General features: G+C 39.9%; 2 protein-coding genes across 7 annotated transcripts; one reads left to right on the forward strand and one right to left on the reverse strand.

Annotated features, from left to right (window-relative positions):
- Positions 1-261: 261 nt before the first annotated feature.
- Positions 262-11336, forward strand: LOC140195668 (general transcription factor IIE subunit 1-like). The gene is made up of 4 exons (XM_072254385.1): positions 262-709; positions 1315-1516; positions 6949-7163; positions 10975-11336. Exons 1-4 carry the CDS (start codon positions 262-264, stop codon positions 11334-11336), a joined length of 1227 nt encoding a protein of 408 aa, XP_072110486.1.
- A 4684-nt stretch (positions 11337-16020) lies between these two features.
- On the reverse strand, positions 16021-115927 carry pcm1 (pericentriolar material 1). Of its 6 annotated transcripts, none has more exons than XM_072252633.1 (41): positions 115760-115927; positions 114812-114925; positions 107309-107554; positions 104207-104476; positions 100243-100413; positions 99050-99166; positions 98640-98813; positions 92885-93062; positions 91493-91602; positions 90793-91003; positions 89050-89242; positions 82387-82569; positions 81893-82077; positions 80154-80374; positions 79605-79750; positions 77954-78083; positions 77452-77586; positions 64416-64606; positions 63238-63468; positions 60411-60627; positions 59588-59733; positions 58319-58503; positions 54843-55020; positions 47346-47701; positions 46285-46446; positions 42764-42820; positions 41516-41688; positions 41304-41438; positions 38566-38707; positions 37483-37605; positions 31497-31633; positions 29045-29179; positions 28057-28257; positions 27319-27378; positions 26828-26975; positions 25618-25775; positions 23484-23547; positions 23105-23208; positions 21026-21118; positions 18770-18887; positions 16021-17939 (listed from the first exon to the last, which is right to left on the reverse strand). In XM_072252633.1, the coding sequence occupies exons 2-41, from the start codon at positions 114914-114916 to the stop codon at positions 17914-17916; spliced, it is 6315 nt and encodes a 2104-aa protein (XP_072108734.1). In that variant the 5' UTR covers positions 114917-114925; positions 115760-115927; the 3' UTR covers positions 16021-17913. The 6 variants fall into 6 exon arrangements, with proteins under 6 accessions (XP_072108734.1, XP_072108731.1, XP_072108735.1 ...); XM_072252630.1 differs by having other exon boundaries at positions 23105-23337; XM_072252631.1 differs by having other exon boundaries at positions 16022-17939; positions 23105-23337; positions 47346-47698.
- Positions 115928-144179: the final 28252 nt, after the last annotated feature.

Raw genomic sequence — 144179 nt, forward strand, 5'->3', positions numbered from 1 at the left:
ATTTAAATAACAAGTTTTAATTAAAACTGTTGTTGCTGTTTAATTAACAAAAGCTCTTTCAGAGTGGAATCATCACTGTAGTTTGGTAGATTTGTCAACATGCAGAGAAACATTTCCTGCATTTTGTTTGTTTATTGCCAGCATTTCTTTGAAGACAATATAGAGTATCTGTCTTTACTTTCAGATAATCCTTTTTGCTAATGAAGTTGATTTAAAATTTTTAAAAACTGATTATTCCTTTCTAATTTGAAGGAAGGTACAATGGGAGACCAAAAAATGGTAACTGAAATTCCTGCAGCTTTAAAGCGCTTGGCAAAATACATTGTGCGTGGATTCTACGGGCTGGAATATTCCCTCACCCTAGATGTTCTTGTTCGATATCCTTGTGTGAAGGAGGCTGAGTTGCAACAACTACTAAAGTTTGAGAAGAAGCAACTCCGAGCTGTTCTCAACACACTGAAAGCTGACAGGTTTATTAAGAGTCGAATTAGAGTTGAAACCAGTCCTGATGGGAAAAGTTCCCGACACAATTATTATCACATCAACTACAAGCTGCTAGTGGATATGGTAAAATACAAGTTGGACATTATGCGCAGAAAAATTGAAACTGATGAAAGAGATTCCACAACAAGATCTTCTTTTAAATGTCCAATTTGCTTCAGTACGTTTAGTGATTTGGAAGTCAATCACTTGTTTGATCCTTGCACAGGTAAGGTATCCTCTTGAAGCTGATCAGAGTCCAAATTTTACTCAATTCCTGTTTTGGGTACAAATATATGGTTTTTCAGCCAATCTATATACTTCAGTAAGTAGTTAAAATTACACTGTCTGACTGCTCTGCCTCCACAAATTGAATGTAATTTGGCAATTCCCATGAAATTAGTAGCTCAACTTGGTAAGAAAAAACCTTGTGCTGACACCAGGTCAAAGTGGAAATGGACAAGTAAATAATCTAAGGTTGAGGCAATTCGTCCTTTATTGTCACATAATTTCTGGACAGCATTGGGGCAGTGCTGAATTAATTAATAATATCTGCTGAATGGGGAATAGTTACTGGAGGCTATAGTGTTTCTGTTGTTTGCTGAAATGATGGGAGACTAAGAGAAGCAAGGCCACTGGAAAGGTTTCAGAAGATTGTATCACCCTTGATCACTAATGCTGCTGTGCCTGCAAGACCCTGATAAAACATTGATCTGAATGCTGTAATTAATTAGCGACAAGGTTGTAGGGAATAAACAAAAGAATAAAGTGCTGAAAGGCTTTTCCATGACAGTTCTGTAGTCATAGTTTTTCTATTCCCATAAAATTATACAGGAAATTTTAACTGCACTTACTGTCACACTGAAGTAGAAGAAGATGGCACTGCAATACCGAAACGGGATGCTCGAACTCTTTTGGCAACATTTAATGAGCAGCTTGAACCAATTTATGCACTTTTACAAGAAGCTGAAGATATCGCTCTTCCACAGGAGCTCCTGGAACCACAACCAAGTGAGATTCCAGAACTGGCAGTTGGGTAACGTATGTCTGATGAATCTAAAAGTGAAATTCTTAAGCTTTTCTATCCTCTGCCACAATATAATAGATTACATTTCAGCCTTTCTGGTAAGGGATAGGTAAGTTTTATTTGCTATGCATGCTTAAATCTCTTTGGAATGGTGATACTTCAGTGTCCCTGTAAACCTGAAGCAAGTTCCACGTGTTACCAGATTTAGTTTAAAATTAGTGTAGGGACCAGCTAAATAGAAACACAGAAAACCTACAGCACAATACAGGCCCTTCGGCCCACAAAGCTGTGTCGAACATGTCCTTACCTTAGAACTACCTAGGTTTGCCCATAGCCCTCTATTTCTCTAAGCTTCATGTATCCATCCGGGAGTCTCTTAAAAGACCCTACCGTTTCTGCCTCCACCACTGCCGTCAGCAGCCCATTCCACGCACTCGCCACTCTCTGCGTTTCTCTTTTTTAAAAAAAAAAAACAACTTACTTCTGACATTTCCTCTGTACCTACTTCCATGCACCTTAAAAATATGCCCTCTCATGCCAGCCGTTTCAGCCTCTGACTATCCACATGATCAACGTCTCTCATTATCTTTTACACCTCTATCAGGTCACCTCTCATCCTCTGTCGCTCCAAGGAGAAAAGGCCAAGTTCACTCAACCTATTCTCATAAGGCATGCTCCCCAATCCAGGCACCGTCCTTGTAAATCTCCTCTGCACCCTTTCTATGGCCTCCTGTAGTGAGGCAACCCCAAAATCGAGCACAGTACTTGGAGCAAGAAGGCTGCGAGTGAACGGCTGATTTTTGGAGCTAAGGCAGTTTTTACCGCTCTGGGTAAAAGAAAGGCAAGGCTGCGCAGGCGTGTGCTGCCAGCCAGTAGAGTGTGAAAGATTCAAAAAGAAGACCACCATATCCAGCGGGCAGTGGAGTGAGAAGCAGGCAGAATGATAGGGCCTTGGCTCAACAACCTCCCAGCCTCCAGGATGGCCATATCTGCTCCAGGCGTGTCAAGCTGCAGCTTCTAAGGAACCGAGTTAGGGAACTGGAGTTGCAGCTCGATGACCTTCGCCTGGTCAGGGACAGCGAGGAGGTGATAGAAAAGAGATATAGGCAGGTGGTCACACTGGAGCCACGGGAGACAGATGAGGGTCACAGTCAGGAGGGGGAAGGGGAAGAGTGAGGTACCAGAGAGTACCCCTGTGGCTGTACCCCTTGACAATAAGTACTACTGTTTGGGGGGGGGGGGGGGCGGAAGACAGCCTACCGGAGGGAACCGACAGTGGCTGTGCCTCTGACAGAGTCTGGCCCTGTGGCTCAGAAGGGTAGGGAAAAGAAGAGGAAGGCAGTAGTGATAGGGGACTCTATAGTTAGGGGGTCAGACAGGTGATTCTGTGGACGCAGGAAAGAAACTCAGATGGTAGTTTGCCTCCCAGGTGCCAGGGTCTGGGATGTTTCAGATCACGTCCAAGATATTCTGCAGTGGGAAGAACAGCCAGAGGTTGTGGTACATATTAGTACCAATGACATAGGTAGGAAAAGGGAAGAGATCCTGGGGGGAAAAAAAAGAGTACGGGGAGTTAGGAAGGAAGTTAGGAAGCAGGACTGCAAAGGTAGTAATCTCGGGATTACTGCCTGTGTCACGCAACAGTGAGAATAGGAATAGAATGAGGTGGAGGATAAATGCATGGCTGAGGGATTGGAGCAGGGGTCAGGGATTCAGATTTCTGGATCATTGGGACCACTTAGGGCAGGTGTGACCTGTACAAAAAGGGCAGGTTGCACTTGAATCCCGGGGGTCCAATATCCTGGTGGGGAGGTTTGCTACGGCTACTAGGGAGAGTTTAAACTAGAATTGTTCGGGGGTGGGAACTGAACTGAAGAGACTGAGGAAGAAGAGGTTAGCTTACAAATGGAGAAAGCTTGTAGACAGTGCGAGAGGGAGGATAGGCAGGTGATAGAGAAGGGACGTGCTCAGACCGAAGGTTTGAGATGCGTCTATTTTAACGCAAGGAGTATTGTGAACAAAGCAGATGAGCTTAGAGCGTGGATCAGTTCTTGGAGCTATGATGTGGTGGCCATTACAGAGACTTGGATGGCTCAGGGACAGGAATGGTTACTTCAAGTGCCGGGTTTTAGATGTTTCAGAAAGGACAGGGAGGGAGGCAAAAGAGGTGGGGGCGTGGCACTGTTGATCAGAGATAGTGTCACGGCTGCAGAAAAGGTGGATGCCATGGAGGGATAGTCTACAGAGTCTCTGTGGGTGGAGGTTAGGAAGAGGAAGGGGTCAATAACTTTACTGGGTGTTTTTTGTAGGCTGCCCAATAGTAACAGGGATATCGAGGAGCAGATAGGAAAACAGATCCTGGAAAGATGTAATAATAGAGTTGTCGTGATGGGAGATTTTAATTTCCCAAATATCGATTGGCATCTCCCTAGAGCAAGGGGTTTAGATGGGGTGGAGTTTGTTAGGTGTATTCAGGAAGGTTTCTTGACATAATATGTAGATAAGCCTACAAGAGGAGAGGCTGTACTTGATTTGGTATTGGGAAATGAACCTGGTCAGGTGTCAGATCTCTCAGTGGGAGAGCATTTTGGAGATAGTGATCATAATTCTATCTCCTTTACAATAACATTGGAGAGAGATGGGAACATGACAAGTTAGAAAAGTGTTTAATTGGAGTAAGGGGAATTATGAGGCTAACAGGCAGGAAATTGGAAATGGATGTTCTCAGGGAAAAATACAGAAGAAATGTAAATGTTCAGGGGATATTTGTGTGGAGTTCTGCATAGGTACGTTCCAATGAGACAGGGAAGCTATGGTAGGAACAGGGACCATTGTGTACAAAGGCTGTAGTAAATCTAGTCAAGAAGAAAAGAAAGCTTACAAAAGGTTCAGAGAGCTAGGTAATGTTAGAGATCTAGAAGATAATAAGGTTAATAGGAAGGAGCTTAAAGAAATTAGGAATGTCAGATGGGGCCATGAGAAGGCCTTGGCGGGCAGGATTAAGGAAAACCCCAAGGCATTCTACAAGTATGTGAACAGCAAGAGGATAAGACGTGAAAGAACAGGACCTATCAAATGTGACAGTGGGAAAGTATGTATGGAACCGGAGGAAATAGCAGAGGTACTTAATGAATACCTCACTTCAGTATTCACTATGGAAAAGGATCTTGGTGATCGTAGTGATGCCTTGCAGCAGACTGAAAAGCTTGAGCATGTAGATATTAAGAAAGAGGATGTGCTGGAGCTTTTGGAAAGCATCAAGTTGGATAAATTGCCGGGACTAGATGAGATGTACCCCAGGCTACTGTGGGAGGTGAGGGAGGAGATTGCTGAGCCTCTGGCGATGATCTTTGCATCATCAATGGGGATGGGAGAGGTTCTGGAGGATTGATGGGTTGCAGATGTTGTTCCTTTATTCAAGAAAGGGAGTAGAGATAGCCCAGGAAATTATAGACCAGTGAGTCTTACCTCAGTGGTTGGTAAGTTGATGGAGAAGATCCTGAGAGGCAGAATTTATGAACATTTGGAGAGGTATAATATGATGAGGAATACTCAGCATGGCTTTGTCAAGGGCAGGTCATGCCTTACGAGCCTGATTGAATTTTTTTTGAGGATGTGACTAAAGACATTGATGAAGGAAGAGCAGTAGATGTAGTGTATATGGATTTCAGCGAGGCATTTGATAAGGTACCCCATGCAAGGCATATTGAGAAAGTAAGGAGGCATGGGATCCAAAGGGACATTGCTTTGTGGATCCAGAACTGGCTTGCCCACAGAAGACAGAGTGGTTGTAGACGGGTCACATTCTGCATGGAGGTTGGTCACCAGTGGAGTGCCTCAGGGATCTTTTCTGGGACCCTTACTCTTCGTGATTTTTATAAATGACCTGGATGAGGAAGTGGAGGGATGAGTTATTAAGTTTGCCGATGACACAAAGGTTGGAGATGTTGTGGAGGGCTGTCAGAGGTTACTGCGGGACATTGATAGGATGCAAAACTAGGCTGAGAAGTGGCAGATGGAGTTCAACCCAGATAAGTGTGAAGTGGTTCATTTTGGTAGGTCAAATGATGGCAGAACATAGTATTAATGGTAAGACTCTTGACAGTGTAGAGGATCAGAGGGAATCTTGGAGTCCGAGTCCATAGGATGCTCAAAGCAGCTGCGCAGGTTGACTCTGTGGTTAAGAAGGCGTACGATGTATTGACCTTCATCAATTGTGGAATTGAATTTAGGAGCCAAGAGGTAATGTTGCAGCTATATAGGACCCTGGTCAGACCCCACTTGGAGTACTGCGCTCAGTTCTGGTCTCCTCACTACAGTAAGGAAGTGGAAGCAATAGAAAAAAGGGTGCAGAGGAGATTTACAAGGATGTTGCCTGGATAGGGGAGCATGCCTTATGAGAATAGGTTGAGTGAACTTGGCCTTTTCTCCTTGGAGTGACCAAGGATGAGAGGTGACCTGATAGGGGTGTATAAGATGATGAGAGGCATTAATCATGTGGATAGTCAGAGGCTTTTTCCCAGGGCTGAAATGGTTACCACAAGAGGACACTGGTTAAGGTGCTGGGGAGTAGGTACAGAGGAGATGTCAGGGTAAGTTTTTTTTAAACTCGGTGAGTGCGTGGAATGGGCTGCCAGCAACGGTGGTGGAGATGGATATGATAAGGTCTTTTAAGAGACTTTTGGATAGGTACATGGAGCTTAGAAAAACAGAGGGCTATAGGTAAGCCTAGTAATTTCTAAGCTAGGGACATGTTCGCACAACTTTGTGGGCTGAAGGGCCTGTATTGTGCTGTAGGTTTTCTATGTTTCTACTCCAAGTGGGGTCTGACCAGGGTCTTGTATAGCTATAACATTACCTCTCGGCTCTTAAACGTAGTCCCACGATTGATGAAGGCCAATGCACCGTATGCCGCCTTAACCACAGAATATTGCAAGAACATTGAACAGATTTTAATGTTGCCGGTTAAACATAATACTTCCATGGTCTTCAATGTCCTTATTTGAGAGCAGTCAGAAGAAAAGGCCTTTCTACTGATGGAAACATTTTTGGACTATTTCCACCCAGTGTTGTCCACGTCTAGGATTAATATAAATGAATAAGGTGTATTTCTAGCCAGAATGGCTGTGGAAGTAATTCCTTAAGACAGCACCATAAGTAAAACATAAAAGGCTTGAGACTGATCTCCACCACCAGTCCTCCCTGTTCCCCACAAGCCTTAAATCCCTAAACAATGTTTGAATTCAACTATATCTATTTATTGGTTTATGTCGATTATCTTAAGCTAAAAAGAACAACAACTTTGCAAGTCTGTTTTGTATGTACTTTATTGCAACCTAGATATGTAAAGACTTTGGTTATACTGTATTTGTAGTTAATTAGTAAAAGATGCTCAACATGAATACTTACAGCTTTTGTTATGATTGCATTTTTTTCCTCAGTCAGGGACAAAAAATGCAATGTCCTGCAAGTTATGCACATCCAGAAAGATGGTCAAATAAAACAATTTGCAGGGACCTCTATGAACAAAACATTATGGTGAATGCCCAGGAATTTGAAGCAAAAACCAAGAAGCAACCCATTAAACCGCAACCCATCTGGTTGACCACAAGCACTGTTGAAAGAACTGGTTTGGATGTGGCAGAATGTTCAATTGGTGAGTCCACTTTGCATTTTCCATAATGTATACAACACAGGAATGTAACAACACAAAATCACATCTTAGAGCTTTGGAAATTATTTGAAAATGTAGGCTTATTATTTTAGCAACTTTAAAGGAAGTCTTCAAATGTTCCAAAAGAAATCGAGACCCAATAAATTAAAGGGTATAAGAGTTGAACTTTTTAGTTAAATCACTTCCTTATTTAACATGTAACTTTCTGATACAACTTTCTTCTATTACAATTTCTGAGCGGACAGACGCTTGATGACATCAAACTATTTCTGTTATATCACTATGGGAGAGATTCAAAGCATTGGAGATGCTACTCCTGAATCTGCTCCAAAAATGATTAACCAGCATTTGCTGAACACTTACAAACTATCCCCTCCCCATCCAATTTGTAACCATTCAGTGTAAGGGGGGGGGGGGGGAATCCTTTTGCTTCCACACCCAAATGCCAAAATGGCATGATTTAGAAAGTACACACATAGAACAGTATAATACAAGAATGTGCTTATTGGCTAATAATGTCTATATCAAGCATGATGGTAAAATAAACTATTCCCTTAGCCTGCACATAATCCATTTCCTTCTGTTCCTTGCATATTCATGTAGCTATTTAAAAGCATCTTAAACCACTCCATTATAATTTTCCAAGCTCCTATCCCTCTTTTAGCTGGGGAGAAACTGTGGCTTTCTATTCAATCCAGCTTCTCAAACTTTTTAAACTTCTATCAGGTCTCCACTCAAATACAAAAGAGGCCAGGAAACAGGAATCAGGATGACCAAAGGAGGCCATCAGATATTCTTGCCAAATAAGATTAAAGACTTTGTGCATATATTATAACAAGTATGGTACAAGAATGTACTCCTTGGCCCACAATTTCTATGCCATGCAAATGGTAAAATGATAAAATAAATTGCACAAGATGGCAATGAGGGAGGCAGTTGGATCACTCAAAGACAAAGGAGGGAATTTGTGCCTGGAGCCAGAGAATGTGGGCAAGGTACTTAATATATTTATATAAAAAAAAAAAAAAAAAAAAAAAAAAAAATTCTGTAGATGCTGGAAATCCAGAGCAATACACAAAAAGCTGGAGGAACTAGGCAAGCCAGGCAGCATCTATGGGAATGAATAAACAGCTGATGTTTCAGGTAGAGACCCTCATCAGGACTGGAAAGGAAGTGAAAAGATGTGAGAATAAATAGCTGGGGGAGGGGGGAAGGAGTACAAGCTAAAAGGTGATGCCAGGTTGATGGGGGATGAAGCAAGCAGCTGGGAAGTGATGGGTGGAGATGTAAAGGGGTGGATAGGGAATCTGATGGGAAAGGAGAGTGGACCACGGGAGAAAGGGAAGGAGCAGTGGCACTGGGGAAGGTGATAGGCAAGTGGTGCTAAAAACATTCTTTTCATTAGTGTTCATGATGTGGAGTTTAGCAAGATCGGTATGGGTTATGTTTACATTCTAGGGCATCTTGTTACCAAGGAGCAGATGCTGGGTCTCTTGATGAATAAGACCCCAAGGTCTGATGGGATCTATCTCAGATTGAGAGACCAAGAGAGGAGATTGCTGTGGCCTTGCATCCCCTCCTTAACCACAGGTGAGATCTGAGGACTGGACAATAGCTAATATTGCCCCTCTGTTTAAGAAGGGCAGTAGCAACAAACCAGGAATTTGTAGGCTAGCAAGCCTTGCATCAGTGATAGGGAAATTACTGGAGAAGATTCTTGGAGGTGGAATTTATTTTTATCTGAAAAACAATAATCGGCATAGTTTTGCATGGAGAAGGTTATGCCTTACAAACTTGATGTTATATATTTTGAATTTAATCATACAGATTAAAATCTGTATGGCAAAACTGTACATTCACCAAGATTCCCATCCATTTGCCCATACTTTGTCCATATCCTAAAACCTTTCTAATTCATGTACTATCTAAGTGCCTTTAAAAGTTATTAAAGTACCCTCTTCAACCATTTGTTCTGGCAGCTTATTCCATATACACACCACCCTCAGGGTGGGGTGGGGGAAATTACCCCTCAAGTTTTTAAAAATCTATCTCCTCACCCTAAACATAAGCCTTCTAGTTCTTGAATTTCCCTGATGCTGGGGTCAATGTGTAGTCTTTTTCCCCCCATCTATGGCCCTCATGATTTTATACATCCTGTAAGTTACATATTATTCGCCTACATTGACATGGGGTAAAAGTTGTGTAGAAGCCTCAACCTGCTGAATCTCTCCATAAATTCAGTTTCAAGTCCCAGCAACATCTTTGTAAATCTCCTCTATACTCTTTCCATTTTAATATTTTTCCTGTAGCAGGGTGAATAAAACTGAACAAAATATTCCAAACGAGAAATTCTGCAGATGCTGAAAATCAAAGTAATACACAATGCTAGAGGAACTCAGCAGGCCAAGCAGCATCTATGGGAAAGGGTAAACTGCTGCCATTTTGCACTGTGACTCTTCATCAATATTCCAAATGTGGCCTCATCAATGTCTTGTACAATTGTAACAGAAAATCCTAACTTCTATACTCAATGCTTTCACTAATGAAAGCCAATGTACCATAAGCCCTCTTCACTACCCTGTTACATTACAGTTGTAGTATTTGTTTCAGCCAAGCTGGAGGTTGTGGAGCTCTGGAGAGGGAGCAGAAGGAGGTCACCAGGATATTGTCTGAATTAGAGTATTGGTTATAAGGAGAGACTGGACAAACTTAAAGTGTTTCCTCTGGAGTGTCAGGATGAGACACCTTCTATTAGAAATGTATAAAATTGTCATACTGGAGGGCATGAATTTAAGGTGAGATGAAATGCTTGAAGGAGATTTATACCTGTATATGTACACACAGTAGTAGGGATCATGCTACTTGGAAGTGGTGGAAGCAGACATAATGGCAGCATTTATCATGCATTTAGACAAGTACATGAACATGCAAATAATTGAGGCATGTAGACCATGAGGAGGCTGATGGGATTAGTTTAAACTAGCAACCATTGTGAGCTGAAGTTCCTATGCTGCTTTATTTTATCCAGTATTTCTAAAATGTAAACTAGCTGGTATTGCATCATGCCCAGCTCTTCAGGAGGGCACGCTGACAATCAGAAAATAAGGTTTTAATTGGATGGCACTACTTTGTGAAGATCAAGTAATCACAGTAACATAACCTAGTAACAGTATAATACTGTTATGGACTACAAGTACAATAATCTCAGAGCACTGGCATGTAACCTTTTTCCAAGCTTCTATTTTCCCTTATTGGTTAACAAACAAGTCTTGTGATGTGCAATAGCTTTAACTGTACCCCAACATAGTGATTGGGGGTGGGGGAAGAAATAGTCTGGTTATGTTTTCTGAACAGAACTCCCAACAGGTTTAGATGGCTATGGGCCAAATATGGGTAGATGGATCTAGCTTGCTGGGCAACATAGATGTCATGGAAAAACTGGTCTGTAGGCCTTGTTCCCATATTTTGACTTTGATAGTTAGTTTCTTCCTCATGCCAATGCAAAATACAATGAATACTGTGTGATTTTTTTTTTTAAAAAAATGCTAGCTCTGCCTTGAAACTGAGTTAATCTTTGATTTTTTTCCCCCCTTTCTTTTCTCTTCCCCCCCCCCCCACTTTTTCTTCCAAAGGAAAGCCAGGCATTGTGTGACACCAGGTTTACTTTGATAATTTTTGCAGATGGGTAGGGGAAAAAAAATGAATTTAGATTGTTATTAAGTATTGAGAATGTGCATGTGATATCCAACTTTTTTTGAGACTGACGAGTCAAATACACTTTCAAATATTTTAGAACATGCCAAAAATCTTCTTCAAAATACAGAGAGAGAGACTCTCAATTGTGAAGTAATAAAAACACTTATGATTCATGAGAAAAGACAACCAACTGGAGCAACCTTCACTTCCAATCAGACTGAACCAGACAGTGATACTAGTGAATCTGGAGAAGAGTTCAAGAACAGAAAACAAGCTACAAAACGAGAAATTCTGAAAGATGAATCTGAGTTGGAGAAACCCATGGTTATGGTTGCTGGAAAACCATATCTCTATAGTGAAGTTAGTCAACAGCCTGAATTGGTATCTTTGATGACTGAAGAAGAGAGGGAGAAGTACATTTCTACTTGCCAAGAAATGTTCCATTTAATGTATGATTAAATAGTAGCATTTAAATTTCATTTGTAATGTGTATTTATTTTGACTAGTTGGCTCTTAGAGGGGGGAGGGGAATTTCAAAAGTAAAACTATACTGTAAAGCTGGTTTGCCTAAATGCTGGACTTCAGTGCTATGAAGCCACTTGTAATAGTGAAAAACCTGAAGCTGTAGAACTTGAAATGTCAGATTATACTCTGAAGGAATACTTCCTCTGAATTGCTAAAATGATGCTATAATCAAGAAGTCAGTGAATCAAAAAATAAATATCTACTTTAACTTTCTTCCTTGGTACACTCTGAGCTGAAGGGTTATCTACTTCAGATAGGTTAATTTTATGGATTTCCTGAAAAATTGTTAAATTTTGCCATGCCAAGGTTTCCTCCTGGTAGGAGCTCAATGTTAATTCTGTTGCAATCTATACAAAATTTCTAATCAGTACTATTTATTGAGTTTCGTAGGGCCTTTGAAAAGGTTCTGCATGACAAGCTGAGCTGGAAGATTCGGGTCCAAGAATTTCAGGGACAGCTACTTGAATAAATTTAGAACTAGCATGTTAGGAAGCAGAGGATGATGAGAGGTTGATTCTTAAGACTACCTGCCTGGTACAAATGGGGTGGTGCAGGGGTCCATATGACATAGGAGATGAATTAGGCCATCTGGCCCATCAATTCTGCTCCCCCACTCATGGCTGATTTTTTTTTCTCAACCCCAGTTCCCAGCCTTCTCTCTGCCACCCCCACCAACAGCTGGGGCCACGTCCATTCAAGAACCTATCAATCTCTGCCTTAAATACACCCAATGACCTGGCCTCCACAGCTGTATGTGGCAACAAATTCACCACCCTCTGACTAAAGAAATTTCTCTGCATGTTTTGAAAGGGTGCCCCTCTATCCTGAGGCTGTGCCCTCTTATCCTATACTCTGCCACCACAGGAAACATCGTTTCCACAACCACTCTGTCCAGGCCTTTCAACATTCAAAAGGTTTCAATGAGATCCCCCTTCATCCTTCTGAGTTCCAGTGAGTACACACCCAGAGCCATCAAATGTTCCTGCAATCCCTTTCATTTTTGGAATCATCCTTGTGAACCTCCTCTGGACCCTCTCCAATGCCAACACACCTTTTCTAAGATGAGGGGCCTAAAACTGTTCACAATACTCAAGGTGAGGCCTCACCAGTGCCTTATAAAGCTTCAGCATCACATCCTTGCTCTTGCATTCTAGGCCTCTTGAAATGAATGCTAACATAGGATTTGCCTTCCTCACCACTGACTCAACCTGCAAGTTAACCTTCAGGGTGTTCTGCACAAGGACTCCCAAGTCCCTTGGCATCTCAAATTTTTAGATTTTCTTCCTGTTTAGAAAATAGTCCACACATTTATTTCTACTACCACAGCGCATGATCATGCATTTTCCAACATTCTATTTCATTTGCTGTTTTCTTGCCCATTCTCCTAATCTATCTTTCTGCATCCTACCTGCTTCCTCAACACTACCTACCCCTCCACCAATCTTTGTATCATCTGCAAACTTGGCAACAAAGCCATCTATTCCATCATCTAAATCACTTATATACAGCATAAAACAAAGTGGTCCCAACACTGACCCCTGCGGAACACCACTAAGTCACTCGCAGCCAACCAGACAAGGATCATTTTATTTCCACTCGCTGTCTCTTACTAATCGGCCAATGTTCTAACCATGTTAGTAACTTTCCTGTAGTACCATGGGCTCTTAACTTGGTAAGCAGCCTCATGTGTGGCACCTTACCAAAGGCTTCAAAGTCTAAATATACAACACCCACTGCATCCCCTTCATCTCTCCTACCTGTAATGTCCTCAAAGAATTTCAGCAGGTTCATCAGACAGGATTTTCCTTGAAGGAATGCATGCTGACTTTGTAGTATCTTGTCTTGTGTCACCAAGTACTCCATCACCTTATCCTTAACAATTGACTCTAACATCTTCCCAACAACTGAGGCCAGGCTAACTAGTCTATAATTTCCTTTCTACTGCCATCTTCCTTTCTTAAAGAGTGGAGGGACATTTGCAATTTTCCAGTCCTCTGGCACCATGCCAGAGTCCAATGATTTTTTAGAAAAATAATTTTTAATGCCACCACAAGCTCTAACGCTACCCCTTTCAGAACCCTAGGGTGCAGTTCATCTGGCCTGGGTGACTTGTGTACCTTTAGTTCTTTCAGCTTTTTGAGCATCTTCTCTCGTAATAGTAACTGCACCCACTTCTTTTCCTTCACACACTACAACATCAGGCATCCTGCGAGTATCTTCCACAGTGAAGACTGATGCAAAATATTCACCTAGTTCATCAGTTATCTCCTTGTCCCCTGTATTATTTCTCCTGCCTCATTTTCTAGTGGTCCTATATCCACTCTCATTTCTTTTATTTTTAACTTGAAAAGAACTTTTACTATCCACTTTGAAAGTAAGCTAGCTTCTTTGTTCTCGGTAGGTTTTTAAAAATATCCCAATCCTCTATCTTCCCACTGTTTCTTGCTTTGTTGTATTTACTTTCTTTTGCTTTTACAACAGCTTTGACTTCCCTTATCAGCCATGGAGTGGTGTTGGGACCTTTTGTTATTCATTATGTGAATTACACTGCATGACTAGGTTGATGATACTAAATGAAGATGTCTTGTTGATAGTGAAGCAGGTTAAACTGAATTACAAAGAGATCAGATAGGGAGATGGGTTGAGGAATAGCAAATAGACTTCAACTTCAGTGAGGTGATACATTTTGGATTTTCTAACCAAGTTCAGACTTGTACTGTGAATGAGTGCTGCAGAACAGGCTCAGGAATACATGTGCACAATTTGTTAGAAGTAGCCACATGAGTGGACAGGGTAGTGAAGGAAGTTAGCATGCTGGCCTTCAGTTAGTATTGAGTACGAATTAGTACAAATTGGGACATTATGTTGCAGTTACATAAGACATTGGTGAGGCTACGCTTAAGGTACTGCGCAGTGTTTTCTGGTCACCTTTTTACAGGAAATATGTTATCAAACTGGAGGGTAAAAGACAAGAGGTTGCTGCTTGGACTAGAGGACCTGAATGAAAAGAGATTTGCTACACTGGATCTTTATTCCTTGGTGTAGAACCACTACCTATGGTTACTTTACTAAGCAAGAAACTATCAAACTTTGCTTTAAATATACTCAGTGACGTGGCCTCTACAGCCAAAGGTGGCAATGAATTTCACAGATTCACCACCCTCTGGCTAAAGAAAATTATTCCTTATCTGTTCTAAAAAGACCCCCTTTTGAACTTGTGCCCTCTGGCCCTAGACTCATATTATTGGAAATGTCCTCTCCAGTCCACTACATCTAGGCTTTTCAATAGATGCTAAGTTTCAACAAGATCCCTCCACCCCAGCCATTTTTTCTTTACTCTAGTTAGTATAGGCCAAAGAGTAATCAAATAGCCCTTGTGCATTAATCCTTTTATTCCCTTAAAACTCTTCTGCATCCTTTCCAATACCAGCACATCCTATGGGGCCCAAAACAATAATACGCCAAATGTGGTCGACGAATGCCTCAAAGCTTCAGCATTTCATCACTGCTTTTATATTCTAGTTTTCTTGCAATGAATCCTAACATTGCATTTGCCTGCCTTATTACTGACTCAACCTGCAAGCTAGCCTAAGGGAATTGTGCACCAAGCTTTCCAAGTCCTTTTGCACCTTTTAAATAGTCTACATCTTGAGTCCTTCTACCAAAGTGCACAAGCCTGACTTACAGGGCACAGAAGCAAGACAGAGATTTAAAGACCTGAAGTGAGTAACTGTAATGAGCTGCCAAAGGAATGGTTGTGGTGTGCATTAAAGAGCAACATCTGAGGCATTTGGATAGGTACCTTCTGGGTGAACACAGGCAACTAAATCCAGGAGGGAGGATACTGTGGTCAGCATTGACCAGTTAAGTCAAAGGGTCTGTTTCTATGCTATATGACGCTATAGAACATAGATTCAATCATAGTCATTCCCCCACATCATAACTCAACATTCATATTTACACTACACTCAGTGGCCACTTTATTAGGTACCTTGTATCTAATAAAGTGGCCACTGAGTACATTTATGGTCTTCTACTGCTGTAGCCCATCCACTTCAAGGTTTAACGTATTGTGCATTCAGCTGTTCTTCTGCACACCACTTTTGCAATGTGTGGTTATTTGAGATACTGTCGCCTTCCTGTCAGCTTGAACCCACCTGGCCATTCTCCTCTGACCTCTCTCATTAACAAGGTGTTTTTTTATCCAACAGAACAGCTACTCACAAACTGTTTGCTTTGTTTATTGCACTATTCTCTGTAAACTGTAGATACTGTTATAAGAAAATCCCAGGAGATTAGTTTCTGAGATACTCAAACTTCCCTGTCTAGCACCAACAACCACTCCACAGTCAGTCACTTGGATCACATTCCTTCCCCATTCTCTATGGTCTGAACAATAACTTATCCACTTGACTATATCTCTGCTTTTATGCACTGAATTGCTGCCCCAGAATTGGCTGATTAGAAATTTGCATAAACAAGCAGGTTTAGTTAATAAAGAGGCCACTATTTGACAGGAATTATACGAGCCTGGATGCAACACTTCCATCTTCAGAAGCACTGTACATTTGTATAATCTTACAGTACTGAATCTCACTGAACTGGCACAAATGAAATTTGATTTTATTTTGAAATTGCATAGTAAACATTTTAAAATTGTACATTAAAATGCCAATTAAGAATCAACTACACAACACAGCAACATGCCTGTCAAACCAATTAAATTAAAATTAAATGCAAAACATTTAAGACACAAAAATGCAATGTGCTGAAATAGGGCTGAGCATATGTAATTCTACAAAAATGTTTTGTGCTGCCACTAGCAGAAATAGTATGTCTATTCTAAATGAATAGTGTCAGAAACAATTTTTAAAATCCCATTTCATGTAAATTCTTTTACTGCAAGTCATTCCTGATCACGCTCAAAAGTCCCCAGAAATAAAAGGAAATCTACTCCAACTAGTGTAGTTTAGCATGCTCTAGACTCTAAAATTTTGTTTGCCATTTTCATTATAGCAAACATTTTTTTAGAAAAATTCAAGGATGGAAGGATGATTATGAATGGAATTTCTAGGAAACTGCAATTATTTTCAACATTTTTTTTTAAACAGTGTACCAAAGAGAACAGTTCCATTTAAAATACATTCAAGATACATTGCGCAAGACTTGGCAAGGTTATGAACAGTGCTCCAAACTAAAATTAATTCATATTTTATTACAATCTCAGATAAATACATCTTAAAAGGGTGCATGTCATCAAAGCATAAGCCTCTTTAATGACAACTGAGAAAGCATTTATCAACACTGCAAACATATAAAATGCATTTTTGTTAGTTATTAGTCATTATAATATATGGAAATATAAAGAAATTTGTTTACATGTGACTTTCAATGAAAAATAATACAAATTTGTTTAAAATTGTTTGAAATACTGCTTACCATTTGGAATTAGCTTTCCAATGATGCCAAATATAGAACTAAAATCTGGTTTTGGACAAACAGCCTTTGGTATTAATGTGCTGGACAAGCATAAATGTATTTGAGTGGCTATAAATGAATCTCACCTGCTTAGGGGACCTGCATAAGGGTCTGCTGACTTAAGTGAGAATCTCAAGCAAATGCCAATACAAGAATGGGGAGTCAAATTTCTAAGTTCCATTTAATATCAATTTTGGTGTCTGTACTGTACGTAATTTATTTCTATCGTAGAATATGAAAGCCAAAAATCAGTAATTCTATATGAGATCAATTAAAGTAATTTTTACCTACAACATCTGCAAGTTCTAGGGATTTCTATTTTGCAATCGAGTCGTCACAAGCAACCTATATAATCTACTTTCCAATGACATGTACCAAATTTACAGGTTAAAAATTGTATATATAATGAGTATTAGTCTAAAGGAGTTTAGCTACAACAGATGAATCCAGTAAATTTAAAATACTATTTTCAATGTCAAAACACTATTCAGCATTTTGACCAATCAAAGCAAAAATATTGGAGGTGGATCTCAAGTCTGAAGATAGCAAAGGGTTGTTACAAACAGCTTGTATATATGGTACAGAGTCACAAAAAATTGCTACACCTTGGACAAGCACAATTAGGCTTCATCTTAAATGGCAATGGTTGATAAAGGTCAAATTAGTGTAGGTAAGTCAATGATAAGTCTCAGAAGATAGTGATGTACTTATTAGTGGCAAAATATAGCAGTATTAGAATCAGAGTCTCTCATTATAAAAGAGAATATATTTCAATATAAAACAGAACTACATGTGTAATTTTAAAAAAATCAGACTATAGCCAATTCAGAGATAGAAATATTAAGTTACTATGATGTATTGCCACAATACTAAATGTGGACCAAGAAATGCTGGTCAGATGAGCAATGTAGAATAGACAACAATTCTACTGAAAGTCTACTCGAAAAAATAACTATTTTATCAATTAAGAGGAATAAAATTATTAACTAATTCCAAACAAAAATGAGAGTGATGAATATCAATACGTTGCCATTCATGCACTTCGGGCTCCACTGTTTTCTGTAACAAAGGGGGAAAAATCAACATCAATGCCACTGTATAATCATCAACATGAATAAATATTGGGCTAAATACACAACATTTAATTACTGAATTTAGTAGCAAAAATTATTCTCACCCCTACTGTTAGACCCCTCCGGTTAAAGTGATATAAAAACAAAGCTGAAAGACTATCCTGAAATATTATGGGTCCTATCAGCTCCAGATTAATTCCCAATGAAAACCTCAGTGTAACACAGTGAGCCAATCCATGGTATATTTTTCACAATACATGACAAAATTAGAGCTGTACTAAAGCAAAGGAAGGCAAACAAAAAGATACCATTGAGGCTAGAAATTTATACTTTACAAGTTAAAAAGTTAACTTTATTTATATCTTGTGTCATAAAGACTTTTAAATTTTTAAACAAAAAGGACCAAGATTCTCTTCCCAATATACCACACCTCTAGAATTTGATCTTAATTTCCGAGTTTTTAGAGGAACGTACTGAGTGTGCAAATCTTCCAAAACAGCAAGATTAAAAACTGAAAACATCTTTTTTAAAAGTGTAAATGTATAATTAGTTTTTAGAATTATAGGGAAGGAAAATAAGTTTGTTTAAAAAAAATTAACTGCTTTAAGAACTATTGTCACCAAGAATTAAACCCACTTCCTTTTATTCCAAATATTGCATATTCTGCCCTCAAAATAATTCTGTAATTGCAGGTTCCTACAATATGTACAACTTCACATTTGTATATCAAACAGACGATACTATCTAGAATAGTACTGAATGATTAAATAAGGAAGATATCAAACAACTGCAAGTCAGTTGTAATTTCTCCCAAACCTGGTTCTTTTAGAGTTTCCGAGCTGCCAGCAAGTTCTTGTGCTCCATCTGTATCCAGCAGCATACTGGTTAAATTGTTACTCTGTTCCTCTTCAGAAATTCTCTTCCTCAAATCGTCCTGTGTAAGATATCATTAAAAAAAATGGAAGAAATTATTCTAAATTCATGACTTCTTCTTAACCAAATGTACAATTTCTAAATAACATACTGTGAGAAAAATTGTAACTTCAGGACTGATTAAATATAAACCAAATATGAATGCTGATAGAACATCTCAGTCTGAAGCGTTAACTGCTTATTCCTCTCCATAGAAGTTGCTTGACTTGCTGAATTCCTCCAGCATATGTTGCTCAAACTTTTCAGCATCTGTAAAAATCCCTTTGGTTTACAAATCAAATATATTAGCTTTCAAGATAATATAAATAGTGTTAGAGTTATAGAGCATCAAAACCGGTCTCCTGCCCAACAAATCTGATCCAACCTTTGAGCACCAATTCCATTTTCTCCCCACATTCTGTCAATTCTCCTAGTCTCTACCAGACACACACACTCTAGAGGCAATTTATATTGATCAATTAACCTACCAAAGCACATATCTTCTGAATGTGGGGGAAACCTGAATACCCTTAGGAAACATGCAGAAGGAACGTGCAAGTTCAATACAAAAGCACAGAGATCAGGATGTAACATGAGATGCTGAACCCGTGAAGCAATAACACCAGTAGCAACTCCATTTAGCAAACAATTTATTCCATCCAAATGAAATGCACATATAAGGGCAAACAGATACACAAACAATAGCAGAATCATAGCTAATAGGACAATGAAAACAGCAAGCAGTGAAAAGCAGTAATGATAACAGTAAGGAATCTTAGGATACTGTTTTCTCCATATTATCAATGCAACTCATACAAAAAAATTAAATCTTTTCCAATAAATCTTTTGGATTAAACGGGATGATCCTTTCTCTGGAGAAGACATGAAGTAACCTGATGGTAGTTTATTATTACACAAGTGGTTATTGGGATAGATATTGTATTTCCTTTTGTGTAAGAGATAAGAGGTAGAACCACATCGGCCAAAAAATATCAAAGGAAATTCAAATAAACTTCCTTTTCTCAGAATTGTTAGAATGTGGATTCAGCTATGGTGTAGTTGTGGCAATTAGAATAGTACAGCACAGGACTAGGATCTTCAACCCAAAATGTCTGTGCCAAGCATGATGCTAAATTAAACAACAGTGCCTTGTGAAAGTATTCAGCCCCAAACCCCTTGTTCACACAAATGAATATTACAATCAGGGATTTTGACTGCTCTTTTGTCTTCATTTTGGTTTTGTCTGTTGAAAATTTATCATACTGTTGGACCTTAGAGAGAGGAGATACTTATCCTTATGAATTCATTGAAAACAGGTGATCTTCCAAATTTCTACATCAACAAATTGTGAGAGCTGGTAGGGTAATATATTGCTACTAAGGAAAGTTAGCGTAGTAAATACAAAGGGGATAATTTTTCAGCCTCATTATTTTGGTTTTAAATTTTTAGTAAGTTGACAGGTTTTGGAATTTTTCTTTTGATTTGACATGATGCACAATGTTTTGTGGATTAGCTCAAAAATCCTACTTCAATATATTTTAAATTTAGAAAATGAGACAGTAAAATGTGAATAGTTGTGTTGGCTGAATACTTTTAAAGCATTGTAATCCCTTCTATCTACATATATTCAATATTCTGCCATTTACTGCATATTCATGTGCCTATCTAAAAGCCTCTTGAACACACACCACCATCACAACTGCTGTCACTACTACAGTGGCAGCACGTTCCAGGAACCCACTACTCTGTATAAAAGAACTTGCCCTGAACATCTCTTCTTACTAAAAGCTATGCTCTCTAATATCTAAATTTCTACCTTGAGGGAAAATTCTGGCTGCCTACCTATCCTGCCTCCCTCTAATTTTATAAACTTAAAAGGTCTCCCCTTGGTCTCCAAAATGGGGAAAAATGGTGGCACAGTGGAACAGCTGTTAGAGCTACTGCTTCCCATGTCTAGCATCCTAAGTTAATCTTGATCTCAGGTTCTTTTGCTTGCATAAATGCCTTTTAAAAGTTTAAAGAGCATGAAAACAAAAGGAAAGAAATAAAATGACAGGGCAGAGCGCTTTGCTTTGGCCATAAACAACTGTCAGGCCCTGTAGTACTGAATAATCAATTTCTACTGCCATAAACATGATATAATCTCATTTCAAAATTTACCTCAGAAAGCACAGTGAGTCTTGAAGGCAAGTTTTCTACTTTAACAAAATCATCTTCATCTGATTTTTGACTCAAATTGCCTGATCCAGCCTCCTGTTGAGTATAAAAGAAAAATGAATTCTCTAATTTTGCTGGTCACAACTTCTGAGCACGAATGAATGGGGCAGGAAGTTTGTAGATTTTGGAATAGAACAACTTCGTTTCAAATCTACAATTTAACTTTAGCAATGGAAACTAAAAAAAGAGGGACAATCTTGCATTAACACTCCATTTTTGACTACATGGAATACAAATCCCATTTTTACTTCTATAAAGGAAACTAAACATTAATGAACTGAAGTGTAGATATCCTGGAATTTCAAAGCTGGTGATTTTCTTAATGAATCTATAATCATCTTCATATTTCATAATTTTTAGATACTTTTCACTTTAAAAGAATGAGAGAAATAGCAAAATCAAAAGCAATTTTTAAAAGTAGTAGAGCCATACATTTTAGGGGAAAAATAGACTCTAGGTCATTAAAATTCTAATGAGCCAAAACTGATGAAGTTCCCCAAATTATATAATCTACGTATATATGCATAGTAAAGCAAACTCTAACCCTAATGCATAGTACTGTCGAGCAGGTTATGTAATTAGGGTAACAATGAGCCACAACTAAAATTTGTAATCAGAGGTTTTCCTAAAAATGCTGGAACACTGTCAGGCAACAAAGGCCATGTAAAAATTAGAACCAAGTTATATTATAATCTTTGTTTCAAATGTAAAACCATCAGCTCTTGAATTTCACTTTATCACAAAAGAGTCGGGACTGCTTTGTCTAGAGTATGCCCATCTACGTTGAAACAGATTGAAGTAGCACCATAGCAAGGACCATTGGACCCCAAACTGCATCACTATTGTTTCCACTCTGGATTATGAAATTTAGTTTAATGGTTTTATAATTCTTTATTTTACTTATTGTTTTTAATTTCTAGAATGTTTTCAAGTTTTTCATCCATTTACAATTTTGAAACTTATTTAAATATAATTGAACAGTTGATAAATCTTTCTGATTATTAAAGACATTAAAACTTTTTCTATGTCCCTTGAAAGCCCCAGGTGTCAAAAGGCTATTAGGGCAGCATAGGAACAGGGCCTCAAGATTCTGTACTGAATCCTCATTTAATAGCATCTGTACCTGGGCTAGTACAATTACACCCATGGCTGTAGGAAGAGCAGAGGTGAGAACAGGCTAGATCAAGTCCTGGTTTTGCAGGTAAATCTCCAGATTTCCCACATCCCACAATACTATGCATCAAGTACAGATGCAAACCAGCTAATACAAGTACCCCAAACTCTACTAGCTCAAGGATCATCAAACTTTGCAGCCCCCAGATTTTGGTTGATGCTCAGCATTTCTGCATACCAACCTAAATGCTATTTGTGAATAAGCAAGAACTAAAAATTTCAGTCATACCAAAGCCACTTCATCACAGTTCACGTTTTTTCTCTCTCATACTCCCTCCTCTCTCATGACATACCAAGTACATCAAAACATGTTCTGCATTTATTTTAATCAGGTTTATAGTATCTGCAGCATTTTGCTTTTGTATTGACCCATTTAATTTGATTTTATCCTTGTGCTAGTACCAAAGTTTACGATACAACACAGCTCAGACGCTACCTTGAATGAAAAATATACCCCAGTATGCCAATGCATTTGTTTCTGGCTAACAAGACAAGGATTGTTTGATGGCTCTCCTGAATGCTTTTCCAGAACAAAAATATTTGGCATAACCCTTTCTGAAAGTTGGATACTCTCAGTGTTGACACCTTAAATTCCAAAATGACCCACAAAATATGGTTAAGTATTCCGCCTACTTGCTTTATCCTTTGCAGGCTAGTAACATGGAACTAAAACTTTAAGAGAACTGCTGAAAGTAATTAGGGAAAAACAAATAGCACTAACTGTTGAGACTTTCCACAACAGAGACGTTATGTTTTGCATAGGTGGTGATGTAACATCCTTAGCTTTCTAAACATAGCCGAATACTTATGGAAGATAGAGATGTGAAGGAAGATATTTTACATGCTTACGTAATCGTTAACCAGCACAGGAGACTCTGTGTCAGGGCTGGCAGCCAATGAGCTTTCCGGTGTCCCTTGCAAGTCATTTTCTATTTCCATCTGCACTGGTGTTCCTGGAATAGCACAGTCGCACAGTGGTACGGGCAGCTTCAAATTCTCAGTGTCTTCATTAAATAATACTTGATTTGATGATGTTAAAGCCTCAAAAGCAAGATTTGCAGTCTTGCTGCATTCATTTTCAGCTACAAATTTTTTAAAAATAGCAGTTGATTACAATTATATGTACAACAATCCTGTTTAAAAGCATCTGATAATAAAAGAAACATAAATATGGTCAATTCCACTGTTGGTTACTTTCAATAAAAGAACACAGAAGGTCAAACTCTACCTGCAGTAACTGTGTTCTCAATTTGATTAACCGCATTATCTTGACTAGGTTTGGAAAGAACATCCTAAAAAGAGAAGAGTTCTGATTAGCATTAAGCACTATACAAAATCTTAGAATCTAAGGTGGCAGCAAGTTATATGACCACTCAAGTCTGCTCTGCTGTTCAATAAGGTCATAGCTGGTCAAATTTTATTTATCACAACGACATCCACAACCTTTTGGGTTAAAGAATAACCTTGATATTTTACAAACCAGTGCAGAAAAATCGTTCTTCTTCTTTGTAATTCTAATTGGCTGACCATGGCTCAGTTGTAGATATTAAAGCCTGAAAAAATTGGTTCATGAGCCTATATCCTGTCAATTCCTTGCAGAATCTTTAAAAAAAAACACCCTCAAATCAACTTTTTCTCTCTCTCTTCTTAACTGGTGATTTATTTTAACATTACTTTTATTTTCAGTGAAGACAACTTTAATATATACAGTGAATTCCAGTTAATTGGGCCATCAGTTAAGTGGAGCAGTCGCTTTATTTTGGACAACTCTTAAAGAACAAAAACTAATCAAGATAATAGCCAGGCTTCCCTTCATTTATTTGGGACACAATGCCATTTAAATGGGGCAGTTGACTGTTGCCAAATATTTTGTAACTAGCTTCACATCATGTGGCCATTAAGACATAACACCATGTTTAGAGTGAAGATTTTAGGTAGCATCACTTGTGAGTTTGTCACTGCAAAAAGCAGTGATTTTTGTCACTTGGTAGTTGGTGAGTAATAAACAGCAAGATAATCCATAACTATTTTGTTCACTGTGTTTCAAGTATTCAGACTTGGAGATGACAGAGATGGCCAGGAGTGAAAATGAAACGATCTCACAACTTCAACAAATTAGGAACTATGAACAATTTGAAGGCATTGACAATCATCTTGAACCTTACAATGAAAAAGAAGATTTGGAGGATGCAGTCATCGAAAGCACTGTTTGAAAGCAGTCCATCAGGTGTCTGCACTAACTTTATTCATTTACCATCAATCAAAAGAACACGTCAGCGTACACTGAATGAATCCCTCTGTCGATGACTGTTAGGAACTAATACAGTTTTATAGTGCTGTAGTAGTTTTGGTAGTGTTCTATTTTTTTCTGTATTTCATTTAAATACATAATTTGTTACTCAGTTAAATGGTAGCTTACTTTTTTTAAAAAAAAACATCTTTTTAATTATTTCTATGATATTTCGGCTAATTGGGGCAGTCGCTTAATTGGGCCAAAAGGTACTGGTCCTGATGTGTCCCAATTAACCAAAATCAACTGTATTTGGTTTTAAGATTTGCAATCAATGATAGCAAACATGGGCTTTTGAATAGAAACGTTCCATCATAGCAACAGTGTGAAAGCAGCAGGTTGCTATGACATAAAACACTACGATTGACTGCTTCAATCATTACAAAAACCTTCAGTTCAGAAAAAAAAAACAATTGACAGAAAATAACGTTCTGACGTATAAAGGGATAGAAGCTTACTGTTGGGTAACTAATAAAATTTGAGCAGTCATAACACTAGTAGCGTTCAACAGGAAGGAAATCTAAAAAAAAAAATGCAAAGAGATACCATATTTTTATGTGGAAAAGAGACCTTTGCAGCTAGAGACCAAATTATATATACAAACTTAGAAAAGTTGTTGTGATAGTCCCTCATTAATAAACACACAAATTTATCCACAAGATAAATAAGCATTACTTAATGAAAGGTGAGAGCCCCAGTTCTCAATATTTCAAATAGGTTGTAAGTTAAAATTAAAATGAAGTATCATTTGAGAGTAACATGATTTCAAATAAGCTAACTAACATTTTTATGGTTAATTGCTCATATTAACAGGCAAAAAGGCTTTTACCTTGAATGTCACAATGCTGCCCCTATACCCAAATAATTATATATTGTAATTCTGAACAAACATAGAAACGTATAGTTTTTAATTTCAATTCAAATTATCAACTGCTAAATGAAAATGTCTCGAGACATTCTCCTAAATGGAAATGATTAAATCTCAGCAGTTCTCAGACTTCAGAAGACATTTTAAAATCAACTCAAAACTACATAAATCAAAGACAACAATATTCATTAGAACAAACATTACCTGCTCATGATCAATCTCATCTGCAATTTCAGTATTAGCTTGAAGAGATGTCTGCACATCAATATTACAAGCATCGAAGTCCTCAATTTCCTCATCTTCATTCTCATCCTCACCACTGCCATAATTTGTCAATGCTTGAGTTTCAGCTTTTGATAAACCTGATGGTTACAGTAAAAGAGCTCATCTTTATTTGCCTTTTATAATATGAAAAAAATTGTTTGACAATTGTAAATTTGCATTGTAGTTAGTTAACTATTGCGAGAACCATACAGGTGTTGAAACTTGGCTAATTGGATTCAGAATTCTTTGGGTTCTATTCAAGGGTGTAATTTCATTCCACAACCTAACCCAAATGGCCAAAATCTAATTTTTTATTTCTGCTTATTTACGACTAAAACAAAACTCTTCTCATAACAGTTTCACCAGTTTTTGCTTGATTTTCAGATCTGGGGACATTTAAATATAAATTAAATGGAATTATACACATAGGTGAGCTCAATCTCATTTATCATTCTCAGACTATTTTCATCAACTGATCCATATCTATAATTGTAAATGTTTGCTCTTTGCACTAGTGATTCTGGTCACCTACATAGGAAACCGATGTAAAATTAGTTCTTTATCTTCAGTGTGTCTGAATAAAGAAAAAGACATTCTCACAATGAATTTCTTCACCCACCTATCCATATTCCCCCTCACCTGGTTTTAGCTATCACCTTCCTGGCTCCCTCCCATCCCGCCCACCTTCTTATTCTGGCTTCTGCCCCCTGGAAGACAGAACACAGAAAAATGTCAACCAATCTTTGATGGGTTTCTGACAAAGCCTACTGAATGAACCATTGGACAGAAAGCTTGGAAACTCATGCCTGTATTCATTCAAGATACAAGTAAAGCAAGTCTGACATACTTAACCCTCAGTGATGTTTGTGGGAGCCATTAAAAAAAAACAGGAAATTGGTCAGAGTCTCACTTCAAATTCTGTATCTTATTTGTAACTTAAGGTCACCTCCTGCTTTCATCTCATAGCAATTTCAGATTTCTCATCTCTAATAGATCAAATTTCAATTGGATAAGAGAAAGACTATTAGAACATCTGTACATACATGGCACAAACTTTTAAGGCACATGGACAGAATATCACCTAAGACTACTCATATGAAGAAATTCACAACAAAAGTTTTTAAATTATTCAAACTATGAAATTTCTTACTGATGGAAACACATTTAGCAGTTATGGCTTCACTTTCAGCATCCTCCTCCTCTCCGTCAGATAAACCACCTTTCATTAACTTCTCAGCTCCAACAGACTCATTTCCTTTGAGATCATCTGTAATAGCTATCTCACTTTCATCCTTGTCCTAAAGGTAGAGAGAAAATAATAACAAGATGGGAGCATATGAACGTGAGTTATCTGACATGAAACTATCAGTTAGAAGATAATGGTTTCAGACAACTTTTTTTAAAAATTCTGATAATTACAAACTTCCAAAATAAACCAACAACCTGGTGTACTATTTTAAATCAGGTAGTATTTAAAACAATTTGTGAAAGATCAACAGCCTCACATGAAATAATTATTTCAATGGAACACTTGGAAAATTGGAATTGGAATCTTTTTTTTTTTTAAATGTATGAGAAAAGAACAGTGCAACTGCAGATTCTCTCCAGACCTCATACTGTTTTGTATACACTCAGACTTACTTTATCTTCATCTTCAAGCTCTTCCACAGAGGATTCATCGTCTTTAGAATGTGTCTTCTCCTATTAAATAAGAAATTTCAGAACAAGGTTGTATTGAACAATTTTAACATGAAACACAACAATTCAAGTTGGTTACTTACAAACAATTTGTTTACTAACTTTCCCTTCACATAGCTAGAAGAACATTTCAGCAACAAAATATACTTATGTGATTTGAACACCCACAAAATTTAACACAATGGCAGTGAAAAAACTGCAGAGCTTGCACATCATACAGAGCTATTACAACAATTACTGTTCTGTTTTTCAAAAGTAAATCACAGAATTTCTTACTTACTCATTAAGACATCAGAGACAGCTATTCAGCCCATTGGGTCCATGCCAGCTGCCAGCAAAGCAATTCATCAGCCATGTTTTTTTAACTTACATATTCATCAACTCTCAGTTGATTCTAATGTACATTAAGGGTTAATCTACAGTAGGTAATTAATGTATCCCGTTTTTTGGGATGTGGCAGAAAATTAGATTAAAAAAACCCACATGTGCATGCAGAGAACGTACAAACTCCACATATACTGTACCCAGGTACTTGGAGATGTGAAGAAACAGCTTTAGCTGCTGTTCCACTATACTGATCCACAAACAGTGATTTTCTTATAGCTACTTCAAATGGTCAACAAAATTCACACTAGCAAATCATAATATTTGAATACTTAAGTATTTAACATATTATCACACCTCTGTTGTACAGTGATGTTTAAAAGATGCCACTTCCTTTAGTCTTCTTTTGCACCTTTGTTTTGCTGCAACACTGCTGTTATCCAGGTCTTGCATGAGCCTAAAGAATGCAAGCTCATTGAACAGGATCTCTGAAATCTCTACCAGCAAATCCTCCCCACATTCTTTGAGCTTTCGACCAGCAAACTTTGCCAGAGAATCCTACAAGGACAAAAATCAAAGCCTCAATTACAGAAGAGATGATCAAGAATGGGCTAATGTAGCTGCTCAAACATTTCACTGAACTTTCCCTCAGTATCAACAAAAGAGCTGCACCACTTCAGGAATCTGAGTGGTGCACATTCTCCTGTCCATACCAATAGTGTTAAGGTTGAGAGGGTTGACAGTTTCAAGTTCCTAGATGTGAACATCACTAACAGCCTGTCACGGTCCAGCCACATAAACACCATGGCCAATAAGGCTCACCAACGCCTCTGCTTCCAAGGGAGGCTAAGGAAATTTGGTATTTCCCATTGACCCTCATCGATTTTTATTGATGCAACAAAGAAAACATTTTGTCTGGATGTCTAATGGCTTAGTATGACAGCTTCTCAGCATGTGACCACAAGAAAGTGTGAGGACACAGCTCAGCATATCACAGAAACTAGGCTCTCCTCCCCTCCTGTCTTAGCAAAGCAACCAGCATAATCTAAGGTTCCACTCACTTTCTCCCTTCTCCCCTTTTCCAACAGGCAACAGATACAGAAGCCTGCAAACAAGTACAACTACCACCAGGTTTGAGGACACTCTAATAAGATTATTAAGTAGTTCCTGAGTACAATCTATCTTTTAGCCATGTCCCTTTTGCACCACTATATCTGTTTGGCCCATGTATCCTCCCTTCCTCATCTCACATTTTGGTTTACAGCAAGGGTTTAGTACATCAACCAGAATGACCCTAATGAACATACTAGCATGTCTAAAAATAAAAATTCAGTTAAGTACAAACCTGAAGTATGGCACCTAGTTGTTTATGAAAGAACTTGACAAATTCCTTGCTCTCATCATTCTGCTGTGTAAGTTCTAACACCATGCGCCCAATAGTTGTGAGCAACTGTGGAGAGCAGACATCATCCATATGTTCCTGAAAAGAATCAACCAGAAGTAGAAAACAAATTTTCATTTTTTTGCTAATTAGATGTGTTGTTTAGTTTGATTAGTTCCATCTGGTTTTTCACTGTCCTCCCTTCCAACCCACTGTTCCTGGAGCTTGAGCATAATTCTCAGATCTACATCACATTCATCAGGACAGAATTGACAACTGGGAACAGTGCTGACATTTTTTCTGGACTCTAATGATTTGAACAGAACAAGTTAGCACAAGTGATTAAAGAACACTGACTCAAAGGAAAAACACAGATTTCATTAAGGTACTATGGATGGAAAAAGAATAAAATGAATGGCAATTCACAAATGTTCTCCCCACAAGGAGTGGTGATTGAAATTTCTCCCTTTAGACAGTAGACATTGCAAGCATGTCAATTTGCCTGTACTGCAGCTTATATTAGGCAGGAAGTGGTGTTGGATAGACTGTTGGGTCTTAAGGCTGATAAGTCCCCAGGGCCTGGTGGTCTGCATCCCAGGGTACTTAAGGAGGTGGCTCTAGAAATCGTGGATGCATTGGTAATCATTTTCCAATGTTCTATAGATTCAGGATCAGTTCCTATGGATTGGAGGGTGGCTAATATTGTCCCACTTTTCAAGAAAGGAGGGAGAGAGAAAACAGAGAATTATAGACCAGCTAGACTGACGTCAGCGGTGGGAAAGATGCTGGAGTCAATTATAAAAGATGAAATTACGACACATTTGGATAGCAGTAACAGGATAGGTCCGAGTCATCATGGATTTACAAAGAGGAAATCGTGCTTGACTAATCTTCTGGAATTTTTTGAGGATGTAACTATGAAAATGGACAAGGGAGAGCCAGTGGATGTAGCGTACCTGGACTTTCAGAAAGCCTTTGATGAAGTCCCACATAGGAGATTAGTGGGCAAAATTAGGGCACATGGTATTGGGGGCAGAGTACTGATAGGATTGAAAATTAGCTGGCTAACAGGAAACAAAGAGTAGCGATTAACAGGTCCCTTTCAGAATGGCGGGCTGTGACCAGTGGGGTACCACAGGGTTCAGTGCTGGGATCGTAGCCGTTTACAATATACATTAATGATTTAGATGAAGGGATTAAAAGTAATGTTAGCAAATTTGCAGATGACACAAAGCTGGGTGGCCGTGTGAAATGTGAGGAGGATGTTATGAGAATGCAGAGTGACTTGGACAGGCTGGGTGAGTGGGCAGATGTATGGCAGATACAGTTTAATGTGGATAAATGTGAGGTTATCCACTTTGGTGGCAAGAACAGGAAGGCATATTATTTTCTAAATGGAGTCAAGTTAGGAAAAGGGGAAGTACAACGAGATCTAGGTTTTCTTGTACATCAGTCACTGAAAGCAAGCATGCAGGTACAGCAGGAGTATCGTGTGCAGTTTTGGTCCCCAAATTTGAGGAAGGACATTCTTGCTATTGAGGGAGTGCAGCGCAGGTTCACAAGGTTAATTCCCGGGATGGCGGGACTGTCATATGTTGAAAGATTGGAGAGACTGGGCTTGTATACACTGGAATTTAGAAGGATGAGAGGGGATCTAATTGAAACATGTAAGATTATTAAGGGATTGGACACGCTGGAGGCAGGAAGCATGTTCCCGTTGATGGGTGAGTCCAGAACCAGAGACCACAGTTTAAGAATAAGGGATAGGCCATTTAGAACAGAGTTGAGGAAAAACTTTTTCACCTGGAGAGTGGTGGATATGTGGAATGCTCTGCCCCAGAAGGCAGTGGAGGCCAAGTCTCTGGATGGTTTCAAGAAAGAGATGGATAGAGCTCTTAAAGATAGCGGAATCAAAGGTTATGGGGATAAGGCAGGAACTGGATACTGATTGTGGATGATCAGCCATGATCACAGTGAATGGCGGTGCTGGCTCAAAGGGCCAAATGGCCTACTCCTGCACCTATTTATTGTCTATTGAATGCTGAGCTGTTCAATGATGGCAAAATCTAATACTTCCAAACTCAAGAATAGTGTATTAGGAAAATACCTTCATAGTGATAACTAAGCATCCATTAAGCATGCAAATGCCTTCATTTTTAGGCAGTCTGCTGTGGTCACCATATTTCATCTGATATACCTGACTGACTGATTGTCTTGACAGGTTAACCATCTGGCCTTGATCCTTAAGTTCTAATCAGGCTCCTAGACATACTGTGAAGCACAATTACAGGAGCTGCCATACAGACACTGGAATTTGGCACAGAATGCCACCCAGTGCCTTTTGGTTCATCCTGTACAGGAAAATCCAAGAGAACAATATTATGTTTCACTGTTGACAGAAATACTTGCATCGCACCTTCAGAAATGGGATTACTTCCGTCATGATTGCCTTTATTTGCTTGTCCAGTTGTTGAGTGTCTATGCGAGGGCAATTAATGTCAGTAGTGTCAGTGTTGTGATCCATCACAAAGCTACTTCCAGCTACATATCCACCTGAATTCATAAAGGAAAATAAAAATTTGATATATTGCACATACAAGCAGTTACCAAGAACTCAAAGCAATTGAAAAGATTATTTCCAAATTACACCTGTACAAAATCTGCTTTTACTGATCCAGAAAGTGACCCCAATCCCATTTTTATGCATATAATCTTGACACCTCACCACTTCTGCACTCAACCCCATACTTTGTCATTAAATTGGTATATGGCTTTTCTAATGTCCAGTACCGGGTGAACCGGAATTTCCTCAACATAACATAGGATGAACCAGACCATTAGTTATCTTGGTATCCAGCTGATTACAAGTTTTGAGGAAGTCATGACGTGAACTATTGACTACTTTCTCTTCCCACAGATACTGCCTGACTGGCTGAATTCTTCCAGCACATCTGCTTTTGATCCATAATGGCACCCTTCTCTCCCTGCGTCAACTCTACTGCTTCTGAAATGACTACTCCAACAGATTCTGAGATCCAATGGTGCATTTAAGAAGTACAAAAGCAATCTTTAGAAATCATCATAGTTGTGCTTAGTCTACACAGATTCCCAGTTCATTCACACCTCAGTTGTAAAATCCATATCTTTACATTCAAATTACTTCACCCTTCTGCTCCACAGCCAAAGGGCACCCAGTGAACTCTGCAATTTTCCAATTCTGGGCTCCTGCACAAAGCTGCCAATTGTAGAGCAATTATGACCAGTATGCTTTCAGCAGTAAGGGTATCAAATTCTGGTACTTTTATTTCTTCCATCAAAACACCCTGAAAACAAACATTTTGTTTTATTTGGATCTTCAGTATAGATCTTGTCCAATGCAGAATCCACGGAACTATTGAAAAGCCTGGTGGTATCACTAACAGAAACAAATTAACACAGCCTAAAAAATTTGTTTGCGTGTAGCCTTCCTATGCTCTTGGAAGACAATAGACAATAGGTGCAGGAGTAGGCCATTCAGCCCTTTGAGCCAGCACCGCCATTCACTGTGATCATGGCTGATCATCCACAATCAGTACCGTTTTCCTGCCTTCTCACGATATCCCTTGACTCCGTTATCTTTAAGAGCTGTATCTAACTCCTTCTTGAAAGAATCCAGAGAATTGGCCTCCACTGCCTTCTGAGGCAGAGCATTCCACAGAACCACAACCCTCTGTGTGAAAAAGTTTTTCCTCAACTCCGTTCTAAATGGTCTACCCCTTATTCTTAAACTGTGGCCTCTGGTTCTGGACTCCCCCAACATCGGGAACATGTTTCCTGCCTCTAGCGTGTCCAATCCCTTAATAATCTTATATGTTTTAATCAGATCCCCTCTCATCCTTCTAAATTCCAGTGTATACAAGCCCAGTCGCTCCAATCTTTCAACATATGACAGTCCCACCATCCCCGGAATTAACCTCGTGAACCTACACTGCACTCCCTCAATAGCAAGAATGTCCTTCCTCAAATTTGGAGACCAAAACTGTACACAATACTCCAAGCGTGGTCTCACCAGGGCCCTGTGCAACTGCAGAAGGACCTCTTTGCTCCTATACTCAACTCCCAACATGAAGGCCAACATGCCAATAGCTTTGTTCACTGCCTGCTGCACCTGCAGGCTTACTTTCAGTGACTGATGAACAAGGACACCTAGATCTCATTGTACTTCCCCTTTTCCTAACTTGACACCATTCAGATAGTAATCTGCCTTCCGGTTCTTGCCACCAAAGTGGATAACCTCACATTTATCCACATTAAACTGTATCTGGCATGCATCTGCCCACTCACCCAACCTGTCCAAGTCACACTGCATTCTCATAACATCCTCCTCACATTTCACACTGCCACCCAGCTTTGTGTCATCTGCAAATTTGCTAACGTTACTTTTAATCCCTTCACCTAAATCGTTAATGTATATTGTAAATAGCTGCGTCCCAGCACCAAGCCTTGCGGGGAATGGCAGGCACTAGTCACTGCCTGCCATTCTGAAAAGGACCCATTAATCCCTACTCTTTGTTTCCTGTCTGCCAACCAATTTTCTATCCATGTCAGTACCTTACCCCCAATATCATTTGCTCTAATTTTGCCCACTAACCTCCTATGTGGGACCTTATCAAAGGCTGTCTGGAAGTCCAGGTACACTACATCCACTGGCTTTCCCGTGTCCATTTTCATAGTTACATTCTCAAAAAATTCCAGAAGATTAGTCAAGCATGATTTCCCCTTCGTAAATCAATGCTGACTCAGACCTATCCTGCTACTGCTATCAAAATATGCCGCTATTTCATCTTTTATAATTGATTCCAGCATCTTCCCCACCAGTGATGTCAGACTAACTGCTCTATAATTGCTTGGTTTCTCTCTCCCTCCTTTCTTAAAAAGTGGGATAACATTAGCTACCCTCCAATCTGCAGGAATTGATCCTGAATCTATAGAACATTGGAAAATGATTACCAATGCGTCCACGATTTCTAGAGCCACCTCCTTAAGTACCCTGGGATGCAGACCATCAGGCCCTGGGGATTTATCAGCCTCCAGTCCCATCGGTTTACCCAACACCATTTTCTGTCTGATGCGAATTTCCCACAGTTCCTCTGTTACCCTAGGTTCTCTGGTCACTATTACATCTGGGAGATTGTTTGTGTCTTCCCTAGTGAAGACAGATCCAAAGTACCTGTTCAGCTCGTCTGCCATTTCCTTGTTCCCCATAATAATTTCACCCATTTCTGTCTTCAAGGGCCCAACTTTGGTCTTAATTAATTTTTTCCTCTTCACATACCTAAAGAAGCTTTTATTATCCTCCTTTATATCCTTGGCTAGCTTACCTTCGTACCTCATCTTTTCCCCCCGTATTGCCTTTTTAGTTATCTTTTGTTGCTCTTTAAAAGTCTCTCAATCCTCTGGCTTCCACTCAACCTTGCTATGTTATACTTCCTCTTTTATTTTTATACTGTCCTTGACTTCCCTTGTCATCCACGGTCGCCCCTTACTCCCCTTAGAATCTTTCTTCCTCTTTGGAATGAACTGATCCTGCACCTTCTGTATTATTCCCAGAAATACCTGCCATTGTTGTTTCACGGTCGTCCCTGCTAGGGTATCTTTTCAGTCAACTTTGGCCAGCTCCTCCCTCACGGGTCCACAGTCCCCTTTGTTCAACTGTAATACTGACACTTCCGATCTTCCCTTCTCCCTCTCAAATTGTAGATTAAAACTTATCATATTATGGTCACTACCTCCTAATGGCTCCTTTACCCCAAGTACCCTTATCAAATCTGGCTCATTACACAACACTAAATCCAGAATTGCCTTCTCCCCGGTAGGCTCTAATACAAGCTGCTCTAAGAATCTATCTCTGAGGCATTCCACAAACTCCCTTTCTTGGAGTCCAGTACCAACCCGATTTTCCCAGTCTACCTGCATGTTGAAATCCCCCATAAAAACCGCAGAATTACCTTTGCGACATGCCAATTTTAACTCTTGATTTAACTTGCACCCTATATCCAGGCTACTGTTTGGGGGCCTGTAGATAACTCCCATCAGGGTCTTTTTGCCCTTACGGTTTCTCAGTTCTATTCATACTGACTCTACATCTCCTGATTCTCTGTCCCCCCTCGCAGGTGACTGAATTTCATTCCTCACCAACACAGCCACCCCACCCCCTCTGCCAACCTGTCTGTCCTTTCGATAGGATGTATATCCCTGAATATTCATTTCCCAGCCCTGGTCCTCTTGCAGCCATGTCTCTGTTATTCCCACAACATCATACTTGCCAATTTCCAACTGAGCCTCAAGCTCATCCACTTTATTTCTTATACTCCGTGCATTCATATAAAATACTTTTAATCATTTTAAAGTAATACTTTTACTCCCCCTCACCTTTCACATCGATTCCTATTGCACTTGGCCATACTCTCCGATCCATTCCCGAGCTTTCTGCCCCTTTAATTCTGTTGTCTTTCTTAACTTTTCTTATTCTCTTTCCCTTTAACTCCATTCTTATATTTCCAGTTCGTCCCCTCCCCCCCACTACTTAGTTTAAACACACCCGTGTAGCAGTGGCAAACCTGCCTGCCAGAACACTGGTCCCCCATCTGTTAAGGCGCAACCTGTCCCTTCTGTACAATTCATCCTTACCCCAAAACAGATCCCAGTGGTCCAAGAATCTAAATCCCTGCTTCCCGCACCAGCTCCTCAGCAAACATTCACATCCCCTATTTCCCTGTTGCTGCCCTCACCAGCACGAGGAACTGGAAACAAACCGGAGATAACCACCCTGGAGATCCTGTCTTTCAGCCTTCTTCCGAGTTCTCTGAAGTCTCGCTGCAAAATGTCTCTCTTCTTCTGCCCGACGTCATTTGTGCCGACATGCACCACCACCTCCAGCTGATCACCTTCTCCCTTGAGGATGCCCTGCAATCGGTCTGTGACGTCCTGGATCCTGGCACCAGGGAGGCAACACACCATCCTTAAATCCTGCCTGTTGCCTCAGAAACCCCTATCTGAACCTCTCACTATAGAGCCCCTATTACCACGGCTCTGCCTAACTTCTGTCTCCTCGGCTTTGTATCAGCACCAATTTTTGACTCGGAGACACGTTCGCCTCTCAGACTGGCACTGTCTTCTGTCCCGACAGCTTCCAAGGGGGTGAATCTGTTTTCAAGAGGCACATCCCCCGGGGTCTCCTGTACTCCAAGCATCCATCCCTTCCTCATCGTCGCCCCCCTTCTCTCTTCCGGTATCTTTGGTGTAACAATCTCTCTGCAGGTCCTGTCCAAAAAAATCTCTGTTTCCCGGATGAACTTGAGGTCATCCAGTTGCCTCTCCAGTGCCTCAACACGGTCCTTCAGGAGCTGAACCTGGACACACTTTCCACATTTGTAGCAGCAAAGGCCTATTTGAAGGCCTTTCCTGTAATAATGTCTGAATCAAAGTCAACAATACAGCAAGCAAATACCTTCCCAAATTTGATAACAAGTGAATTCTGAACTCTTCTAACTTCAAAATCACCTCAGTTAGCTTCTGGTATTGTTCCTTAACAAATTAGTCAGAATGGATCATATCCTGCTCCAAATTCTCATGTGACAAAAGACCCTCAATCTTATGACTTATATTTTCCAATGGAACATATCACATTTCTAAGATTTATACCATTCTGCTCTATCAATATACTCAGACAATTGATATCTAGGACCATTATTCCAATCTAGGTTTATAATCCTATTTCAAAGACATGAATATGACTGAAATGATGCCAGGACAACTAAATTACTTACAGATGGCTGGAAACAAGAGGCCATTTACAATTTAAAGCTACACTGGCACCAAACAATACCACTTTTGATTTACAGACACTGCCTCAAGTTGAGTTCTGCATGAAGAAGGCACTTATGTAAGGGAATTATTAAACTTCAATAATTCAAGAGGCCACCAAAGTCAGCATTATATTCTAGATTATGACACTGTGTCATCCCAACATTTCTGTCTAAATGTCATTAAATGGAATATATTCAATGCTACCCATGTTGTTACTTTTACTTCTTTCTCTCACCTATTTTTGTTCACACCACTTTGAGACAGACCATTTGTGATTAACAAACCTTTGCAACCCTCACTCAGCAAGCACCAAAAGTGTGGGTCACTCACTCTTGGTCTCCATCTTATCAAACATCTTTTTCATAATCTCCACCACCCTGCAGTCCTGTCCCTTACTCTTTTCTGCAACATAAAACACGTTATTGTTTCTTCATTCACTCACTGAACAAGTCCACTAAAGTCTAGTAATTTACCAAATGCCCAACTAATTGATAAAATGAGCATAAATGACTGCATATTTTTCATTTGATATCATTTTATTCTTTCCAGATTACCGTCAGCACATTCAATGGCATTGGTGCAGACTTCTGCATTTTGATTATTTTGACCTTCAAATTTCACACATTCGTACTCCTTTATCCTGGACAGGGCCTTGTCTAGGTGTATGACAGTATTACCTGCATGCATAAAAAGCACATTATAAGAAAGGAGGAAGTGAACATTTCTGCCTCTGCATATATTAAAAATCATAGAACTTTGGACACAGAAAACCTACAGCACAATGCAGGCCCTTCAGCCCACAAAGCTGTGCTGAACACGTCTCTACCTTAGAACTACCTAGCTTTTAACCATAGCCCTCTATTTTTCTAAGCTCCATGTAGCCATCCAGGAGTCTCTTAAAAGATCCTATCGTTTCTGCCTCCACCACTGCCAGCCCATTCCACGCACTCACCACTCTCTGCGTAAAAAACTTACCCCCGACATCTCCTCTGTACCTACTTCCAAGCACCTTAAAACTACGCCCTCTCATGCTAGCCATTTCAGCCCTGGGGAAAAACCTCTGACTATCCACACGATCAATGCCTCTCATTATCTTGTACACCTCTATCAAGTCACCTCTCATCCTCCGTCGCTCCAAGGAGAAAAGGCTGAGCTCACTCAACCTATTCTCATAAGGCATGCTCCCCAATCCAGGCAATATCCTTGTAAATCTCCTCTGCACCCTTTCTATGGTTTCCACAGCCTTCCTATAGCGAGGCGACTAGAATTGAGCACAGTACTCCAAGTGGGGTCTGACCAGGGTCCTATATAGCTCCAACATTACCTCTCTGCTCTTAAACTCAATCCCACGATTGTTGCAGGCCAATGCACTGTATGCCTTCTTAACCACAGATTCAACCTGCGTAGCAGCTTTGAGTGTCCTATGGACTCGGACCCCAAGATCCCTCTGATTCTCCACACTGCCAAGAGTCTGTCCATTAATGCTATATTCTGCCATCATATTTGACCTACCAAAATGAACCACCTCACACTTATCTGGGCTGAACTCACTGAAATCGTTGAAATATGTTATTTTATCAAGATAGAATACAAATTGAATGGTAGTGAATTTATACAAACAGTTAAAAAATGTTTACCTAGATCATCATTGGCAAAAGGCTCTAAATTAGAGGAAGTAGACAATGAACTGGCATTATCGAAAGATTCAATGTACTCTACATTTTCATTCTGCTGAATCCCTGCCAGAGGTTGTTGCTCAGTAGTCTTGTCACATATCTCCTAAAAATTTGAAGAAGAAATTAAAGATCTCTCAAGTGCAGGTATTATGTAATAATTGAAACTATGTACATCCTATTTAAGATACGAATAATCCCTTTGTGTTTTGGCTACAAATTTGCTCTCATCTATTATCAAAACAGATCAAAATAGTTAATTTAACTGAATGCTTGAGACTTTGCTATACATATATCTGTAGGTTACAGCATTTGTCCAAGTAAAAGATAGATTATGAGCTAAGAAAATCAAAAACTGCAGACACTATAGGTCCACAATAAAAACAAGTGATGTTGGAAGGAAATAGAAAAAGAAAAATCTGTGGAAAGACAAGCAGAATTAACAATTCAGGAGACACAAAAGATTGCATATACATGAAGCACAGAAGAAACTGCTGGAAGAATTCAGCAGGCCAAGTAGCCTCTGTGGAGATAATAATAAAAGGGTCAAAGTTTCAGGTTGGGAACTTGCATCAGGACTGGAGATATCAGACTTCAGGATATGAGGAATTAAGGTTTCAGTTTGAGACCCTTCGTCTAATTTCAAAACCTGTTCATTTAATAATTTAGGACAGAAATGCAAACTTACTTTTCTTTTCTGCTCCAATCCCTGTCCTAAGGCACCCCATACAGACACTGAAGCAGATTTTCAAGGAGATGTAGAAATTCCTTTCTTTCTGCCTAATTTCTTGCCTTTTGTTGGAATATTATAATAATTTATTTCCATTTTCCTTATCGATAGATTTCCTTTCATTCCTCCCTGCTGCAGAGGCTATGTATTGCTGACTACGCTAGACTATCATGACACATTCAAAGTTTTCTTTCTTTAATGCATCCAATTTATCTGCAGCACACTGGTAAAGTCATGTTCCTTTTTCACTGATTTTTAGTTGCTACCTTTACTTGCAGTTCACATGTTTTCTTCCATTCAGTTTTCTTTATCCCCCATTCGTTTTCAGCTGATAGCTTTTATGTTGTTGTTTTCCAACATCATATCAATTCTTTACAATCCTACTATGAAATCTTCATCTGTGAAGCAGCTGCTTCTACAAACTTAACTATTCCAATGCTCCCCAGTAAGTTTAACTTTTCACCCTTCATAAACAAAATCACCAAAAATTCTATTGTCACTATGCTAAACTTGTATTTCTGTATGCTCATCACTTCTCTGCTTAACTGATCTGATAACAGCTCTAAATTCCCATCCACATATTTAAACCTACCTTTAACCATATCCATTCCCCTACCTTCAGCAATATTAAAAAAAAACGAAAATTATAGTGTTTCTTCAACTGAAGATTGGAAATGTGCATCAAGCTCAGGTATTTCTCTAATAACAATTGGGCATTAATGAGTTCTAAACCATAGAATTCTCACTTTCTGCGTAATAACACTAATAAGCATCTTGAATTATTTATTAACATGGAAGACATTATTATTGTACCCTCATTATTGCTTCAAATTATTTTCTCTCTCTAATCCCATCTCTTGATTACTTGGCTTGCTGTTTTGTGCTCCACCATAATTGATTTTATCCTCTGAAATATTTCTTGTTTCAGTTCAACATTTCTAACCTTCTCCTTTCCACCAACACATAACTGCTGAAAAGTTGTCCTTTGCAGCAGTCAGCTAAAATCTAAAGCACAGTTCACAGCGGCTAAGCACAAAAGCAGCTATATACATTGTTCTTTGCTTTTACTGCTAGCAAAGGTGCTTTCTTGCACTGTTAAATGCAACCCATAGATAATTTTACTAAAATGGCCCGACAATAATTGTTCAAAGATACCAGGAAGCAAATATGTAGAATTTTTGTCATCTTAAAAAAGTCCCCACAGTAGACTTGCAAGAAAACCAATGGCAGTATCTTCACTTTAAAACAATTAATTAATCACCTTATATTTTTTGGCTGTCATCATCTATATGTGTCCGATACACAAGGATCCAAGATCAGTGACACAAATCTTAAACTCAGCATAAAAGTAATTTATACAGAAAACTAATGCAGACTTTTGTGTATTTCTGGTATTCACATTAGCCTTGTATTAGCCGGGTGTTCTGAGTAAGAATTCTCATTCTGATTCTAAAGCATTTACTTTTCTGTGGAGTGGAACTTGGAGACAGAAGCAGCAAGGGAAGCTGTTTTATTTTTTCAATACGATTGATTGACCAAAATATTAAGATTTCACCCATAACAGCAGAGCTGTTAACTTTTTCATGACGGAAAATAAAATATTACAGGTACTTTTGGGTGTTTTCAGTAAGTGTTAAAACCTATTGATTAGGAAGTAGCAAAACTCATTATTTTTTGCTTAAATTACAAATTGCATATGATTTTTGATAAAGTAAATCTAATATGCTGATTTTTCTTCTTTGCTCCTAATTTTGTTACATAACCAGCAATGTGAAACAAATTTAAATTTCAATAAAAACACTTCTGAGCACCCAAGGAAAACCAAGAAAAAAAATGCACTATGATTTATTTTAGTGCTGGATTCCCAAATCCTAATGTTGAATTCAAAAAGACTCATTTCAAAACCTAAATCATATCACCTTATTTAACTCGATCAAACTTGGCAATGCTGGTTCAAGACATCTTCACAAACCTCATCATCACTTGTAGCCAAACTTTCGCTAGGAGTCAGTTCTGAATTGCATGTCATCCATATGGGTGAACTCTGGGATAAAGTATGTCCTCCTCCTTTGCATCTCTTCTCTGAAAGATGTTGTGTTACTATATCCTAGAACGAAACAACTTTTTAGAAAGAATGAAGTATTACAATAATAACGTAGGATTCATTATTTAAATATACTGTACCTGTAAGACATAAAGAGCCCGCTGCCGAAGATAATCAGTATTAAGCAACTGAAGTTCATGGAACAGTTCAATGAGAAAATGGGGTCTTGATTCATTCTGGGAAATTAAAGTTGCCACTTCAGAATATATATTATCACGTAGAGCTTCAAAAAGTGAAAAGTCACTACTAGTTTCTACAACAGAAAAAAAAAATCAAAATTTCACTGAATTAGGAAAAAATGACAAATTAGGGAATTATTATTCAAAAAATTGTTGATCTTAATTTTACTCAGTAACTGATTTCCACATTAAAAGTTTGATATTTTAAACCTTCAAAACAAATTAACCAGATTAATATTTTCACATCAATGATCGTTCCTTGGAACTGTTATCAGTTCATCAAATTTTACATGCTTTGCTAAGTTTTACAGATATTTTAATTTCAGCATTTTCCCCATCTGCCATACTCCATTATTGCAACAGATCTTTCAAATCAGTTTTACTTTGTGTACTTCACATCAAATTGTTGCTACCAATTAATTACACAAGACCAATATCAGTTTTGCTCCTAAAAAAAACTCAGCTCCTGGTTAAACATACAATCATTAGCAATATGAATGAACACCAGTGGTCTTGATATTTAGCAAAAGAGAAGGTGCCCACCTTTAAACAACTTAGTAACCTGAAGATATCAGCTGAATATATTTCAACATCTAGTAAGCACTTGCACAGTGTTATTTATAGTGCCCTATGTATTAAACATTCAGAATGACAAAGGCAGGAGATGCAGGGAACAACTAGGCCAAATTACCACAGGTCATATACCATCTTAATTTGGGAAATCTACCGTAGTTGTGACAGAGTCAAAATCAAGGAGAGTGGTACACCACACAGACTCAAGGCGGTGGCTCATTACCATCTTCTAGGATAAATAGGGATGAGCACTAATGTTAATGACATCCTTATGTCAGGAACAAGTTAAATTTTTTTTAGTAGAATAAGCATTAATATCAAAAATCTATGGAATTCCCTGCTAATTCTGTTACTTAAACAACTCAAACAAAATTAGAAGCCTATTTAATCAAGCCTCAAGTTTAAAAATGGTTTGATGCAGCTGCTAGTCATAGAAAAAATAGTACTTCCGTGTGAGGTGGAACTTCATTTACTATTGAACACATTTATTACAAGCAACGTAACTAAAGGAAAACAGAACAGACCACAACCTAAAGCAGCTACTTTCTTCAGTTATTTGCTTAAAAGGTAAATTACCTGGTGCTTCACTGCATGCATTTCTGTTAGATTCGAACAGTGCTCCCCTAGCATGTGCTGTAGGAAAGGGGGACATACAGGTAGTAATTTGTACTAAACACCATGTACTTATTGGAAAAATTATTGCAATACAGAAAAGGGATCAAGAGTGCAAAATAAACCCTAAGCAAAAGAAAATTAGAAACATTACATGCACACACAAAATTAAATGAAGCTTGACTATTCATTTTGAAAATTATGCAGCAACAGAAAAGAGCTTTTAAATAATAGTCTTTAAACATTCATTACAGAACATTGTCCAAGTGCACTGTTGGTAATACATATTTCCTACCCAAGTATAAACTACCAAGTAATTTTTAAGCTAAGCCCATTCTCACACCTCAAAGTACCCATTTTCTTCAATTCCATATGCGAATTATGAATTAAGATGCCACTTTTAAGACACTTAAATTTGAAACTTGCCAAAATATTTCAAATTAGTTAGATATACTTCTTAGTGTAAAGAGGATGAAATGAAATGCAACATTCCTTATATCTTTCTTCCCATCTTTGTTGAAGTGCAGAATTCAGTAAGAAGACATTTTTCAGTCAGCCAGATATGAACAGAATGGACTTTTTGTACAAAGAGATTGCTAATGACAGACAGGAACAACTGCTAACATTTAATCCACCTTGCCTTTTGCACATTTTAAGTCTGAGCTCACAGAATTCCCCTAAAAGTGACTGTGATCTTTATTCTCGTTTTTAAATACAAAGTTCACATTTTTAGCGTTAATCACTTAAGCGTAAGACACTCCACTGAAGTGTTTTATTGAGGATTTGCACTAAGAGATAAAGCAAACTGTAGAGTCTACATACTTAAAACAATGTATTTTTAAAAACAGCGATGAGACTATTTTGAACATAATGTACATTGCTGGATTTTTTTTAATACCCTTTCATATTATTGAAATATAAAATCTGTAATGAAGTACAAATGTAACATTTATCCCATCAACTGTTTCTATTGATGAGCATTAACACACATGACATTCTGACTAAAGCTACTCATCAATTACATTTCAACTTAACAGAAAAATCAACCTGCTGTAATTACTCAAGAAATTTAGCTTGTTTTTAAGAAGTGATCCAGAGCATGCACAATGCATATTTAAAGATACAGTAGCTTATGCAAATTTAAAACACTCTCTCATTGAGGCATTTTTGTTTCCTTTCATGAAATTTTGGAGCTACACAACTTGAATTACTCAAATGACAATTTCAGCAGAGCTTCAGGTTGCATGAGACATTGCTTGTGGTGAGAAAGCACCAGAATTAAGAAGAGAGCAGAGGCTGTCAGGTCTTGCTGCAGAGCTTAAGAGCCAGTTTCTGTGCTGTACTGCCCTATAATTCCAACAGATAGAGGCACACTTCAAAAATGGCAACCCCTGACGCATGTGGGAAGACATCAGGTCCATCACTGACTATCAAAAAAATATCTATTTATCTGCCACACTAGCTGAGGAGCTAAACAACTTCTTTGCTCATTTTGACAGGGACAATAATGAAGTCTTGACACCTGAGGAGGTCACAGCACTGAAACTGAGCACACGAGGTGAAACGTACTCTCCACAGTATCAACACATGCAGAGCAGCTGGACCAAACGGCATATACATGAGGGTCTTCAAGGACTGCACTGACCAGCTGGCAGATGTTTTTACTGAAATCTATAACTTCTATCCATCCCTTGCTGTGGTCTCTGCATGCTTCAAAACACCAACCCTCATACCAATCCCAAAGCAGCTAGTGGTAATGTGCCTCAACAGCTACAGAGTGGTAACACTCACCCCCATAGCCGCCAAGTGCCTGGAGAGACTGGTTATGTCCCACATTAAGAATGCCATCCCTGCTACTCTGGACCAGCACCAGTTTGCCTATAAGGCAAACAGATCAACCGAAGACGCCATCTCCATCACTTTCCACATCATACTGGAACACCTGGAGTATAAGGACACCTATGCCAGAATGCCTTTTAAATTGACTACACTTCAGCTTTCAACACCATGCTCACTAACAAGGTAAACGACACAAACAGGGACTGAATACATCAGTTTGCAACTGGATTCTGAACTTTCTTACCAATCACACCCAGACAGTCAGACTAGACAAGTACACATCAACCTCCCTGACCCTGGACACTAGTAAACAACAGGGATGTGTACTGAGCTCACTCCTTTACACTCATGACTGTGCCCCTGCCTATGTCACCAATTCCATCACCAAATTTGCTTTCGACACCACAGTGATTGGATTAATTACAAATAACAATGAAACAACATACAGAGAGGAGATGCAGAAACTGTCTGAATGGTGCAAGAACCACAACCTTTCACACAACGTTGAAAAAAAAACAAATGATTATTGATTTCAAGATACCAAAAAGGTATGAACAAGCTCCACTACTCATAAATGGTGAAGCAGTGGAAAGGGTCTCCAGCTTTAAGTTCTTGGGAGTGAACATCACAGAGTAGCTCTCTTGCACCTCCTTGATAGTGAGGAAGGCTCAGCCGCACCTATAGTAACTGTCCCAAAATCTTTACTGATGTGTAATTGATAGCATACGTACCTACTCCATGACAGTATGGTACATTGGCTGCAACAAGATTGACTGCACAGTACATCATTGGGACACAACTACCAGCTATGGAAACCATCTACAACTCATGATGTCTATGGCAAGCTTGCAAAATCATGATGGACTCATCCCACCCTAATAGTTACCTGTGAAATCTCCTACCCTACGGCAGGAGATATGGAAGCATCTCTCCACAGACATCCAGACTGAAATACAGCTCCCCCCAACCCCAGGACTGCCATGCAATTGAACAATGCCACAATTTAGAGTTGATTGTTTTTAATTCAGTTGCAACTTCGATGACACTCTAAATAACTCAGACATTATTTTAAATTTAGTCGTTGTGCTTTTTAGTAACTGAATTACCAGCATACAGTTTGCACCAAATGGAGTAGCACTGCAATCTGTGTCCTCAGCAATGACAATAAAGCTTTAACTAATAAAAATATACTTAGATACTGCTATGTATTTGCAAAAGGTCACAGAAACAACAATCAGTAACTTAATGTGCTAAAGTACTTTAATGCCTATATCACAAAATTTGAGAAAAAAAATTTTTTATAAACCATCAACTTATACTAAATTTATAAACATTTTAAAATCAACATCCGTTAAATAGTTTTTGCACCAAAAACTGCCTTCTAATGTGAAGGTTTCAGTTACGGAACTTATTGGTTTTAAAATACCATGAACATTACCATGTAGAATTGCTACAAAAATAATTGTATTTTTGAGTGTAGAAATAATTTCATAACATTTTCCAATTGAGACTGTTTTTACAGTAGTTATAAAACTTATTTTTACAGATTAATACAAGCAAATATTTTAAACAATTATATAGGATCTTTAGAAATATGGATAAAGGAAATATGAACTGACACCAGAAGGCCTGTCATAATAACATACCAGAGGAGCCATCATCTGATTTCTTTCGCATTGACTTTTCTTGCAATTCATCTTTGGTTGTACTGGAGGTTCTAGGTTTCAATAACTCTTCTGTCTGTGTGGCGTGGCAGACTTTTTCTCTACAACACTCACTAGCACTGGAAATGCTCGCAGATTCAAAACCTAATAGAAGAGGAATACATTTAACAATGAAAAACCAGGAAAAAAACAAAAAAACAATTTTCCCACAAAGTCTTGCAATGTAGCATTTCAAAAGAAGTTGTGAGTTTTCCCCTGGTGCTCCCATTTTATTCCACATCCTACGATATACTGCCCTCAGTATGTGGGGGGCGGGGAAGGTGGGGAGAAAGCTGAATGTAAAATGGGTGTTTGATGGTCATTGTAGACTTGATGGGCTGAAGGGTTTGTTTCCATTCTGCATCTTTCCACAACTATGACAAAGAGAAAAATAATAACTAGCTTAAGTATTTAAAATATTAGCCCTTTAGAACTGGCACAAGTTATACAAAGGGCATTTTATACAAAGTTGTATAAAATGCAGTTGACACAGAAAACAATTTTGTTCTTAATTCACTCAATTCATCCATCCTTTAGTGCTCACTAAAACTTAAGACTGGTTTTAAACTGAACACTGGAAATTAAGCACAATTTTGCTAAAATAGCTTTGCTGGGATTTGAGCCGTTTTATTATTATGAAAAAGAATTAACACCAATACAAACAATGTTTGTTTGCTCCACTTTACTAGATTAGCATTGTTCAAATGAGATCAATTTCTAATGTATAAAGAGGAGCAATAAAGTAAACTGGCACAAAAATTAGCCCTGTGATTTGAACACATTGAAAAGAACCAAAAGAATTTCCTCAAAAGTCAAAAAGTAAAAATGCAATTCATCTTTGAATCAGTTATTCTATTTTAACATGTATATGAGATTGGATTCTGCCAAGGCCAGACCAAGTCTAAAGCATATTACAGATTTCCTACTGCAAAATTCAGGAAAGGATATTCCTCTACTACAAACAACAAACAGTGAATCCCACCAATCAATCAACAGCATAATACCTTCGCCTATTTCCCAATGGTTCTTCTGATAAAAGGCCTTTTTAATTTTTGATTTTGGAGTTTTGTCTTTTGAAGCTAGATTGGCCTGTGCACAGGCTTTTCTGGATTTAAATGTTTTTGTTACAGTTGTAGGATCAACAGCATCTGGCATACTACTAAAACTTTCCAAGGATTCTTCTTCAAAATTCTTCCTATTTTCCCCTGGAGCCTGTTGCTTTGGGTTGTTTACATTTATTTGTGGTAGAGAAGTGGGTGGCTGCCCTTGTCTGGGTGATTGTCTCAATCCATCTTTTGTATCATTCAACCATAGCATTTCACTCTGCTGTCTTCCATCATCAGCCTGTTTCTCGATCCTACTTCAAAACAAAAGCAATTAAGTTTTTGCAACTGATAGGTTAAGTGAAAAATTACTTTTAATTGTTAAATCTGAAACATGTATTACCTCTATGATCTCAAATTAATGTTCACAAATAAAGGTAGGTCAAAATGCACAAATGGGATGAATTATAAGAATACACGAATTTGGAACAGTCATTGACAATTCAACCCTGTTGTCCCATTGATAATAACATGATTAATCTACAGTCAGAGTCATACAGCAAATGAGTAGGCCTTCAAACCCCACCATGTCTATTCCTGACACTATGTACACATTAGGTACTTATCTCATGTCCCAGCCCTTGGCCACAATTTGCAAGACTTCATCTATATATTGATAGTTTGAGAAAGAACTGGTCTCTAACAAGTCCTCAAGATCCCAATCACTGCAAAACTGAAGTGTTACAAGGTGCTATTAGCATTGCAATCAAGTGCTACTTACTCACAGTAAACTCTTTATCTATTATAAAACCAGAACTACTCAGCTCCAAATGTCAGACTTGGTTCACAATTTCCTCCACAAACACTCCAATCTACTCAGTTATCTTGATTCAGACAAATCAGTCTACTCTTTTCATCAAATCTTTGTGCTATGCAACCATCTTCTCTCCTGCCCAAGAGACCCCATCAATAAATCCCCACAATTAGCCTTTGCCCCATCTTCTTCCCTCTAGAAGATTAATGAGACAAAGCCACGAATTTCATGCAAAGCAGGGAATGTAGATTCAAACATAATAATTTTAAGATATATAACTAAATGAATGTCTAGTGAGACTATGAGAAAGGACGGGCAAATGACAAGGCAAAATTGCAGTCAGTGGGATGAGTTAAGCTGTACAGGGGGTCAAAATCAAAAAGGGCAACGAATACAGGACTGAAGATACTATATTTGAATGCACGCAGCACAAGGAATACAGTAGATTATCTTATAGCGCAGTTAGATTGACATGTATGATGTTGTGGGCATCTCCGTGCTGTGGCTTAAAGAAGATCACAGTTGAGAGCTTAACATCCAAGGATACACATTGTATCAAAAGGAGGGGAAGGGGTGGGTCTGTTGGTAAAAAATGAAATCAAATCCTTATAAAGAGGTGACAGAAGATATAGAATCCTTGTGGGTAGTGTTAAGAAACTATAAAGGCAAAAAGACCCTGATGAGAATTATATACAGGCCTCTGAACAGTAGCCAGGATCTGGGCTACAATTTACAACGGGAATTAGAATTAGGGAGATCAAGGTAAAGGAACCCGTTGGAGACAGTGATCATAATAGGATAGAATTCCCCCTGCAGCTTGAGAAGGAGAAGATAAACTCAACGTATCACTATTACAGTGGAGTAAAGGGAATTACAGAGGCATGGGAGAGGAGCTGGCCAAAACTGATTGGAAGGGAACACTAGCAAGGATGACAGCAGAACAAGAATGGCTGGTGTTTCTAGGGGAAATTCAGAAGGTGCAGAAAAAATTCTAAAGGGAGGATGATGCAACCATGGCTGACAAGGGAAGTCAAAGACAGCATAAAAACAAAAGAGAGGGCATATAATATTACAAAAACTAGTGATAAAGTAGAGGATTGGGAAGATTTTAAAAACAACAGAAGGCAAGAGAAATGATGATGCATGAAGGCAAGCTTAGCCAGTAATATAAAGTGTTTCTTTTCCAGCTATATAAGGAGTAAAAGAGAGACCACACTGGATATCACATCACTGGAAAATGTCACTGGAGAGGGAGTGACAAAGAAATAGTGGACAATCTTAAGTATTTTGCATCAGTCTTCACTGTAGAAGACACTAGCAGAATACCAGAAAGTTGAGAGTGTCAGAGGCCAGGAGTGAGAGTCATTCCTAATGCTAAGGAGAAGGTGCTTGGGAAGCTGAAAAGGTAGTTAAGTAACCTGAATCAGATGGACTACACACCAGGCTTCTGAAAGCCACAACTGAAGAGAACATGGAGGCATTAGTAATAATCTTGCAGGACTCACCAGATTCTGGAATGGTTCCAGAGGACTCAAGAATTGCAAATGTCACTCCACTCATTATGAACAGAGAGAGGCAGAAGAAATTATAAGCCAGTTAACCTAACTTCTGTGGTTGGGAAGATGTTGGAGTCCATTATTAAGGATGAAGTTCGGGGTACATGGAGGCACATGACAAAATACGCCAAAGTCAGCACGATTTTCTCAAGGGGAAGTATTGCTTAACAAATCTGTTGGAATTCCTTGAACAAATAACAGGCAGGATATACAAAGGAGAGTCAGTGAATGTTTACTTGGATTTTCAGAAGGCCTTTGACAAGGTGCCACACATGAGGTTGCTTAACAAGATAAGAATCCATGGTATTACAGGATAGGTACCAGCATGAACAGAAGATTGGCTAACTGGCAGGAAGCAAAGAGTCGCAATAAAGGGGACCTTTTCTGGTTAGCTACGACTAGTAATATGCTGCAGGGGTCAGTGTTGGGACTGGTTCTCACATTATATGTGTGTTATATGTGAATGATTTGGATGAAGGAATTGATGGTTTTTTGGGCCAAGTTTGTGGATGTTACAAAGATGGGCAGTGGGGCAGGGAGTGTTGAGGAAGCAGGGTAGCTGCAGAAGGATTTGGACAAATTGGGGGAGTAGGCAAAGAAGTGGCAGATGGAACATAGGGTAGGGAAGTGCACGGTCATGCTCATTGGCAAAAGAAATAAAGGCATAGACTATTTTCTAAGCGGGGAGAAAATTAAAAAATCTGAGGTGCAAACGAACTTTGGGGTCCTCATGCAGGATTCTTTAAAGATTAACTTGCATGTTGAGTTGGTGGTAAGGAAGGCAAATACAATGTTCACATTCATTTCAAGGGGACTAGAATATAAAAACAAGGATGCAATGTTCAAGTTTTACAAGGCTTTGGTCAGACAACATGGAGTATTTTGAGCAGTTTTGGGCATGTTATTTAAGAAAAGGTGTGCTGGCATTGGAGAAAGACCAGAGGAGGTTCATAAGTGATCCCAGGAATGAAAGGGTTAACATATGAGGAATGTTTGATGGATGAGGATACCTCTGAAGTCCAGGGTGAGAAAGCCTCATCCTGGGAACATATGTGGCAAAGATGAATGATCTGAGAAAGGGAATGGCATTTTTACTGTAGACAAGAGTGAGAAGAGGTATAGTCAAGATGACTGAGGGAATTAGCAGATTTATAAAAGATGTTGGTAGACAGTTTGTCTCCAGAGATGGAGACAGAGAGATTGAGAAAGAAGACAGAGGTGTGAGAAATGGACCTTGTGAATTTAAGGGTAGGGTGGAGTTGGAAGCAAAGTTAATGAAATTGACAAACTTAGCATGGGTGCATGAAGCAGCACCAACGTAGCTGGCCATGTAGAACAGAAAAAGTTGGGGATCATTACCAGGGAAGGCCTGGAATGTGGACAGTTCCACATAGCCCACGAAAAGGCAAACATAGCTGGGCCCCATGCGTGTAGCCACTGCTACCCCTTGAGTTTGGAGAAAGTGGGAGGCGCTGAAGGAGAAATTGTTGAGGGTGAGAACCAGTTCTGTCAGACGTAGGAAGGTGGTGGTGGAGGGGAACTGGTTGGGTCTTTTGTTGAGGAAGAAGCAGAAAGCTTTAAAGCCTTCTTGATCGGGGATATGTGTACAGCCATGGTGAAAATGAGGCAGTCAGGGACAGAGAATTGAAAGTTACTGAGGAGATCAATAGCATGTGTTGATGTGTTCAGGAAAGTTTTCTAAATCAATATATAGAGGTACCAAGTAGAGGGGATGCAATATTGGATCTCCTGTTAGGAAACGAATTAGGGCAAGTGACAGAAGTGTGTGTAGGGGAGCACTTTTGTTACAGTGATCATAACGCCATTAGTTTCAACTTGATCATGGACAAAGATAGATCTAGTCCTAGGGCTGAGGTTCTGAACTGGAAGAAGGCCACATTTGAAGAAATGAGAAAGGATCTAAAAAGCCTGGATTGGGACAGGTTGTTCTCTGGCAAGGATGTGATCGGTAAGTGGGAAGCCTTCAAAGGAGAAATTTTGAGAGTGTAGAGCTTGTATGTTTCTGTCAGGATTAAAGGCAAAGTGAATAGGAATAAGGAACCTTGGTTCTCAAGGGATATTGCAACTCTGATAAAGAAGAAGAGAGTTGTATGACATGTATAGGAAACAGGGAGTAAATAAGGTGCTTGAGGAGCATAAAAAGTGCAAGAAAATAGTTAAGAAAGAAATCAGGAGGGCTAAAAGAAGCCATGAGGTTGCCTTGGCAGTCAAAGTGAGGGATAATCCAAAGAACTTTTACAGGTATACTAAGAGTAGAAGGATTGTAAGGGATAAAATTGGTCCTCTTGAAGATCAGAGTTGTCGGCTATGTGCGGAACCAAAAGAAATGGGGGAGATCTTAAATGGTTTTTTTGCGTCTGTATTTACTAAGGAAACCGGCATGAAGTCTATGGAATTAAGGGAAACAAGTAGTGAGATCATGGAGACTGTACAGATTGAAAAGGAAGAGGTGCTTGCTATCTTGAGGCAAATTAAAGTAGATAAATCCTCAGGACCTGACAGGGTATTCCCTTGGACCTTGAAGGAGACTAGTGTTGAAATTGTAGGGGCCCTGGCAGATATATTTAAAATGTCGGTGTCTATGGGTGAGGTGCTGGAGGATTAGAGAGTGGCTCATGTTGTTCCGTTTGTTTAAAAAAGGATCGAAAAGTAATCCGGGAAATTATAGGCCGGTAAATTTGATATCGGTAGTGGGTAAGTTATTGGAGGGAGTACTGAGAGACAGAATCTACAAGCATTTGGATAGACAGGGACTTATTAGGGAGAGTCAACATGGCTTTGTGCGTGGTAGATCATATTTGACCAATCTACTGGAGTTTTTTGAGGAGGTTACCAGGAAAGTGGATGAAGGGAAGGCAGTGGATATTGTCTACATGGACTTCAGTAAGGCCTTTGACAAGGTCCCACATGGGAGGTTATTTAGGAAAATTCAGTCGATAGGTATACATGGAGAGGTGGTAAATTGGATTAGACATTGGCTCAATGGAAGAAGCCAAAGTGTGGTAGTGGAGAATTGCTTCTCAGAGTGGAGGCCTGTGACTAGTGGTGTGCCACAGGGATCAGTGCTGGGTCCATTGTTATTTGTCATCTATATCAATGAGCTGGATGATAATGTGGTAAATTGGATCAGAAAATTTGCTAATGATACAAAGATTGGAGGTGTAGTGGACAGTGAGGAATGTTTTCAGAGCCTGCAGAGGGACTTGGACCAGCTGGAAAAATGGGCTGAAAAATGGCAGACGGAGTTTAATACAGACAAGTGTGAGGTATTGCACTTTGGAAGGACAAACCAAGGTAGAACATACAGGGTAAATGGTAAGGCACTGAGGAGCGCAGTAGAACAGAGGGATCTGGGAATACAAATACAAAATTCCCTAAAAGTGGCGTCACAAGTAGATAGGGTCGTAAAGAGAGCTTTTGGTACATTGGCCTTTATTAATCAAAGTATTGAGTATAAGAGCTGGAATGTTATGATGAGGTTGTATAAGGCATTGGTGAGGCCAAATCTGGAGTATTGTGTTCAGTTTTGGTCACCAAATTACAGGAAGGATATTAATAAGGTTGAAAGAGTGCAGAGAAGGTTTACAAGGATGTTGCCGGGACTTGAGAAACTCAGTTACAGAGAAAGGTTGAATAGGTTAGAACTTTATTCCCTGGAGCGTAGAAGAATGAGGGGAGATTTGATAGAGGTATATAAAATTATGATGGGTATAGATAGAGTGAATGCAAGCAGGCTTTTTCCACTGAGGCAAGGGGAGAAAAAAACCAGAGGACATGGGTTAAGGGTGAGGGGGGAAAAGTTTAAAGGAAACATTAGGGGGGGGCTTCTTCACACAGAGAGTAGTGGGAGTATGGAATGAGCTGCCAGACGAGGTGGTCAATGCGGGTTCTTTTTTAACATTTAAGAATAAATTGGACAGATACATGGATGGGAGGTGTATGGAGGGATATGGTCCTTGTGCAGGTCAGTGGGACTAGGCAGAAAATAGTTCAGCACAGCCAAGAAGGGCCAAAAGGCCTGTTTCTGTGCTGTAGTTTTTCTATGGTTTCTATGTGAAGTGTCATGGATGTAAGTGGGAAGAGACTGAACCAAGGGAGGAACTCAGCAGGTCAGACAGCATCTATATAAATAAACAGACAATTGCTGTTTCAGGCAGAGAACCTAAATGCTATAGCTCATAAGCAGCTGAACATAACAAAAAAGTTCAAAGGAGGTAATTAAAGTCTGCACAAGAGGGAATATAATTCTACAATCTCCATAATACTACAATTTGACACTATTCATGCTGTTGTTTTGAACCATCGCTCATGTACGAACGGCCAACAGACACAACTTACACAATTATTAAAAATATAAAACTTTTTTAAAAATCACTGACGTATAAATTCTATTGCACAGTACAACATCCTTATACTCCTCCTCCATCTCCCTCATTCAAAGATTCATCAAAAACCTAATCACATATGGTATGCATTTGCAGAGGTTTGACCTGGATCCTCCACACATGCTGGGAATCTGCAGAACGCTTATTTGACTTTATTTGAATGGCATCTAGGACACAGATGCATGTCTTAACTAGAAGATTAAAATCTACTTTGACTCATTTAAGATGCAACAGGCCCGAGCTACTACTGGTGAATTTTATGCATTCAACATCAAGGAAAGCTCTAATTTTTATTCTTATTCTTACCACTCCAAATTCCCATCTCAGCCGTGTCTATGCCCTTATTGCCCCTCAACTCTCTCCCTAACCATCTCCACCCTCAGAATCCTCTCCCTGTAGATAACAATCCTTTTCTCAATGCACAATTCCCACTCTCTATTCTCTATGATGGAATGCCAGTGGAAGGAAAGCAATATTTCTTGCTCAGTTTCATGAAAGGCCTATGGCTTTGGTGCTTTTCTTGAAGGATGTCCTCAGATTGAGCTACTTCCCGAAATATGCATATTTCTTTAGCTAACATACACATTTATGGAAAAGAAATTCAACCATATCATTCTACGCCAAGTAAAAATACAATATTTTTATTACCATATGTGGAAACAGACTGAAATCAAATACATACCACTTATTCTCTCTGCATTTTGGAGAATTACTTTCAAACGGCTTTGGAAAAGCCAAATACTCTGTTTTTCCAGAGACATTGTTCTCATTTACAAGTGGCTGCTGATCACCACTTTGGGCACTGACATTTTGTGAAATATCACTAAACCCAGGAGGGAATATTGGATTAACATTAAAACCTGTTTGAAACAAAGGATAGATTTATTATTGAGAACTTAACTATAATGTCGTCACAAGGTGAGTAATAGAAAATAGAAAATAACGTTTTTTTTGACTACTTTGCTCACTTTTTACTCTGCTAGTTTGTTAGAAACAGCTAGACTCACCCCATTATTTTCTTGAATTAATTGTGCTTTGACTATTAAGAGCACTGGGGGACAGGTGGTTGAAAAGATTAGGGATCTTTGAAATGAGAGAGAAACTCACTGCCACAACTAAATAATTTGATAAAAGACAGATTCATGCAGGGAAGAGTTCTCTATGCTAGAATCCACTTAGGTCTCCTCTAAGGAATGAAGCAGCAGGCATTGCGGGAGAGGTCAGCTTCTCAAATCATGGAAATAATGTTAGGTGGGGCAGTTGATGTAAAGATAAGATTCGGGACGTAGAGAGACTGTGTGAAAGGATAAGCAATAAATAGGGCATAGTCAGATGTGTTGACACGTGTCTATTTTAATGCAAATCATATCAGGAACAAGGGTGATGAACTTAAAAACATAGATCAATAGATGGAACTACAACATTGTGGCCATTATGGATACTTCTCTGTCACAAAGGCAGGAATGGCGGCTGGATATTCCAGAGTTTAGGTATTTCAAAAGGGGCAGGGAGGGAGATAGAAGAGGTGGGGCGAGTGGCATTGCTAATCAGGGATAGTATCACAACTGCTGAAAAGAGAGGACGCCATGGAGGGATTCGCTACTGAATCAGTATGGGTGGAAATCATAAACAGGAAAGGAACAATCATTCTATTGAGGTCTAATAGTAGACAATGAACCTGGTCAGGTGACGGATCTCTCATTTCAATGCTGGACGTTTCAGAGGAAGTGACCATAACTCCCTGATCTTTAGATCTTTAGACAGGGATAGGGAGCAGATGGTATGGTAAAGTATTTAATGAGGGGAAGGCTATTAGGCAGGAAACTGAGAGCGTAAACCGGGAAATGCACAACGGAAATGCGGAGGCTACTTAGGGAGTATTTGCATGAGGTTTTGGATAAGTTTCTCCAGGTGAGACAGGGAAAGGATGGTAGGTGGAGGGAACCATGGTTAACAAAATACATCAAGCATCCAGTAAAGGGGAAGAAAGAACATACCTTAGGAGGCAAGAATCAGATGATGCTTTGGAGAGTTTACAAAGTAGCCAGAAAGGGGCTGAAGAATGGACTTAAAGAGAGCTAGTAGGGGTCATGAGGCGGCCTTGGTGAGGAGGATTAAGGAAAACCCCAAGGCATTATACCTATATGCAAAGAACAGGAGGATGACTAGAGAGGGTGTAGGACAGATCAGGGATAAAAGAGGGAACATATGCCTGGAGTGGGAGGAGGTAGAGAAGGTCCTTAATGAACAAATTGCCTCAGTATTCACCTGTGACAGGTACCTTGAGGACAATGTATAACAGGCTGGTACATGTCGACATTAAGAAACAAGATGTGCTGGAACTTCTGAAAAGCAATAGATCAGTCCTTAAACTAGATGAGAAATGTACCAGTTTACTACAGGACGTGAGGGAAGAGACTGTTGCACCAGTGAAGATGATCTGTGCATCCTCACTGGCCACAGGAGTAATACCAGAAGATGGAGGGTGGCAAATGTTATTCCTTTGCTCAAGATTGATAATAGTGATAACCTAGGGAACTATAGACCAGTGAGTCTTACTTCAGTGGTGGGAAAACTATTGGAGAAGATTTGGAGAGGCAGGATTGACAAGCATTTGCAGAAGCATAGTCTGACTAGGGATAGTCGACATGAGGCAGGTGGTGCCTCATGAGCCTGAATAAATTCTTCAAGGGTTAAAGTAGAGCAGTGGATGTGGTGTATATGGATTTTAGTAAGGCATTTGACAATGTTCCCTATGGTAGGCTCATATGGAAAGTCAGGAGGCATGGGATCCAGGGAAACTTGGCTGTGTTGATCAGAATTGGCCTGACCACAGAAGGAAGAGGGTGATAGTAGATGAAGCGTACTCTGGAGATCGATGACCATTGATGTTCACAGATATCTGTTCTGGGACCCCTGCTCTTTGTGATTTTTATAAAGGACTTGGATGAGGAAGTAGAAGGGTTGGTTATTAAGTTTGCAGGTGACACAAACTTGGTGGTTTGGTGGTGTGGATAACATAGAAGGTTGTTATAGGTTACAATGAGACATAAATAGAATGCAGAGCTGGACTGAGAAATAGCAGTTGGCACTTAATCCAGAAAACTGAAGTAATACACTTCAGAAGGTCAAACTTGAAGGCAGAGTACAGGGTTAATGGCAAGATTCTTAGCAGTGCAGAAGATCAGATGGATCCTCTGGGGTCCACCTTCATAGAGCTCTCAAAGTTGCCAGGCAAGTTGAAAGGGTAATTAATAAGGCGCATAGTATATCGGCCTTCATTAGTCAGGGATTAAGATCAAGATATGTGAATTAATGCCGCAGCTCTACACTTGGAATATCGTGTTCAGTACTGGGAGCTTCATTATAGTAAGGAACCTTTAGAGAGGGTGTAGAGGAGATTTACCAGGATGCTACCTAGATTAGAGAGAATCTTATGAGGCCAGGTTGAGTGAGCTAGGGCTTTTCTGTTTGGAACAAAGGAGGATGAAAAGTGACTTTATAGAGGTATACAAGATGTTAAGAGGCATAGTTAAGAGTGGACAACCAATTATTTTTGGAAATAATTCAGGAAGTGTGTAGCTCGAGCGATCGAAGGTTGAGTCAGCAATCTTGGTAACTTACTTTAGTTAGCATATGAGAAGACATTATTAGTGCGCTGTTAATGGTGTTCTCTGAATGCTTGACCTTTATATTTATCAATCAGCTGATTGGTTGTCATCAGAGACATTTTCCCATAGCGGAAATGGCTAATAAGAGGGGGCATAATTTTAAGGTGACTAAGGAAAATATGGGACGGGAGAGTCAGAAGTAGTTTTCTTCATTATAGAGAGTGTAAGTGGAACGTATTGCCAGGGCTGGCAGTAGAGATGAATATATTTTTTATTCTGAATTTAAACTCTGCAATGCAGAAAATCACTGGACTATGCCGTCCAATTTCTGGGTTTGCAACTTCAAGCATTAACTTCACTTTGAAAATTTTGTTGGAACTGTCTAAATGGAAGCCAAGCATTTTTAAAGGTCATTCTTTGGCCAGTTTAAAAAAAAAACTTGAGAAAACATTCTTTACTCGCTTTTTTTAAAATCAAATGTTATTCAATCAGAATGTGGAGCTCAGTCTACACAAAAACAACTATTTCTTCTAACACCAACACTTACCATGAACAAAAGGAGAACAAGTTGGAAATCTTGAGGTGCTTAAAGTGTTAAAGGATGGAGAAGGAAAAGTAAATGGAGGGAAGACAAAACTGGGAGAAGGAGGAGGCACACTACTATCTCTTTGATTTTCTGACTTCTTGTCTTGCTGCTGTTGCTGCAGAAGGTCATTCAGCATCTGCCTTAGTCTATCAAGATAAAACAATAAGCAACTATTTAGTATTTGCCAACAACAAATCAAGTAGATTACAATGGTTCTCTAGATGTATCTTATTTTAGGCACAAGGGCAAAACAAAAGTCTAAAATGCAAATAGCTTTCAGCTTTAGGCAACAATAACTTTGAAACTGGTTTGTTTAATAAAGGGTTATTGATATTAGTCTCTTGATGCTTGCATTTTAGACAGTAACAATTATAAAACTAATAAGACAGCTTTTTTGAAAATCCCTGTAGTTTTATTGAAACAGCAAATCCTGCTGAACATTTGTTGCCTAGTTTCATAAAGTCAGCATAGCAAGAAGACTAAAGCAAAATATAACTGAAAACACAATACTCCCACAATAACATTGGATATGGAAGGTCAAAATATGACCCATCTGCCATGAGAAGTGACCCATGGTGCATAAACATTCAATGAGCAGAACTGCTTACTTAGCAAGATCTGGCAATATTTAGGCTCTAATGTTAATCAGTTCATTGTAGCTGAGCAGTAGAACTGTCAGTTAACAGTTCTGCTCATTGAATATTTATGCACCATGTACAGAGCTACCTCAGCAACCTTTGTATAAAGAAATTTATCCCAATTTCCATCCTAGAGCTGGACACAAGTCTGTGATTGTGTTCTGCAGTTCAGTAAAACTCAGTCAAAGTATTTATCTTTTCAGTATCTATACTAACTAAAAGTAGCCAGCCTCCTAATCAGAAAGTACAAGAAGTCAATCAGGAATGCAAGACCGGAGTTAAAATAGGCCAGACTAGCCAGGTTCCCTTTCCTGAAAGACAGCTGTGGAGCTGTGAAAATAATCAATAAAATCAACTATTTGAAATTTCATACTCCAATGCACAAAATGATCAGAATTTTCTCCCTGCAGATCGCAAATGCTTCTTCTTAGCTCACCATAGTCAAAAAGTAAATCAAGTAAAAGCTCATTCATAAGAATCTTTAGTCCTACACACTTATTTGGCAAAATAATTTATTTTATTATAAAATTGTAGCATATTGCATTTCCCAGTAAGTATCATAATAAATAAATCATTTTGATCATCAACACACCTTTGCACATGGTTCTGTTGCCAGGCCAACTGAGTGTAACATTGATTTAATTGATGCATGATGATGTGAACTTGTGGCGATCCAACATTGCTGGGCATTACACTGTAGGGGGCAGTAAGAAATGTCTGCAGAAGGTATGAGAGTGCCTGGACAGAAACAGAAACATTATTTGTATTTATACTAAACAACATACATCATCCTTCAGCCAAACATAAAAATCTACAGAAAAATACAACCAACCTCTTAGACATGCATCTCTCACTCAGCTGAATGTAAAAGCTTGCTGTCCTTTTAGGACCCAAATGACTCACAGCATGGCTTCATTATTTCCTTGGTTAAGTTTATCATAATCTTTCTGCTCTTCAAACATATGGCCTTTATTATAAGGATCTTTGTACTGTACCGCTGCCACCAAACAACTAATTTTGCATTACACAAGTCAGCAATAAACCTGATCGTAAGTCTCTTCCAAGGAATTTCATAATTTCAAACATTCGGTGCTTAGAACAATCCCTCAGTGCTTTGCTGCTGCAGAGATACCCCATTTATGGATCATTTCTCCAAAATATACGGAGAAGCCTCTCTCATCTGATTGTATTTTCTACAAAAAAGTCCCATATTCTTCAGCAGTCGACTACAGCTTGCTTTAGTTTACCAGATAATTTGGAACTATTATTTCTCTCAATTCTAAACCATTAAAAACATTCATCATTCTGTTCTCTCTCCAATCCCCATCTATTCTCTAAATCAAATGACAAATTGGAAGTTGCTGGCAAAAGCTTGCCTCTGCTCATGGATAAGCATGATTTCCCAAATATATTACCTGCTGATCTTGCATCAGGCTCTGGCACATATTTGTACTAAATTCTAACTGTCTGGTAAGTTGGTTAACTTGTTCTTGCCAGTGTTCTCTTTCTTCCACATAGGAAAGATCAGCTGCCCATCGAAGATTCTCCTGTCGACGCACACCAACATTCTGTTGTTTATATTTTAGAAATCGATGATACTTCCCATCTGCAGATGTTCGTTTATCCCTGCATCTACAGAAATGATGCAATAGAAAATTATGCATCATAAAGCTCAACATTTGTTGGAAGTTTAGACTAAAAATTTTACACTTGAAGAATCAGACATAGGAACTAACTTAACACTGCGACTATACTTCAAAAGTACAACACTGAATGAAAAATACTCCAGAGAACTCCTAATTTGCGAAAAGCAAAATAAAAGCCTTCCACCATTTCCTTCTTCCTTAAAACCGTAAATAATCAAGAACAATATTGAGTGTATTAACATTCTCTGTGCTAACATAATAGTTCAATTTTAAGATAATTTACTGAGAGTATGTATTTAATTGGTAAAATCAGTTTCTGGATTTGAAAACTTGAGGAGTAGATCACTTTACCAAGTACAGGGAGAATTGCATTCATTCCTTTTGCAACAAATTATTACTGTGGTACTGGGTAAGGAATTTCAGAAATATTGATTAAAGTATAAATCACAATAGTGTCTGATCTACAAGGAGTATATTCTTCCTTCAGTAACTTTGCTAATATTCTTGTTAAAAATTGAGATGTTGTCAAAATTAACATTGTCAAGCTGCTACAGTGCACCTTTTGCATGACATTCCCAAGACAGTGAATGACTTACTTCTGCTCTAGATTTGTGTGTGTGTGTGTCCCAAAATGACTACTGAGGCTGATGTGTTAACTGGGCAGGTGGATGCCCAGTTAGTTTGAGAGGTGATCCTTTCCTTTTGCAGGGCACAAGTGCTCCTGAATTCCTTAAGACCACCTGAAATGCTCCTTCTCCACTTAGTGGTCATTGGATTGAGATTCACAGGAGTCAGCATGGATACTGCATTTCTTCAAAAGTTTATGTATTAAGTCTTGGCACCTTTGTAATTTATAGACAGGGTAAGCAGCGTTTAATTTGGTCAGTTGAAAATGGAGTGGTGGAATACTGAGTTCAGAAGAGAAGATGTAACAAAAAGATTTCTTTTCCCTGGATCCTATCTGAAGGGATTATTGCATGCAGACTCCCAGCCTGAGGTTTGCAGACTGCACAGGCAAGAAAGTCAATATGGGCTGCTTTATTATCCAAGTAGTTGTATATAGAGTTCAGCATTGTGTAATTATTTGCATAAAGCACACTTTTTTTTGTTAAAGAAAATACCTTATGATACAGAAAATAAAATCTTCATTGAAGATGCTAAAATTGTGAGCATAATTCCCTAAGAAAATGGCCTAATATTTATGATATATTTGATGCATGACTATTATGAATTCAATTTTCTCTGATGTTCATGTTTCTCATGATCATCGCCATTGTTAGTTAAATGCTGTGATAAAAACAGGGAGAATGCCTCTCATTTTGCCTCACACCTTCTGTCTAGATCATGGCTATGGAAAATTATCCATTTGGAAATTTCAAACAGAACACGGTTTTATTTTCACACACCAACTGCCCTCATTTCTTCACTTTGTTTTGTATTGTGTGCAAAAGACCAAGTTTCCTCTCGCTATCTGCTCCCCTTAATCCAGTGGCCAGATGACCGTTTTCAACTTTTTCCTAGATTTTACCCTGGAGATACTCCCTTTGTCTCATTCCTCCCCAACCCTCCCTGTAACTTGATAATATAATAAACAATTACAGAGAAAAATAATTCCCTACATTTTTCATTTTACCAATAAACACATTTGAATGAAAGGGGCCATGCTTGCGGCAATCATGATTGGCATAAAGATGAGGATGTGTTGAGGACTCCGCGAGGGAGCAAGGGGAACAAAAGATTCTCTGCATCTGACCGTGCACACTGTACTTCTGTTCCAATAACTCATTCCAGTCTGAGATTTTTACATAAACAGTGAAAATCAACCGTGTCATTCTTTGTGGTAGGGCTGTAAAATGCTATCTTGAATTAATGTATAATTTTTTTTTGAAAATCAGAATACTACAGCATTTTAAAAATTGGAAGTCTGGTAAATAAATTAAATATGATTGAGAGGGCAAAATACAGCAAATTAAAATGGCAACATATATGACAGCTGATATTATCTTATATACCTAAAAACTTAATCTTTAGGGCAAGACTAACTTAAGACAATTTAGGATCTTAAAACAGCATTAAGTTCGATTACACTTCAGGAAAAGTTAAGCATTCAAAATACTGGAACTATATCCTAAATTTTTAATTAACTTTCTGTGAATTAATTTTCAGACAAAATAAGTATCTTCCTCTAAATTTTACTTTCTGAAAGTTACATTGAACAATAAATTAAAGTTGTATTCCATGATGAATCATAACCTCATGCAGATCTAGCTGGAAAACTGTTAACCTTCTAATGACATTTACAAAATGCACAAGTATTGTTAACCCTTCTCTCTTTTCAGAAGTGAAATTCTCACGATTCTTTTGTACACATTTCATCAAATAGTTTTTAGAAGCAAAGGAGTCATGCTATATCCAACTTGATAAGATTTGTATTTACAGTCCAATGATTCACTACAAAGTTTTTTAGGCTGTTCCATGGTTAGCAGACATTAAAGCAATATAATTTTTTGAGGTAAGTTAAGATTCTCTTAGTTATATGTAGCGATTATTTGTTTGTTAATGTGCATTGTTTTTAACATATTCAACTACAACCAACCTGTTCTTGCTCTCTCGTGCATTGTGTGTTCTTTGACATCGGCTACGATTGGGATACGTTCTATACGTTTCATGGGAAGTTGTCTCAAGAACTTCTTCTGGTTGTGTGATCCCATCAGATTGATATTCATTATCATCTTCTTCGTCAACATCATTATACACCTCCTCTTCATTGTCATCCTCCTCATAATCCAATCCACCTTGAGTAGAGCCACCCCAAGTGGCCATTGTCCTGTTAACATTAATGGCCTTAAGATTATCTGGAGTTTAAATCATAACGTAGAAAATCCATTCAATATTCAAGAGAAGCTCTCACGGCATCAAAAATTATGCCAGTAGAGACTATCCCCCTGCACTTTTCACAATTTTCTCATACAGATCTCGTACAAAGCAAAAAAGCTAATTTCTCCTGAAATTTTGGGGCTTCACCTTCATTGGACGGAATGGTGAAATATCCTGAGCATTTGGGTATTGGGATCTGGTTCATGAATTAAGCCCAACATTATCCTTTAAAAGCCACTTTCTTTTACTGGTCACAAAAGTTCTAAACAAAATTTCCGATTTTCAGGCAGTTAACGATTCACTGGATAGATGAACTCATTTCATGAGAGCAAAAGATGCCAATCATCTACACAAAGACTTACAGTAGGAAATGAATTTAATTTGACTCAGTTTCTAATGACTGACTAAAATCCAGAAGTATTGAATTCTCACATTTACCTAATTTCTTAATGCTTAGTTCAAATTATTGACAATTTAGAATTTCTAAAAGATATGAAATAACATATAGATGCAAGTATTTTTAATTACTCAACTTTATACTTCCAGTACATGAAAAACTAGCTCAGTGTCCATGTCAAGCTATTTTTAACAATGGCAAAAATATACATGTCACTGACACCGTGATGATTCTTTTTAAAAAGTGGAATACCACATCAACACCATCAGCCCACATAAGAGTTAATCGTTCGTAAAATTAAATATACACCTATTCTATTTACTTCTCAAAATGACATGTTTATTTTAACTACAATTAGCAAAACAGACAATACTTTTGATGGTTTATTTTCAAAAAATTTATCTTCAGTAGAGTGATCAAATAGTTAACAAGCAACTTTCAATGACTGGGAATTATTCAAAGTAGAATACTGCAAATGTTCTTAAGTATCATGATCTAACCTTTCAGTTCTGCTAAGCTGATGTGTGCCCTGTGTCTCCGTCTCTTCACTCCTGACAGATGCAGCAATAATGGAGTTACTATCAGTCAATGTTTTTTGTCGTTGATGCTCAGCCATCAATGCTTCAAGTTGTTTTCTTCTCTGGCGCAATTCTTCTCGTAGAATTTGGTGCTTACGCATCTCCGACCACAGCTAATCATAATTTATAAAAATAAATCATAATTTATAAAAATAAATGCAACAGTAGTCACTCAATACAAAGCTATTTTATAACTATCTTTTAAAGAGAAAAACATTTCAGATGCACATGAACCCGAGAGGAACCAATATTCTCGCCGGCAGGTTTGTTAGAGTTGTTGGGGAGGGTTTAAACTAATTTGGCGGGGGGGTAGGAACCGGAGTGAAGGGACTCGGGATAGGATGGGTGGTTTAAAAAAAAAATCAAATTTTTACGTGTAGTCAGACTGTCAGGAAGGGCAGGCAGATGATAGGACATAATTTTTGCCAGCAGGATAAGCATTTGGGATGCAGCATCAAAAAGGGTAGCAAATACAGTACTCGAAGTGCTGTATCTCAAAGAATGGAGTACAAAAAATAAGGTGGATGACCTTGCTGCACTTTTACAGATTGTCAGGAATAATGTTGTGGCCATTGCTGAATCATGGCTGAAGGATGGTTGTAGTTGGGTGATGAATGTCCAAGGTTACACATTGTACCCAAGGGATAGGAAAGCCAGCAGAGGGTGGCGTGCTCTGCAGGTAAAGAATGGCATCAAATCAGTAGAAAGATGTGACACAGGATCAGAAGATGTTGAATTCTTGTGGGTTGAGTTAAGAAATTGCAAGGATAAAAAGACCCTGATGGCACTTAAAAACAGGCCTCCTGACAGTAGCTAGAAACATGCAGGTCGATTGGGAAAATCTGGTTGGAAATGGATTGCAAGAGAGTGAGCTTGTTGAATGGCTATGAGATGGCTTTTTAAGAGCAGTTTTTCACAGAGCCTACGAGGAGATCAGTTATACTGGATTGGGTGTTACGTATTGAACCAGAGGTGATTAGGGAGCTTAAGGTAAAAAAAAACCCTTAGGAAATTGTGATCACAATATGATTGAGTTCAACTTGAAATCTGATAGGAGAAAGTAAAAGTCTGATGTAGCAGTATTTCAGTGGAGTAAGAGAAATTACAGTGGTAAGAGAAAGGAGTTGGCCAAAGTAAATTGAAAGGAGGCAGTGGCAGGGATAGCAACAGAGCAACAATGGCACGAGTCTCTGGGAAAAATGAGGAAGGTGCAAGATAGATGCATTCTAAAAACAAAGAAAAACAAAGAAATACTCCAATGGCAAAATAGTACAACCATAGCTGACACGGGATGTCAAAGCTAATGTAAAAGCAAAAGAGAGGGCATACAAAGCAAAAATTAGTGGGGAGACAGAGGATTGGGAAACCTTTAAAACCCTACAGAGAGCAACTAAAAGAATCATTAAGAGGGAAAAGATGAATACAAAAGCATGCTGGCAAACAATAACAAAGTGGATAGCAAAAGCTTTTTCAAATACGTAAAAAATAAAAGAGATGAGAATGGATATAGGACTGCCAAAAAAAGACAGCAGTGAAATAATAATGGGGGACAAGGAGGCGGCAGATGAACTAAATTAGCATTTTGCAGGTCTTCACTATGGAAGACACTAGCAGTGTGCCAGATGTTGAAGAGTGTGAGGAAAGAGAAGTGAGTGTAGTTACTGTTACAAGGGAGAGGGTGCTCAAAAAGCTGAAAGACCTAAGGGTACACAAGTCACTCGGACCAGATGAACTACACCCTAGGGTTCTGAAAGAGGGAGCAGTAGAGATTGTGGAGGCAATAGTAATGATCTTTCAAAAATCACTGGACTCTGGCTTGGTGCCAGTGAACTGGAAAATTGCAAATGTCACTCCACTCTTTAAGAAAGGAGGAAAGCAGCAGAAAGGAAATTACAGACCACTTAGTCTGACGTCAGTGGTTGGGAAACTGTTCGAGTCAATTGTTAAGGATGAGGTTATGGAGTACTTGGTGACATTGGACCAGATAGGACAAGGTCAGCATGGTTTCCTTAAGGGAAAAGCTTCTGTGGCAAACCTGAAGGAATCTTTGAGGAGGTTAGATAAAGGAGATGCACTGGATGTTGTATATTTGGACTATCAGAAAGACTTTGACAAAAGTGTCACACACATGAGGTTGCTTACCAAGTTAAGAGCCCATGGTATTACAGGCAAGTTACTGGCATGGTTAGAGCATTGGCTGATTGGTAGGAGACAGTAAGTGGGAATAAAAGGACCCTTTTCTGGTTGGCTGCCAGTGACTGTGGTGCTCCGCAGGGGTCAGCATTGGGACTGCTTTTTATGCTGTATATAAATGATTTAGATGATGGAATAGATGGCTTTGTTACCAAGTTTGCAGATGAGACAAAGATTGGAAACAGGTAGGCTACAGAAGGACTTAAGACAGATTAGAAGAATGGGCAAGAGAGTGGCAAATGAAATACAATGCTGGAAAACACATGGTCATTCACTTTGCTAGTAGAAATAAATGTGCAGACAATTTTCTAAACGGGGAGAAAATCCAAAAATCTGAGATGCTGTGGAACTTGAGAGTCCTTATGCAGAACATCCTAAAGGTTAACTTGCAAGAAGAGTCCGTGTTTAGAAAGGCAAATGCAATGTTAACATTCATTTCAAAAGGTCTTGAATACAAAAGCAGGGATGTGATGCTGAGGCTTTATAATGCATTGGTAAGGTCTCTTCTTTGGTAAGGACCCAGATCTGGGCCGTACCCTCCAAATATCCGGACCTGCCTCTCGGCTTTTTTTTGCACTACCTTACTTTCTCCTTTCTATTTATGATTTATAATTTAATTTTTAAATATTTACTACCGATTTGTACTCCAGGGAGCACGAAGCGCAGAATCAAATATCGCTGTGATGATTGTACATTCTAGTATCAATTGTTTGGCGACAATAAAGTATAAAGTATCTTGATTACTGTGAACTGTTTTGGGCTCCTCATCTAAGAAAAGGTGTGCTGGCATTGGAGCGGGTTCCGAGGAGATTCACAAGAATGATTCCGGGGATGAAAGGGTTATCATACGAGGAACGTTTTGATTGTTTGGGGTCTGTACTCACTGGAATTTAGAAGGATGATGGAAGATCACTTTGAAACCTTCCGAATGTTGAAAAGCCCAGAGTAGATGCGGAAAGGATATTTCCCATAGTAGGGGTGTCCATTCAAAACAGAGATGCGGTGAAATTTCTTTAACCAAGGGTGGTGAATTTGTGGAATTTATTACCACAGGGAACCGTGGAGGCCAGGTCATTGGGGGTATTTGACGCAGAGCATTACAGATTCTTGATTAGATATGGCATCCAAAGGTTGTAGGGAGAAGGCTGGGGTGTGGGGCTGAGGAGGGGAGAAAAGGATCAGCAATGATTAAATGGTGCAGCAGACTCGATGGGCCAAGTAGCCTAATTCTGCTCCCATGTCTTATGGTCTGAGTGTTACAGCATATTACAATCCATCAACTCCCCTTTAATTTTTACCTTGTATATATCAAGCATGTTTTACACAATTACCATACCAAATCTGCTACTCCTGCCACAAGAAACGTGCTCCACCCCTTTATGCCCTAACCCACATTCTTAAAGCTTGAAAATTGATAAACTCCAAGGACCTGATGCCATATCATAGGACAGAAAGTGGCTTTAAAGATACCACATGCCCAAACTATCATCATCCAAAACTTTAGAAATTGTGGAATAGCTCCTGCAGGTTGAATTTTAGCAAATATGACCCAGCTGTTTCAAAATGAAGGGAGAGGAAAAAAAACACTAAAAATACTAGTTTGTTGTATCAGCAATTGGGAAATAATAGAACCAATAAAAGGCTCTTGGGAAATTATATATTTGAGCTAACATTTCTGATTCTACTGGAGTGCTTTGAGTGTATATCTCAGAAGAGACTAGAGAAAAGCAGTGAGCATGTTATATTTGGAATTTCATCAACCCATGCACACTACCGCAATGTTCCTTTTTTTTTGCACTATATTTATTTATATTTCTAATTTTTAGATTTTTATGTCTTGCATTATACTGCTGCTGCATAACAAATTTCATGTCATATATCAAAGATATGCCAAGGAACAGAAAGAGCTACAGAAAGTGGCGGATACAGTGCAGTCCATCACAAGCACTCCCCATTATTGAGTACATCTATGTGGAGCACTGCTACAAGAAAGCAGAATCCATCATCAGACTCCCAGCATCCTAGCCATCTTGTTACTACCATCAGGCTGGAATTACAGAAGCCTTAGATCTCACACCACCAGTTATTACCCTACAACTATCAGGCTCCTGAACAGGCATGGGCAACTTTCGTCACACTACTCTGAACTAATTCAACCTACAGACTAACTATTCTTCTGAATACAAGCCCCAAGCCATCAAATGCTCCTCATAGGACAAGCCGTTTAATCTTTGAATCATTCGTGAACCTTTGAACCCTCTCCAGTTTCAGCAAATCCTTCCTAAGGCAAGGGACCCAAAACTGCTCACAATAAGTGAGGCCTCATCAGTGCTATATAAACTCTCAACATTACAACCTTGCTTTTACCTTCTAGTCTTCTGGAAATGAATGCTAACATCACTTTTGCCTTCCTTACCGCAGACCAACGTTGCAAATTAACCTTTAGGGAATCTTGCACAAGGACTCCTAAGTTCCTTTGTGCCTCAGATTTCTGTTATTTTCTCTCCATTTAGAAAATAGTCAACCCTTTCATTTCTTCTACCAAAGTGAATGACAATACATTTCTCGAAACAGTATTCCATTTGACAGTTCTTTGCTCATTCTCCTAATCTGTCTTAATCATTTTGTATTTTCCTCGGGATCAATAATGTCTATCTATCTACTCAAACTACCTGCCCTTCCACCCATCTTCATTTCATCTGGAAACTGTGCAACAAAACCACCAATTCCATCATCTAAATTATTGACATATAACGTAAAAAGTATCAGTCCCAACACAGACCCCTCACCGTCACCGAACTAGAAAAGGCTCCCTTTATTTCCTCCCTTTGCCTCCTGCCAATCAGCCACTACTTCATCCATGCTAGAATCTTTCCTGTAATACCATGGGCTTGTAGCTTGTTAAGCAGCCTCATATGTGGCACCTTGTCAAAGGCCATCTGAAAATCCAAGTACACATCATCAAACGAATCTCCTTTTGATATCCTACCTGTTATTTCTTCAAAGAATTCCAACAGATTTGTCAGGCAAGATTTTCCCTGAGGAAACCATGCTAACTACAGCCCATTTTATCATATGCCTCCGAGTACCCCAGAACCACATCCTTAACAATTGACTACAATATCTTCCCAACCTCTGAAGTCAGACCGACTGGCCTATAGTTTCCTTTCTTCTGCCTCTTTCTCTTCTCGAAGAGTGGAGTGACATTTGCAATTTTCCAGTCATTCTGAACCATTCCAGAATTTAGTGATTCTTGAAAGATCATTACTGATGCCTCCACAATCTCCTCAGCCACTATCTGGACCAGGTGACTTATCTACCTTCAGACCTTTCAGTTTCCCAAGAACCTTCCCTCTAGTAATGGTAACTTCACACATTTTCTTACCCCTGACATCTAGAACTTCTACCATACTGCTAGTATCTTCCATAGACTAATGCAAAATGGCTGCCATTTCCTTGACTCCCATACTACCTCTCCAGCATCACTTTCCAGAGGTTGGATATCCACTCTCACCTCTCTTTTACACTTTGTATCTGAAGAAACTTTTGGTATCCTCTTTAATATTATTGGCCAACTTACTTTCATATTCCATCTTTACCTTCTTAATAACTTTTTAGTTACCTTCTGTTGATATTTAAAAGCCTCTGAATCCTCTAACTTCCCACTAATTTTTGCTCTATTATATGCCCTCTCTTTGGTTTTTATGTTGGCTTTGACTTCCCTTGTTGGTTATGGCTGTGTCATCTTACCTTTAGAATACTTCTTCCTCTTTGGATTGTGTATATCCTGTGCCATCCAAATTGGTTCCAAAAATTACAGCCACTGCTGTTCTGCCATCATTCCTGCCAGTATCCTTTTCCAATCAATTCTTAAACTCTGCTTTTGAAATCTCAATCGCCACCCTGATTAAAAAGTAGCACTTTTCACACGCCCCTGGTGTGGATTGTCCAACTGAATGTACATGATGTATTTATGTAGTTTTTCACAAGATGTTATTGCATTTCTTTTTCCTCCCATTGATGCCTTCAAGAAAATTAATCGCAAGTAGTATATAGTAACATATATACTTTGATAATAAATCTGATACAGATTCTTGTTCCGAAAAATTTGACAAATGGAATTTGGAATAGTCATAGTCATACTTTATTGATCCCGAGGGAAATTGGGTTTTGTTACAGTTCCACCAACCAAGAATAGAGTATAGATGTAGCAATATAAAAACCATTAATAATTAAATAATAATATGTAAATTATGCCAGGAAATAAGTCCAGGACCAGCCTATTGGCTCAGGGTGTCTGACCCTCCAAGGGAGGAGTTGTAAAGTTTGATGGCCACAGGCAGGAATGACTTCCTATGACACTCTGTGTTGCATCTTGGTGGAATGAGTCCCTGGCTGAATGCACTCCTGTGCCCAACCAGTACATTACGTAGTGGATGGGAGACATTGTCCAAGATGGCTTGCATCTTGTTCCAGTTCCATCCCCACAATATCACTGGCCTTACGAATGAGTTTGTTGATTCTGTTGGTGTCTGCTACCCTCAGCCTGCTGCCCCAGCAGACAACAGCAAACATGATAGCACTGGCCACCACAGACTCGTAGAACATCCTCCCCCCCCCCCCCGGAATAATATGATAACGCTGATTTACAAATAGTTAACAAAGGGAAAATTAAACATTAGGAATGACCAAGTTCTTTTCATATTGGTCACCAATAGGATCACTGTACACCACCCAACTAGTCACCTTACATCAATGACTTGCCAAAGCATCCAAATTTAAATAACAAAGACAGAGGGTTCAGAGAATATCCACAAACAGAACTTGTGCGAAACAATGTAAATATTCTAGAAAAATTGAAAACTTTTATTTAAACATTGAGAAATAGGCCAATGTTAACACTTAAAGGAATTTTAGTGCTCTCATTAACAAGCCATTGAAAACTTACAAGAGAAGCGGACAACTCATGTGATAATGGTTTGTTGGCATTTATTGCTGGACAATTTGAACACAAGAATAAATTGCTCAATTGCTGCAATTGTACAAGATCTTAGTGATGCCCATGTTCAGATTTCAGATTCATTTATTTAGCAAATGTTCACTGAACCATACCAATGACATCAACAATCAACACAACCCAAGAATATCCTGCAGGCAGCCCACAAGTGTCGCCACACATTCTATTGCCAGTAAAGCATGCCCACAATGTTCAGAACAAAAGCAACAACACAGCAAAATAAGCCCACCCACATACATCAAATAGGCCTCTAACCCAGGACAGGCCTCCAGCTTTCAGTCTCCGATCTGGACTCACAGACATCAAGCCTCAAGCTTCCGGACACACACTCAGAGCCTCAACTTCCATAATCGCCAGCTTTGGTCTTTGACCATCAAACATTGACACCAGAACTTACTAATCCGGGGGTTTTGAACTCCAAACTTGCACTGACCTGGAGGTCAACAGCGCCAACCTGAGTCAATCACACGGAGATCACTAGCCTTCTACTGTGGAGCACTCAGATCTAGCCTCTGGCCCGTGCCCTGACTCTTAATTTACTACCCGTTATCTCTATCTTCCCTCCCACCCCATCCCTGTCTTTAAACTCTAATCTGTCTCCCGTGCTGCCCCCAAAAGCATCCCTATAAACCTAAAAAGCAACTAATTTTCAGCTGCAACTTGGACACCACTGTACAATTTTTGTTCTTCTCACCAAAGGATGCACCTTTTATGCCTCAGTGCCTTTTATCCATAGTTTGAAAGGAAGAATAAAACTTCAGACATGAGGATCTCAGCAGCACCCAGTGACTCTGTGATCTCTATCAAACTGTCGTTCAAGAGATTGAACTCTTGCAAGGCGACAAGCCCCAGTGGGGTATCTAGTAGGGCTCGGAAAATATGTGCCAACTAACTGGCAGGTGTATTCAAAGGCATTTTCAATCCGCACTGCTATAGCTGGAAGTTCCCGCTTGCTTTATCAGGGCAACAATCATACCAGTGCCCAAGAGCAGGGCGAGTTGCCTTAACGACTAGTATCCAGTAGCACTCACATCTAAGGTGAAGTGCTTGAGAGGTCGCTTATGGCTTGAATCAACTCCCATCTCAGCAAGACCTGGACCCATTGCAATTTGCCTATAGCAATAATATGTCAATGGCAGATGCAATCTCACTGGCTTTTCACACTGCCTTGGATCACCTGGACAATACAAATATCTATGTCAGGCTGCTGTTTATTGACTATAGCTCAGCAATGCAATCATTTCTACGGGTCTGATCAAAACCTTCAAAACCTGGGCTTCTGTACCTCCTTCTGCAACAGAATCCTTGACTTCCTCACTGGAAAACCACAGTCTGTGCGGATCAGAAATAACATCTGAACCTTGCTGACAATCAACACTGGCACACCTCACAGATGTGTGCTTCACCCACTGCTCTACTCTCTATACCCGCATGACTATGTGGCTAGGAACAGTTTGAATACCATCAATAAGTTCACTGATGACAACAATTGGCAGAACTTAACATGGCGACAGGAGGGCATACAGGAATGAGATACAGAGATATATCAGCTAGTTGATTGGTGTCCTTGCATTCAATGTCAGGAAGAGCAAAGAACTTACTGTGGACTTTAGAAAGGGTAAGGCGAGGGAACACACACCAGTCCTCATAGAGGGATCAGAACTGGAAAGAGTGAGCAATTTCAAGTTCCTGGGATATCTCTTAAAATCCATCTTGGACCTAACATATCAATGCAGCTGCAAACAAGGCACGCCATCGGCTATACTTCATTAGGAATTTGAGGATATTTGTTATGTCAACAAAGACACTTGCAAATTTCTACAGATGTACCATGGAGCATTCTAACTAGCTTTCCATTTTCCTAAATACAATTCCGCTTCCATTTCAAAACAGCCATCTTCCCAAAGTAATTAACTCTAATCTCTGCAGGACAACCATCGCAAATCTCATACAATCTGTTGCTCTATGATATTCCTATGTGTGAACTTGTTAGTTCGCAGCTCAATGCTGCAAACTTCTTCATCATCTTCAGAAGTTTTCGGATGACTCTGCCATAGTTGGATGCATCAGCAAGGGAGATGAGGCTGAGTACAGGGCTACGGTAGGAAACTTTGTCACATGGTGTGAGCAGAATTATCTGCAGCTTAATGTGAAAAATACTAAGGAGCTGGTGGTAGACCTGAGGAGAGCTAAGGCACTGGTGACCCCTGTTTCCATTCAGGGGGTCAGTGTGGACATGGTGGAGGATTACAAATTGACAATAAACTGGACTGGTCAAAGAACACCGAGGCTGTCTACAAGAAGGGTCAGAGCCATCTCTATTTCCTGAGGAGACTGAGGTCCTTTAACATCTGCCGGATGATGCTGAGGATGTTCTACGAGTCTGTGATGGCCAGTGCTATCATGTTTGCTGTTGTGTGCTGGGGCAGCAGGCTGAGGGTAGCAGACACCAACAGAATCAACAAGCTCATTCATAAGGCCAGTGATACGGTGGAGATGGAACTAGACTCTCTCTCGGTGGTGTCTGAAAAGAGGATGCTGTCTAAGTTGCATGCCATCTTGGACAATGTCTCCCATCCACTACATAATGTACTGGGTGGGCACAGGAGTACATTCAGCCAGACTCATCCCGCCGAGATGCAACACAGAGCGTCATAGGAAGCCATTCCTGCCTGTGGCCATCAAACTTTACAACTCCTCCCTTGAAGGGTCAGACACCCTGAGCCAATAGGCTGGTCCTGGACTTATTTCATAATTTACTGGCATAATTTACATATTACTATTTAACTATTTATGATTTTATTACTATTTATTATTTATGGTGCAACTGTAACGAAAACCAATTTCCCCCGGGATCAATAAAGTATGACTATGACAATGACTAAGACAATACTGTTTGGTGAAAACTTAGTGCAGTGGATTAATTGGAACACATCGAGACCAGTACATTTTGGCCCAATTAAGTGGCTGCCTCAATTACCGTAAATTCCAGTGTATAAGCCCAGAATTTAGCCCTAAATTTTGGTCCTAAAATTAGGGAGTCGGCTTATACAGAGGGTGCCAACTTTGGAAAAACAAATACACAGAAGACAGGCCATTTTTATTGGCTGTTTTTGAGTCAAATATAAAAGAATATACAAACGCTTATGAAACCTACACCAAAGATCTACAAAACACATTCTGTTCTCAATTTACTTGTACACACTGTTGTTGTCAAACGTTCAGAGCTTGAAACTCTCACACTCTTCATTATCTGACTCTCTGAAAATCGCGTCCCATTCTTCGGCAGTCACCATATCATGACTGCAATGTCTGTATTTTCAGCTTTCAATGCTGCTTTTGTCTCACCTGACAAGTGCACTTTGAACATGTCCCAGACAAGTAGCGACTTCTCCTTCCTGAAGCCTTTCGGGACGTCGACACCACACCTCTTTAACCCACTTCAAGCAACCTGCTTCGTCCATCCAGCCATGTTCTTGAACGTAAACAACCCGTGGGAATTTTTCTTTCTTTGGGAATGTTTTCCTCCTAAAAATCACCATCGGTGGTAGTTTGGTCCCATCAGCCATACACATTAACACAACAGTAAAATGTTGCTTCTTGTGTCCTGTTGTTTTGACAAGGACTGTTTTCTCTCCCTTCTGATTGACGGTGAAGTTGCCAGCAAAATCAAAGAACATTGGTGTCTCGTCCATGTTACTAATCAGTGAGAGCAGGTAAGAATGTGCCTTTTGATGCTTGATTACAAACGATTGGAAGGCCGTAATCTTATTCTCAAGGTCACTCGGCAACTTCTGAGCAATCTTTGTTTTTTGTCTCAACACAAGATCACGTCTATTCATAAATCGGATGCACCAACTTTGCGTAGCTTTGAAATTTTCGCTGACCCCACGGTGTTTTTCGGCTCATTTCAACGCTTGAACTCGAATCATTTCTCTGGTAACAACGTATCCAGACGATCGCTGGTGATTCACCCACTCTAAAACTTTTTCTTCCAGCTCTGGCCACTGGCATGTTTTCCTGCGGTTTGCACATTTCGTCTTTGGCATTTCCCTCAGCGTGTCCTCTGCCTTTCTCCACTCCCTCACTCGTTTCTCGTTTACACTGAACTTCTTAACAGCTGCAGAATTATTCGTTCCTTCAGCAAAATCAACAACCTTCAGCTTGAAGCCAGCATCATATCACATTCATTTTAATCTTTTGTACATGGTGGTCACAAACTCAATACTGAGTACACATACAGATCCCGCCACCCCATGTAATGTTTTAATGAGATTATGATGGGCGCTAAATGGTTTCACGGGGGTTACATTTCAGAGGATTCTTTACCATTGGGAACCTAATCCAAAACTTCCCTCCCTGATTTATTTATTAAGAATTCACTTTTAACGCTCTATAATGTGTAGGTCTATTTTCTTACCAGGTACTGGTTCACAAAATTTTGTTACTGCATGAATTTTGTTACTAATCATGCAGAGACCTACAGCAACGCAGTGGACACTTAAATGAACTCTAAATGAACCTAGCAAGGTTCTCACACCAAAGATAACAACAAATAGGCATTAAATACCAATATAGCAAATAACACACAAATGCAATGAACAAAATATAAATAATATTTGTTTTATATTATATTACAAAATGAGAATCCATGGAGTTACAAAAGAAAGCTGCAAACTTTACAGGACGAGACCTTCAGTCAAGTTTAAGCTGCATATTTAATTAAACATCTAAGTTTAATCCACTGGCAAAGAGAAAAACATAAATCACCTTCCTACAGACCAGTAACAAAATTCATACCGAGGCCATCATATGCAAATTTCTACCTGCTTTAAGACAACCACATTCATCCCAGAGCCAAAGAAAAAAGGTAATGTGCCTTAATGAATATTGCCTGGTGGCTCTGACACAAGTCTTCATGAGGCTCATCATGGCACACAACAACTCCAAGCATCCCGGGACCTAGACCAACTGCAATTCACCTATCACTGAAACAGATCCTTGGCCCTACTATCATCTCTGGAACATTGGGATAGCAGACCTCTTGTACAATTATAATGCCCCCTCAATCTACTTTGTGATGCTCTTGCACCTTCATTAACCATTTACCTTAACTGTACTTTCTCTCATCTCCAACACAATATACTCATTGTTATTTTTATTCTTTCTGTACTCCCTCACGTACTTGCGTATGGAATGTTCTGTTTTATGGTGTATAAACAAAGCTTCAACTCACTGTGTCTCAATACATGTGACAATAATAAACCAATTACAAATTACCAGCTGCTTCCCATCTCACATCCCACATAATAAAACATCCTTGGCAGTTAGTTCCAAGGAGTCCTTCCTTAGTGTGAACATTTGAAAATGTTCACTCATTTACCACTACCCATATCTTTAATCCTTAGTCTGTATCAATCTTCCCCATCAAAGATCCAATAGATGCTCTCAGCTTACAACAGTGGTATAATGATGATACACATCTCCACCATTAGGACTCTGGACTTAAATACTTCTACTTGAGGCTCTTTCTGTTACCCTTCTCAGCTCCTAGTGTGCTTTAAAAAACAGCACATATGTTTTAAAATTAATTTTTCAAAATTTTCTCTCCTATAAAGATCAGAAGACATTTTATTACTTAAAAAGAAATAAATGAACTCAAATTAATGTTGTACTGTTCCTCTTAAAACAAATAAAGATGTTCCTCATAATTACATAATCAAACAAGAATATATTTACAGCTATTACCTCACTATCAGGAGGTGGGGCTGCAACTGGGTCCGGCAATACCTTTGCTGTTGCACCCTGGACACTAACCGCTGGAGTAGATGTAACAATGGGGACTTTTATTTTTGACAGATTTCTTGCACTTGATATTGGTAGCTGCACATAAACAAAGACAATATGTGTTTATATATGGATCCAAGCAATCTGTAAGAGACACCAGTAGTAATCCAAACCATGAATTTTAAACACTATAATAAAAGCCAAGAACCTTACTGTATTTTCAGAAAGCATTATAAAAAATGTAAATGATTGATATCAAACAATGACTTAAATAACAATTTTCCTTTTACACAAAGACAAATGTTTTGAAATTCAGTAACAGATCAAGAAGTTAAAAACTTAAGCAACATAAATATTTTCCTTTTTTCTTACACAGTAGATAAGAACATTCTTCTCTATTCCAAAATAATGTAAACAAACTCCAACACATGCACTCCCCATGCTGCACAAAAAAAAAATCAACCTGTAGATGAGGGCATGATCTCTGTAGATGTTTAATCTTCTCTTGAATTTCAATTAAGCGTTCCCTTTCTTCTTGTAATTGCTTCAGTTCATGCTGTTGTTGCTGAAGTTTAGCCTCATAGAACTTCTCCCTATCACAGATACCCACATTCAGAAGTAAAAAAGATGCTGCATTAGTATCAACATTTCTAAACACTATAAGGACAATTACTCTGCATATGTACTAAAATTCAGAAGCTACTGGAAACACAAACAGACTATAAAACACTGTCAGACTGTTATAAATAAAATAAATGGAATGAAACATTGCAACGCACACAAGTTGCTGGAGGAACTCAGTAGGCCAGGCGAGTGTCCAGTCAAAGAGTACGGTCGACGTTTCAGGCTGAAACCCTTTGGCAGGATTCTTGTACTCTTTTCCTACATGATGACCGGCCTGTTGAGTTCCTCCAGCATTTTGTGTGCGTTGCTCGAATTTCTAGCATCTGCAGATTTTCTCCTGTTTGAATGAAACTTTACCGCTTTGCTGGGCAAATGCAAACTTTTGAACACAAATAGAACATAGCACAGTGATAAGTGTCTTGCTGAAGTTCTACTCATTCACTGCATCAAGCATTGAAGAAACAAAATATTTTGCTTTCTAAGAAGCACAGTCAATAAAAGGCACAAGTTTCAATCTTGGTTTCAATTGTGTTGAATTGACCAATTCAGTAATAATTCAAAATTTAAAGTAAACTTATTACCCAAGTACATATAGGTCACTATGTAACAACCCTGAAATTCATTCTCGCCTTTGCAGTTAAAAGCTGCAAGTTTATTTTTGGATGAGAATATAACCATTTTTATTTTGACTGTAATTTCATAATACTAGTGAAGGAACACTGCAGGCTAAATGTGTTATTCTTTGGAAAGAGATATTAAATGAATGGTGCCACTGTAGGAATCAGAAAAAAAAAATCAGTAATGAAACGTTAATGTTTGCCTGGGACTGTCCTATCACAACAATTGATCTTGGCATTTTATTGTTTTCCAGTGCTAACCTAAAAACTTATTTCAGTCAAAGATTTTCACAAGAATTTCATGGTGTGACTTGAACAGGTCAGAAAGAGAAATAACATACCAAGGACTTGTCTGCCGTCTTCCAGCACTCGTCTCCCATTTAGGCCACCAAATCAAACTGCTATAAATAAAGCCTGATACCAAATGCTGTTGGTAATAATGCCTGCTCAAGACAGGTGGTTATAAATTCCTGACTGCAGATAATAAGAATAATTGTGGAAGAAAGTATTTTAAATGTAGATAACCTGAATGAGACTGACCTGCCTACTAACATTTTTTTTGGCTGTTCTTGAGGCAATCATGCCCAGGCATTAAAACATATTTTAAATAAAGCCTTGAGAAATTGGAAAGAGAAGGCAAATAAATCTTAGTTTAATGTCCCCATCTAAGACAATGCAGCATTCTCCTTATTTCTACGCCGGAGTAAGTCAAAATAAAAAGTTATCCTGCATCCAAAAATCAAACTTGCAATCTTCAAAAAGTGTAACCAAATAAACCAGACTGCTACTATTGACACAGTGGTTTAGACTATATAACAAGTCACAAGTCTATTTTTGCGCTTGAGGCAGTAGGAGAAAGGTGACAGTTCTTACCTTTCTTTTTCATCCAGTGCTAACTCTCTTGAATTTCTAGATGCATTTGTTCTTGTATTATTTGGTTGCTGCCCATGTTGATCATCTCCAGTCAATGATAAGTCAGAAAAGTTAGATACATCAATACCAACTCCATCTGGGACTTCCTGCAAATACAATTGGACACATTTTGCCACAAGAAACATACAAATTGGAGACAAAAATATGTTTCAAATCCATGCTTAAAGCAATGCAACACTTGAAATGTTGCAGATTTGTAAATGCATCATTACTTTCGAAAGTTCTCTCATTATCCCCACTTTGACTACTGGCTTCCTCCTTGTTTAGAGGCATACATGGGGGAAGGAGCCAGAAAGAAAGTGGAAAGTGATCAGAATGGGAAAGGCACTCAGACTGTGGCTCCTCACCGTACATATGATATTCACCACAATGGACAGTTGGCAAATTATATATTTCCTTTATATCTATTATGAAGTTATATTGTATCAAAGGACTTTCAACTCACTTAGATGAGCAACATTATTTGTACACTGTTAAAAATGTACTTACTTGTACCATGGCTACAAGCTCCTGCAATTGTTTAAGTTTCTGTTTGGCAGCATTTAATCTGTTTATTTTCTCTTGAATTGCAAAGTCCTGTTCAGTTTCTTCCATAAAACTACTTCGGCGACTAGACATAGTACTTTCACTTGCACCCCCCTCTTGCATCTCGTCTTCTTGTACTGCATCATCATTCTTCCCTTCATCTTTCTCGTCACTGTAGTGAGAACCTGCATAGTAATCAATCAGTTGTTTCACATCAACATTATATTTTGCTAATAGATAGAGAGCAAAACAAAATCAAGATCATTAATAGCATTGCAAAAATATTGCACTTCTGCATGTACAAACTATTTCAGATTAGAAACATAGAAAACCTATAGCACAATACAGGCCCTTCAGCCCACAATGCTGCGCCGAACATGTACTTACTTTAGAAATTACCTCGGGTTCCCCAGAGCCCTCTACTTTTCTAAGCTCCATATACCTATCCAGGAGTCTCTTAAAAGACCCTATCATATCCGCCTGTACCACCATCCACGCACTCACCACACTCTGTGTAAAAAACTTACCCCTGACCTCTCCTCTGTACCTACTTCTAAGAACCTTAAAACTGTGCCCACTCGTGTTAACCATACACGATTGTTTAAGTTGTTCTTGGTGTCAAATCATTTCAAAGCTTTTACTTACAATATTTAGTTCCTCCCAACCGACATCATCAACATTGTACAAAGAAGGCAAGGTTGCTGACATATTGACAAAAAGTCACCCAGGCAAAGCCTCTCAAATAGCACATCCCAGCACTTCTTTAAACACCCCCCACAATCCCAAGACCACACACATCTTTCATATGAAGCACATTTCACTTGTTTTAAGTATCATGGTATACAATGTGGTCTCCTTTGCATTGGAGAAACCAAACAGATTGTATGACCTCGTTGAAGAAGACTTCTTTTCTATCTGCGAGATTGACCTCAGCTTCCAGTTACCAGTAACTTGAATACTGCATTCCAAACCCAATCTGACCTATACCTTTGGCCTCTTACACTTTCCTGCTTGGCCAAATTAAGCTCAAGAAGCCACATATTCTGACTAGGCATACTACACCTGAGGAGTGAACAATGTCTTTCCCATTTAGATCCAAACTGGCCAGTTCCGATGCAGAGTCTTCAATTTCTAATGCAGATTCCTGCTTCTCTCCACACAACATCCCTATTGGCTTACTAAATACTTTGGGCATGTTCTGCTTCTTCCCCACACCGCTCTCCAGATTTTCAACAACCAGTATTTTTCCCCCTACAGATTTAGCATCTACCTCCCTTTTAAGCTGGTCTATCACAGCAAAAGGAAGCTAACTGGGATAAAGACAAAGATACAGAATGCATCTTAATTCTGTTTTATTCACTAAACTTTCTCAACCTCTTTCAGACAACTTGACTATTTTTTATGCCATTATCTTTCTCCAGATCTCCACCTTGTCACAGATCTCACCACTTGTTCACTGCCACTGACGGTTGTATTGTTTATTTTTTTCCTCTTCAAATAAGACTGTTAATCTTATAGGTAATACTATTTATATCCAGAAACACTGCCTGATCTGCTAAACATGTCAGTTTTTTTTCTAGCTTTAAATTTTGTATTTTGTTTTATATTGAGTGCCAGTTTGGTTTGGGTTTTTAAGAGCTCCTGTCATTATAGCTATAAGAGACAAAAGATTAATATACCATATAGTCAACAAATGAACTCACTTTCATCATAGCTTATATGAGCCTCAGCTGATGGAGGTAGCACATTCAAAGTCTGTACATTTGTTGGTCTATTATTGACTTCGCAGTCTGTGTTCAGCAATCTTCCACTCCGGTTATTGGATCCATTTCGTGTCACTATCCTGGAGTTACTGCCAAAATCTGTCCAATTACCCCTTCGTGGGTTTCTACAGTAATGATATAACAGATACTAGATTATAAATGTAAACAATGCTTAAAATACTTCGTCAACATCGATATACAACCTTAAATCAAAGCCAATAAGCACAGTACTCTATTGTTTCAACATCAGTGAAACAGCACCTAGAAGGGAAATACAATTGGCAAAGGATACTGTCTCATGCATTCTTAGCTGAAGACAAATTATACCATCACAGCGTCCAATGTAGTTTGTACATCCATTTTTTTTCTTTTGCGGTTTTTGCTAAATGCCACATTAAACAGCAACACTTACCCTAATATTTATATCTTCCCACCTGATGTTTGTGCCAGTTTCTGGATTCTCCTGATCAGAACAGTACATAGACTCTTCCTCAGTCTCATCTTCATCCTCTTTCTTATTTTCATTAACAGCGTCAGTCATCATATCTGAAGTCTGCTGATAGTAATCAATTAATTCACGTAATTCATTCAGTCGCTTGTGAACTTCCTTTAGTTTTCTGAAAAAATCATTTTATATTGAATATGGCATAACTTTATTACAGCCAAATAAATTTGTTTGCAACTTAAATAAAGCTAGATAAATATTAATGAGTCAGTGTCACAATCAATAGTCCCAAAAGCTACAATCCAAAGCTTGTACTAGATGGCAGATCCTGGATTGGATAATTGACAAAAAATTATAGAGAACATGAATGGGCTATGGTCACTTATCTAAAACAGCCATATGTGGAGTTAAAAAAATTAGGGATTCAAACACTAACATAATGGGTAAAAATTAGCACTGATCCAAGATTTCTAGGTGCCTGCCTTTGGACCATGCAGTTGTTTTTTGTGTGGTTCCTGCTGCTGCTTTCCACAATTCTAATTTGTTAGCTCACCCTGGATACTATAACTTTCTGGTCCATCTTGCCATGCAGGACCCACAATTACAAATAGTCATAGTCATACTTTATTGATCCCGAGGGAAACTGGGTTTCGTTACAGTTGCACCAACTAAGAATAGAGTATAAATATAGCAATATAAAACCATAAATAATTAAATAGTAATATGTAAATTATGCCAGGAAATAAGTCCAGGTCCAGCCTATTGGCTCAGGGTGTCTGACCCCCCAAGGGAAGAGTTGTAAAGTTTGATGGCCATAGGCAGGAATAACTTCCTATGACACTCAGTGTTGCATCTCAGTGGAATGAGTCTCTGGCTGAATGTACTCCTGTGCCCAACCAGTACATTATGTAGTGGATGGGAGACATTGTCCAAGATGGCATGCAATTTGGACAGCATCCTCTTTTCAGACACCACTGTCAGAGTCCAGTTCCATCCCCACAACATCACTGGCCTTACGATTGAGCTTGTTGATTCTGCTGGTGTCTGCTACCCTCAGCCTGCTGCCCCAGCACACAATAGCAAACATGATAGCACTGGCCACCACAGACTCGTAGAACATCCTCAGCATCCTACCTCATCGACTACCGACCATTAGCACTTACATCCACTGTGATAACGTGATCTGAGAGGTCAGTGATGAAACACATCAACTCTTGCCTAAGAAGTGACTTGTATTCACTCCAATATCCTACCGCCACATCAGAGAAACAGCAAATGCCATTTCATTGCTCTTCATTCAATCCAAGAACATCTGGTCAACAAAGATGCACACATCAGGATGCTCTTCATTGTCTACAACTCAGCATTCAATACTATCACCCCTTCAAAACTCATCAATAATTTTCAAGTCTTAAGCCTTAATACCTCCTTGTGCAACTGGAATCTCAATTTCCTCAACTGCAGACCCCAGAAAGTTTGAAAGGGCAACAACATCTCCACCACAATCTCAGGGTTGTATACGATAACTTTGATAATATATACTTTAATAATAAATTTATTTTGAAATTTGTAGATGTTTACTGTCATGCCCTTATCAATCCCATTGGTCGAATCTTCTAAAAACTCAACATTTGTGAGACATAGAACATAGAAGTTTACAGCACATAACAGGTTCTTCGGCCCACAATGTTGTGCCGACCATGTAACCTACTACAGAAACTGCCTAGAATTTCCCTATCGCATAGCTCTTTATTTTTCTAAGCTCCATATACTCATCTAAGAGGCTCTTAAAAAACCCTATTGTATCCGCTTCCACCACTGCTGCTGGCAGTGCATTCCACACACCCACGACTCTCTGTGTGAAAAACTTACCCAACATCCCTTCGATACCCATTTCCAAGCACCTTAAAACTCTGTCCCCTCGTGTTAGCCATTTCAGCACTGGCAAAAAGCCTCTGGCTATCCACACAATCAATGCCTTTCATCATCTTATACACCTCTATCAGGTTCCCTCTCATCCTCTGGCGCTCCAAGGAGAAAAGACCAAGTACACTCAACCTATTGTCATAAGGTATGCCCTCCAATCCAGGCAACTTCCTTGTAAATCTCCTCTGCACTCTCTCTACAGTATCTACACTCTCCCTGTAGTGAAGTGACCAGAACCGAGTACAGTACTCCAAAGTGGAGCCTGACCAAGGTCTTATACAGCTGTAACATTACCTCGCGGCTCTTGAATTCAATCCCACGGTTGATGAATGCTAACATAGCATACGCCTTCTTAACAACACTGTCAACCTACTCAGCAGCTTTGAGTGTCTCTCAAAGATCTCTCAGATCCTCCACATTGCCAAGAGTCTTATCATTTATACTATATTCTGCCTTCAAACTGGACCTCCCAAAATGAACTACTTCACACTTGTCTGAGGTGAAGTCCATCTGCCACTTCTCAGCTCAGTTCTGCATCCTATCGATGTCCCGCTGTAACCTCTGACAACCACAACACAACCTCAGACTACCCACAACATCCCCAACCTTTGTGTCATCAGCAAACTTTCTAACCCACTCTTCTACTTCTTCATCCAGGTCATTTGTAAAAATCAAAAAGAGCAAGGGTCCCGAAACAGATCCTTGCAGAACACCACTGGCCACCGACTTCCATGCAGAATACGAACCATATACAGACACCCTTTGCCTTCTGTGGATCCCGTGCCTCCTTTCTTTCTGAACAAGCCTTGCACGGGGAACCTTATCAGATGTCTTACTGAAATCCATATACACTACACCTACTGCTCTAACTTCATCAGTGTGCTTTGTTACATCCTCAAAGAATTCAATCAGGCTCATAAGGCACGACCTGCCCTTGACAAAGCCATGCTGACTATCCCTAATCAGATTATGTCTCTCCAAATGCTCACAAATCCTGCCTCTCAGGATCTTCTCCAATAACTTGCCCACCACTGAAGTCAGACTCACTGGTCTATAATTTCCTGGGTTACCTCATTAAATACCTCTGCTACCGCCTCCGACTCCAAGCATATGTTTGCACTATCGCACCTGATTGGTCCTATTCTCACACGGCTCATTCTCTTGCTCTTCACATACTTGTAGAATGCCTTGGGGTTTTCCTCAATCCTGCTCACTAAGGCCTTCTCATGGCCCCTTCTGGCTCTCCTTATTCCATTCTTAAGCTCCATCCTAGCAACATTGTAATTTTCTAAAGCTCTAATAGTACCTAGTTTCTTGAAACTTTTGTAAGCTTTTCTTTCCTTAACTAGATTTTCTACATCCTTTGTACACCATGGTTCTTTAACCCTACCATCCTTTCCCTGCCTCAAAGGAAAATACCTATGCAGAACTCCATGCAAATATTCCCCAAACATTTGCCACATTTCTGCCGTGCATTTCCCTGAGAACATCTGATCCCAATTTATGCTCCCAAGTTCCTGCCTAATAGCATCATATTTCCCCCTACCCCAATTAAATGTTTTCCCAAATTGTCTGCTCCTATCCCTTTCCAGTGCTATGGTGAAGGAGAAAGAGTTGTGGTCACTACCTCCAAAATGCTCTCCCACCAAGAAATGACACCTTACCAGGTTCATTTCCCAATACCAGATCAAGTACAGCCTTTCCTCTAGTTGGCTTACCTACATATTGTGTCAGGAAACCTTTCTGAACACACCTAACAAACTCCACCCATCTAAACCCCTTGCGCTAAGGAGATGCTGATCAATATTAGAAAAGTTAAAATCTCTCATGAGACGCGCTTTCCCACGCAAATCAGAACTTCCCTAATCAGAATTTTCATTTCTAATGCAAATAAATTGTCTCAGAATTCCTTCTGATAACTTCCCCATCACTGATTTAAGGCTGACTGGCCTGTAGGCCCCTTGCTTATCCCTGCATAACATTCCAGGACCTTACCTCTACATCAGAAAAATAAATGAATGGAGTATGTTACTTTCCTGGAGTAGACTAAACAATCATAGCTGGAGTGGCAATTGTAAAAATTCAACTGAATCTTTGTCGTGAAACTGTAGAAAAGAAAAAGATTGGTAGCACAAGCTACAACTTCATGATAAATTCCTTTTTTAACTCATGGGAATTGAGACAAGGTTTCAAGGAAAAAAAATTGAAGAGAAGGGGAGAGTAGAAACAGGTATGAATGTGGCAATCCTACCAAAATTAAGACATCATTCTGTTCCACTTAATTTCAGACCAGCAGCTGACTACATAATTAAAGAGAAATGCAAAAGGCCCAAGATTGGCTGTGGGACAGTTTCTGACAATCAGCAACCTCTGGCTCATTGATTATGGAAAGAGTGTCATTATATCAGAGAGTGCAGGAAATTGTGGAAATCTACAATGGGGAGGGAATGTTAATAAATGAAAACCTATATTAACAATTAAGTAGGGAAAGGGTTGGTGTTAGCCAAGAAACATTGGAGGCATTTCTTAAAATAGTGCCACAAAAATCTTTTATTTGATCTTTCTTCTTAATCACTTCAATGATTTCAAGTTCCCTGGCCCCCATCATCTTATTTTTACTATGAATGTCCAGTCTCTATACACCTCCATCCCCCACCAGGAAGGCCTTAAAGCTCTCCATTTCTTTCTGGACAGCACACCCAACCAGTTCCCCTCCACCATCAGTCTCCTACATCTGGCAGAACTTGTCCTCACACTCAGTGATTTCTCCATTGGCTCCTCCCAGTTCCTTCAAACAAAAGGTGCAGCCATGGGTACTCACATGGGTCCCAGCTATGTCTGTCTTTTTGTCGGCAACCTGGAACAATCGATGTTCCAAAGCCTACACTAGTGTCACTCCCCAACTTTTTCTACACTACATTGACAACTGCACCCATGCACAGCTCATCGATCTCATCAACATTGCTTCCAACTTCCACCCTGCCCTCAAATTTACCTGGTCCGTTTCTAACACCTCCCTCCCTTTTCTGTCTCTATCTTTGAAGACAGTTTAAATACTGATGTCTTTATGAACCCACGGACTCTCACAGCTACCTGGACTATACCTCTTCCCACCCTGTTACTTGTAAAAAAATGCCATCCCCTTCTTCAATTCCTGTCTCCACCACATCTGCTCTCAGGATGAGGCTTTTCATTCCAGAACGAAGGAGATGTCCTCTGTCTTCAAAGAAGACAGAGGACATCTCCTTCCTCCATCATAAATGCTACCCTCAACTGCATCTCTTCCATTTCATGCATGTCTGCCCCCACCGTACCTCCCACCACCCCACCAGGGATAGGGTTCGTCTTCTCCTCACCTACCACTGCACCAGCCTCCACATCCAGCAAACAATTCTCCAGAACTTCCACCATCTCCAGTGGGATGCCACCACCAAGCACATCTTTCCCTTCCCCCCGACTTTCTGCTTTCCACAGGGATCACTCCCTACACGACTCCCTTGTCCATTCGTCCCTCCCCACTGATCTCCCTCCTGGCACTTATCCTTGCAAGCGGAACATGTGCTACATCTGCCCCTACACCTCCTCCCTCACTACCATTCAGAACCCAAAACTGTCCTTCCAGGTGAGGTGACACTTCGCCTGTGAATTTGTTGGAGTCATCTACTGTATCCGGTGCTCCAAATGTAGCCTCCTGTGTATCAGTAAGATCCGACGTAGGTTGGTATCGGTAAGATCCGACGTAGGCTGGGAGGCTGTTTCACCGAGCAACTATGCTCTGTCCACCAGAAAAAACAGGATCTCCCATTGGCCAACCATTTTAATTGCATTTCCCATTTCCATTCTGACATGTCAGTCCATGGCCTCCTCTATTGTTGCAATGAGGCCACACTCAGGTTAGAGGAGCAACACTTTATATTCTGTCTGGGTAGCCTCCAAACTGATGGCATGAACATCAATTTCTCGAACTTCTAGTAATGCCCCCCCCCCCACCATTCCCACTCTCACATTATCTCCTTACCTGCCCATCACCTCCCTCTGGTGCTCCTCCCCTTTTTCTTTCTTCCATGGCCTTCTGTCCTCTCCTTTCAGATTCGCCCTTCTCCAGCTCTGTATTGCTTTCACCAATCAACTTCCCAGCTCTTTACTTCACCCCTCCCCTCTTCCCAGTTTCACCTATCACCTTGTGTTTCTTCTTCCTCTCCCTTCACCTTCTATCTCTTGACTGCTCATCTTTTTTTCTCCAGTCTTGATGAAGGGGCTCGGTACGAAATGTTAACTATACTCTTTTCCATAGATGCTGCCTGGCTTGATGAGTTCCTCCAGCATTTTGTGTGTACTTATTTAAGTACCTGCTTCGTGTATTGTTTTTAACCATGTAAATTTAAAACTAGAGAGCATTAGCTTTTTAAAAAAAATCAGACTCAGAAGCTAACATCTTGATATAATGGAATAACGGGCATATTTATGGCAGACTAGTCAGACACTACATATTTATTGTTTTAACTCCACTGCCTTTCTTCTCAAAGTGGAGCCTGATCTTTAAAATTCTCAAACTCAGCCCTCTAATATGTGCTTAATAATGAATGCATAAAAAGATATAACCACTACATTATTTCTAATGACAGGATTCAACCACAACATAAGTTATCATGGTGAAAACAACACTCTAAGTGTTCCATAATGAAGCAAGCTATTAGTTTCAAATGCATGCAGTTTTGAATCATACTTCAACTCTTTTCTTGGATTAGCTTTATCTTCTGCATCACTATTATGCTGTGAGGGAATGGAATCCAAAACACATGCTGAGGATGCCAAGCTGTTGGGTTCCCTGTTGATTGTAACATCTTTTGGTGCAGAAACAGGAACACTTTGATCACTTCTGTGAGATATGCCAGACATGCCAGGGGCACTAGAGGAAACTAAAAAACAAAACTGATGTTTAGGCCCTCACAATTTTATTCAACAAGACTATCTGTACATTGGCTCCATGTCATTATGACAATGGTGTTGTGAAAAAAAAAATTGTGTCATCACATTCAGGTTTCTAAATGGAAAACATATCATGTTAAACTAATAGCTGTAAGCTTGGCATACAGGCAAATAGTTATTTGGAGCAATGTACTTATTATAACATACACTTAATGTATAGTATTCGCAAACAAGAAATAAATATTTGAGAGTTACCTTTTAAACAGATAGACTAAATCACTTTCAAAAATGACTGTGTGCCTTTATGTAGAAAAAAAACTAGATATACCATATTATCAGGGAAAAAAGGCGAAATGTCAAAAAACACGATACAGCATGCTAAGAAGTCAAAGCGTATGAGAAATTGCTTCTTCAATGTTTCAACTGGAAATATTTACAAGGTAATGTGGAAAGTGCATGAAAAAGTCTATTTGAATAGGTTGTTCTTAAAAAGCCAACAAGGGCATACTGAGCTTCATGCACCACATCATTACAAGGTTCTTTTGTACGAAATCAGAGAGATGGGCAGACTAGCAAGATAATTCCCTGTAATTCACTCACCAACAATGGAATAGAGAGAGAGTGCACAAAAAGAAACAGAATTAAGGCAATTAAAAGACTGAATGGGCATGAGGGGGCTGGAAAAATGGGTCAAAATTATCAAGCCTAAACAGACTAATAAGTGCATAATTTTAACAATGATTAAACTTAAATTTGAAGAGCATGGGTCTAAAGTCTAAATTAGTTGAAGTCAGAACAATGACATAAGATGGCAGGAATATCTGCTTCAAATGATTATCCACAATCTAATCAACCAATGCATTTATCCAATTCCAAAGAGCATTCTACATTAAGAATATTTCAGTTTTGTGAGCATGATGAATGTCACTTTAAAAAAAGTAAATGATAAAAGTGTTTCTGAAGAAACAAAATGTTTTGTCTGTCAATATTTTAATTGCAAATCAGCCAAACTTCAGCTTCTGCATCAAAATACATATCCCTGCCAATCCTCTAACAATAGTAATTGCCTTAACTGCGCATTGTAGCTTAAGTGATAAGTGACATGACATGCAACAATTTCCCTTGAAAAATACATCTAACAAAATTTTGCTTTGAAATTGTCGACCTTACATTGCATTCATACTTTAAAAATAATTCTGCTTCTCTGCATATGGGAATGACAGAAAGTTATGATTATTACTTTAGAGACCCAACAGAAGCAGCAAAGCTGCCTAATATGCCATATGTTAAAAATATAGCTACAGAATTTTCTATGTCACTGTCCTTATAGAAAATAAAGCAACAAAAATAAAATTGACTATAAATGGATGCCTTTGAAAAAGCTGGGAAGTTATTCATCTTTACACAGATAAACCAGAGTAAACAACAGCAGACTTTAGTGCTGGTTGATTATAGGCCAACTTACATGAAGAACATTTTTGAAGCTTTTATCAATCACTATCTTACATTTTATTTTCAAAATTGCAACCATGCCACTTACCGGAGCTGTTGTTGATATGATGATCTCTTAATGTGTGCAACTCATCAAGGAGTTTATCCATTCTCTCCTTCTTTCCTTGTAAAACTTGCAGTTTGTTCACCAGCTGTGCTTTTTGTTCTAACAAATGTTCCGAAGTTGAGGAATCCTGACTCCTGGCAACCTCTTGTGTCAATGAAAGACTCTCTGCTTGTCTCCTGTTGTCTGGAACAGACTGCAGTTGCAAAAGGATATACATTGCTCAGATTCAATATGTCACAAAAAATCCGAATTGCTTTATTTCTAAGACCTTAAATTTATTCATAAATATCCAAATAAAAAGAAAAACTAACTATTTGGTATAAAGAAATACAACTTCATGCTAAATTTCTGGCAAGTGAGAGAGGGAAGATGGCAGAAAAAAAAAATGGTACCTTACCATAGTCATCATGGTCTCTTCTTAGCCTCTCATTATTTCCACTAACCAATTTCAAATTCTAATCTCTCCTTCACATCTATCTTCTCACCCTATTGTCTTATTCCTTCTTTCTCTTGTGTATTTTCTCATGACCTCTACTGCTCTCTATGCTTTATCTTCTTACCCTTTCTACACATATTCCTTCTTCCTTTTTCTTCTATTCTTGAAAATTACAAGATAAAGTCAAGAGCAACTTAAGTAAACAATTCAATACTTCCATAAGCGCTCTTCTACAAAGTTTAGTACCTGCGAGTTTTGTAGCTGGTTGTGGAAACGCTGGATCAAGTCATTTAGTTCCTCGTTCAATTCTGATGTAATACTTAGTCCTGAAACACTACTGGTTGCTTCAGTTACAACTGTAAGAAGAAAATATTATTTTTAATGTTAACAAATACATATACAAAATCCGACTGATTTTGCGACTTCCTATTTTTATGTAACACATTAATTGTTCTGAAGTACATGAAAGCAAATGAACAAGTTGTAGCTTTGTTCAAAAATAATGAAATTAAAATAAGATTTTGCTTTGGAAAAGGGAGCTATATATAAAAAATGCTAATGAAATGATAATTCTTTGACATTATCCCATGTAACAAGTACCGTATTATTCCTCTGTCTCAGCTAAGTTGATACAAATGACTAATTATTTAGCTACTAAAACTATTGGAAAAAGGGCATTCCTACAGTTGACTCGTGTTCCAAGATCATTACTAACACATCAAAAAATCTCATGTTCATTATGAAACTTCAGATTCGTGAATTTCTAGTGAAGTTAACATTAAACACTTAGGTCCTGCCTGTTAGTAATACTGCAAAAGTATTTTTTCCTCAGTCATCTCTCTCCAGAACACAAAGGCAAAGTATGTAAATACAGCACACTATTGAAAAGGAAACTTGGCAAGTAAAATAATTCCAAGAAATAAACATTTTTTTAAATATTTAAATCAGTGGGTTAATTTGATTGGATTATTTTCTTCCTCTTTCCCTTTCCTAAAAAGAATCTGCAGTTGCAGATGTATCGATGCTCAGAAAAGGAAGCATTTGGTTTTCTTTTCAGGTATTTCATATGCACTTTGTGGTGCTCTGTGGGGCATTAGGGTAATACAAAGTAGTGCCAAATTCTTGTTTAAGAAATAGTTACTATAGAAACAGTCACGTGTTTTAAATGTCAGTAAACAAACAGCACGTTACACATAAACCTAAGTGCAAAAGAAATAATAGTTCAATAGTTGAAATACATGGCTAAAGGTCTAGTTTTAGACCCAAACATTGGAGCATGAATGACAGGATTTCCAACAACAACATAGTGGATAAAAGCTAGTTTTCATTGGTGTGCTATATTATGGCTTGACTCAACTGTACTGTTTTAAAAAAGCAAAGAATAACCCAACAATTTCTTTAGTTTTCCAGTTTCATTGTTTGTGATTTGTTGGCCATAAAAACTGGGGCAATTGTGATGCACCCTAAAAGACTCAAAACAACTAAAGGCAATTCCAATTAATCCAAACACGAAAACACATCAGGCGTAATTCACTTCATGAAAAATTAAGGCTGAAATTACTATATTTTTCTCTTTTGTCAAATTCACTTTCTTCATACTCATTAACACAAGTAAACAGGTTAATATTTGTGTTATACCAGAATCATCCATTCCAGCTACAGTTTGTTCTGCTTTCTGCTGCAATGCCAGAAGTGCTGCCTGTCTTCCTTGAAGAGTCTTTAACTGTTCCTGCTGTTCCAACATTCTTTTCAAAAGCTCATGTTGCTTTTTCAGATTTTCCAACTCTTCTTTTGCTTCTCGATGTTGATCGCCTTCCTGTAAAAAAGTGAATGTACATTTACGATAAAGGAGTATTGACATAATACTCAGAATATTCACTAACCTATGATATATTGTATCTATGATAGATTTTGTCAAAATTAGGAGTTCCATATTCAAATTTTAATTATTTTTTGCTCAGCTTAATATATTGCAATACATATTCCTGTTGTGATAGTGTGTATGAGGAGCAGGGGATAGATGGCAAAAGATGAATCATCAACTTCGAAAGGAAAGGTAGCATGAGTGTGATTATACATCCTTCAGCAGTCGTCAGATCAAACAGTTCTGTGAGTCAGGCACATTTGCCTGCCGTAACTTTTCACTTGACTCTCAAGCACATATCTTCCTTTGTCTCCAAAATATTCAAAAACTTTTGCTTTTACCAACAAAAAAATAACTAGCTTCACCTCTACTTGACTTTTTTCCTTTTAGAAATAGCAATTTCTAAATCTAGAGTCGCCTTCAAGGCAAATTATTCTCTCATAAGGAACATGGACACAAGGCTGTTTCATGGATAGGAATTGTAAATAATAGTGTCGTTATATTCAATGGTCTGGAATAGTGTATGCAGTGTATATCTTCAGTGTGAAATGAAAACAAACATCAGGGTAAAGAGTAATACACAGTAAGAGGGTCAAACTGGTGCATTTAACAGAAGAAATTGATAATTGCAAAGTACAGCATATTAACATACAAGAGTAAGGGACAACATAAACAACGTGGTCTAATTTTGAGGTGAATGCTGGAATGGGATGGGATGGGATGGAGAACCTTTACAAATTTGTGTGTAGGCAACCTCTAAGAGACATCTGCGTTTAAAAAAAAAAGCATACAAAGCACACTTGGTTAATTAATGTATGGCATGACCCACTGCGACTCACCTACCGCCAAAATAGCTGTACAGCATCTTCCTAGCCCTACACTCATCTCTGGAGCATCTGAACAGTAAAGACACCTAAGTTAGACTATTTTCGATTGAGTACGGTTCCGCCATCAATAATATGATTCCAAGCAAACTAAATTCCAAGCAAACTAAACTCCAAACTCCTAGATCTGGGATTCAACATCTCCCTTTGCAAATAGATCTTTGACCTCCTGACAAATAGACTGCAATCAGTAAGAAAAGGTAGCAACAACTCTGCTGTGAATATCCTCCCTCAGTCTACTTGCTGTACACTCACAAATGCATAGCCAGATTCTGGTCTAACTCCATCTACAAGTTTGCAGGTGACATCACCATGGTGGGCCCTTATCTCAAATAAAGGCAAGTCAAAGTACAGAAAGGGAATATGGTGACATAGTGTCATGACAAGAATGTCAGCAAAATAAAAGAATTGGTCATTGATATCTGATTTGGGTGGGGGTGGGGGAGAAGAGAGGCAGAGGCAGTGCACATACCTCTGTTTACATCAACATCGTTGAGGTCCAAAGGGCGGAAAGCTTCAAGCTCTTAAGAGTGAATGTTATCATGACCACGTCCTGGTCCAACCACATTGATGTCATGGTCAAGAAAGCTCACAATGCAGAAATCTGGAAATTTCCTTTGATCCTCACCAAATTTTAATCGACACACTAGAGAATGTATCTTACTTGGATGGAAACAGCTCAGCCCATGATTGCAAGAAACTGCAGAGTTGTGGACGCAGCTCAGCACATCATGGAAATCAGTCTTCCCCTGATGGACTCTGTTGACATTTCTCATTGAGGTAGTTAAGAAAGCCAGAATAATCAGATGAGTCCACCCATTCCAGATATTCTCTCTTCCATCCCTTCCCATCAGATAGAAGATAGCAAGGTCTGAAAACTGAAATCATGCACCACCAGGCTCAAGGGCAGTTTCAACACGGCTGTTATAACATTACTGAATGGCTCCGTAATATGAAAAAAATGGATCATGAATTCGCAATTTACATTGTTATGACCTTGCACCTTAGTCAACCTGCACTACACTTGCTCTGTAGCTGTAGCACTTTATTCTACACTTTTTTTAACCTCACTCTATATAGTACTACTTCAATGTACTGTTGTAATAAATAGAACTGTATGAATGGCATGCAAAATTAACCAGAAAGAGGAGACTTGAGGAAATTATGGTTTTCATAGATACAGTAAATTGTTATCCCTGTTAGATCCAGGATACACTGTCCTAAAAGGGTGTGAAAAGCTGATTCAGTAACAATTTAGAGGAGGAAATGGAGACAAGAGTACAAGAGAGGAGCAAGTACTAGTGCATACACAATGAACTAAGTGGCTTCCTTCTATGTTGTCACGCTATCGCTCTAAAATTTGTCAGAAAAAAAATGCTGTGAACAGAAAAATTGCTGCAGAATTTCAAATCCATAGTATAATGTAAACAATATAATCAAAAACTTAATAAATAACAATAAGATACTTTTCTGTGTCCTTTTAGATGGAGCGAAAAATAATAACTTTTCCCCAGATGCAGAAAGCCTGCGAGGCTTGCAAATATGCTTCTTCCATAAATTAAGTCCTGATTATAATATTAAATTACTATATCAATTTACAATATGATAAAACAAAGGACAAATTCACAAATGTCACAAATGCCAGGACAGTCCTGGTAAATTCAAATGTCACTAATTCATTATCCATAATGAACAACTCCTATTGTTTATAATAACTTCAGCACAATAAGCAACTTTGGTGTTGTTTTACCTGGGTAGAATTTCCTCTGAAATTATTAGATGAGGAAAATTACAACTCTGCTCTCCATCATGATTTTTTTTATGGTCAGGAATTCAATTTGAGAGGACTGGAATATAAAAGCAAGGATATAATGCTAGGCTTTACAAAACATCAGTGAGGCCTCACTTGGAGTATTGTGAGCAGTTTTGGAGCCCCATCTAAGAAAGGATGTGCTGGGATTGGAGAGAGTTCAAAGGAGAATCACAAGAATGATCCCAGGAATGAAAGTGTTATTGTATCAAAAGCATTTGACAACTCTGCACCTAGACTTGCTAGAGTTTAGAAGATCGAGGTGGGGGGGGGGGGAGGGCTCTCATTGAAACCTATTGAATAATGAAAGGCCTAGATAGAGTGGATATGGAGAGGATGTTTCCTGTAGTGAGGGAGTCTAAGACCAGAGGGCACAGCCTCAGAATAGAGGGGCATCCATTTAGAACAAAGATGAGGAAAAATTTCTTCAGTCAGAGGGTGTTAAATCTGGAAAACTCATTGTCACAAACACCTGTGGAGGCCAAGTCATTGGATATTTTTAAGGCAGAAGTTGACAGATTCTTGATTAGTAAGGGTGTCAAATGTTACAGGAGAAGGCAGGAGAATGGAGTTGAAAGGGATTAGCATTAATGGAATGGCAGAGCAGACACAATGGGCCAAATAGCTCAATTCTGTTCATATGTCTTCCAAAGATTATTATTAAAAAAATTGATTCTCACAAAGGTGATACTAACAATCATGATGGCATGTCAGCTGTCAAGCAAAGCAAATAAGAACTGTACTACTGCTTTAGGTCTGATTAAATACTAACTCTGTTGTTTCTCTTTCTACAGATGCTACTTCACCTGCTAGATGTTTCCAGAATTTTCTGCTGGAAATTTTCAGATTTCTAACAACTACAGATTTATCCATCTTCAAAATGTATCCCTCACCTAACTGAAAAGCAAAAATTGACAATACAGCTCTCAGACTGTCCTTTACCATTCAAATCAGATCAAGTCAGGCCTTCTACATTACCTCCACTTTCTATCAATGCCACTGCAAGCCTACTTCCCAAGTACGTAAAAATCTATCAGTTTTAAATATTCTGAACAACCAAGGATCACATGGATAGGGAATTCCAAAGATTCATAACCTTGAAGAGGGTCACTCTCCTAAATTCAATGTTAAAAGTCCTCTGTATTTACATATTTAAGCTCATTACCCCCACTGGCACACAGACCACTAGCAGCAGCTCGCCATAGTTGTTGTCATCACTGCTGTCGTTGCTGTTTTCAAAAATGGGATACGGTTGCTAGCCCCACGCTCAAACCTTTGCCTTTCGCAGCCAGGCTTGAAACAGTCCATAGCTAAGTTCTATATTTAAATCCAAAGGCTATAAAGCCATATTTCTACACTTTTCAGAGAAAAATCCTTTCAGCCTTTGTTACATCAACACATCGGTCACTCTTAAGAGCTTATAACATCAAACAGTACAGCATGGGAACAGACCCTTTGGCCCACAATGTCCATGCTGCCTATGATGCCAAATTAAATTAATACTTTCTGTCTGCACATTATCCATATTCATGTGCCTACGTAAGAGCCTCTTAAAAGCTATGACGATATCTATTTTTACCATCCCCCGGCAACATATTTAATGCACCTACAATTTGGTGTTTTAAAAAAAAGCTTTCCCCTTTTACCTTAAAGCTATGCCATCTAGTAATTCACATTTCTATCCTGGGATTCTGATTGAAAAGATTTCTAGATCTCTACCTATATCTCTCACTATTGCACTAACTTCTATCAGATCTCCCCACCGCCTTCAACACTCCAGAGGAAACAATCCAAATTAGTCCAACCTCTTAGAGCTAACATTCTCTAATCCAGGCAGAATCTTTATAGACCTCTTCTGCACCTTCTCCAAAACTGCCACATCCTTCCTGTAATAGGGTGATCAGAACTGTAGGTGAAATTTTTCCTTTGAATTTTAGAAAAAATGTAAAGGTTCAAAACATGATCAACAACAGATATTCTTCCCTCATTTTCAACACACACACACACACACACACACAGACACAGAGTTTATGCACATTATTATTGTAACATAACCAACCTCTCCCAAACTAAAATCTGAGAGGATCACAAAATGGCTTCAAACACCTCACAACATTTAAAATCTACTTGGATGCTACGCATCAAGAGATCAACATAGTTAAACTTGCTTCTAGGGATAGAACCAAACAAATGCCACCTCGTTTATCAATAAACTTTGGATTCCACATGCAATCAAAATAGTAAATATAGGTCCCACCTGAATATCTGTCACAGCTATTAAGATTTCACGAAGAATATTCAGATTCTCCCGAACTAATTTAGTATAAATAGATTAGCTGGTTGAAAATGAAAACTGCAGAATGCACTTAACAACTTAACAGACAAAATTAAAACATTTAAGGGTGGGGGAGATGTGGGGGGGGGGGGAAGAGAGCAAATTAAGCAGAACACCACAAACTAATATTTTATGAAATAATAATAAAATTATTGCTTTGATTGGGCTTAGAGTTTTTAGGATAAACCTTAATAGTAAGTCCACTTTTCAGTTTGAAACAAAATTTCAAACTAAGATATACATGATTGGTTCCATTTATCACATGAAGCACACAAACTTGAATCAAGGTTATTCCAAATTCTTCTCCCACCCCAAGAAATATTAAACCTTAAGGTTATTTAATTCAACTATAACAGTTACAAGTATTTTTAACAACTGCCAAGAATCACAAGTACCAAAGAAACAATGGGATTAATTTAAACTGAAACACCACAAAAACAATGTTGATCACAGAAAGTGAACAGATTACAAGTTTCAAGGACTATGCAATGAAATGGTACCTTAGAGGAAATTCCATGCTCCTTGCCATTACTCCCACTATGAAAGACTCGCCTGTCATTCAGACCAAGCCTGTCAGTTTCCCCTTTTGGTGTTGATGTTATTGAAGAGCCCTGTGCTGTATTTCCTAGCTTGTCCTCAATGCGGGGCCGAACTCTCAGACTACGAGATGCCTCCTTTATCAAACAGTTTAGTTAAGACATTTATGATTAAAATGCTAATGAAACCCAAAACAAACAGCTTTTAAACAAATTCTGCTCTAACTTCAATGTGCTTCTTTTTGAGGATAACATTAACAATGTCTCAAAACTTAAAACCCAGTACCTAACATTTTCTATCTGTATAAATGAAAGTTTAATTTACAAAAGCAGCTTTTGTAATCAAACTTTTATTTGCACTATAATCAACTTACCGTTGCATCTGATGCTTCAGACTGAACATCTAAGTTTAGGGAAGTGCTATCAGCAACAGAACCAGATCCTACAGCGGAGTCAGTTGTGCCAACTTCATCCTCCTCATTCTCTCGAGCCTGAAATAGTTTTAGCGAAGAAAAATATCAGCAGGAGTCCAAACCTTATTATAAACAAATTTGTCTTTTAAAAGTACATTTAACATGTAAAACACTCCAGTTGTAATATAGCAAAAAAAATCAAAATATCTATGAATAAAAACATTAGATATTTAATTTAGAAAAGATCAATTCAACACTATCTTGTAGTTTCATTGGTGCAATTAAAATCTAATATTTTAGCATCAATATCACAACAAATAATCTCTGATAAATATCTAAAGCATGAATGAATGTTTAGCTTAAAATGTTCCCTTGCCTGATCTACAGATATTGGCATAATATTCCATTTTTCTACAATCTACTAAACCAAGAAATGTTTGAATCCCTCTCTCCACTCAATGTTAGTATTAAATTTGTCACTTATCCTCTATTTCAAACAAATTATTTCATAATTACCAAAATATCTCTTGAATCCCTATAGTCCCAATGCTCCTGTGGAAATATGACCAGCAGTAAAAATTGCCTTGGTTCCTCAAGTTTCACATACCTGACAAATTTCTATGAATTTCAGACCTGTTCAGTAACAATTCAGCCTAAGCTAAATCTTACACTGGCACTATAATGATACCCAAATCACGATTTCCCTTTTACTTGTATACACTGACTCCATTTACCAGATTCAATAATTTGAGATAAGGTGTAGGATTTATTTACAAACAATTATCAAGTAACTTTCTATTGGAGTGTAGCTCAGTCAGCCATTCATCTTCTGCCTCTTAACCATTTGTAAATCACATTATGAATTTGAAAAATTTAGCTAGAAGTTGATAGGCTATGCATTCAAATGCAAAAGCAGCAAATGCAAATTACCTCCACAATCAAAAACTATAAACAAAGAAAATTATTTGGTCCTTGGTGAGATATCAGACCAGCGAATTGCTTCATACTTAAATTGGTTCAACAAGAGAAATATTGATACAAGAAACAGAAAGACTATTACCCTGCTCTGGATTTTATGGTAAATGAAATCAAATTGAATACTTAGTCTGGAAGACCACAAATAAAATAATTAAGTGGCAGTTCCAAAAACATACCAGCATTTTTTGTAAAAATTTCATGTATGACTTTTCCTGTTCTTTTAAGTGATCGATCAGGTGAGTCAAACGCTCAACGTTAGCAGATCTTTCATTTTTCTCCATAAGGTCATCCCGCATGCATCGAGCCTTGTTGATGTAATCCCGAATCTGGATAAGTCTGCTCACAACCTATTGTTAATACAAATATGGGAACCACTTTCTGTATAATTTCTGTTTTACTGTGGATTAGGTATAGCATGTACACATTTAGATGCATTTCCATGTCAGAAATATTTTAGCTGCCTTACCCAGAGTCAGCAAGAGTAGCAGGGACCAAAAAGCTCAAATTAATCAGAACTACTATGAACACAAATATCCCCAAATTAGCCTTAAATGGCCAACAACACCCCAACTCTTGGCCTCTCTAACTGGAAGAAACAACAATCTTTCTGCATAAAAACTACCCTGCAGAAAAAAACTCTGCAAAGGAATGAACATCACCAATAGTCTATTCTGGTCCAAACATGTTGATATGATGGCCAAGAAAACTCAGAAGCGTATCTACTTCTTCAAGAAATTAAAGAAAAAGGCATTTTCCCCGACACTCGCCAATTTTTTTTTTTTAAAGTCCATGTACCATAAAAAGTATCCTATCCTGAGGCATCACAGCTTGGCATGGCAACTATACTGCCCATGACAGCAAGGAACTGCAGAAAGATGTAAATATAGTTCAGCACATTATGGCAACCAGCCTCTCTTCCATGGCTCTGCACTTCTCATTGCCTTGGTAAATCAGCTGGCATAATCAAAGAGCCCACTCACTCCAGACAGAAACATAGAAACATAGAAAATAGGTGCAGGAGTAGGCTATTCGGCCCTTCGAGCCTGCACCGCCATTTATTATGATCATGGCTGATCATCCAACTCAGAACCCTGCACCAGCCTTCCCTCCATACCCCCTGATCCCCGTAGCCACAAGGGCCATATCTAACTCCCTCTTAAATATAGCCAATGAACTGGCCTCAACTGTTTCCTGTGGCAGAGAATTCCAAGGTTCACCACACTCTGAGTGAAGAAGTTTTTCCTAATCTCGGTCCTAAAAGGCTTCCCCTTTATCCTCAAACTGTGACCCCTTGTTCTGGACTTCCCCAACATCGGGAACAATCTTCCTGCATCTAGCCTGTCCACTCCCTTTAGGATTTTATACGTTTCAATCAGATCCCCCCTCAATCTTCTAAATTCCAACGAGTACAAGCCCAGTTCATCCAGTCTTTCTTCATATGAAAGTCCTGCCATCCCAGGAATCAATCTGGTGAACCTTCTTTGTACTCCCTCTATGGCAAGGATGGCTTTCCTCAGATTAGGGGACCAAAACTGCACACAATACTCCAGGTGTGGTCTCACCAAGGCCTTGTACAACTGCAGTAGTACCTCCCTGCTCCTGTACTCAAATCCTCTCGCTATAAATGCCAGCATACCATTTGCCTTTTTCACCGCCTGCTGTACCTGCATGCCCACTTTCAATGACTGGTGTATAATGACACCCAGGTCTCGTTGCACCTCCCCTTTTCCTAATCGGCCACCATTCAGATAATAATCTGTTTTCCTATTTTTGCTACCAAAGTGGATAACTTCACATTTATCCACATTAAATTGCATCTGCCATGAATTTGCCCACTCACCCAACCTATCCAAGTCACCCTGCATCCTCTTAGCATCCTCCTCACAGCTAACACTGTCGCCCAGCTTCCTCTAGCGCCAACATTGGGCAGAAGATACAAAGGTCTGACAATAGAAGTGATTAAACAAAAATACTTACTATACTTCTACACATTTTCCACGATCTCAGGATCTCCCAAGCATACCAGAACAAATTAACTAGTTTCAAACTGTGATCACTGTTGTATGAAAATATTGCACCTACATTACAAATTGCAATAATCAACAAACTGACCAGAGAACCATATTTTAATGATTGAGATAACAACTGAACCGGACATCTGTAGACTCTTCTGCATTTTGTTGCTGGACGCCAGTTCTACAAGTCTGTGGTGGCCAGTGCGATCATGTTTGCTGTTGTGTGCTGGGGCAGCAGGCTGAAGGTAGCAGACACCAACAGAATTAACAAACTCATTCGTAAGGCCAGTGATGTTATGGGGATGGAACTGGACTCTCTCACGGTGGTGTCTGAAAAGAGGATGCTGTCCAAGTTGCATGTCATCTTGGACAATGTCTCCCATCCACTACATAATGTACTGGTTGGGCACAGGAGTACATTCAGCCAGAGACTCATTCCACCGAGATGCAACACAGAGCGTCATAGGAAGTCATTCCTGCCTGTAGCCATCAAACTTTACAACTCCTCCCTTGGAGGGTCAGACACCCTGAGCCAATAGGCTGGTCCTGGACTTATTTCCTGGCATAATTTACATATTACTATTTAATTATTTATGGTTTTATTACTATTTAATTATTTATGGTGCAACTGTAACGAAAACCAATTTCCCCCGGGATCAATAAAGTATGACTATGACTAATGACATGCTATTGATTTGTCAACTAAAACCATACACTTTAGTGCTGAACCTTTACATCAGCCAAGATGACGTGCTCAAACCACAGCTTTCTATCTCAAACACAAAACAAAATTCACAAATGTGGAATTCCATGGTATATCACTTCTGATTCAATAAATCAACAATTTGAAGTTTGGGACGAGTGGATTCTATTCAAAAATATAAACCTAACATTAATATTGTTCTGGAACAATGGTTCCCAAACTTTTTAATGCCCTAGAGAGCACTGCCATTAACCGAGGGGTCTGTGGACCCCAGGTTGGAAACCCCTGTTCTAGAATCTTCCAAAGATTCCAGAACAAAATTGATGTTCTGTTTATATATTCAGTGGAAGGTTCTAATTTGACACTAGTGTAGGCTGTATCGTTAAATGGCAATTTTCAATTGAGATATCATCCCAAAATCTTCCTTCACTCTCATTCCACAGCATTAATCTTAACAGAAGCATCAGTTACTCGTGATGTCTCAACTAATATTTATCCCTCCACTAACACTAAAATAACTATCTGGCTTTACTTGCTTGCCAATTGTTAGATCTTGCTGTGTGCAAACTGGCTGCTACGATACTGTAGCATACATCAAAAACATGTTGTTAGCTTATTTTGCTTCTGGACACCCAAAGGTAAAAAGTGGATAAAACAAGTGCATCACTGGACCACAAGTTCCAAGTAGGCTGTAATTCCAGAAAAATACTTACAAAAAAGGTACGATATGTACTGTTATTGGCAAGATTTTGTGTGATACTCAGCACTTGAAGGAAATCAGCAATGTTCAATGGCTGAACATTGACTGACATAGTTGAGGAATTTAACTTTGAAAAACTGCAGAAAACAAATTTGGAGAGCTTAGGAAACTGAATGCTGTTATAGATTTCAAAAGTTTGTTTCTACATTTAATTGTGGCAAGTTGTTGTTCCTATCCGCACCTTGTAGTGCATCGGGTGGCAACCTTGCTGCTTCTTTAGCATTGTCTGACTTTACAAGGCCGAGTTGCTAGATTGACACTTAACCAGCACAGATGGAAAGTGTGCAAGGAGCCAGCGGATTTGAACCCAGGACCACTCGCCTCGAAGTCTGGTGCAGATGCCACTACACCACTGGCTGGCTAATTGTGGCAAGTAGAATCATTTTATATGCAACTTTAGAAATTCTTTCATGTGGTCACACTGTCAGGTATGTTTGAGCTAGTTCATCTCAAACATACCTGATAAAAAAAATGCTGTTCAACTTAATTAAAAAATCATTCTTTCATATCAGTTAAATTACACCAAATTTTCACAGATAAACATATTAGCAATGCTTTCAAATATCAACAGAATTTGTCTTGGTATGAAAATTGCTTTTTGTACATTTTTCCACCAGCAAACCATTAGGTGCCATAATAAAACAAGAAATCCAGTTTCTCACCTGACTACACTCGATTTCAGATTCTCCTCTGATGTCTCCAAGGAAGACTTGATCACTTTGCAACGAATCTTTGTTTATTATAGATGCAAACAAATCTACTCCTGAAGTAACCAACTTGGTTTCTTGTCTTTGTGGATTTAAATCAGAATCCTTGCTTTTGTTGCTATTGATTTGCTGCTGAAGAAAGTTGAATGGCTTCCTATTTTCAACAGGTGGGCGTTTGTTGTTTGCAGCCATGGCTCTGCCATGAGAGTCACTCCCAATGCTCCTCTAATCAAACATCACAATGTTTAGTAGCAAGAATATTCATGTATTGTTGCATTCAGATCACCACATTTAGAAAAGTGACAACCCATTATTTTGATCAATTAATTTCCTGGATAATTTACAAGGCAAGAAGATAATAGCTTGCAAATTCTTAGTACCTCACCAGTTAAAAAATAATGAACAGTTTTGAATCAGGCATTCTACTATAGATGTGGCAAAATTTACAAATTGGTATCTTCCCTTTTCTAATCTGATACTGTGTTTAAGGACAAGCACAATCAAATGGAATGCTAGCCTACAAAATTAGATAAAAGAAGTAGAAATTATTTTACAACTACTTAACCTCTTGTTACTCTGCATGAGACTAGCTCTGGGTAATTGTACACTAATCCATTTTGGCAAGTTAAACTTGAGTAAGACTTACAGAAAATGCCAGACCAATGGAGTGCATCGCAGATCCAGAAGTACATACCCCACTGAAAGTGGTTACACAGGTAAAATAAGCAGTCAAGAAGATATTTGACACACTTGCCTTCAGTGGTCAGAGCATTTAGTACAAGAGTACAACTGTACAAGACTTTGATGAGACTGTACGGAGATTGCACTGATCACCCAGCTATAGGAAGGATGTCATTAAGCTAGAAAGGCTACAGAAGAGGTTCACAAGGACATTTGTCTGGAAGGGATAAGTTGTTTGGAATGACTGGATAGGCTAGGACGTTTTCCTGCTGGAACAAAGGACGCTGAGGAGATGACCTTCTAGGTCAGGAGTAGGCAACCTTAAGCACAAATGATTTTCTAGCACGCGTTATTCATTAATTTGAGGCAAAACATAACTAGATGTATTTAAATGGATTAATTCCCATATTTCAAGCTTTTTATGGCATTTATCTGGCCCACCGTCCGCTCATTAACACACTATCCGGCCCACAGAGGCAAAAAGGTTGCCGACACCTGTTCTAGACGTTTTTAAGAATCATGAGGGTGCAAATAAAGTAAAAGGTCACAGTCCTTTTCTCACACAGGGCGGGGAAGTCTAAAATTAGAGGGCATATATTTAAGGTAGAGAAATTTGAAGGGACCTAAGGGGCAACTTTTCCACACAGAGGATGGTGGGTATATGGACTAAGTTGCCAAAAGAAGTGATAGAGGCAAATAAAAACGCAACATTCAAAAGAATTTGGACTAGCATGCGCCTAAGAAAGGTTTATGTGCCAAATGCAAGCAATTAGGACTAGCTCAGGTAGAAAACTGGTTGGCATGGATGAGTTGGGCTCAGGGTCTGATTCTGTATATAACTCCATGGCTTGCTTGGATGTCTATGCAACAAATTGATACAAATTAACCTTAAGCTACAAGAGCTAAATTGTTGGAGAGGTCAAACAAACTATTTATAAACTATACCCAAGTGTAGGAGACGTGCTCTTGGACTATTTCAAAGTTGCAGTCAAGCCTTTCAGAAGTAGTGAGGAAAAACCTTTATACAGAGGCAGCATCTGAACTGCCTTTAACCAAATGGCAAATGATGATATTCCAATTAATATCCTATATTTGTTAACAAAAATGTACTAAATGCAAAGTTATTAAGGAACATAGTGAAAAGCTGCAAATGGAGTCTGGATACACAACCTCGGACAAATAGCTTGCTCCGGTTCTTATTAAAGTAATAACACTAATTTTCTTAAAAAAATACAAAATTCCTTCATACTTTTCAGTTATAGACATTTGTTAAGACTGATAGTTTATACTCAAGAAGCCTCATTCATAGTTAAGTAAATATTTCTTGTTAAAATAGAACACTTGACACGTGGACAACATTGCTCTAACCACAGCAATAGAACAATCATATTTTACCTTTGCCCTGTAAGTACACTTCTTTCACTGTAGCAAAAATGCAAGATGAACAAACACAGCATTTCCATACAGCAATAAAGAAATACACGTTCAAGAGACATTCTGTGATATGAATGGCAATAAACTGAAATCTCTTTAATCTTAATACCTATTTTTTCAGACCCAAATTCTAAAAGTTTTAATTTGCTATAAGAGGTTATAGTTTTAATTTTGGTATAAGAAGCAATTCAGTCGATCAAATAAAGGAATGCCTAAAATTTATTTCAGCCCCGGGGTCAGCTATAGAGGGTTCCCAGCAAATTCGGCATGAAGGTTGCTGTCTGCCCTGGGCCTTGATGAAAAGAGCAAGAACCATACAACTCGCAGAATGGGGAGAAAGCAGAAAGAGCCCCTTGCTGGATATGGAGCAGGCAAGAGGAGTTGAGCTGGAAGTCAACAGCAAATGGGCAGTGACTTGGCCACCACTGCTGTTCCGCCAACTGGACAGCGTAGTGGTTAAGGGTCAAAACTCTCCATGAAGGTTGGGCACCATCTGATGACATCTGTTACTGGTCGAAGGCTACGGTTACTTCATCAGGTAATTGTAGAGAGCACCTTGGTGTATGTGATTGTACCATAACTAAGACTCTCATTCCAAATATGTGAGTTTCCTGCTGCACAACAACAATTTTAAAAATTATAAACTACTCTACACAAATATATCATTCACAGTGCGACTGTTAAAGGTTAGAGAAAAAAATAGGAAACTTACATTTCTTAAGCATTTTTCTCAGATGGGCTGAAGTTCAGCAGGAGAACACAATAATTTAACTTAATCAGTTTCACTCATTTCTTGTGGTTCTGGAATTTTGCAAGGTTTCCCCATAAAGGCCAGTATTTACAGACAATTTAAGCACTAGGACAGTGATTGCTTTCTAAATGTAAAGCACATGTACTTTTTCATTATACCTTGATTTTTCAAATTAAGAACTACTGCCTCACCTCATCCAAGTCACTAAAGTTTATACGTTGTTTCAGCCTCTCAAGTTCTGCAGAGTCTGGAACAGAGAAACGATAAGTATGCTTTGTGGGAGGGTAACTCTTGGGTGTTTTAGTCCTTCGACGCCCAACACCTGGGGAGGATTCAGGAGAGATGTCATTTGTAAGTCGGCTCTCACTTCCTGCACTTAATCTTTTCTTGTTTTTCTCAGATGACTTGTTAGCCTTCTTGTACTGAAGACTCCAATCCTGCAAAAAGAGTGCAAAAGTTTAATGTTGGATGATAATGATTTTTATGTCACTTACATAATCTATAATGCCTGGCAAGATAGTGCATATTGGCACTTGCCTGTCGAATACTCATGGTAGTACTTACACTTTGACTCTCGATGGGCTGAAAGCCGCACTTGCTGCAATTCTCGCACAAAACGATTAAGCCCCAAATGAAGCACACTGTGCAGGTCAAGGGTAAAGTGCTTGAAGCCTCCAGCTAAGTGCAGAGCCCAGGAACAGAGCTTGCACTGTAAATGCATTGGCACTGTACAGGCACACAAGTTCAAAAAGTGCTGATGATTGCACTGCAACCACCTGGCACAATCCTATCAGATTTCATAAAGTTGGACACACTACCTTGAAAATTTGAGTACAGTAAAACTCCAATAACCCACTACTCAACTATTCAGAAATACCACTTGTTCAACATCTGGCTAACCAAGTAATGCTCGCTGCATTCCTTTTCGACTTACCTGGATCCCAGTTCTGTGCTCCCCTTTGAGCTACTTTGTTTATTGGTATATCTATCACACTGTGTAACATCTAAAAAGAAAATTATCAATTGCTGAGGTATTAGTAGAAATAACATCTCCTCATGAACAACATCTGTCAAATCTGGGACCAGCAAAACCCCAAACATGCCAGAGCACTGAAGCATCTTTGAAGTTGCAATACCCATTCTAAAAATGTCACTCAGGCATTCTGCGAACTTCACTGACTCAGACTGATGAAAACAAGAGGACCACTAAGTTATAATTGCGATTAATAAAGGTGAACAAAAGTTACCAAAATGGATGCAAGAAAGGGTCAGTCCATGAGCCAGTCATCATTAGGTGATCAGAGGTGGAGAGTGTCTTAAATTCCTTGGCTTATCATATCAGAGGACCTGTCCTGGGACCAACCTTTAAGTGACATTACAAGGAAGGCATGACAACACCCCTACTTTCTTAGAAGTTTGCACAGATTTGGCATGTCATTTAAAGCTTTGACAGACTTCTATAGATGCACAGCAGAGAAATATCCTGACTGGTTGCATGATGGTCTGGTATGGAAACACCAATGCCCAAGAATGGAAAAGCCTACAAAGAGTGGTGGATACAGCCCAGTCCACAAGAAAAGCCCTTCTCACCACTGAGCATATCGACAAGCAGACCTGCCACAAGAAAGCAGCATCCATCATCAGGGACCTCCAACATCCAGGCCATGTTCTCTTCTCATTGCAGCCATCAAGGAAATACAAAAGCCTTAGCTTCCATTTACCAAGTTCAGGAAGTTATTACCCTGCAACCATCAGTCTCCTGAACCAACATGGATAAGTTCAATCACCTCAACTCTGAACTGATTTCAAAACCTACGGACTCAAGTTCTCAGTATTTATTGTTTATTTATTATTCGGTTTTTTTTGTATTTGCACAGATTGTCTTTTGTACATTGATGGCTTGCCAGTCTTTGTTAGAATTTTGATTGTATTTCTTTGTTCTACTGTAATTGCCTACAAGAAAGTGAACCCCAAGGTAGTATATTGTGACATATACATACTTCAATAAAAAGTTTACTTTGAACTTTGTGTACTTTGAGAAAGACCACTTGTCTAAAGCCCAAGACAGTGAGAACAGGTCCATGTTCTTGAATTGCAAGGCAACTCAGAATATTGGTTTAAAGAGATTGAAGCCTTTATTCAAACATATTAAGAATCTCTTGAGAAATTGACTGTTAGATCAGAAGTACAGAGGAGAAAACAGCTTTTGCTAAAATCGGTAAAGGTAAGCAAGGTTCTAGATTAAAGAAAATAGTACAAGTCAAGTAAACAATACTGTTGACAAATTGTATCAGATTGCTGAAAGGGAACCAATAGTTCAACTTTTTTTAAAAAGCAGGCAGCAGTAAACTAGAAAATCAAGCCAGATGTTGGCTTACAATTTCATTCTGGGTCAACAGCTCTTTGGCAGTGTCTACACATTCTCCTCTACTTTTGAAATATGGTTCCACTGGAGTGCAACACCAGAATCTACCACTAAACAGTACATTTAACAGTTAACTGGGAACACAGAGAAGCCATGTGTATGCAAGTAAAAAAGGAGAACTTCATATAATAAATAGTACATCTACCCACCCCTTCAGCCACCTACTGTCCCATGCATGAGAAGGCCTGCAGTTTACAGACAGTCTAATTAGACACCTCATTACTCAGAAAACCAGGACAGAAGCAAGTCACCATCTCCATCAAAGATCTCCCCAGAGGAAGATTTTTAACAGGTCAGAACTTTTCTTAGAAATTTGCTCATATTTTATTGGCAAAAATAAATCTAATAATGATAAAATCACCAACCACGAGTAGATACAGATTGAATAAAATCAATCTTCATGAATTTCTGAATGGCAAGGTGTGTGATTAAAATTAAGAATTATTTTTCCAAAGATAAAAATTAGAAAAATATAGTGCTTGATCTTCTCAAATGTGTAAATCTGTCATCTATAGCTTTAGACACAAGAGATTCTTCAGATGCTGGAAATCCAGAGTACACACAAAATGCTGGCGGAACTCAGCAGGTCAGGGAGCATCTATGGAAAGGAGTAAAGTACAACTTTACCTCAGCTTTTCCTCTTCTCGCCATCTAGGCCATATCTACTTGGCATTCTTTAAAACTCTGCATTTCATTTCACTATGTTTTCACTCTAGCCAACTGTCTTCCTTATGTAGCTTTTAAGTTTATATATTCATACCATCTCCAATTACATTAATTAACATATCAAACTAATTAGTTCAATAAATAATCCTCATGATCCTTTCAGAAATATTTCTTTTGTCCTATCTACTCTACCCCACATCAGCCACTCTACAATTTAAAGAAAACTTAAAGGATTTTTTGTCTTGAAATATTAACTTAATTTCACCTTCTGCAGACACCACCTGATTTGCTGAGTATTTCTAGCATTTACTAATTTTATTACAGGATCTTCAAACTCTACAGTTTTTTTAATCTAACTCTGTCATTAGAAATAGCACCAATAAGACAGGAATTTGTTGTTAATATCTAAATGGATGAAGGGGGTAGAATGGGGAAAGAAGGGAATAAACAAATACAAAAACTAGATTGTAGAGGCTCAGGATAGGAAAGGTCAAATGCAGTTCAATGCAGAAGAACTTTTTTTTTCCCCCCTGTGCATCTCACTAGTTTCCCATGTCATGACTATACTGTACCATCTAACTCAATGTTTAAAACATCTCAGAGTTTTGCGAACTGGACTATTTCTTGCATACCCAAGCATACCTGCATAAACCAAAAAAAAACACAATGATCTCTGAAGAATAGACTGCTGTATAAAGAGAACCCCAAATCTTAAATTTAGACTGATGGAATATAAAGGTACATTGATCTCATATTCACTCAAAATCTTATTTAGCTGCTGTTGGAATATTGTATATGGTCCAGGGCATCCATCATAGAAAAGATAATAAATTATTGCAAAGAATCACATTTCAATAGCAGGAGCCAATTTAGAAAATCATCCACATATTAGCACTTGATTCTGCTATAATGCCTTTTCCTCACAGCCAATTGCCCTTTCAACATAACCAATTTTGTTTTTGCCACCCTTTCAGGCAGTAGTTACATCAATGTTTGTTTACTATAAAGTTAGTTTTGCATACTCCCCCCATTTTCTGCGTTTTTAGGTGGATGTTTTAAAGGAAATGAACAAACTTATTTTCGCTCCATCGCATGCTGTCACCTCCGGCCCCAAATACTCCTTACAAAGTAAATTATCAATTTACATCTTATTTGGATTTAGTACATTCTTGCTCACAATGTGGAATGACTAGCAATAAGATGACAACTTTATGAAACATTCCTATTTAATTTGCAGCAATAATGCCAAACTTCCCTTTATTTGTAATTTTGATTTTCTCTTTTGCTCCTAATCTAACCACTTTGTCCTTAGTTTACAAACAGTTCTAATTAAAGCTGAATCAGAATCAGGTTTAATATCACTGGCGTATCTGGTGAAATTTGTTGTTTTATGGCAGCAGCACATTGCAATACATAATAACAAAAAAGTATAAGTTACAAGTGTGTGTGTGTGTATTTTAAATAAGTAGTGCAAAAAGAGAAAAAAAAAGTGATGAAGTGTGTATGGGTTCATTGTCCATTCAGAAATCTGATGAAGAATGGGAAGAAGCTGCTCCTGAAACTTTGAGTATGTGTCTTCAGGCTCCTGTATCTTCTGTTCAGATGATAATAATGGGAATAGGACACATCCTGGAAGATGGGGAGGGGGAGGGGGGGTCCCTAATGGTGAATGCCACCTTTTTGAGGGATTACTTTTTGAAGGTGTCCTCAGTGCTAGGGAAGCTGATGCCCATGGAAGCTGGCTGAGTTCAGTTTTCAACGATGCTATGCAGCAGCCCCTACACAGCAGACAGTGATGAAACCAGTTAGAATATTCTCCGTGGTACAACTATAGAAATTTGAAAGAGTCTTTGGTGACACACCAACTCTCCTTGAACTCCTGATGAAATATAGCTGTTGTCATGCCTCCTTTGTAACCGCATCAATATGTTGGGTCCAGGATAGATCTTCAGAGATGAGCACACCCAGGAATTTGAAACTGCTCACCCTCTCCACTGCTGATCCCTCGATGGGGACTGGCATGTGTTCTTTCGCTTCTCCTTCCTGAAGTCCACAATCAATTAATCAATCTTACTGATGTTGAATACAAAGTTATTGTTGTCATACCACTCAACCAGCTGCTCTAACTCACTCCTGTACACCTCCCTGTCACCATCTGAAATTCTACAAACAATAGTTGTGTATTCGCCAAATTTATAGATAGTGTTTGAGCTGTGCCAAGCCACACAGTTGTGGGTGTAGAGAGTAGAGCAGAGCTAAACATGCATCCTTGAGGTGCGCCAGTGTTGATTGTCAGCAAGGAGGATATGCTATTTCCAATCCGCAAGCAAATTAAGTATTTGGAAATACAGATCAGTATTCCATAACAATCCAGTGGATTCATCAATGACTACAGTATCAGATAATGATTCAACTGTTCACATCTTCACCTTCTGTAGAACCTACCTCTTTACTTGTCCCACGATCACCTGTTAGCCATATACAATCATCCAAGCTATTTAACTCATCACCTTTTTTACAATATCACGGACCTTCTTCTGTTCCTTCCATCACTGCTTTCAAAATACAGGTCAACCTTCACTAATCCGACTACCTGTAACCCGGTTCCTTCGATTATGCTTAATGTGATCCTTCTGTAATTCGGCATTTTCACTAATCCGGCACTCCTCAGGTCCCAATGGTGCCAGATTAGTGAAGGTTGACCTGTATATGTTTTGGATATCAGCTGTGGTTCCATTAATGACAATCCATCCAAGTCCAACTAGGATACTTGAATACACACAAAAAACTAGAATAGTACCCCTCTCACTCCCAAGTGCTACCACAAGATTATATAACTGTTTTCACAAAAAAAAATTAAAATTAAACCTCAGTCTACTCTTTAATAATGTTTTAATGATTAAAATATGTTTGCACAGGTACTTGTTTAGAAAGTGGAGAGAGATATGGGCCCAACATAGGTGAATCGTGTAAGTGTACACGATCAGCATAAATGAGCTGACCTGGAAGGATATATTTCTTTGCTCTTTTCTTTTGTCGATCTCTCTATCTCTGTCTCAGGAGACCAACTAACCACTAAAATCAACAAAAACACTTGGATATCCAAAGCTACCTCACAACACCTCTTCCCACCCTGTCTCCTGTAAGGGCATCTTCCCTTTTTCTGATTCTCCATCTCGACTGCATCTGTTCACAATTCAAGGCTTTCCCATCTAAGTCCTGATATGTCCTCCTCCTTCCAGAAACACAACTTCCTCTCTGCTACTGTTGGAGCTGTCACATACATTTTCTCCACTTCTCACAGATCTGCTCTCTGTCACCCCCACCCCACTGAACTCCCCAGGTAGCAGAACAGAGATAGAGCTGAATTGGTCCTTTCAGGCCACTAACGTCCATATCCAGCAGATACTCCTCAGCCCCTTCTACCAGATCAAATGGAATCCTCTCTTCATCACATCTTCTCCCTGCCTCTCCCCTTTGTTTCTGCCCATTCCTCACAAAACATCTCTTAAAACCCACTCAGCCCTCCCCATCACCTGACAAGCTCAACTGCAACCACTGGAGGTGCTAAGTTTGCCCCTTCACTCCTCCCTCACTATCATCCTGGGAACCTAAACCTTCCAGGCAAAGGTGAGATTCACAAGCAACTCCTCCAACCTGCTCCACTGCATCTGGTGCTGACAATGTGGACTCTTCTACATGAGGAAGACCAAGAGTAGACACAGTGACTGCTTTGCAGACCACCTGAGCTCTGTTCACAATGACAGCCATAACCTTCCAATTGATTGTCACTTCAACTCCCCTTCCCATTCCCACATAGGCCTGCTGTCCTCAGCCTCCTCCACAACTCCGGTGAGATCAAATGCAAACTAAGAGAATTACACTTCAAATGCTACTTGTGTAATCTATAGACCAATTTTTGTAAAATTAAACATTCCAATTTCAGGTAACCTATATCCAATGCATTCTTTTCCAACTCCCACAAATCCACTCTAATTTTGTTCACCTCTTCTACCTCCTCAATATCAAAACTCATTAGCCTTCTCCATCGGCTTCCATGTAACCATCTCTCACATACCTATCCAAAGAAGAAACTTATGTTTCTTCTCCCTTGGTTTCTCTTCCTTGATCCTCTCCTACCCATTTCCATCTGTTATCTTCCAGCTTCTGTCTCAACTCTATCTTTGCCCACCTTATTGAATCTATGTAACTTTCACCCACCAACTGTATCTGTTTCCACCTATCAACTTCTGTCTCACCCTGCTCTCAAATCTACATACTGAACATTTTCCTCCTACACCCCAGCCCTGATGCAGAGCTTTGACCCAAAGCATCTTCTATCCCCCTGCTTCCACAGATGCTGCTGAACTTGCTGAGTTCTTCCAACAATTTACCTGTTGCTCCAGACTCCAGCATCTGCAGCCTCCAGTTCCCATTTCCATCCATTTCTATAATTCCATAAGTAGAATTCCTCAAAAGGTGCATCAAGATTTTAAATATAAACAAACTGATGAATTCCCTAGTATTGTCCCACCAATCATCACAGCATTCAGTGGTCAGGCATTACCCATGCTTTCCATGACTTAACTAGAATGAATCTTACCCGATTATTTAACTGATCATCCAGACTTCCATTGTTCACAGTATGATTGGCCAAGTCTTGATCTTCAGTACATTCCTCAAACATTGGAACACCACCAGTTGCCATCTTCAAATACTAAAGTCAAAGAGAGTTTAAGGCTTAAGCTGTTGTTAGCACAGTGCTTGAACACCACTATCTAATCTAATCACTTAACTAAAAATATCTAGAGATCAGGACACAAAAGTTGGACTGACATTCCCACACTCTACAGTCTTTTTGTTGTGTAATTTTGATATTAGGGCAACAAATAATTTCAGACAGATGTAAACTTTTACTGGGCAAAAAAGTACGTCAACAGTTATGTCTCAAGCCCTTAGATATTTTATTTGTTATTTTGGTTGCCATGCTGCTCAAATTACAACAGTAGTGAAGCAGTTCATGACTTGTCACAGTCAAGATCAGGGGAAAACAACACAAAAAAAATATAAGTAAATATAATCTTTTCATTTAATGCAAAACAGTTGACGAAGATTTAAAGAAATCTGATGAAATGAAATTGCTACAGTTTTCAAATTTAACAGAACAAAAAATATTTTCAAAATTACATGAGAGTTTTCCAAATATGTCAATTTGCATCAAGTGATATATTTTATTCAAGGGCTTGGACCTAATGATGGAATCCAAATACCAAAGTAAATCCTGTGATTCCCCTGCGTCGGGAGGTAGGTTTTGTTCGTTCACTAAGTCGGTGAGCTCACCCGAAACCCAGCTGAAGTAAGGGTGGCAGATCTAAGCCATCCCTGGGACGGGAGGTTAGACGAAGGGGATGGAGGGCGATCCCCAGCTCCGCTCACCTTTAGACCGCCACCACCTACGCCGCTGGACACCCAGCTGAGGTCCAGGGCCGGGCCCGCCGCTCTGCTGGACTGTAGGAGAAGAGTGCAAGTTATAAAGAGAAACGGGACTCACCTCGGAGGAGACGACGCTGAGCGCGGCCGGACCGTGGACGGCGGCGGCGGGACCGGCGCTTCACTAACGGAATCGCCGCTCGCGCCTTTTCCCACACTCTCCCGCGGAGCTCCGAAAGCCCTCTCGAGCCGTTACTGAAACCATAGCGATGGCGCCGGAAGTTACGCACCGCAAGACACAACAAACATGATCCCTCCGCCAGCCGGCTCATTGAGCGCGGGTTCGCTCCGCCTAGTCCTTCCGGGTCTTGGATCTTGCTCTCACCCGCGGTGTTAGTTTGGTTTTCGCTCCGGGTGCTGGCTGATAGAGACTTTAGTTCAGCGTCGTAGTTCCATAATTGCTGGCGGTTTACCGGTAACTAAAGGCACAAGAGAATGCTGATGCTGAAATCTAGAGCAACACACAAAGCGCTGGAGGAGCTCAGCGGATCAGGCAGTATCTAGGAAGGAAAATGGCCGTTCGATGTTTCGGGTCAAGACTCATTATCAGGGATTCGAAGACTGATCCTGATGAAAAGTTTCCAACCGAAACGTCGACTGTCTATTTTCCTCCATAGATGCTGCCTGACCCCACCAGTTTCACCAGCTTTGTGCCAGTAAAGTTCAAAGTAAATTTATCAAAGTACATATAGCTGTGTCAGCATCTATAACTCATTTTCTTGCGGGCATTCACATTAAATACGTGAAACACAACAGAATCAATAAAAGACTGGCCCCGACCGAATGGACAATCAATGTGCGAAAGACAACAAACCACAAAAACAAAAAAAAATAAGCAGCGTGGAGATACAGTGGTGCTAGAAAGTTTGTGAACTCTGGAATTTTCTCTATTTCTGCATCAGTGTGAACCAAAATGTGATCAGATCTTCATGTAAGTCCTAAAACTCAATAAAAGAACCCAATTAAATAAATAACAAAAAATTATACTTGTTCATTTATTTATTGAGAAAAAAAATCATCCAATATTACATGTATTTGTTGGAAAAAGTTAAGTGAACCTCTGGGGTAATGCCTTCTACAAAAGCTATTTGCAGTCATGTGTTCCAATCAATGAGATGAGATTAGAGGTGCCCTGCCCTTTAAAAAGACACACAAAGTCAGGTTATTGACAGAGTCCGTTCTCAAGAATAATCTGTTCATGTGCACCATGCTTTGACCAAAACAACTTTCAGAGGACCTTTGAAGAAGTATTATAGAGATGCATGAAGCTGGAAAATGCTACCAAAGACCTGAGTGTTCATCAGCCCACAGTAAGAGAAATTGTCTACAAATGGAGGAAACTCAGTACTGTTGCTACTCTCCCAAGGAGTGGGCATCCTGCAAAGACACCAAGAGCACAACGTGCAGTGCTGAAGGAAGTGAAAAAGAACCCAAAGGTAACTTCAAAAGACCTGCAGAAATCTCAACAACTTGCTAAAGTCTCTGTTCATGTGTCCACTATGAGAAAAACACTGAACAAGAATGATGTTCATGGAAGGACACCATGGAAGAAACCACTGCTCTCCAAAATAAACATTGCTGCATGTCTGAAGTTTGCAAAAGACCACTTGGATGTTCTACAATGCTTCTGGAACAACGTTCCATGGACAGATCGGACAAAAGTGAATTTTTTGGCAAAAATGCACACCACTATGTTTGAAGGAAAAAAGGCACTGCACACCAACACCGAAATCTCATTCCAGCTGTGAAGCATGGTGGAAGGAACATCATGGTTTGGGGCTGCTTTACTGCTTCAGGGCTTGGACAGCTTGCAATTGTTGAGGGAACAGTGAATTCAAAATTGTATCAAGACATTTTACAGGACAATGTCAGGGTAGCAGTCCATCACCTGAAACCTAATAGAAGTTGGAAATGAGACAAGACAACAATGCAAAAGAGCAAATCAACAACAGAATAGCTTAAAAAGAAGAAAAATTATGTTTTGGAATAGCCGAGTCAAAGTCCTGACCTTAACCCTATAGAAATGTTGTAGAAGGACCTGAAGCAATCAGTTCATGTAAGGAACCCCACCAACATCCCAGAATTGAAGCAGTTTTGTAAGGAGGAATGGCCTAAAATTTCTCCAAGCCGATGTGTAGGTCTGATCAATGGTTACTAGAAACGTTTGGTTGAAGTTATTGCTGTACAAGGGGGTCACACCAGTTACTGAAAGCAAAGGTTCATATATGATTTCCAACAAATACTTGTAGTATTGGATCATTTTCTCAATAAATAAATGAACATCTAGAATGTCTTTTTGTCTTTTCAGTGCAGAGTGGCCAGTGAGTGAGTGGGCCAGTGAAGGAGTGGAGCTTTGAGGCTTTGGCTCAAGAGGCTTTGGCAAGCAGAGGCCGGGTAAGTTTCTTCAATTAATTTAATTAACTTAGGAGTTGGTAATGGAGGCAGTAGATGGGGTAGTCCAGTGCTCTGATTGTAAAATGTGGGAAGTCAGGGACAGTACAATTGTCTCTAATGACTACACCTGCAAAAGGTGCATCCAGCTGCAGCTCCTATCAAACTGAGTTAGGGAACTGGAGCTGGAGCTGGATGAACTTCAGATCATTTGGGAGGGAGAGGCAGTAATAGATTGGAGTTTCAGGGTGACTGTCACCCCTAAAAGTCAGGAGACAGGTAACTGGGTGACTGTCAGGAGAGGGAAGGGGAATAGACGGAAAGAGCAGAGCACCCTTGTGGCCGTTCCCATCAACAATAAGTATACTATTTTGGATACTGTTGGTGGGGGCGACCTACCAGGGACAAGTTGTAGTGGTCGCGTCTCTGGCACCGAGACTGGATCCTCAGCTCAGAAAGGAGGAGGGAAAAGAGAAGAGCAGTAGTGATAGGGATTCAATAGTTAGGGGGACAGATAAGAGGTTCTGTGGGAGAGATTGAGAATCCCGGATGGTCTGTTGCCTCCCTGGTACCAGGCTCCGCGATATCTCGGATCGAGTTCTCGGTATTCTCAGGAAAGAGGGTGAGCAGAAAGATGTCGTGGTCCACGTGGGGACCAATAACATAGATAGGAGTAGGGATGAGGTCCTGAAGAAAGAATATAGGGAGTTAAGAAAGAAGTTAAAAAGCAGGACCTCAAGGGTGGTAATCTCAGGATTGCTGCCTGTGCCACGAGACAGAGAGGGTAAGAACAGGAAGTTATGACAGTTGAATGCGTGGCTGAAGAGTTGGTGCAGGGGGCAGGGGTTCAGATTTCTGGATCACTGGGATCTCTTCTGGGGAAGGTCTGACCTGTACAACAAGGATGGGCAGCACCTGAACTGGAAAGGGACCAATATCCTAGCGGGCAAGTTTGCTAGAGCTGTTGGGGAGAGTTTAAACTAGTTTGGCAGGGGGGTGGGAATCAGAATGTGAGTGCAGAGTTTAGGGTAGAAGGACAAGGCCATGATGCTATGTGTTCTGAGTTGGTGAAGAAGGACAGGCAGGGGACAAAGCATAAATGTAGCCAGTTAGAGGGGTTGAAATGTATCTATTTCAACGCTAGGAGTATTAAGAATAAAGGGGATGAACTGAGAGCATGGATCAGTACGTGGTACTACGATGTTGTGGCCATTACTGAACCTTGGCTGGAGGAAGGGCAGGATTAGCTGATGCAGGTATCGGGGTTTAGGGTTTTTAAAAGGAATCGGATGGCAGGTAGAAAATGGGGGAGGGGAGTAGCGTTACTGGTCAGGGATAGTATCACGGCTATAGAAAGGGAGGACGCTGCAGAGGGAGTGTCAACTGAGTCAGTGTGGGTGGAAGTCAGAAATAGGAAGGGATCAATCACTGTGCTGGGAGTAGGCTATAGGCCCCCAAATAGCCCTCGGGACACCGAGAAGCAGATAAGCAGGCAGATTTTAGAATGTTGCAGGAAATACAGGGTTGTAGTTATGGGTGATTTCAACTTCCCTCATATTGACTGGCACTTCCTAACTACAAGGGGGATAGATGGGGCTGAATTTGTCAGGTGTGTTCAAGAAAGATTCCTGAAACAGTATGTGGACCGACCGATGAGAGGAGAGGCCATATTGGATCTAGTTCTGGGTAATGAACCTGGTCAGGTGGCAGACCTCTTGGTGGGGGAGCATTTTGGTGAGAGTGACTACAATTCCCTTAGCTTCAGCATAGCTATGGAAAAGGATAAAAACAGACAAAATGGGAAAGTGCTTAACTGGGGAAGGGCTAACTATGAAGGGATGAGGCAGGAACTAGCGAGAGTAAATTGGAAACAGATGTTCAAGGCTGAAAGCACAGAAGTAATGTGGAGGAAGTTTAAGAACCACTTGTGCTGGGTTCAGGATAGGTTTGTCCCACTGAGACAAGGAAAAAATGGTAGGAAAAGGGAACCGTGGCTGACAAAACACATGAGGCAACTCGTCAAGAGGAAGAAGGAAGCATATGTTAGATATAAGAAGCAGGAAGCAAGAGGGGCTCATGAGAAATATAGGGTAGCCAGGAAGGAGCTTAAGAAAGGACTTAGGAGAGCTCGAAGGGGGCAGGAGAAGGCCTTGGCATAGGCTTAAGGAGAACCCCAAGGCGTTCTATGCGTATGTGAAGAACAGAAAGATGACAAGAATGAAGATGGGGCCGCTAAAGGATAAAGAAGGCAACATGTGCCTGGAGGTGGAGGAGGTTGGGGAGGTCCTAAATGAATACTTTGCTTCAGTATTCACAAGTGAAAAGGACCTTGATCAGGGTGAGGTCGAAATAGAACAGGCCTGTGTGCTGGACAATGTGGAGATTAAGGAATAAGAAGTGTTGGATCTTCTTAAAAACATCAAGATTGATAAGTCCCCAGGGTTGGATGTGATATACCCCAGGTTGCTGTGGGAAGCGAGAGAAGAGATCGCTGGAGCAGTAGCTATGATCTTTGAATCCTCTTTGGCTGCAGGGGAGGTGCCGGAGGACTGGAGAATGGCAAATGTAGTTCCCTTGTTTAAAAAAGGTAATAGGGAGAAACCTGGGAACTATAGACTGGTGAGTCTTACATCGGTGGTCAGCAAACTATTGGAAAGGATTCTTAAGGATAGGATCTGCGAGCATTTGGAGAAGTACAGTCTACTCAAGGATAGTCAACATGGCTTTGTGAAGGGAAGGTCGTGCCTCATGAGCCTAATTGAGTTTTTGAAGAGGTAACAAAAGAAATTGATGAGGGTAGGGTGGTAGATGTGGTCTATATGGATTTTAGCAAGGCATTTGACAAGGTCCCCCACGAGAGACTCATCCAGAAAGTCATGAGGCATGAGATCCGTGGAACCTTGGCTGTTTGTATAAAAAATTGTCTTACAAGAAGAAAGCAGAGGGTAATAGTGGAAGGAAAGTATTCTGCCTAGAGGTTGGTGACTAGTGGAGTGCCGCAAGGATCTGTCCTGGGACCCCTGCTCTTTGTGATTTTTATAAATGACCTGGATGAAGAGGCGGAAGGATGGGTGAGTTATTTTGCGGATGACACGAAGATCGGAGGAGTTGTGGATGGAGCTGTAGGTTGTCAAAGGTTACAAGAGGATATAGACAGGATGCAGAGTTGGGCAGAAAAGTGACAGATGGAGTTCAATCCAGATAAGTGTGAGGTGATGCATTTTGGAAGAACAAACCAGAAGGCTGAGTACAGGGTTAATGGTCGGTTACTTAGGAGTGTGGATGAACAGAGGGACTTTGGGGTTCAAATCCATACATCCTTCAAGGTTGCTGCACAGGTTGATAGAATAGTTAAGAAGGCCTATGGGATGCTTGGCTTCATTAATAGGGGGATTGAGTTCAAGAGTAGAGAGGTCATGTTGCAACTCTACAAATCTCTGGTGAGACCACACTTAGTGAGACCACTACTACCCTCTGTTTTCTTCCCGTAAGCCAATTTTTTATCCAAACAGCCAAGGTTCCACTGATCCCATGCCTCATGACTTTCTGGATGAGTCTCTGTGTTCAGTTCTGGTCACCTCATTATAGGAAGGATGTGGAAGCTATGGAGAGGGTGCAGAGGAGATTTACCAGGATGTTGCCTGGATTGGAAAACAAGTCTTATGAGGCAAGGTTAGCAGAGCTGGGACTTTTCTCTTTGGGGTGTAGAAGGATGAGAGGGGACTTGATGGAGGGCTACAAGATTATGAGAGGCATAGATAGGGTGGATAGCCAGTAACTGTTTCCCAGGGCACGAATAGCAAACACTAGAGGGCATATGTACAAAGTTAAGGGAGGGAAGTTTAGGGGAGACATCAGGGGTAAGTTTTATACACACAGGGTTGTGGGTGCCTGGAATGACTTGCCTGGGATGGTGATGGAGGCTAAAACATTAGGGGTATTTAAGAGCCTCTTGGACAGGCACATGGATGAAAGAAAAATAGAGGGTTATGGGGTAGTGTAGGTTTAGTACTTTTTTTTAAGGAATATATGGGTTGGCACAACATTGAGGGCCGAAGGGCCTGTACTGTGCTGTAGTATTCTAGTGTCTAGTGTCTAATTTATTTAATTGGGTTCTCTTTAACTAGGTTTTGGACTTGCATGAAGATCTGATCATATTTTAGGTCTGTCAGGATGCTGAAGCAGGGACCCAATAGCAGACCAAGTACTGTGCGCACTGTGATATTTCTTGAGTAGCAAATCCAGAGAGGCAACAAAATCAGCATCAAAGTACAGGCAGAGATCAAAAGTTCCAGAGAAATCCAAAAACCAGAAGCAAGAAACAGGCAGAGTCGATATTCAGACGGACAGAATTCAGATACGAATGTAGGAAAGGCTCAGGGAAACTCACTGACACAATCTGGCAACAAACAGGTGAAAACACAGGACTGAAATACACTGAGCAAAAAACAGAGAGGCAGATGATAGGTGGAGCACAGTGAGACAGAAGTGGCAGCAAAACAGGTAATAATGAGAAATGGGTGAGAGGTGGAGTAGAACAGGAGCGGGGACATGGGGCATGAAAGCAAACAAGAGCACATGGCAATACAAAACCACAAACTGACAGCTAGGGAGAAACATACAGAAAGACAAGGTCATATTTGTGCAGAAATAGTGAAAATTCTATAGGTTTCACAAACTTTCCAGCACCACTGTACATCTCTGTGAAAGAAGGTGTAAGATGCTCCTTCTAGCCTGCACATCACCCTTGGGCAATGTGTAGTACCTGCTTACCCCTCCCCCCCGCCCCCCCCCCCCAGAATCAGGGTCACATGAAGCCATGGGAGCAGGAGGTGGATAGTCATTTGAACAGCTGGGGCATATTAAATCAAGGAAGGTAGTGCACCTGTGGCTGACAAGAGAAATTAGGGATAGTATCAATTCCAAAGAAGCAGCATACAAATTAGCCAGAGAAAGTGGCTCACCTGAGGACTGGGAGAAATTCAGAGTTCAGCAGAGGGGGACAAAGGGCTTAATTGGGAAGGGGAAAAAAGATTATGAGAGAAAACTGGCAGGGAACATAAAAACTGACTGTAAAAGCTTTTATAGGTATGTAAAAAGGAAAAGACTGGTAAAGACAAATGTAGGTCCCCTGCAGACAGAAACAGGTGAATTGATTATGGGGAGCAAGGACATGGCAGACCAATTGAATAATTACTTTGGTTCTGTCTTCACTAAAGAGGACATAAATAATCTTCCAGAAATAGTAGGGGACAGAGGGTCCAGTGAGATGGAGGAACTGAGCGAAATACTTGTTAGTAGGGAAGTGGTGTTAGGTAAATTGAAGGGATTGAAGGCAGATAAATCCCCAGGGCCAGATGGTCTGCATCCCAGAGTGCTTACGGAAGTAGCTCAAGAAATAGTGGATGCATTAGTGATAATTTTTCAAAACTCGTTAGATTCTGGACTAGTTCCTGAGGATTGGAGGGTGGCTAATGTTACCCCACTTTTTAAAAAAGGAGGGAGAGAGAAACCGGGGAATTATAGACCGGTTAGCCTAACGTTGGTGGTGGAGAAACTGCTGGAGTCAGTTATCAAAGATGTGATAACAGCACATTTGGAAAGCGGTGAAATCATCGGACAAAGTCAACATGGATTTGTGAAGGGAAAATTATGTCTGACGAATCTCATCGAATTTTTTGAGGATGTAACTAGTAGAGTGGATAGGGGAGAACCAGTGGATGTGGTATATTTGGATTTTCAGAAGGCTTTTGACAAGGTCCCACACAGGAGATTAGTGTGCAAAACTTAAAGCACATGGTATTGGGGGTAAGGTATTGATGTGGATGGAGAATTGGTTAGCAGACAGGAAGCAAAGAGTGGGAATAAACGGGACCTTTTCAGAATGGCAGGCGGTGACTAGTGGGGTACCACAAGGCTCAGTGCTGGGACCCCAGTTGTTTACAATATATATTAATGACTTGGATGAGGGAATTAAATGCAGCATCTCCAAGTTTGCGGATGACACAAAGCTGGGTGCCTGTGTTAGCTGTGAGGAGGATGCTAAGAGGATGCAGGGTGACTTGGATAGGTTGGGTGAGTGGGCAAATTCATGGCAGATGCAATTTAATGTGGATAAATGTGAAGTTATCCACTTTGGTAGCAAAAATAGGAAAACAGATTATTATCTGAATGGTGGCCGATTAGGAAAAGGGGAGGTGCAACGAGACCTGGGTGTCATTATACACCAGTCATTGAAAGTGGGCATGCAGGTACAGCAGGCGGTGAAAAAGGCAAATGGTATGCTGGCATTTATAGCGAGAGGATTTGAGTACAGGAGCAGGGAGGTACTACTGCAGTTGTACAAGGCCTTGGTGAGACCACACCTGGAGTATTGTGTGCAGTTTTGGTCCCCTAATCTGAGGAAAGACATCCTTGCCATAGAGAGAGTACAAAGAAGGTTCACCAGATTGATTCCTGGGATGGCAGGACTTTCATATGAAGAAAGACTGGATGAACTGGGCTTGTACTCGTTGGAATTTAGAAGATTGAGGGGGGATCTGATTCCCGATGTTGGGGAAGTCCAGAACAAGGGGTCACAGTTTGAGGATAAAGGGGAAGCCTTTTAGGACCAAGATTAGGAAAAACTTCTTCACTCAGAGAGTGTTGAATCTGTGGAATTCTCTGCCACAGGAAGCAGTTGAGGCCAGTACATTGGCTATATTTAAGAGGGAGTTAGATATGGCCCTTGTGGCTACGGGGATCAGGGGGTATGGAGGGAAGGCTGGTGCAGGGTTCTGAGTTGGATGATCAGCCATGATCATAATAAATGGCGGTGCAGGTTCGAAGGGCCGAATGGCCTACTCCTGCACCTATTTTCTATGTTTCTATGTTTCTATATCACAAATCCTGGTTTTGTGACCACTGAATTCTGACAAAGTCAGGAAACAAAAGGTTGAGAATGGTGCAACTAGTGTCCTAAGCTGTGTATATTTCAATGCAAGAAGTATTGTGGGTGTGGTAACTTCTACTCTGAAAAAGGCACATTCGACAACTTCATGCCAAAGAAACATCTTTATCTTGAACGTCAAAACCAATATGCATGTACAGAGACTGAGTTCTGTCTTGCAGTTGGCATAAGGCCTCAGTTCCTCTCCTTCCACGACTCTGGGCCAACCTTGTAAAAGAAAAGTCTTGACTTGGGACAGGACTGGGTCCCTCTCTGTCCACTGCTTGATCTGGGTCGCCTTTACAGGTGTCTCTGACAGCCTCTCCAATGAAAACACAGTCCCTAGAGGCGCATATGCAGTAACAGGTGTCTCAGGTAAAGGTAGTCGACTCAGTGCATCGGTGTTTGCATTACTCCCACCCGCTCTGTACACTATAGTATACCGGTAGGCTGACAATGTAAGAGCCCAACGCTGTATCCTGGCTGAGGCTAGCAGTGGGATGCATCTACTCTCACTGAACGGGCTCATCAGTGGTTTATGGTCCATATAAATTGTAAATACGCGTCCATAAAGGTACTGATGAAAGTGTTTGACTGCAAAAACAATGGCCAGACCTTCTTTGTCTAGCTGTGAATATCCCTTCTCAGCAACTGTCAGGGTATGTGAAGCAAAACCAATAGGTAAACTGCCAAGAAGGGAAGAAGGGTAAAGATAACAAGTGTAGGGAACCTTGTTTTTCAAGAGACTTTGAGGCCCTGGTTAAGAGAAAAAAGGAGGTGCATAGCAAGTATAGGCAAGCAGGAACAAATAAGGTGCTTAAGGAACATAAGAATTGCAAGGGAACACTTACGAAAGAATTCAGGAAGGCTAAATGAAGGCATGGAATCGCTCTAGCAGATAAGGTGAAGGAGAATCCTAAGGAATTATACAGATAGAAGATATAGGAGCAGAATGAGGACATTTGGCCCATTGAGCCTGCTCCACTGTTTCATCATGGCTGATTTAATTTTCCTCTCAGCCCCAATCTCCTGCCTTCCCCCCACATCCCTTCATGCCCTGACCAATTAAGACTCTATCAACCTCTGCCTTAAATACACATAAAGACTTAGCCTCTACAGCTGCCTGCGGCAAAAAATTCAACAGTTTAACCACTCTTTAGCTCAAGAAATTCCTCCTCATCTTCATTCTCAAAGGACGCCGCTCCATTCTGAGGCTGTATCCTCTGGTCTTAGGAAGCATCCTCTCCACATCCACTCTGTGACCTCCTACCATAGGAAGCATCCTCTCCACATCCACTCTATCAATGCCCTTTCACCATTTGATAGGTTTCAATGAGGTCAGCCCTCACTCTTCTGAATTCTAGTGAATACAGGCCCAGAGCCAACTATTGCTCTTCATATCTCAAGCCATTCAATCCTGGAATCATTTTCATGAACCTCCTTTGAACACTCTACAGTTTGAGCACATCCTTTCTAAGATAAGGGGCCCAAAACTACTCACAATACTCCAAGTGACACCTCACCAATACTTTAAAAAGTACATTGTGTCCTTGCTTTGAACTTCTAGCCCTCTTGAAATGAATACTAACATTGAATTTGCCTTCCTCACCATAGACTCAACCTGCAAATTAACCTCTAAAGAATCTTGCACAAGGACTCCCAAGTCCCTTTGCACCTCAGGTTTTCGTATTTTCTCTCCATTTCAAAAATAGTCAATCTTTTCATTTCTTCTACCAAAGTGCATGACTATACACTTCCCGACACTGTATTTCATCTACCATTTCTTTGCCCATTCTCTTAAACTGTCTAAATCCTACTGGAGCCTCTCTACTTCCTCAAAACTACCTGCCCCTCTACCTATCTTCATATCGTCTTCAAATTTACAACAAAGCCATCAATTCCTTCACCCAAATCATTGACATATAATGTAAAAAGAATCTGTCCAACACAGGCCTTGTGGAACACCACTAGTCACTGGCAGCCAACCAAAAAGGCTTCCTTTATTTCTACTCTTTGCCTCCTGCCAATCAGCCACTGTTTTATCCATGCTAGAATCTTTCTTATAATACCATGGATTTGTAGCTTGTTAAGCAACCTCATGTATGGCACCTTGTCAAACACCTTCTGAAAGTCCAAGTACAAAACATTAACCAATTCTCCTTTATCCATCCTGCTTGTTATTTCTTCAAAGAATTCCAACAGATTTTTCAGACAAGCCTTTCCCCTGACAAAACCATGCTGATTATGACCTATTTTATCATGTACCTCCAGGTACCCTGAGACCTCATCCAACACCTTCCCAACCACTAAGGTCAGACTAATCGGCCTAAAGTTTCCTTTCTTCTGCCTCTCCCCCCTCTTAAAGAGTGGAGTGACATTTGAAATTTTCCAGCCTTCTGGAACCCTTTCAGAATCTAATGACTCTTGAAAGATCATTACTGATCCCTTCGTGATCTGCTCAGCCAAGACTTTTAGAAGTGTGCACCATCTGGTCCAGATGACTTATCTACCTTCAAACCTTTCAGTTTCCCAAGAACCTTTTCTCTAGTTATGGTAACTTCACTCACTTTATGAACCTTGACACCTGGAACTTTCACCATACTGCTAGTTTCTTCCACAGTGAAAACTGGTGCAAAGTACTTATTCAGTTCGCCCTCCATTTTGTTGTCCCCTATAACTATCTCTCCGGCATCATTTTCCAGTGGTCCAATATAAACTTTCACCTTTCTCTTACACTTTATGTATCTGAAGAAACATTTGGTATCCTCTTTAATATTATTGGCTTGCTTACCTTCATATTTCATTTTTACCTTCTTAATGACTTTTTTAGTTGCCTTCTGTTGGTTTTTAAAGTGTCCCAATCCTCTAACTTCCCACTAATTTTTGCTCTATTATATGCCGTCTCATTGGATTTTATGTTGGCTTTGACTTCTCTTGTTAGCCACAGTTGTGTCATCTTTCCTTCAGAATACTTCTTCCTCTTTGGGATGTATGTATTCTGTGCCTTCATAGTCATAGTCATACTTTATTGATCCCGGGGGAAATTGGTTTTCATTACAGTTGCACCATAAGTAATAAATAGTAACAAAACCATAAATAGTTAAATAGTAATGTGTAAATTATGCCAGGAAATAAGTCCAGGACCAGCCTGTTGGCTCAGGGTGTCTGACCCTCCAAGGGAGGAGTTGTAAAGTTTGATGGCAGGAATGACTTCCTATGACGCTCTGTGTTGCATCTCGGTGGAATGAGTCTCTGGCTGAATGTACTCCTGTGCCCAACCAGTACATTATGTAGTGGATGGGAGACATTGTCCAAGCTGGCATGCAACTTGGACAGCATCCTCTTTTCAGACACCACCATCAGAGAGTCCAGTTCCATCCCCACAACATCACCGGCCTTACGAATGAGTTTGTTGATTCTGTTGGTGTCTGCTACCCTCAGCCTGCTGCCCCAGCACACAACAGCAAACATGATAGCACTGGCCACCACAGACTCGTAGAACATCCTCAGCATCGTCCAGCAGATGTTAAAAGACCTCAGTCTCCTCAGGAAATAGAGACAGCTCTGACCCTTCTTGTAGACAGCCTCAGTGTTCTTTGACCAGTCCAGTTTATTGTCAATTCGTATCCCCAGGTATTTGTAATCCTCCACTATGTCCACACTGACCCCCTGGATGGAAACAGGGGTCACTGGTACCTCAGCTCTCCTCAGGTCTACCACCAGCTCCTTAGTGTTTTTCACATTAAGCTGCAGATAATTCTGCTCACACCATGTGACAAAGTTTCCTACCGTAGTCCTGTACTCAGCCTCATCTCCCTTGCTGATGCATCCAACTATGGCAGAGTCATCAGAAAACTTCTGAGATGACAAGACTCTGTGCAGTAGTTGAAGTCCGAGGTGTAAATGGTGAAGAGAAAGGGAGACAAGACAGTCCTCTGTGGAGCCCCAGTGCTGCTGATCACTCTGTCAGACACACAGTATTGCAAGCACACGTACTGTGGTCTGCCAGTCAGGTAATCAAGAATCCATGACACCAGGAAAGCATCCACCTGCATCGCTGTCAGCTTCTCCCCCAGCAGAGCAGGGCGAATGGTGTTGAACGCACTGGAGAAGTCAAAAAACATGACCCTCACAGTGCTCACTGGCTTGTCCATGTGGGCGTAGACACTGTTCAGCAGGTAGACGATGGCATCCTCAACTCCTAGTCGGGGCTGGTAGGCGAACTGGAGGGGATCTAAGTCTGGCCTGACCATAGGCCGGAGCAGCTCCAGAACAAGTCTCTCCAGGGTCTTCATGATGTGGGAGGTCAATGCCACCGGTCTGTAGTCATTGAGGCCGCTGGGGCGCGGCGTCTTCGGCACAGGGACGAGGCAGGACGTCTTCCACAGCACAGGAACCCTCCAGAGCCTCAGGCTCAGGTTGAAGACATGGCGAAGTACTCCAGATAGCTGAGGGGCACAGGCTTTGAGCACCCTGGTACTGACACCATCCAGTCCTGCAGCCTTGCTTGGGTTGAGACATTTCAGCTGTCTTCTCACCTGTTCAGCTGTGAAGCCCATCGTGGTGGTTTTGTGTGGGGAAGGGGTATAGTCATGAGAGCAGGGTGGGGTACTGTGAGGAGGGGTAGGAGGGGAGAGTGGAATATGTGTTGGTTGGGGGCCGACAACAGATGACTCATGTGGGGGATGGGCAAATATGTAAAAAGCAAAATGATTGCAAAAGACAAAATTAGTTCTCTGGAAGGCCAGAATGGTAATCCACGTGTGCAACCAAGACAGATGGGGGAGATCTTAAATGAATTCTTTGCATCAATATTTATTCAGGAGACAGACACAGAGTCTATAGAAGTGAGGCAAAGCAGCATCAACTTCATGGACCCTGTACAAATTACAGAGGAGGAGGTGTTTGCTACCCAGAGGCAAATCAGGGTGGATAAATCCACAAGGCCTAACAAAGTGTTCCCTCAGACTCTACGGGAGGGAAGTGCAGAAATAGCCGGAGCCCTAGCAGAGATATTTAAATCATCCTTAGTGACAGGAGAGGTACCAGAGGATTGGAGGATAGCCAATATTGTTCAGCTGTTTAAAAAAGGCTCTAAACAGAAACTAGGAAATTATAGGCCAGCAAGTCTGACATCAGTTGTGGGAAAGTTATTGGAAGGTATTCTAAGGGACTGGATATGTAAGTATTTTGATAGACATGGACTGATTAAGAATAGTCAGCATGGCTTCGTGCGTGGTAGGTCATGCCTAACCAATCTTATTGAGTTTTTCGAGAAAGTTACCAGGAAAGTGGATGAAGGTAAGGCAGTGGATGTTACCTACATTACATTTGACAAGGTCCCACATGGGAGACTGGTCAAGAAGGTTCAGTCACTCAGTATTTAGGATGAGGTAGTAAATTGATTTAGACATTGGCTTTGTGGGAGAAACCAGAGAGTGGCAGTAGAGGGTTGCCTCTCTGACTGAACGCCTGTGACTAGTGGTGGGCTGCAGGGATCTGTGCTGGATCCTTTAGTGTTTGGCATCTATATCAATAATATGGATGATAATGTGGTTAACTATATCAGCAAATTTGCAGATGACACCAAGATGACACCAAGCCATGCTGACTATTCATAATCAGTCCATGTCTATCCAAATAGTTATATATCCGGTCCCCTAGAATACCTTCCAATAACTTTTTCACAACTGATGTCAGACTCACTGGCCTATAATTTCCTGGTTTCTGTTTAGAGCCTTTTTTAAACAGTGGCTATCGTCCAATTGGCTATCCTGTGCAGAGCAAGGAAGGCTATCATCCAGAGAGATCTGCCTCAGCTGGAGAAATGAGCTGAAAATGGCAGATGGAACTTAATGCAGTCATGTGCAAGGTTTTGCATTTTGGTAGGACCAACCAACGTAGATCCTACACAGTGAACGTTAGGGCACTGAGGAGTGTGGTAAAGCAAATAGATCTGGGAATACGGGTTCATAAACCATTGAAAGTGGTGTCACAGGTAGACAGGATCGTAAAGAAACATAAATCAATGTATTGAGCATGTTACGTAACCGGCAACAATGAATATCAATCGAGACAGGTTATATAAAAACAACCAAACATTTATTAAACACAGATGAACAATAAAAAAAAACAAATGAAAACCTTAACTGGAAGTTAACCGCTATGCAGCCGTTCAACAAATCGTCATTCGGCACTGGTTCTTAAAGCGTTAAGTGCAAAAACAGTTCTTAAAGCGGTAAAGTCAGATATAGTTCTTAAAATGGTAAATTCGAAAGTCCAACAGATTTATACGTTCAATTGGGAGAGACTTCTCTGGAGAAGGATTTCTTTATAGACGCGACTTTCCTGTTGGTTCTGTCCAAAGGATTCACGATGCAGAAAATAAACAGTTTAAAATAACTGACCTTAAATTCTAGAGAGCACCTTTCATGAACTCTTTTCTCTTTTGGCAAGAGTTATTTTCGATGCAGGTCTCTACTCATTCAACAAAGACACAATAAGGTCGATCCTTTGTTAAACTGCCGAATGATACCAACTCCTCTCAATCCTTCGGGTCCTGTACTTCGATAAAGTCTTCACTCTCCCGTACTACTGCTGGAATAAGGTATATCAACACATCTACCACCGGGGTTCTCTGGGGTCATTCTGGTAGCAGTTTACATTCCACCTCGGGCCAATGTCAATCACGCTTTAGATGATCTGAATAATAGGATCAACATGCATGAAACAGCTCACCCTAATGCCATCATCATCGTTTAGGGAGATTTTAACCAGGCCATTCTGAAAAAATCACTAAGCAACTACCATCAACAGATCACTTGCAATTCCAGAGGAAATAGCACACTGGCCCATTGCTCCACCACCATCAAGAATGCCTACCATTCTATTCCACGCCCTCACCTAGCTGTACTCCTACTCCCTGACTATAGGCGGAGATTGAAGACTGCAGCACCAGCAGTGAGGACCAAGAAGGGATGGACAAGGGAAGCACAGGAGTGCCTAAGGAACTGCTTTGAATTGGTGGACTGGACTGTATTCAGGGATTCATCTTTGAAACTGGATGAGTATGCTGCAGTTGCTACCGACTTCATTAAAACCTGTGAGGATGAGTGTGTGCCCACAAAGACTTACTGTACATTCCCAAACCAAAAGCCGTGGATGAACCAGGAGGTACGTCATCTGCTGAAGGCTAGATCTGTGGCATTCAAGTCTGGCAACACAGGCCTGTACCAGAAAACCAGGCATGATTTGTGGTGGGCTATTTCAAGGGCAAAGAGACAATTTTGAATGAGTTTGGAGGCGACATCGGATGCACGGCAACTCTGGCAGGGTCTGCAAGACATTACTTCCTACAAAGCAAAACCCAATGGCATGAATGGCAGTGATGCTTCACTACCAGATGAACTCAACGCCTTCTATGCCCACTTTGAAAGGGAGAACACAACTACTGATGACCCTGTGATCTCTGTCTCGGAGGCTGATGTTAGACTGTCTTTAAAGAGAGTGAACCCTTGCAAGGCAGACGGTCCCATTGGAGTACCTGGTAAGGCTCTGAAAACCTGTGCCAACCAACTGGCGGGAGTATTCAAGGACATTTTCAACCTCTCACTGCTATGGGCGGAAGTTCCCACTTGCTTCAAAAAGGCAACAATTATACCAGAGCCTAAGAAGAGTAATGTGAGCTGCCTTAATGACTATCACTTGGTAGCACTCACATCGACAGTGATGAAATGCTTTGAGAGGTTGGTTATGACTAGACTGAACTCCTACCTCAGCAAGGATCTGGACCCATTGCAATTTGCCTTTCACCATAATAGGTGAATGGCAGATGCAATCTCAATGGTTCTCCACACAACTTTAGACCACCTGGACAATACAAACACCTACGTCAGGATGCTGTTCATCGACTATAGCTCAGCATTTAAGACCATCATTCCCACAATCCTGATTGATAAGTTGCAGAACCTACACCTCTGTACCTCCCTCTGCAATTGGATCCTCGACTTCCTAACTGGAAGACCACAATCTTTGCGGGTTGGTGATAACATATCCTCCTCACTGACGATCAGCACTGGTGCACCTCAGGGGTGTGTGCTTAGCCCACTGCTCTACTCTCTATATACACATGACTATGTGGTTAGGCAAAGCTCAAATACCATCTATAAATTTGCTGACAATACAACCATTGTTGGTAGAATCTCAGGTGGTGACAAGAGTGCGTACAGGAGTGAGATATGCCAACTAGTGGAGTGGTGCCACAGCAACAACCTGGCACTCAACATCAGTAAAATGAAAGAGATGATTGTGGACTTCAGGAAGGGTAAGACGAAGGAACACATACCAATCCTCATAGAGGGATCAGAAGTGGAGAGAGTGAGCAGCTTCAAGTTCCTGGGTGTGAAGATCCCTGAGGATCTAACCTGGTCCCAACATATTGATGCAGTTATAAAGAAGGCAAGACAGCGGCTATACTTTAATAGGAGTTTGAAGAGATTTGGCATGGCAACAAATACACTCAAAAAAACACGCACAACACGCTGGAGGAACTCAGCAGGTCGGGCAGCATCCGTGAAAAAGATCGGTTGACGTTTCGGGCCAGAACCCTTCATCAGGACTACACTCATAAACTTCTCTAGTTGTACCGTGGAGAGCATTCTGACAGGCTGCATCACTGTCTGGTATGCAGTAGCACAGGACCGAAAGAAGCTGCAGAAGGTTGTAAATCTAGTCAGCTCCATCTTGGGTACTAGCCTACAAAGTACCCAGGGCATCTTTAGGGACCAGACTCTCAGAAAGGCACTGTCCATTATTAAGGACCTCCAGCACCCTTTTTCTCGCAGTTACCATCAGGTAGGAGGTACAGAAGCCTGAAGGCACACACTCAGTGATTCAGGAACAGCTTCTTCCCCTCTGCCATCCGATTCCTAAATGGACATTGAAGCTTTGGACGCTACCACAATTTTTTTTAATATACAGTATTACTCTTTTTGCATATTATTAAAATCTATTCAATATACGTAATTGATTTACTTATTTATTTTTTATTATTATTTTTATTTCATTTATTATTTTTTCTCTCTGCTAGATTATGTATTGAATTGAACTGCTGCTGCTAAGTTAACAAATTTCACATCACATGCCGGTGATAATAAACCTGATTCTGAAGACTGAGTGGAGCTTTGATAGTATATAAAATTATGAGTGGTATAGACAGGGTTAATGCAAGCAGGCTTTTCCTACTGTTTTTGGGTGGGAGGTTGAGGGTAAAAGATGAGAAGTTTAAGGGGAACATGAAGGAAAACTTCTTCACTCAGAGGATCGTGAGAGTGTGGAATGAGCTGCCCACATAGGTGGTGCACGCTAGTTCGATTTCAACATTTAAGAGAAGTCTGGATAGGTACATGGTTTATAGGGGTATGGAAGACTATGGTCTTGGTGCAGATTGATGCGATTAGGCATTTAAATGGTTTTGGCATGTACTAATATCAGTTTTAATATCACTAGCATATGTTGTGAAATATGTTGTTGTGCAGCAGCAGTACAATGCAGTCATCATCATCATCATCAGGTGTCACGGCCAGTTTGAGCTTTGACTGCCATGGCCCACACACTCCTGTTTTGGGTCAAGTGGATCAATTCATTGGTATTCATTTCCAGTTCTCTGGCTGCTGCCTCCATCGTCATTTGTCTTTGCCTTCCTCTTGCTTTCTTCCCTACAATCTTTCCCATAATTACCATGCATTCTAACTCCTCTTTCCTAATCACATGTCCAATGAAGTCACATTGCCTTTTCATGATCTCATACATTATTTCCCATTTTGTGCTTGCTCTGTTCATGACATCCTCATTAGATATTCGTTTCGTCCATGATATTCTTTGCATCCTCGTCAAAAACCTCATCTCTGCTGCTTCAATTCGTTTCCTCATGTTACTGGATATTGTCCAACATTCTGAGCCATATAACATAACTGGATAAATGCAACATTTCAGTGCTGTACAAAGCAATACTTAATAAAAATCAATAAATTACAATATGAAATATAAATTAAAAATAATAAGAAAAATCAATTTCAAAAAATTAAATAGGTAGTGCAAAAAGAAAGCAAATGTGAAAAAAGTAGTCAGGTAGTGTACTTAGTGTTATTGTCCATTCGGAAATCTGATAGCAATGTGGAAGAAGCTGTTCCTAAAGCATTGAGTGAGTATCTTCAGGCTCCTGTATCTCCTCCCTGATGGTAGCAATGAGAAGAGAGCATGTCCTGAGTGATGCAGATCCTTAATGATGGATCCCACCTTTTGAAGATGTCCTCGATGCTGGGGAGGATAGTGCCCATGATGGAGCTGGTTCAGTTTGCAACTTTTTGCAGCTTTTTCCAATCCTCTGCAGTGGCCCCTCAAATCCAGACATGATGGAACCAGTTAGAATGCTCTCCACAGAAAACTGCAAGAGTCTGAAAAACTCCTGATGAAATATAGCTGCTGTCTTGTCTCCTTTGTAATTGTATCAGTATGTTGGGCCTCGGAAAGATCTTCAGAGATGTTGATACCTGGGAACTTGAAGCTGTTCACCCTTTCCACTGCTAATCCCTTAATGAAAACTGGTGTGCATTCCCACTTCCTGAAGTCCACAATCAATTCATTGGTCTTATAGACACAGAGTGCAAGGTTATTGTTTGGACACCACTCAACCAGCAGATCCATCTTGCTCCTGTATGCCTCTTGTGATAGGATCCTGAATTACCCCTATGAACTGTTGTTTTGAAAAGAGAGAGAGAGAGAGATTTAACACCGACTTGTTTATAAAAGAGAGAGAGAGAGACGAAGACTAACGGTTGGACTGTCACTTTAAGGCACTGGAAGTAACTTTGGATTTCTACTGAGATGGAGTTGGAGACAGCACCAAGTAGCTCGTAAGTTGCTATGGTGACCGAAGGCGGTGTTATTTAATGGACACTCGAGGTTATGATTTTCGGCAGGTTGTTGATACTTCTTCAAGTACTTTTTGCCTGCTTGCATTTCTTCACAGAGAGAGGAAGGAGGAGTTATTTGAATGACAGTTGATGCTCAGCGCGGGAAGATAAAATAGGTCAGGTGATAGACCTCAGACATGTGTTCTGGACACTGAATAAGCATTGCTGTGCCCGCAGAAAAAGTGGGTTTTGGAGGATTGATCAGGCGGATCGATCCATCGCCCTTGCAGTGGAAAGAAGGAAAAGGGGTTGACTGGTGGGGAGTTGTCCATGTGTCCACCCTCACCTGGGGGATAGCTCCACCACAGAAAACCGGTCCCCTTTGTTGAAGTCACAGTCAGTGACTTTTTAAGGATTTCGGAGGACAACGAGAAGATCGACGGTGTCAGCTCATCTGAAGACTCAAATCTCTCTCTCTCTCTCTCTCCACCACTACTCAACTCAATACCACGAACTGAACTGAACTGAACTTTACTCATCATCGTCAGACTGTATCTTTTTACCCCTAGACTTAAAGAAGCTGGTTTTTCATACATATATTTCCACACTTACTGATATACTTACTTATATATATAAAATCATTGCTAACCTGTTTGATTTATCTACATTTACATTACTGTATTGCGTAGTTACTAATAAATATTATTAGTTTATAGCAATACTGGACTCCAAAGTGTTTTCCATCTCTGCTGGTTCTTTATTCCCGTCACAGGGTTCGTGGCACTCCTCATCACCATCTGAAATTCTGCCAACAATCATTGTGTCGTCAACAAATTTATAGGTAGAGCTTTAGCTGTGCCTAGCCACTTAGCAATCGGTGTAGAGAGAGTGGAGCAGTGACCTAAGCACGCATCCTTGAGGTGCACCAGTGTTGATTGTCAGAGAGGAAGAGATGTTGTTTCTGAACTGCACTGACTGTGGTCTTCTGATGAGGAAGTCAAGGATCCCGTTGTAGAGGGAGGTACAGATGCCCAGGTTTTGGAGCAGATATAAAAAGGTAGAGGAGGGGCAGGTGCACAAACTCCTGAGAGAAGGTGAAGGTGGATGGGTGGAGGAGGGGTATGAAAAAAATGATGTGCAAAAGAAGGTGATAGGTGGAAGAGGTAAAGGGCTGAAGAAGAAGGAATCTGCCAGAAGAACATAGTAGACCGTGAAATAAACAGGAGGTGAGAAACCAGAGGCAGGTGATGGTCAGGTTATGAGTGCAGGGGAGGGGAAGAAAAGGAGAGATAGGGCCACATGAATGAGGGAAAGCAAAGGGGGGATGGATAAGGACAACAGAGGGGAGTGTTTACCAGAAGTTAGAGATATCAATATTAATTGCTTTATATTCTTTCCATATTTAATGGCACTTTTAACAAAAAATATTATCGATAACATGTTTTAAGATTTGAATCTGCAATGTATAGATTTTGATATAATCTACACCTTTAGGAAGAAAACTAAAACATTTTTTCCCAAATTCATTGCTTTATGTGTATGTTTTTCCATATTTGATGGCTCTTGTCAGACTTGTCATTAAAGATAGAAATTTATTTAATAGTCTTTCTTTTCTCATTTTGAAATATATTCAAATTTCCCTGAAATGAATTGCAGCTACTTTTACATTCTGTTAATTTATCTGTCTTTGACTGCAGTTTTTAACTGTCCTTGTCACAATTTGCTCCATCCTGTCTAAATTAGTTTCTTTGCCTTATTTCTTTCATTACTTTCATTGTTAAGGTGAAATCTTTCATGTGGCGTTCTAACAAAGTATAAACCCAGCACCTGTCTCCAAAGAAAATTTCAGTATGATGAATTCTAATTGCACAGTCTCTGTAATCAGTACTGTACATCTTCCCTTAAGTAAGGAAATCAAACAGCACCATATAGCTGAAATGTAGTCTCAGCAAGGTCCTTGCCCAAAAGTCGCCTACTGCGAAAACTAACACACAATTTGCCTTCTTAACTGCCTGCTGCACTTGTATGTTTGCTTTTGGGGACTGGTATATAAGGGTATCCACATCTTTATCATATCAACATTTCCCAATCCATTATCATAATACTACACCCCAAAATTTCTTTTCTACCATAATGGATAGAGGATCTAGTGCTTTCCCGGTATATATGATGAATCAGCTCTTCTCAGGCTCCAGCCCGGTTCAGGTACCAATTATAACCAATGTTTTGATGACAAACTCTGCCATTTTCATCAGGGATGATGCTGGGGTATGTACTGTCTGGTGGTATTTATCCCCCGTCATCCATCCCTCATGATTGGTTTGTCCTCATCCTATCAGGTTTCTGCTGTCCCACTTTGTTTATAATCAAATTCACTTCTTACTTAGAGCCAGACCTTCATCTTTGTTAAAATTCTTTTCCTCTAGTTTTATTTCAATGGCTTCCTTCACCAGGCAGTCCCAAAAACCATTGGCATGGCACATTAGTTTTATGCCATTGAAATTAATCCTATGGCCATTGTGAAGGGCCAATGGAAAAACTAGGAAACCTAACAACGAGGAAGAACCTGTTGTTACTGCCTGTATTCTCTATATTTCCACGGTTTCTGGAATGTTTGCCAGGATCCTGAAGAAATACCAGATTAATACCATACACAAACCTGTAAGGAAGCTCAGATCACAGCTTATATCTGTCAAAGATGACCCGGGACTCAGGATGGCTGGCGTTCACAGCATTCCCTGTGAATACAGAGCAGCGTATATCGGCCAGACAGAACGCATGGTGGAAACCCACATCAAGGAGCACAGGTGGTGTATCCATTTGGGTTACCCGGAGAAATCAGCGGTAGCAGAACGTTGCATTGAAGATGGTAGAGTTTGTCATCAAAACGTCGATTAAAATCGATTCCTGTACCCATCTGGAAGCCCGAGAAGAGTTTATTCAAAATGGATGGTTTCACAATTATCCATGTTACCCCGTATCTGCCCCTTCATTTCACATGACAAAATCACTTAAAGCCTTTTTGCATCTTGCTAAAAATTCACAATCCCATCCAGTTTGGTGGCATGAGCCGAACATTCAATTGAACAGCTTCAGCTCAAGCAGTGATTCTTGATATTTCTCGATATTTCTGTCATTTGTGCCAGCCAATTTCATGTAAACTGGTCACAACTAATATGTTAACTTAATGATTTACTGTTTTTCTTCTCTTTAATGTGTTACTAACATCCCTTTTACATAATTTTCAATTTAAGCAGAAGTGTTTATTGTTTATGATTATTAGCTCAGCATAAGTATACATTTTTCAGTTTATCAGATTTTGCAAACTGATAGAGTTTCATATGTTTGTGTAATCGTTCCTATTGCAGCTGCTGGCTCTGATTGAATTAGGTATATCAGGTTTTGTGTTTTAACAGATTCATTGTTGGCTGCACAGTTGCTGTGAGAAGACAGTCTGTTTCCATGCTATTGAAATCATGCAGTAAACATAAACTGAATGCTTTCATGGGGGTCTTTTCAGGGACCTTCCTGTATATTAAAAAACAATAAACATAATTCCAGCAGAATTAATGATGGCAATAAAGCAGGGATGAACATAATTTTATATATTATGATCCTACAGCAGTTTCACCACTGGATGGCTCCATACCATGAATTAGTTGTGAAATAGTTCCATTCTGTTGTTTCAGCTCTTAAAATTTCTTCAAACTTTTCCTCAAAGCTGGTGACCTGAAGCACTCCAAAAGACAAAAATAAAATGAGACGATTGAGCATTCAGATAAGGAGAGTCAAAAATCAATCATGAATTTATTTTTATAAGTGATGAAGGAAAACATTACACAATGCATAGAATTTTTGTCGTGTTTACGACTGCAATGTATAATGGTAGAAAGAGGAAAAATTAAATACAAAATGTCAGATCTCCTTCTCTGAGGATAATGCTGATCAGATGATTAATCACAACCTACTATTTTCATAGTTTCCATTTCTGATACTGTGTTTTGTTCCAGTTGCATTTAATTCTAGACTTACAGGGGACAGACTGAAGAGAGGAGTAAGCCAGGGTCAGGAGGTGAGGTGGGCTCATGGGGTCATATGGCTGGCTGCTGGCCTCATCACTTTTACTGCAATAAATGGCATCGATTGATCATTAGTTCCAGTAGGAGGGATGCTCAGAGGTCAGAGAAGGATCAGAATCTGATTTATTATCACTGGCTTAGATTATATGAAATGTAACTTGTTGTTTTGCAGCAGCAACATACAGTGCAAAGACATCAAATACTCTCAATCAGAAATTAAATAAATAGTGCAAGAAAGTAATAACGAGGTTGTGTCACGGGTTCACAGACTGTTCAGAAATCTGATGATGGAGAAGAAGACATTGTTCCTAAATCTTTGAGTGTGGGTGTTCAAGATCCAGTACCTCCTCCTTGATGGCAGTAACTAACAGACAGCATGCATTGGCTGGTGAGGACCCTAAGTGGTGGATGCATGTTCTTGTGTCAGGAGTCAGGTGTTGTCAAAAATGAGTAAGGTAACATATTTCCTTCCCTGAGGATAGTGCTGGTCCAGATAAGTACTTAATCACAATCTAGTAGTTTCATGGTTGCCATTACTGATACTGCAGTTTTGTTCCAGGTGCTTTTAATTATTGAATTTAAATTGTCCATTTGTCATGGTGCGACTTGATAAAACATTTCTGATTCAATACTCGAGGCATTTTAGTGCTAAAGCAGTAACTTACACACTTTGTTATCATTTCCTCAAAAAGCATGAGAGAGCAAAGAAATCCTGAGTAGCATTCAAAAGGAAAATTCGATGGGCCAGGATTTCCAAATTGCAGCAAGACACCCACATTCAACATTGATCAACCAACAGTACAACTTACTATTTTGCAGAACTGCTATTGCCAACTGCCTGACTAGATTAACCTAATGCTCAGGGAAAGGGGTTTGCAGAATGTGAGAATTTTGTGATTTTTAGTGGATCACCTGAGAGGATGAAGGAGAAGGGTTAGAACAAACCCCACTAACCCAGCAGCTCAAAAATTAGACACCAGCAGCCAGCTAAGGTTAGCAAAGCCCTCACTGGAAAACAGTCAATTAATTTCAAATATTTTACGTCTTTTAAGAACATTTAAAAATGATCAAAAATCAATCAAATAATGAAAGCATTTTGAATAATTATTTATTTTTTTTACCAGCAGAGCCATCCCACGCCTCTGCTCACCTGCCTGTTCTTTCAAAACAATGTGTATTGTTGGATGTTAAGCTCCCAGCTGTGATCTTCTTTCAAGCATAACCTTGTGATACCCATAAGGCCATAACAGCCAATTTCTGAACTACAGAATAATTTGCCTTATTTCATATACTGCATACATTCAAATATAACACTTTCAGTCCTGCATTCACCACCCTTCTTGACAACCTTGCCTCCAGGATGCCTGAAATTAAATTCTTATCCCATTCCAAATTTTTGTCTTGTTCTTTATTCAGTAACCTCTCTAGCACTTTCCTTCTATTTTACTTTATCCTTACATTTCCAAGCTGTTGAACTGACACCCTTGCTCTTTAGTTTAAATTCCTATCCATGGCCCTAGTTATGCGATTTGCCAGGAACCAGGTCCCAGCATGGTTCAGATTGAGCCTGTACCATTAGGAACAGGCCCCTCCTTCCCCAATACCAGTATCAATGTCCCACAAATTCAAACCTGCTTCTCCCACATCAAACTTTGAACCACACATTTAACTCTCTGCTTTTATTAATCCTGCTCCAATTTGCATGTGGCTCAGGTAACAATCCAGAGATCATTACCTTTTAGGTTCTGTGTTTTAATTCAATTCCTAGTTGCTCAGATTCCCTCAGCAGAACCTCTTGCCTTGTTCTTCCTATGCCATTGGTGCCCATACCCATCTGGATCACAACAACTGGATCTTCCAGAGGAAAGCTGTCGTCATTGGAGACTCTATAGTCAGGGGAGCAGACAGGAGATATTGAGGACGTGAGAAGGACACCCGCATGGTTTGTTGCCTCCCGGGTGCCAGGGTCCGGGGTGTCTCTGATTGGGTGCACGACATCCTGGTACGAGAGGCAAAGCAACCAGAGGTCATGATACATGTTGGGACCAACGACATAGGCAGGAAGAGGGATGAGGTCCTGAAGTGTGAGTTTCGGGAACTAGGCAGAAGGCTGAAGAACAGGACCTCAAGGGTGATGTTCTCAGGTTTGCTGCCAGTGCTACGTGACAGAGATGGTAAGAATTGGAGGAGATGGCAGTTGAATGCATGGCTGAGGAGTTGGTGCAGGGAGCAGGGTTTTAGATTTTTAGATCATTGGGATCTCTTCTGGGGAAGGTGGGACCTGTACAGATTGGATGGGTTGCACCTGAACTCGAGGGGGAGCAATATCCTTGCAGGTAGGTTTGCTAGCATGGTTCGGGAGGGTTTAAACTAATTTGCGAGGGGGATGGGACCCAGAGCAATAGAGCAGTGAGAGAAGTGCATGGAGTAAAGCCAGATCTAACATACAGAGAGGCTTTGAGGAAAGAGAAGCAGAATAAACGGTGTAAAGACAGTAAGGTAGAAGGGCTGAAATGTGTGTATCTCAATGCAAGAAGCATCAGGAACAAAGGTGATGAACTGAGAGCTTGGATACATACATGGAATTATGATGTAGTGGCCATTACAGAGACTTGGCTGGCACCAGGGCAGGAATGGATTCTCAATATTCCTGGATTTCAGTGCTTTAAAAGGGATAGAGAGGGCAGAAAAAGGGGAGGAGGGGTGGCATTACTGGTCAAAGATACTATTACAGCTACAGAAAGGGTGGGTAATGTAGCAGGATCCTCTTTTGAGTCAGTATGGGTGGAAGTCAGGAACAGGAAGGGAGCAGTTACTCTACTGGGGGTATTCTATAGGCCCCCTGGTAGCAGCAGAGATACAGAGGAGCAGATTGGGAGGCAGATTTTGGAAAGGTGCAAAAATAACAGGGTTGTTATCATGGGTGACTTTAACTTCCCTAATATTGATTGGCACCTGATTAGTTCCAAGGGTTTAGATGGAGCAGAATTTGTTAAGTGTGTCCAGGATGGATTCCTGTCACAGTATGTGGACAGGCCGACCAGGGGGAATGCCATACTAGATCTAGTACTAGGTAATGAACCGAATCAGGTCACAGATCTCTCAGTGTGTGTGCATCTGGGGGACAGTGACCACCGCTCCCTGGCCTTTATAATTATCATGGAAGAGGATAGAATCAAAGAGGACAGGAAAATTTTCAATTGGGGAAAGGCAAATTCTGAGGCTATAAGGCTAGAACTTGCGGGTGTGAATTGGGATGATGTTTTTGCAGGGAAATGTACTATGGACATGTGGTCGATGTTTAGAGATCTTTTGCGGGATGTAAGGGATAAGTTTGTCCCGGTGAGGAAGATAAAGAATGGTAGGGTGAAGGAACCATGGGTGACAAGTGAGGTGGAAAATCTAGTCAGGTGGAAGAAGGCAGCATACGTGAGGATTAGGAAGCAAGGATCAGACGGGTCTATTGAGGAATATAGGGTAGGAAGAAAGGAGCTTAAGAAGGGGTTGAGAAGAGCAAGAAGGGGGCATGAGAAGGCCTTGGCGAGTACAGTAAAGGAAAACCCCAAGGCATTCTTCAATTATGTGAAGAAAAAAGGATGACAGGAGTGAAGGTAGGACTGATTAGAGATAAAGGTGGGAAGATGTGCCTGGAGGCTGTGGAAGTGAGCGAGGTCCTCAATGAATACTCCTCTTCGGTATTCACCAATGAGAGGGAACTTGATGATGGTGAGGACAATATGAGTGAGGTTGATGTTCTGGAGCATGTTGATATTAAGGGAGAGGAGGTGTTGGAGTTGTTAAAATACATTAGGACAGATAAGTCCCTGGGGCCTGACGGAATATTCCCCAGGCTGCTCCACGAGGTGAGAGAAGAGATTGCTGAGACTCTGGCTAGGATCTTTATGTCCTCGTTGTCCACGGGAATGGTACCGGAGGATTGGAGGGAGGCGAATGTTGTTCCCTTGTTCAAAAAAGGTAGTAGGGATAGTCCGGGTAATTATAGACCAGTGGGCCTTACGTCTGTGGTGGGAAAGCTGTTGGAAACAGTGACCCCTGTTTCCATCCAGGGGGTCAGTGTGGACATGGTGGAGGATTACAAATACCTGGGGATACGAATTGACAATAAACTGGACTGGTCAAAGAATACTGAAGCTGTCTACAAGAAGGGTC

The sequence above is a fragment of the Mobula birostris genome, chromosome 3 (genome assembly GCF_030028105.1).
Source record: "Mobula birostris isolate sMobBir1 chromosome 3, sMobBir1.hap1, whole genome shotgun sequence".
NCBI lineage: Eukaryota > Metazoa > Chordata > Chondrichthyes > Myliobatiformes > Myliobatidae > Mobula > Mobula birostris.

Bases quoted from the DNA above. Each gene is read 5' to 3' on its own strand.
- LOC140195668 (XM_072254385.1), top strand. From the start codon at position 262: ATGGGAGACCAAAAAATGGTAACTGAAATTCCTGCAGCTTTAAAGCGC. The intron at 1,517-6,948 runs GTAACGTATGTC...TTTTTTCCTCAG, and splicing joins ATTCCAGAACTGGCAGTTGG to TCAGGGACAAAAAATGCAAT. The intron at 7,164-10,974 runs GTGAGTCCACTT...CAAATATTTTAG, and splicing joins TGTGGCAGAATGTTCAATTG to AACATGCCAAAAATCTTCTT.
- pcm1 (XM_072252630.1), bottom strand. From the start codon at position 114,916: ATGGCAACTGGTGGTGTTCCAATGTTTGAGGAATGTACTGAAGATCAA. The intron at 93,063-98,639 runs GTACCATTTCAT...ACTTTTTTACAG, and splicing joins AGCATGGAATTTCCTCTAAG to GAAGGCGATCAACATCGAGA. The intron at 31,634-37,482 runs GTAATCTGGAAA...TTATGAATTCAG, and splicing joins TGCCATTGAATGTGCTGACG to GTGGATATGTAGCTGGAAGT.